Genomic DNA, 123,331 nt, shown 5'->3' on the forward strand with positions numbered 1-123,331 from the left:
GCTCTTTTTTCTTCTGCTTGCTATGAAGATTATGCATTCCGTCGAGTTCAGTGAAGCTAGACTGGTTGTAACAGAAAGAAAAATGCGTCTAGACTGGTTGAGAGTGAAATGAATAATGATCTCCAAATTCATATCTCTCACTGTCCTGAAACAATAATAGAAGTGGCAAATAAGAACATAAATTGCATAACTGAGGAAATACCAACGGGGTGTACCATATCTTTTACGCTTGCAATTCAACACTTGAGGAACTTAACATGAAATTACTATTTCCTACAGAGAAGGAAGTTAACAATGAGGCATCTCAGACTAACGGAGGGAGTAGTTACTTAGTTCCCAGTAAGATAAAACGTGATCTATATTTAATTGAGGAGATTATACATAACAAATCACGAATAGCATGTTTATACCAAATTTGCAGTTTTCCCTTAAATAGGTTGTCCGGAATGTTGTATTTTATTTTGTAGATAGTTTCAGATGTACTGCCAAGATACCTACAACTGAACAATGTTTGCAGAGTGAAACATATCTTTATCATAAAAAGCACCCATTCCATAGCATCTAAAAAGATATAAAAGAGAGTAATTCCAAAAAAACACTTAGTTACAATATCATATTAAGAAAATTATTGTAATGTCCATGCTACCTAAGGTGGTGCAGAACGTAACATCCAAAAGCTGTTGATCAGACATGGGATGTTTCCAGAAATATCCTTATAGCAGTTCCTGAGATCTTCCCATTCTGATTAGATTGGAAATATGTAGAGATAAACTTGGTTGGTATAATAAATTTGCTGAGACGACTGGGTTATGAGACAAATGAAATGTGTGAAGACATATTGTTAAGAAGAAATGGCACTTTTCTGCTAGATGGACAAATACTAACAGAATAAAAAGGTAAAGAACAGAATCAAAGTTCTATTGAAGTTCATCACCTCAAGTAATTATTTCTGGCTGTTTTTGCATTCCCAGATGCCTTGTGAACGGGATTAGACTGGACCAATCAAACAGGTAAATTCGAAAACATAAATCCGTAACAATACTATCTTTAATGAAATATGAATTTGTTGTCCTGAATAACGAAGTGCTTGGTTTGCAAATAAACCCAAACCATAGGTCTTGAGAAAAATGAAAGGAACTATCCAGGGCACGTGCCCAAGCTAGTGCTAGCGTACGGCGCATGCACAACTATCTTATTTCCACCTAATTTACTCGTTTGGAATTTCTAAAACATATTTTCTCCTAAACCGTGCATCCGATTGACGATCCGTTTTCACCTTTCGCTTAGTTGTGCCAAAATCTACAAAACTAAATCCCATGTTGATATGTTTTGACAACTTTTTTATTTTTTGTCAAAGGTTATGAGGTTACGATCACTAGTTTATCAGATTATGACCACGTGGTTACCATGCCAAACCACCGCTTGTATTTGGCCTATGGGTCTTGCTCTTTATGTTTAAGCAATCGACCTGTAGCCTTCAAGGCATTGAGAAACAAAATACTGAACTCAACGCTACTGCGAATCCTACCTATCCCAAACCTTCTTCCTCCTCGCCTAATGAGTTCTTTGCAATTCCCTTCCCCTTTCCGATTGGATCCGTTGAGTCTCCCTCTTCGATGGTAACATATATATTCTATCTCGTAATAGAAAAAAATCATTACTCAAATTATGGAATTCGTTGGACCTTCTCATTAATCCATTCCATTTGTGTCAATTGCAGGTAGGGTATATGAGGAATTGTCACGAGGGTAGACTCCAGATCCGCAGGTAGGTTATAAGAGGGCTTACCGTCTCGCTCCTTGGGATGTGGGTGAACTGTCATCAGGCTTGACTTTGGCCAAACCCCTCCAATGATGTGTCTACTGAAAGGACGCATCGTTGGAAGGGTTTGGCCCGTGTCACGCCCGGCCACAATTTCCGCAAATCCCGAGAAGCAAAACGGCAGGCCCTATTATAACCTACCCGCACATCAGAAGTTAGGCCCCACAAGAATTCCTCATAGACCTAACTTCGATTGACATAAAAGGAAAGGATTGATGAGAAGGTCCAACCAATTCCATAATTTGAGTAATGATTCTTTCTATTACGAGATAACATGTATACGTTACCATCGAAGAGGGAGATGCAACAAATCCAATCAGAATGGGGAAGGGAAATGGGAAGAACTAAGGAGGTGAGGAGGAAAAAGGTTGGGGTAGGTAGGATTGGTCGTAACGCCGAGTTCAATCTTCTATTTATAGATGCCTAGAAGGCTAGAGATCAACTGCTTAAACATAGAAACCAAGACTCGTATGCCAAACCACCACTTGTATTTGTCCTACGGGTTTTGGTCTTTGTATTTAAGCATTTCTTAAGGTGTTCCATTTCTTTAAATGTGCACCTTGTTAAGATTCAAAGATCAAGGCCCGTTGATATTCAAATAGTTCAACACATTCTGAGCCGCCAGTTCTTTCTTTTCTGTATAACATGGTGCTCCTGAAGGAAGTCAAACCTGAGTAGCAAAACTTATTAGTGAGTAGAACCCACAAGAACTTTTCTGCATTAGCAATGCCGTAAATGCAAGAGGATCAACATAACTTTGGACTTACTTCTGAATTCTTGAAGACATCATCCAAATCATCGAAATATAGATAAAGCCCTGAGGAGAAACACACTATACAAACCACATATACAATCTTAGTCTTCTCTTTGTGCTCCCTCTCTCGGGTCTTGAGCTACTCAGAGGCAAAACAAGCAGCCCAGCAGCTAGCCGACAGCCAAAAAAAGGATTTGCCTACAGCAAAAAAAAAGGAGTTGCCTTCAGCCATTTCAGCAAACAGCCGGCGGCATGCACAAGTTAATAACAAATGAAGGTGGATCTTAATACCTGCTCGCTTATTTGATCAACACAATCGATCATGGCATTGCAATGAATGAAGCACCACCCATACTATACCTTTAGCATGTGATTAGTAGCAAACCGTAGCAGCACCACCAAGAGGTTCTCCACTGCTTCCCAGCTATGGCCTTCTCTCCTTCAGCGTGCCTCCGCTGCTTCACACCTCTTGAGGTCTGTTTGGTTGACAGGTAACCAAACCACTAGCGGATTGGGTTGATCCCCATACCTTCACCCGATCCCGAAATGGATTAATCACTTCCAGTCCTTTAATCCCTTCCACATGAGATGCCTGTCTCACCCAGGTTTTTCTCTTCTCGTAAGTTAATTCATAGTTCGTTCAGATTTTTCCTTGATGTTGCCAAGTAAAACCTACACTGAATCATTTCTATGGCATTACACAACAAATTCACCATCTAACTCTGTCACCTTAACTGCCAAACTAACTAGAGCCAGAGCTAGACAATTGGCATTTCATATAAGCCATTTCAGTTTCGGTTACTGTCAATTCTACTGTTAAGTTTTGATCTGATGTAATTACCCGAGCAATCAGGCCAACTCGAAAGTATTAGAATAATGTGGGCCAATGGACTGCAAATTGTAATCTCACACTTTGTCACAATAATATCAGTTTAACGGTACTTACTTACAACAACAGGTTCAATCAGGCAAAATCTACTGGACCTGATTCTACTATTTAAGGATTTAATGATCACAGTATTGCAGTTTGACCTAAAAATTAATTCCTCTGTCAAGCTGGGAGTACATCATGTGGCTAGGTCAATTTCACGTTGCTCAAAGCTATCAGTTCTCACTAGGTCCTTCATGCTGGTGTTAATCCATAAAAATTTCAAGATTGACCAAATCTAGTGCCTTTTTTGCCAAGAGAATAAATAACAAAATTTCACTTGCAGATCCATTTCGAGTCAGTGATGCACTAGCCAATTAATGACTGCGAATAACTTATTATTAAATTAGTCACTAGACTGCTAGAAAGAATCAACCACGCTACTCTAGAGAAGCATAGCAAAGATTTATTCACCGAGGAGCCAGATGAAGAGAAGAGGGGATGGATTCAGGTTACTTACTGGAGAGAACGAAATGGACATCGAAGGAGGAGAAGGCGTCGGCCGCGTCGCCACTCGCCAGAGGTTGTGAACTCATAGAAAGATGGTGCTGCCATTCTTTTTGCGACGCCTTTCATGGATTGGTTCCACGAGACAACGATTCAGTGCCCCGTGGGTCGACGTAGTTGGTATCAGCAATTTTTTCCATTCAAGCCTAAACCAAACACGCAAAAAGCCCACCTTCAGGATTGGTCCCTGGCCAGCTGATCAACTGTGAACGGCTCGACTTGGCTCCGCCGCTGCCGGCGTGGGGTAGGGAGGAGAGGGTGTGTCTAGGAGGGCTACCCTTTTCGATGAGGGAATGTGGTTAGAGTGGGAGTACATCTGTAGATGGCTAGCTCTGGCTCCCTCAAGCCTATGTCTGCATCATGAATATTAACAACTAGAAAAGGGGCACCCACCGTGACTACATTTTAAACAGAAACATGATTTTTACACGCCTTATATCTTAGTGCAAACATGTTTGTGAAGGTAATGAGACGGTGAATGATCAGAGGCAAGGGAAGTATAGTCTAATTCGGAAATTCAGAACCTAAATTGCTAGATACGTTGTTTGCACCACCAAAAAAGAAGGTTTAATCGACAATATTAGTCCTAAATTTGAGAAGATCATACAACGGTGTAGACCAAAACTAAGAAAGGAAATAATCAGAAACCTAAAGGCATAACATCCCCGGTCCTCGGACTTGGTAATCATTCACACCCCGCTTCAATTAAATCTGCCACCCTTCTGCACACAAAGGACGAAGATCAATAACCAAACAAAATAAAATAAACTACAGGAAAAACATATCATTATCTCATAGATTACCTCTCAAGTCATCAACGCCACGCCACAACATGCAGCTTTAAATCAAAATTGGTGTTTGTGTGGAGCTTCAATCACAATGATTTGTAACAACTTTTAGGCAACTAAATAGAGCACAAATTGATTTGATAAAGATGACGAGCTATTGGAACAAAATAAAAATAAAAAACTTTAAATTATGCATCTCATAATACAAAAAAGGTCTACACAGACATATCCAGATACGACCTTGTTTGGATATAAATAAAACACAAACATAAATATGCAAAAAGATGACAAAGTTATCTACCATAATGTAGAATGCAACCTCAATAATTCATGACATGAAACACACGAGACTGAACAAGTCACCATCTCCATGGAAGCAATCGAGGCATGCCCCCAGGTTATCCGATGCAATAGGACGGGGCAGCATGGAGGGAAAGGCCATCTTCTCACCATATTATGCCAGCAAGAAAGAGCTGAATGACCACAGGAGCTGCAGATAAAAAAGGGTCATATAGCATCATAGAAAGTTAAATGAAGAAAGCTAATTTCAGTTAGCTGCCCATTATAGGACCTATACATGTAAATGAAAATTATCAGGTAGTACAATTGCAGCTCAGACATGGTATGCAACCATTCAAATCACATATCAACATGTTGAAGAGCAGATAAAATCAGCTAGTTTTTCCCCAGCCAAAATACCAAACCATACAAAATAATCTATTGGGCCCTTTGAGAAAGAGAGCTGCATGGAGAAAAGAGTAAACACAAGCTTCATAATTTTTTCACAAAATCATGACAACAAAATCTTAGAAACTACTGCAAATGCTATGACTAAGACTGTAAAAGCTACATGTAGTGCAGCTTTATCAAGAAAAAGGGTTGTCTGTCCATATGAACATATAACTGCATAAGTGTTAAATTTGGGTGACATCGAGCTATGCCTCATTCATTTCTAGATAAATTTTTTTGGTTATGTAAACAATGGAATGGGGAACTAAAGGCAAGTCCAAGAATGATAGGGAAGTGTGCACCAGATTGGAAATGTCTAAACATGGAAGATTTAAATTTCTGGAGGACAAAAGAGAATAAGCAATTGGTACTCTACAGAATATACCTATCTAAGAATTATAATACTTCAAACATCTCTTCATATTTGGTACTTTTTGGCACACAGGCAGAACATAACTAATCTGGCATGTCGTATTGAAAATAATGAAAGATTGAAAGTTCTATAGCAATTGGTGTCTACCGTAAGTCCGTAACTGAGTCCATCAAATGGGTTACCTTCAAGAAGATAACCCTCTCATCATTCAACTCCTTCATTATGTAGGCCATCGAGCTCTTCTTTTGCTAGATAAGATCCAAGATTCATTTAAAACTTTGAATCTATGTAAAGAAAAATATGGACCCTCTGATCATCAGGTAGTAGAATCAACCATCAACAAATCGAACAGCCACAAAGTATTGGAGGGCACATTGAACGGTCAAAAGAATCGAGATAAGCTGTCCAACCCAGATTCCACCCCACTTCCCCAGATTAAGAACCAAATAAATTATCTGAACCATCTGGTCATCAGAGACCAGATTTTAAGTTGATTAAAATGGATTAGAAAACTGGATAGTGTCAATCGAGATCACCTTGAGGCATGCATCATAATGAGTTTAAGTCCTCACTACTTAGTATCATAATAAACAAAACAAAAATCCATCGCTACTCTTTAGAGGCATGATGCAGTATCTATTTCTCATTAAATTCTGAACAGGAAAAAAGTTTAACGGAGGGCAATAGTTGACCAAACAGGGGCTTAAAGTATCAATTTAGCCAAACTCCCTAAATGAATTTAGCATATTATAGCACCTGTGCATGAATAGAGAAATAAAAAGTACCCTCTCACTCCTTGCAAAAAAAAGTACCCTCTCACAGAGACAGAAAAAAGAATCCAAAACGCGCACCGACAACACATAGCAATGAGGCCCCTAAGAACTGGAAATAGTACTTCAGAAGGAAAATGAAATGGAAATACTATGGTTCTCTTCAGGACCAGCAGCATACAGGAGAAGGCAACCCAAAGACAGAGCGACCAAGGCACACGCAGCCGAAACACTAGAGTTCGGACTTTGGACAAAAACTATGAAAAATGCACAGCTGGATAAAAAAGAGACGGGAGAGCATTGTATTCTAGAAACAAATTTTACATACAGAAACATGTCTTGGCTATGGAATACATTTTCTTCAGAAGAAAAAAGTACACAAAACACACACACTGGTCAGCTAAGATATTCCTTATATGCAAAGAGAGAGCAAATGATCTATGCCTGCATTTTCTCATTATGAACATTTCAGTCAAGATGAGCAAAAATGATCTGCATTATGAATAATAGATTAGCACTGGCTATACTCTATTTTCGAATTATGTCCGCTCAAATCGACATAAATATCACTAAAAGAACACCATGTCTATAATGATACAATGACATCACATGATGCATTTTCTTTAAGCACCAAACCACACAAATAATTGTCAAATGCTCTTGAAATCTTTTCTTTGCCTTGGGTTCCTAAAGAAAGGAATCATGTTATTGGTGTCTTGAAATCTAGCTAATGTTGACCACCACAGCAATCATATACAAAAATTCCTATTACTTTTTATGTCCTCGAAGCTAAATGAACCACATTGCGCTATCAAAATCCCCACAATCAGCAAAATAATACCAAAATAATACCACATCTTCGCCGCCTCTATAAACATGCCATGTAGCACCGATACAAGGATACGGACACGGGGACTGGATATGCCATTTTCCAAAAAGCAGACACAGGGATACCGCCAGTATATAAAAATAATTTTAAAAACGCCATGTAATAAAGACCAAAACGATAATTTTAAGATGTGAGAACGGAGGAGAGATATAAACTAGTGGAAATGCCCGTGCGCTGCCACGGCCCAAACACAAGATGGTCGTCACTTGTATACACTATCTAAGGATTCTAATCTTCCCGGCCCAAAACATATAAATCTAACACACTAAAAATCTGAAGGATGTGAGTACATGTATATAAATACACAAGGTGTGGCCTCATACAACAGATGCAAAAGATACTTATTGATTGGGAAATCGAATCAGGTTGGGTTGACTCAGATTGGCCAAATCTCTTCCTGCTATTCCTCCTCTTATGGTTTTATTATATTCTAACTGTAATCTCCCTTTCCTCTTTGTCTTCCCTGACCATGAACTAATTGCAAGAACTAAATGAAACAAGATCAGAAACATGAACATTTGGAAGAAAGATCTAAACCATGAACGGAAAGTAACAAGATCTGTCATAGAAAAATGCAAGAACAAATATCTGGAAAGAACAAACAACCAAAACAGAATCTCAAAAAAAAGGAAAAAAAAATCTCTCCATCGCCCTATGTCCTAATAGAGGCTGAGTTCATTGATTTGTTGAATCAAGGAATGAATCTGAATGAGGAGCTCACGAGAGGTGAAGCACAAGGCAGTGGATCGTTCTGTTCTCACTGACCCCACGTCTCCTTGTCTCTGCCTAGATCTCGCCGGACTGCGCCTCGTTAGATGCGGTGCTTCGCCTCTAGAGACAGGGCAACCGGGGCACGCCGTGGTCGGGGAAGAGGGAATGGGGCATGGTCATGGAAGAGGGGCAACGCTCCGATTCTGCCGATCTCGCCACGGTGCACGCAGCCAACGCAAAGAAGGCCAAGGCCATGTGTGGCTGCAGCGAGCTCGCGAGGGCCGCCGCGGCTTCATGCAGCGCCTCTTCTGTTGTTGCTGCCTCTGCGGCCATGGTTGACTTTCGCGTGCCTGAGCGACTTCAGAGACACGTCACCTCGTCGCCTCTCTCTGGTCTCCACGGCTCGTCCACCTCATCTTCCCCGATGGACTGACCCATCGACTCTCTCAGACCGTTTATTATCCATGGCGGCAGCGGCGGCGGATCCAGTCTCCATGACGATGTGCGCAGGGGAGGAGCCCGGCGGCGACGGGCCGTCCATAGATCTTTGCCGGCGGAGACGGCGCTCGCAGAGGAGGAGGGCGGCTGCGGCGTGCAGAACGAGACGCGAGGCTTGCGACGGAGGGAGGAGAAGCAGCGGTCGGAGGAGGCGGCGAGGCAATCACCGCCAAATATAGTAATAGATACTGCCCCATTTGTTGCATGATTGCCTCCATGTCTCCTAGTTGCTGGCCATGCCATGCTTCTGTAGCTAGCAACGGCAACAGCAGCCAACAGAACTCTGGCGCAGCTGCAGACTAGCAACGTAAGTCAAGAACAACGGTAGAGGAGGGATGGCTCGAGGGGAGAGCTGAGGGCAAGGTAACTTGGTCGAGGTTGCTTGCCGCCGGCAGGAGCGCTGGGGGATGGGGATTCGGCGGCTTCGAGCTGGCGAGTCCAGGCGGCGTCGGAGACCGACGATTTCAGCGGCGGTGGCGGGGCCGCGGATAGCGGAGAACGCGGTGACAACCGGTGAGTCCAGGCGGCGGCGGCAGCCGGTGGCGGCTCGGTCGCTCGAGCTCAGCCAGCATGCGATTCTGTCCGGTGCTTTGCTGCGTAGAATTAGGGTTGCAATTCCGCCAGAAAAAGAAGGGTTGCAATTGGGCCTAATGGGCCGCTCAAGTATAAGTGGATTGTTTTTTTTTATCACAATCAGCTCGAACTTTTTGGTAACTTTGGTTCATGGTATCAAGAGGTCTCTCCTCTCGCTCTAAAAAAAAAGAGGTCTCTCCTCTCGGCATGTGAGAGCCACACGTGACGCGGTGACAGAAAGCGATCAAGTATAAGTGAATTTTCCATCTGGGCAAAAATTCATGGGCCACACGTTTTTCCATCAGTTTAGCTTTTGGGTGAACTGATTTGGTGCATGAAAATTCATGGGCTATCATATCCATGTCTTATTTCCTTACCCGGTTATTATTTACCTTTATTTTATTCAAAATTACATCTCGGCAACACTGTTGACTCAACCGTATCTGTGCTCACCTAGCTCCAGCCGTATGATGATTCGAGGGATCAAATTTTTCTGAAAATAACTTTCAAGAACAAAGAAAATGTTGCCGCATGGTGGCTTTGAGAGGGAGAGAGGGGGGGAGTCATAACTGATCATGTTCCTCTGGGATGTTGCATTAAATAAGGATGCTTAAATCATGATCACCTGATATGACCAAACATACCAAGCACATGCCAGTTTACTTAGTCCTTCCCGAGATTAAGAAGTTTCGACAAAATAATGCTACGACATGAAAATAGAGTAAAAACAGGAAACATGGCATTTCTTTGCCAGGATTCATGGATTTCATTTGCCTAAAAAAAGAAAAACTGACAAATGCATTACAGTGGGGATCGAAAGATTATGGTTGAATCATTGTTGTTTTATTGGAAGTAATATACCTTTTCATTCATTAGCTATAATAGTTACATTCTTAAAAAAAAAGGTACAATACTTTCAGGGGATTTTTCACCCAAACAAGAGGAGTGAGTATCCAGCTAACTGAGCTAATTCATGAGCAACCATATTCGCTTCACGAGGACACTGAACGAAGAAATTTTAGTTCACTCGGAAGCAAGATAAAAGCAGTCATCAAACACAACATCACTGAGTCCCGTCGATCTACCACCTTAATTCACAACATCAATCACCTCCATACCATCAGAGTCGATAGGGAGACGATTGCACCCTGACGTGAAGCCATCTCCAAACCAAGACGAACTGGCATGGCCTCGACGACGGCAACAAGTGATCTTTTGATTCGCCGCAACAACAAATTCCCCTGTATAATCCCGAAGGATCGGCTCCAATTGCACCATCTAGAGTTTCTTGACGAAAGGACGCATCAACATAGATCGAGTAAAGTTTTCTGCGACGTCACCGGCCGCGCTGGAATTTGGACATGCTCTCCACGGACTCCCTATCGGCGCTCCCACCATAGATACCAGGATGTCGTATCAATAGTTTCTGTCATACTCGAAGATGCATGTTCCTCCAACAGGAATTAAGAGCAACACGACCAAAACGATCAATGATCGAATCGTTGTTGAGGGCGACCGAGAGAAATAAGTGACTGAGGATTAGAAAGATCCTATAGAACTTTAAAGAAAAAAAAGGACCAGATTTTTCTATAGAAACTAAGGCTCCGTTTAGCATTGCGCTGAATTATCGTAATCTCGTTTTTTCAACCGCTTTTCACTATTTTCGTGTTTGGCTAACCAATTTTTTTCCTATTTTTATGTGTATTTTTTCACAGTATATTATAAATTAAGTTCAGCGCAGCACAGTTCAGCAATGTCAAACTGAGCCTAAGAGCAACTCTAGCAGATACCGAAAAGGGGCTGAACCGGAAAATAACCGCCAGTTATCGGTTTTGTGGGCAAAAAACGTCCAGAGTAGATACCGAATAGCTGTGTAAACCGAAAAGAAAAGTTCGGATTTGCCGAATAGGAGCCCTTGAATCTGGATATGCTCGGTCCTGTCTCCCTCCCCCCCCCCCCCCCCCGTCTTGGTACCTAAGTGGACTCGGAAAACGGTTGGCGCAGGGATATTTCAGCCCGCGGTGCCACGATTCTGTCTCCCCCCTGTCCTTCTCTGAGACGCCATTCTTGCGATTTTGCGCCGCCGGTCGCTGTTCCGCTTATCTCCGCCGCTGCCCATGCATCTACGTTGTCCGCCCGCTGCCCTGTGAACTCCCGCCGCTTGTTCCCCCGAGCTAGAGGCACCAAAACCGCCGCCGTCTGCCCGCTGTCCAGGAGCTTCGGAAGGATCCAAATCTGATGCTGTCTAGCGAGACAAGGCAAAGTTCGTCAGATCTACAAGGAAATCCTTCAACCCCCGCCGAAAAAGGTAAATTTCTCATCGAACTCGTGCCTTTCGATTTGGGGATCTCGTGAATTTTAGGGCTTTGTTGAATTTGTGAATTGCCGAATTCAAATGCAGTCATCAATGTTGTCCTTTACCACACTGCTATTTTTGTCCAACGACTCCTCCGACGAAGAAGTGAGCTATGGTGATCTCGAGAAAATTTTGATGATTCTCGCGATGAAAGAGGTGGAAGACAAGGGGCAGCGTAAGAAGAGGCGAGGATCAAATCTTGGTCGTTACTGCATCTCCTGCAATCGCGTGCTCGGCCATTCCATGTTGATGCAGGATTACTTCGCCGAGGCATGCACCTTCCCCGCACACCTATTCCGTAGGCGCTTCCGCATGCATAGGCCTCTTTCATGAGAATTGTGGAGGCATGCGAAGCAAACTGCCGCTACTTCACCTGCCGAAGAAACGCGGCCTGGCTTCTTGGGTTCAATGCTTATCAGAAGATTTCCGCAGCCATGCATGTCATTTCTTATGGCGTCTCGGCGAATTACACCAATGAGTATCTTCGCATCGCTTAAATCTGTCCGCATCTTTGCGAAGCTATTGATCCGGATGTTCGGCAAGGAATACCTCCGAGCACCAAATGAGGAGGACACAAAGCAGCTGCTGGCGATGAATGAAGCAAGGGGATGGCCAGGGAATGCTTGGAAGCATATATTGCATGCACTGGACGTGGAAGAACTGCTCGACGGCTTGGCACGGGCAGTACACATGCCATCACCACGAGCCAACAATTGTGCTCGAGACAGTTGCTTCGCAGGACTTGTGGATTTGGCATTGCTTGTTTGGATTGCCGGGATCCGATCCCTAAATGACATCAACATGCTGCAAAGATCTAATCTCTTTGCAAGGCTTACAAAAGGAGAAGCTCTGGCCTGCAATTATACCGTTAATGGCCATGAATATAACATGGGATACTAACTAGCTGACAGTATATATCCGAATTGGGCTACATTTGTCAAAACAATCCAGAACCCTGTCAGCAAGAAGCAAACTGTTTTTGCGAAAGCACAAGAAGCACCCGGAAGGACATCGAAAGAGCTTTCGTTGTTTTGCAAGCACGATTCACAATAGTGCGAGGTCCTGCTCGTTTTTGGGATAAGAAGTCCCTCTCAAACATTATGACTGCTTGTGTGATTCTGCACATCATCGAGGATGAGAGGGTGATGAATTTAGAGCTTTTCTTTGACAATGTTGGCAAAATGGTGAAACCTCAAAGGAACACGGACAGGATCCAAGCATTTCTTCACACCTACCGGGACATCGAGAATAGGGAGACGCACACGCAACTTCAACATGATCTCATCGAGCATCAGTGGCAATTGTATGGGAGATAGGTTGCCAAATTTCTCATGTTTTATTTGTTTGATCGTCACATTTGAACATTGTATTTGTATGCCGGACCACTCTTTATTTGTTTGATCGTTGCATTTGAACAATTACATGTAATTTGGATTATTGTTTTATTCTGTGATGTTTGCACATTCATATTTGATTCAATTTGCTTTTATATTGTCTGAAATGTAGGATCCACTATCGATTTTTAACTGTTGGACTGTCGATTTCTATTTGCAGTACCACTTTGCGCAATCGGCAGAACAAAATCCAAAAACTGAACCGAACAGGCTTTTCGGGTCAGTTATGCACAGGTTCTTTTCGATCCGAAAAACACTGATTCGGTTCACCTAATTCACGTTTTTTCGGTACGCTTTATTCAGTAACCCCTAGAGTTACTCAAGTGCTTTATTCGGTAACCGTTAGGGTTGTTCAAGTGCATTGTGCTGGGTTTTTTAGAAACTAGACTAGTAAAAGTGTAAAACTGACTAGGTCCGGCTTGAAATTGGCCATGTCTGACATGCCTAGTCTGTATCGCTCTTTCTTCCACTGACAGCATTCCTGGTCTTCCCATCCTCTGCCAGGTTGCGAAGGCCAGTGTCTCCGCCGCAGGCAAAACTCGTCACGCGAACAAGCCGAGAAGAATCGCGGGCCAAGAGGAGGCGGAGAAGAGCGTGGTCTCCGCCGCAGGCCGCAGCCATGTCGGTCCAGGAGTACCTAGAGAAGCACCTACTCCCGCGCAAGATCGAGGAGGCCGTTAACGCGGCGGTTCGCGCCAAGGCCGACGACCCGGTGCTCTTCATCTCCACCCACATGCGGCGGGCAGCGCCGACCGTGATCACGCGGGTGTGCGCGAGGCAGATCCTGGACAGCCGCGGCGCCCCTGCGGTCGAGGTCGACCTGCACACCAACAAGGCCGTACACCGCGCCTCCGCAGCTGGGCCGGGCGCTCCCGAGGGCGGGGCGGTCGATGCCGTCAGGGACGCCGAGAAGCGGAGGCTCCTAGCCAGGGCGGTCGCCGACGCGGTTCTGCTGATCAACGGCAAGGTGTCGGAGGCGCTCGTGGGGATGGATCCGCAGCAGCAGGCCCAGATCGACCAGGCCATCATGGACCTGGACAAGGCACACCACAAGGTACATCGCGCAAACCCCGATCCATACCTCCTGTCATTCTCTGTTGTGAATCCGCTCCGATATTGCCAAGCTCTGTACGAGGAGTATGGGGGCATATTGTGCCAAGGTGATTTCCTCTTAGCATAAACAATTGGTGGCTACGTATACTCTGCTAGACTGCCACACAGTGGTAGTATTTGACACCGGCTTGTTTCATGTTAGGCCTACCTTCTGGCAATAATAATTTGTTACTTTTGGATGTCCTTAACGAATACTCCCTCCGTCCCATGTTAAGTGACGAAATATTACATGTATTTAGACGTTTTTTGGGTATAGATACGTCCATATTTGGACAAATCTGAGTCACTTAATATGAGACGGAGGGAGTAGTAGTTTGCAAGTGTCTCAATTTAGTACTAAGTTGGCAAAAGTTTCTGTTCGTGCAAATTGTCCCCTTCGGTTACTGGGGGTGACACCATATAATGCCTCCTGCTTACACAGTAACTCTGATAACTATATTATGCAGACTGAGATTGGAGCGAACGCTATGCTGGCCGTATCAATTGCAGCTTGTAAAGCTGGCTCTGCTGAAAAAGAGGTCGATTGTCTGCTTAATCAAAAGGATTTCAGATAAAAAGTGATTAACTCACGATAACAAAAATTCTCATAGTTGCTTGTCTATTTCTGTGCAGGTTCCATTGTACAAGCATATAGCAGATCTTGTTGGTAAAAGTGCTACAACGCTACCTGTCCCTGCAATCACAGTCATTAATGGTGGAACGCATGCTGGAAATAGTCTTCCCATTCAAGTATTGTCCATTAACACTTGCGATTATCTTTTGTAGCAAACCTTGAACTGCTGGAACAAGTCTGTTAGGCTTCTTATACAAACCTATTCTCTTGTTTCTTCCTATCGGTTCATTTTTAGTGAGAACATATTAAGCTGGTCCCTGTAGACCAATATCTCAGTGTATTGTAATTCTTTTGGTAGTAGCTTGAAGTAAAGTCTGGTTATCTGTAGGAAATCATGATCCTTCCTGTTGGTGCAAAAAACTTTGAGGAAGCAATGCAGATGGGTTCAGAGACCTACAATCATCTGAAGGTACCCTTATTTCTAACAAACTGCTTCACATATATATTTAGATAACAATAATACCTTATGCGCTGTCTTGAAAGCCTCTATTCATATGGAAACTTAACATCTTATGCTAGCTTCTAATGCCTTTTCCGTCTTGGCACTAATTTATCTGGGTAGGTTGCTCCTAAGACAAATAACTGAAATTCTTAAAAACATGGGTTGTTGTTTCCAATGTTTTGTTTTTTATCCTGCAGTACTGTATTTTCATAAACAGTTTCTTACCAATGATTTGGTAGGATATTATATGGGAGAAGTATGGTTCAGACAGTTGCAACATTGGAGATGATGGTGGATTTGCTCCAAATATTTCCAGGCAAGTAAGGAATTGATCTTAAATTTGTCCTGACGTGCTTTATTTTTTATGTCGCCTTTTATGGATTCCAACATACCATATCTATGTCGGGTCAATTTTCAGTATAACTGAAGGCCTGGATCTTGTGATTGCGGCAATAGATAGAGCTGGCTTTAATGGAAGGATCAAATTAGCAATTGATGTTGCTGCTACAGATTTTTGTGTAGGTAAGTATAAAAAAACTAGCAATTTTAGCATTATCACAATGGTTTGTATGCTACTGAGAATAACATTTTGCACATCTATGTAGCTATACCCAATAGAAATGTAAGCAATACCGTTGCACACATAGATCCATGTTTGTCGTTACTCTATTAGAATGAACTCATGTCTCTCTCTCTCTCATCATCACCACCTTATTTTGACCAGCATTGCCAGTCAGGAAGCAATTGACCAATCTCTCTCTTGCAATCAGTGGCGGTGCCAGACCTACAACCCTTGATGCCATTCCTTTCAAAGTCTTCATGGTCATATGATTTGTTTTATAAATAACTAAAAAGTTAAGGGAGTTTTTGGAAAGCTGTGATGTTAATTGACATCACAGCTTACACATGGCGCCGCCACTGCTTGCAATGATATTGCTACTTGATGTACTTGCATCTAGGACTGCACAATCTTGAAACATAGAAACAGTGGATCTTTTTTCTTTCAAGGTAGAAGCAGTGAGCTTGAATAAAAGAGATGTATATTGTATGCAATGGTAAAATTAGTTATACTGGTTTAGTGAGTTAAGTTTCCTGCTTGCTCACGCATCTCTTTGCAGGAAAGAAATATGATCTTGAGTTCAAGTCTGCAAAGAAATCGGGGCAGAATTTCAAAACTGCAGACGATATGATTGAAATGTATAGTCATCTCTGTTCAGGTATCACTTGCTTGTGGATTGACATCTTTTGGGAAAGCCTTTTGATTCCACGACCCTCATATCACCTTTTCTTTTTGCTACATTAGAGTACCCACTTGTCTCCATTGAACAGCCCTTTGACAAAGATGACTGGGAGCACTCAAAAAAATTTACCACTCTAGAGCTATGTCAGGTGCATGGTCTTCTTCGGTGCTTTTATGTTCAATCTTTGTCAGGAACTCATGCCATAACACATGTGCAGGTTGTAGGAGATGATTTATTGATGTCAGATCCCGAGCGCATTAAGCGAGCAGTAAATGAGTATACTTGTGATGCTCTTGCTCTCAAGGTAAATTGGTAACCGTTTATTTGTTCATTGATCTTTGTAAACTGATTAGTTGTTCCTTTGTGCAAGTTATTGGAACAGTCAAGACTAATACCACATAGAAAAGGATCTGGAATTAGGCACTTTTTGAAGCTGGAACAAGGCATGCTTAATTTTGAATAGTTACAGTCATCTTTGTGCCTGAATACTGTGTAGTTTTTATTTGAGCGCCACTCGTTTTTCCAATTCTTATTATTTTGTATTACATGAGTTGACATGTAAGAGCATTTGCAAACAATACCATGATCAGTCTGTGATATTCCTATGAATAGTTCCATTTAGTACTTGAATTCACTGGAGGTCAGCGATTTTCTAATTAGACTAATTGTAGACCCGCAAGCTTGAAAGAGCCACTTGCTTGAACATGTTTTACCTTCATTCTTCCTGCTACTCCCTCCGATCCTAAATTGTTGTCGAAATATTACATGTATCTAGACACTTTTTAACTGTTTTAAGAATAGATACATCCATATTTGGGCAAATTTGAGTCGAGAATTTAGGATCAGAGGGAGTATATAAATTCCTTCCATTTCCTAGGGGTCCCTCTTTTTTTTGTATACCTGATTTGATTTTTTTTTATATGCAGGCAAATCAAGTGGGCACTGTCACTGAGGCCATAGAGGTTGTGAAACAGGCAAAGGATGCTCACTGGGGTGTGGTAGTGTCTTATAGATCTGGGGACACCGAAGATTCTTTCATCTCTGACCTGGCTGTTGGTGCTGCGGCTGGACAGATCAAAGCAGGTGCCCCCTGCCGTGGAGAGTGCATCACTAAGTACAATCAGGTTTTTGTTGAATCCTGTATGCATTATATGTGAATACAATACATGCACCGCAGCACCGGTCTAAAGTCACCATTCTAAGTACTCCCTCCGTCCCATATTAAGTGACTTTCTATTACATGTATCTAGACGCTTTTTAGACATAGATACATCCATATTTGGGCAAATTTCAGTCATTCAATATGGGACGGAGGGAGTAGCTTCTTGATTTGTTGTGAATGGTCTCTGACATCTGTGCACGTCCTCTTTACAGCTGCTTAGAATAGAGGAAGAACTTGGAAGTGAAGGTGTTTATGCAGGGGAAAACTGGAGAACTACTACTGCGAGCTGACGTGCGGCTTACCTGGAGTTCATGTGGTGCCGGGTGTGTTTGTTCTGTGTTGGCAAAGGCACGGAAACAGGTTAGCTTAGCAAACCGTGGAGACACCGTCATGTATCTTTCAGGGCCACATTGGTGTCTTAGATGTAGTTGTTGAACGCCTGGGGCCTTACTTGTGATGTTCAACTTGGTTTTTCCTTTTCCATATGGTACGGAAGGATCGTGGTGAACTTGAGGAAGTGTTTAAAGCAATAGAGTTTTTCGTTTCTACTGTACGATACACCTAAGATCATTGTCTTCCAATCTTGCGTTTCGAATTCTTCAAATCTAGTCATTCCCTATGCGTGTATTACTTCCTCCGATTCCCTATGTGTGTACTTCCTCCGATCCATATACATGTAATATTTCAACAATTAATTAGGATCGATCGGAGGGAGTATTTCTTTGGTTTAGAGGTTCGCATGACCTATCCACCTAGGCTGTTTACTTGAAATCATCTTTTCAACGTGGAAGAAACTGGAACGGTAGAGCACATATAAAACCAGACAGCAAAATGTTGTACAAGTCAACTTGAACAATTGAGCTACACAAGGAACTCATAAGTGCAAATTAGCAACCAACAAAGCAAACCCAATACTTGATGCACAACAATTTCTTTCGAAATAACTGGATTCCATGGTTCAGCAATGTGAACGAGCCAGCACATAAGGGGATACGAAATAGATAGGTCCTGGTATCCCCAGAGCTAGAACATAGCACACAGTACCCCCAGAGCTAGGACATAGCACACAGCGGGTACAAGTGAAAGGGCAGGGTTTCCAGACTTTCGCCCTCAAAACCCACTCTGGAGACACGGCACAATCAGGAGGAATCGGTAGCCGGCTGTGCTTTTGTTTGTGCCTCTGCGCGCTTGACCGAAGCGCACTTGATTAGATGGTTGTAGCTGCCCTTCTCCTTGAAAAGCTGGGAGAAATGGTGCTTGCAGTAGAGGATGCCTTCCAACGCTGCGTAATTGGACGGCGAAAGGGCGCAGCCTCCGTGAGAGCATTTGAAGCAGGACTTGTGGTAAGACTTCTCTTCAACGGTTACCTGCAAGATTTATTTTAACAGCTACGCATTAGTCATAATAACCACTGCTTCTCTTTTGGCTTTAGGTGTACTAGCCCAATACGCTTGCATTGCTGCCGACTAAAAAGAATGTTTAAAGATAATGACATACTCCCTCCGTTTCATAAAGATTGGCACGAATTTGAACTAGAGCTAATTCAAATCCGTGCCAATCTTTATGGAACAGAGGGAGTACTTCTTAGATCATTTAATCATTATTTGTTCTCATTTCTTTAATTCATGCCAAAAATAACAAGTGATGAAAAAAAAGGTGACGTGGTCCAAAGGTGACGGACTGCCGCCACTAATCGAGTCTTTTATAGGAGCAGATAATTGAAAAGGAAATTGATGATTTGAGACAATTATGGTACTCCCTCTGATCCATATCAGTTGTCGCTGATTTAGTACGAAGTTGTACTCCCTCCGTCCCGAATTAACTGACATGAAGTTGTATATATTCTTATACAAATCCATGTCAGTTATTTTGGGACGGAGGGAGTATACAATCAGCGACAATTAAGATGGATTGGAGGGAGTAGAAAGTTTGATGCCTAAATAGTACAAGCCATTATACCAAGTAAAGTTAAGGTTGACAACACAACTATGTCCAGAGGTACAAATAACAGAATCCCTCTTTCGTAAAATGACATAATGACTAGACTATATACATCGGCTAGATGCGCTTAAGTTCTAAAAAAAATCAAGTAACAATAAATATTTACCTTCTCAAGAGGGTATGCTGTTTTACCACAAGTGGCACACTTATCCTGTGTTCCTGAAAACATGCCCGCGGCTTTACTTGGAGATCTAGTCTGAAATAGCACATTTAACATAAGATTAGCTGAATAGCACGCATCACTGCATATTTTGGTAGGCATATAGAGCAACACAAAATGCAGTTAGCCTATGGTATAAACAGACCAGCTCAGGAGTCAACTTCTCCAATGCACTTTTCGCGGCTGAAAGAAACAAAACAAAGAAAGAGCAGAAGACCACATCAGGACACATTTGATCAAGAAAAGTACAAAAAAAATTTGTCTCCGTTGAAACAGCTTGGAATTGAACAGAATCAAGGCCTACGTGATTGGAAGCTCTTGTTGTAGCTCCCGGTCTCCTTGAAGAGCTGCGCGAAATGGGGCTTGCAGTATGGCACTCCTTCAAACGAGGAGTAGCTGCTAAACTGTCCAATCCCAAAACAAGATAACCATTTAAGAGTGTTAGAACCGATGCACAACTTTCATATAGCTATCAGAATTCGTAAGTTCTCCTAGCTAGAACATCGAGAGGTAATTTTTCCACCAGTTCTCTCTTCGTCGAAATGGACAAAACCATGATTTCTCCTAAAGGCATGATTCCAATTGAAAAAATTCAAGTACCAGATCCACCCAGCACGGCAATTCGCAGATCTACTACATGACACCCAACACATTATTCTACAGATCCGTCCACCGTTAACATGGATCCTTCTCTCCTCTTGAACGGTGGTAATACAACACAAGGAACACACCGATGGACGGAAAAAGATAAAAGAGAAACATGCGCGAGGGGGCATACCGAGAGGGTGGACTTGCAGTGGTGGCACTTGAAGCAGGCGCGGTGGAAGACGGCGCCGTCGGTGGAGAGCTGGTCCATGGGGTACACCGTCTTGGTGCACACCTTGCACTTCTGCTGCGTGCCGCTAAACATCGCCGTCGTCGCGTCCTCCTACCCCTCGCTCTCTCCCTGATCTGATCTTGTGGCCTGCGTCTGCGTGTCCCGAGAGAGAGCAACACCTCCACGAGCGCCCCACTGGCCGTGCTTATAAACGCGCAGGTGCGGGGAGGCAGCAATGGATCGGTGGAATTATTATGGCTTCTATCTAGGAAAGGGGGGCGGCAGCTCGATCCCGGCTCAATGTTGCCGCGGCGGAAAGAAAAAGGAAACCGTGGGAGGAGAAAGAGGGGGCGGGGCCGTGCGTTGCAGTGCTCATTAACAAATTCCCATTTATTACAGCCATCTATGAGTGCATCGGCCACCAGGCTGCGGGGCTAGATGGCCGCCCGTGTCACTGTAAGTGGGCCCACCAGGATCGGGGCCACACATCAGTGGTGGGGCGCACGAGACGAGACCGCAGCTCTGTGGCTCGGTCTGACTGGCACAAAGAAGTGCAGCAGAAGCAACGGAGACGACTGCTGGTATTCGCATCGATGGGTGGGGCCCCCTGGTCAGGCTCTGTGACCACCATATCTTAGACGATTTATCATTTATTATTTATTAATAATATTATAAGGGAGGAATATATAGAGAGATATTATTGCGTGCGAGGTGCGGCCCACGTAGGCCAGCTCTATTCCTGCTGCCCCGTCGGACTTATCTGCTTTGTTTCGTCGTCCATTTGTTGGTTGGACGAGCATATTTGCAACGCAAAGCATGTCATGCAATACTGGCGCACTATGTCTCGCATTAATTCTTTCCGTAAACTTTTTTCTCCATTTCCATTGCAAATTTGAAGAGCGAGAGGACAAAGCCGCGTGTTATTTTTCCCTTGCGCGCGCGTACCACCTACCGGCTCGCCTCCTCCGGCCAAGACCCAAGAGGCGAAAAGCTGAGGTGTGGGGCCCGATCGTTGGGCCGGCCGGCCGCGGTAGCACGGCAGTGACCAGCTCTATAGCTTAGCGAACGGGTTAGTGACAGTACTACAGCATTTACTCATAATCCGATCTCCGTGTTTATGCTGGCAGGCTGCACTCTGCAGCTCATTTTCGTAACGCCACCCCGAAGCATGGTTAGGCCAGGAACGTACAGATTGTCCGTAAACATCACCGTATTTTTTTTTCTTTGTTTGAATGATCGCCCAATTTTCAACACGTACGTCCATGCTTCTTTAGCAACTCTTTCCTGTCGACATTTACAAAAACATGAGCAACTGGCATCTGAAACCTTGGATGTTATTTTCCAGGGGCCTAGAAATACAGCCGATCCTCGCAAAAAAAAGAAGAAATACAGCCGATAGATGTGGCGTAGTGTACAGCTCATTAAAAATATCATTCCTATCAACCGGGCTTGCAAGATGACGTTTATAATTGGGTTTGAACCATGTCCCATCGCCTTCTCCTTTCAACCACCAAGTCCGACGAACACACCATTATCATGCCCGGCACCAACCGGAAATGTGGTCAACAACTTGACGGCACGACGCCAACCAAATCACATTGGCATTGGCAAAAAGCTTTGGCCTCACTATGCTAGAACTCATCATGCAACAGATAGTTAGGTCATGTGACACTATCAGGTTAGTGTTCATTTTGGCTCAAAAGCTGCAAATGCACTCGGCGAAATACTCATGACTATGACTTTAATCAGATGGATATAACGTCGGTTATAGCATACAACTGTGTGGCAAAAAGACAAGCATCAACTTGGTCAGAGAATAGAACCATGGCAAGGGGATCAGTTATGTGCCACGGATGGGTAGTGAGTACTGATATTCTGATACTTGAGCAGTTGAGCCAGGTACATGTTATTAACCATTTTATATCAGCAAATCATAATGGTTCCTCCCACTGTATAATAGTCTTACTGGCACCCTTTTCTTTCTCTCCTTTGAGTTTTTGGTGAACTCCAATCCGTATTCAGCTATAGGAATAAAACCATTACCCCGTCCACGGTACTGTTGCAAAAGAGAAGGACATATTTCAGTCAACGTGAAATGGGAAAGTGGTGAGAAGTACCTACTGTAGCATAACATGTGAGGCTATGAGAGTGGCTTACTCAAATACTGGTACGAGTAACATAATTACTTCAACAAATCAACACAGCAGTTCCAAATTAGGAGGCAAAATTGGACTTAAAGCATCAAAAACAGCAAAGAGAAAAGTTTCCACCAACCTTCAACAGTTCCATAATTTGCACTCTATGTGCTTCCATTTTCTATATTCAAGTACTTTTTCTTCCACAACTTCAACAATACCCAGATTCTAGTATACTAGGCATTCAGAGCATTTGATCAAAGAAACAGAAATGATTTTATAGTTCGAACATCATTATGGAGGAAAACTCAATTCATCTGGTTCCGAGCTGACTTTCATCTGCTGTTATATTGAAGGAGTAAGCAAACTTGACAAATATTGCCAATTCTTGTCGTGCCTTCTCATTTCATCATGCACAGTGCAAGTCCCATATTGATGATGGGTCCCAAAATTCAGTATTGATCCAAATAAGTTGTTTATTTATTCTTTCAAACAATAAACAAGCAAATGATAACAACTTTTGTTTATTAGGAAAATCCACTTTTGTTATGTCAGAAGAACCATATGCAGTATGCACATATATAGGTTTATAATAGCCTGGTGAAGTAGAATTTACCTCATGCTCCGGAATGTAAATAATGATTGGTTGCCGACACAGTCTAGACAAAACCTGAAAAGAGGACACGCACATGCCAGATGAAAATCATATGTGAATGAATCATGTACCGAGAAAACAATTTAAGCAACAAAGAAAAAACCAAATCAACACCAATGAAAAAGGTAGCCTACTTTAGTTAGAGCATCCAGAAGTTCAACAAAAGCAGTATATCTTTTGACTTTTGTTACACTTCGAAAGATGAATGATGCACATGTTAGAGAAAAAACTGTATTAATGTAGGACTCTACTTTGTATTCCCTTTGTATTAGGATTCCTACCTTATCTACTTTCATACTATATGGCCTAGAGCCCATGGAATCGATCAAGTTGCTATTCCTAACATGACTGAGAGCCCATGGAACAGATCAAGTTGCTATTCCTCTAACATGGCCAAGAGCCCATGGAACAGAACAAGGTGCTATTCCTCTAACATGGTATCAAGAGCAGATTCTAACAGCATGAACTGCACTACTCAACACATAACATGATTGATATGTGTTGAATTGAATGCTCCATATCTAATTTGATGCATGCAAGTATCAGTCATGCATGTTAACTTTTAGAACCATGAAATCCATACCAAGAGTTCTGACTCTCCACCCCAGAAATCAGGCCGCCTTATCCTTTGGCAGTAGCTACAAGACCAGGTATAGCCATTAGCATCCCAAAGTTCACGACATCAAAGAAAATCAGAAGGAATAGGAACCTACCGTTTCAATGATTCATCTACTGTAATGGCTATAATAGCTTCTTCATACTTTTGACGTTCGGTTTGGTTGTCACATAAAACTTCTTTCACAGCCAGCCGTAAATCGTCTAGGAAATTGAAGGTGAATCATCATTAAAATGTATGCAAACAATATGTTATCTTTCAATGGGGACCTGGTGATTTTCAGTGCAATAACTATGCTACTCCCTCCGTCCAACAAAGGATGTCTCAACTTTGACTAAATTTGAATGCATCTATACACTAAATCACATCCAGATACATCCAAATTTTGACAAACTTGAGACATCTTTTGTTGGACGGAGGGAGTATATGATCACCTCTCATAGTGAGAGATGAGTGGGTCACAGATTTATTGGGATCGTAAAGTTACTAACAATACGCAAAGTTATTACGTGGCAAATGGCTAAAGGGATTAGAGCATGTACAATGCAAGATGCCTAGGTGGGTGCTTAGAAAAATTAACCGGTTTTTGTTAAGCATTGATGCTTATTTAGACTAAGCAGATGGCTAACTTGGCACCTCCTCTATACAAATAAGCACTGGTGCTTAAAAAAGTGCTTGGTTTATTTTCGTAAGCACCTGTCTAAGCACCTTGCATTGTACATGCTCTTATAGAGCTAAACTTCCTAAAAAACAGTTTTACTAGGAAGCAGTTGTAGATCTGTACTATAGAAATTGCACCTAAAATTGACCGAAAAATGTCCAGGTTTATCATGCATCCATGCTAGCTGGAATTTAGAAGGCCTGAAATAGTGCATGGTTTCATGAAGTGTTTTTCGCTGAGGCTGATGTGGTTATCTTCATGATGTACAATTAGGTTCTGTACCAGGAGATTCTGCTTCGGACAAAGGAGAGCAAGCTGGAGACAAGCTCAGGAATCATACTATGCCGGAAATGCGCATTTGAAGCTCTTACCAACTACCGGCAGCATGGATGCTCCCAATTGTCATAATTTTTCTATTTGTGATAAGTGATATGGTTGTTAAACAGGGAGCTAGTTTCCAAGCACTGAAACATCTAGTAAAGAACAAGATTCCCCCCAAAGTAAGAGATGTTATTATAATGTACCAAAATGTAAATCAAAGCCTTATAGGACCTACACATAGCACAAACCATGTCCATGCCGACCTTATAAAGTTTGATACGGCAGAAAATAAAGTGCAACTGTATAATGGGAATTTTATGCATGAACTAGGCTAATTTCAGACTACCTGCATCTTGTACCTCCTCCATTGCGCTCAATGGAATTCCCCTACTCTTTGCCATTCCTTTAGCCTACAGGCAAACACACCCGGATGGAAATAGAAGCTCATAGGAGACGATATTCTAAACCGCATATTCACAATCCATCTGTTTCCAACGTGCAGGTTGTCGATGCACACTGCAGCAGCAAGAGATTATCCCGCGACTTACCAACGCTCGAAACATGCACCGGCCGTCGCCCGTGACCCTCTGGACCCCGTAATGCTCCACCTTGTTCAGCGCCGCCGACCAACCGCCCCTCCTGCACCGCGAACCAGTTATTGTATTAACTTGACTCCTCTCGCCACTTCAACCGAGTCAGATAAGCAGAAATAGACGGAGACGGGGAAGGAAGGAGCACACGTACAACGAGGAGCCAATCCTGGCGAAGCAGTGGAGGCGGGGCCAAACCGGCGGCGCGGGATCAGGGGCGGCGCCGTCGACGAGCTCGAACCTGGCCGCGCCCTCCCCGAGCCGCGCCAGAAGTGTGGCTGTGAGACAACAGCCACAACGAATCAGGGACACGCGTGGGGATTGAAATGGGGAACGCATGCGAGCAGGCGGAGGAGGCCTGCCAGACAGCAAGGCGGCGAGTAGAATATGCAGACCCTACCATTGGATGGCCGCGCGGCTGGCTCCATTGGCTGCAATCCGGAAGCGGCAGCGGAGGAGAGGGTGTGGAACGGACCACGGAGGAGAGAGGCGTCGCGGAGGTGAGGAGAAAACTGGATGACGGCCGGCCCAGCGTCTAACAGGCCTTTTGGGCTTCTCGTTTCGGTGTTTTCTCCGGCTTTATCGCAATTTTCAGCTCAATTTTGAAATGTCTCCTTCTGGAAGCAAACCCGCAGACCGACGCCGGCTGCGGATAAACCACGGGCGGGCTACAGGTTACTTGCTTGGCCCCCCCGGTCTCATCTCCTCAGACGGCGACGGCTGATCGGCTGCGGCATTCCTGGCCTCTCGCACGTCGTCCCCTCTCCACATCCAACCGAGATATTTTTCTCCTCACAAATATCTCTCTGGCCCCAGCGCCGGTGCACGCCACCGTCGCCATAATAGCACGGCTGCACGGCGCTTTCATCCTCCACCACTGCACGTGCTCAAATAATACCAGGGACAACGAGCTAGCGCGGCTCAAACAATCCGTACCGGTGAAGCAGCAGCGTCGGTGAGCTGGGCTGTGCCTGCAGCCTGCGCGCGGTACGCGGGGAGAGCGATCGAGATGTCGAGGCCGAGCAGGAGCGACGCGCACCTGTCCCCCGTGGACGAGGCGACGAGGGTGGCCGAGGTGCGGGAGTACTACGACGACGCGGCGCCCAAGCGCCACACCAAACCTTCCCGCAGCGAGCACTCCGCCGTCTACGCCGACGCGCTCGCCGACGACTCCCACCCGGAGCTCGACAAGCTCCAGCAGCTCGAAGCCCACACCGGGGTACAGGCTACGGTGCCCCCTCTTCATTTCAATTCTGGCCTGGTTCACCAAAAACTTCTACTCCGTATAATGAGATTGTGAATTCGTGATCGATGCGCGTGGCTCGTTGTTGCAGAAATTGGTTTGCGAGGGCGGCAAGGCGGGAGAGGAGTTCGTGGAGACGGAGTACTACAGGGATCTCGGCTGCGTCGGCAAGCAGCACCACACGGTCACTGCCTTTTCTCTGCTGGCCTGGCTGTTCAATTGTTGCTGAATTTTTCCTCCGCTGCTAAATTAACTTCTGGCATTTATCCGTGCCGATCGATGTCCTGCAGACTGGGACTGGTTTCATCAAGATGGACAAGCCTACTGGCGCCTCGTTTGAGCTCTCCGACGACCCGGATGCAACCGAGCGCCACGCCTCTTGCAAAGGAAATCCTGCCACAAACGAGTGGATCCCTTCAGCTGACACGGTAGGAGACAGGAACTGCTTGTGTGCTCTTTTTTTAACTCCTCCTTACGTTAGATGGCAGCATTTGTGCGATTTGTCATCAACGAGTGATAGGATTACATTGAAGAATGCATATGTAGAAGTAATTAATCAAGCAATGTTTTGTTTTGTTTCAGGTGTATCTGGCGTCAGACAAGCCCAGCAGAAGCGACAGCTGAGAACTGATCTGAAACATCCGATGTGTATGACTATGCTTTCTACCAGCAAAGATGAAACCACTATGGTTAAATTGGGTATTCACAAATTAAGGACGCATATGTGTGTCTTTGCAATTCGATTATTCGTTATTGAGATTCTTGTGAGGTTTGTATTTCTAAGACTTGTGCATCGCTTTGGAAGCCTGTGTTCTACAAATGAGTACTGGAAATAAAGCAGAGAAGCTGCCTTTACATTATCTAAATTGAAAGGAAATGAAACAGAAATTGTTGCTTCATTGTCGAATCCTCTTAACCAAACAGAAGAGGAACAGTAAGACCTTGATTGGCACTCTCTGTGCGTAGAGATACGCAGCAAGCTAAATCGCGCAAACTTATTCAAGTTACCACGAAACGCAGGGACGGATCAGTCAGATCGATCAGTCAGTCCTGGCGCTGGGAGGGCGGGTGGATGCGGAGTCGGGCGAGCTCGGCGTCGATGCGGCCGGTGAGGATGAGCGCGAACATGCGGTAGTCGCAGAGGAAGGACCAGACGGGGTGGCCGAACGTGGCCGGCCGGTTGCCCTCGACGAAGAAGTGGCTGTACCACGCCATGCCGTACCCGAGCACGGGGGCCGCCAGGAGGGGCGCGCCGCGGCCGGTGGCGGCCGCGAGCACCGCGCAGCCGAGGGAGGCGAGCGTGCCGGCGAAGTGCCACCGCCGCGTGGCCGGCTTCGAGTGCTGGCCCAGGTAGAAGCCCCAGAACTCCTCCATGCTCCCGAACTCCCTAGCCCCCGCGACCGCGGGCGCGGCCTCCTCCTTCGCGCCGGCGCCGCTCGTCTTTCCCATCGCCTTTGCTGTTGTTTGCTTTCTCCCCGGTGTTTCTTGTTTGTCTGTGCCGGCTCGTGGATTGTGTTGCGTTGGTCAGACGTGGACGTATATCCACTTTTTTCAATTCAAAATAAATAGGCTGGTTGGCTGGCGACCGACTTCCTTCGAAGAAGTCATCATGCTCCGGTAAACCTGAAGCAAGTCTCCATCTGATATTCTGATGCAGTATATATGGTTGAACAACACAATTTAGGCGGCGTGAAAGCGACCCCAATTAGAGACCATTTTTCTCCCGTGAATAACAAGGAGAGACATGGATGAGCCAAACCTTCGGGAATCACCCCACCTATCTACACCCACCGTGTTGTCTACACACGTGTCCACTTTTACTTTTTAATCTCTCTGCACTTTTGGCTAATCCCTAACACCCACGTTCTTCCTCTCCCGTTTCTCTCTCGTCTCTCTCTGTTCTTTATTCTCTTTCCTCCCCTTCTTCTTTCTTCGTCTAGCAAGAGCCCAGGCAGGGGAGACCGACTCCGTTGCTGCGGCGCTCGGGGCCCCTCCTCCTCCTCCATCCCGTCCCCGTCCGGCACGAGACGGGCTCCCGCCGAGTTGCTGCTCCGCGTAATGCTGCTCTATGTGTCGCGAGGTGCTGGTCCGCGAGCTTCTGCTCCCCATACTACGAGCTGCTGCTTCGCGTGCCAGGACGCCGCGGCCGCTACTACTCTCGGTGCTCGGCCACCACTTCGTGCTCTCCCTCGCCAGGCCCCGCGTCCTCCTCGTCCCTTTTGGATTTTCTGTTGTGAATTTGATGTATGTACTACTATTTGGGATGAGTACATGGGATGAGTACATGATGTAACTAGCTGGTACTTGCATTTTTCTTGTTAACGTCTATTTGGTATTTTGTACTTGCTTTGCCTGCTAGCTAGTTGAAACTTATAAGTTTGTAGTTTGCTGTGTATTTTTTTTCCTATGTATTTCTGTTGTGGATCGATGTACTCGCATCACAAATTGATAAGGTATTTATCATATTTATGATGTAATTTTTGAGTACCATCATGTACCATGGATACATGACGAGGTACTAATTTTTTATGAATGTTTGAGCTGTGATATTTTTTTGGTCCATGATGTACAATTATGAGTTAATGTACACACTATTTACACATGAGGTACTAAACTTTGATGAATGGTACATGACGAGATACTATGATTTGATGAATGTTTGTGTTTTTATTTCCCGGTACATGACGTACAATTATGAGTTGATGTACTTTGATTTGAGTACCATCACGTACAACTAAGTATTGAAGAGTACTCGTTTTCTTTTGGTAGATGTTCATTATGTGATTTGAGTACCGTCATGTACTCTCGTTAGTACCAATAGGTACATTAAGAAACGATCAATGTACCTTCATTTGTTGTACATCTACCGTGACTCACTAAAATATGTAGCGATGAGTAAATTCTTTCGACTTTCAAAATTTGAGACAAAAGAAGAGAGGAGAAAGAGAAGCAAAGAAAATACAAAAAGTTGGTAGCGGTCAAGTCTAAAAGGGAAAGAAAGTCTGACACAAAAGTATTAATAAGCCTGCCACAAATATTACATTTTTGTTAATCATCTTTCTCTAATACTCCCTCTCTCCGAAATGTGTCGTTCCTACGGTGGGGCTAGATGCCGTGGGTGGCACAGCCACGGCTTTGCATGGATGATTGGATTAAACATGTCTTTCTTGCGCATAAACATACATTGCCACACATGTATGGATAGCACGTAACCTGTGTCACGCATGTCAGCAAGATGTCTTATTTCAGCACTGCTACAGACGTCTGCATGAATGTAGCAGCAAAACTATGCCAACGATTGATGGTCAGAGCACAAAGAATGCAAAATGTAGAACTGCAGGTGCCTGTGGTTTGACTATGGGACTGGTAATATTCTCATGTATCCATGAGACCATGATCCACCAGAAAACAAAATTTTACAGAAACCAATACAACACTTCTAAATCACACGGCTTCACAGTATACACCAGACCAAAAGAATCGTGAGGGGGGGAGTTCACAACTACTAGTTCTACAATTACAATAGGATATATTGCACAACCCATGGAAAACTGGAGAAGGGAGTAACGGAGCCCCCAAGCATAACCATGGAGCAGATCGGCGCCAAGGAAAGGCAAACCCGTGATCTCAAATGCCTATCCACACATACACAATGAATTGAATGACCCAGCGCTATGTAAAGCAAACAAACTTAGCCGCCTGCGACACGAACAGCAACAACAATGCTGATTGGGTATATCCTTCCACAAAGTTGTATGCCTGAAAAATGTTAGCAGCTCAAAAGCGCAAGTGCAAAGACAGCATAGAAACTTCTCCGCGTGCCATTCTTAGGTCCCTTTACTAGTTTTACTCCAACCAGCTCTTGAAGTAAGTATGCCACAATGCTCATAGCTATCATGAGCTCACATACAGAACAGGGACCAGACCTGCTATCTTCCCATCCCTTCCAGGTCTCTTTTTCTTCACCTGAGAAAAAAAAAAACCAACAGTTACCCATTTGAAATGTTATGATGAGCCCGGGAAGGAGCAAAATCAAATGGTGAGGTCATGATAGCTTACATAGTACCAACCATCAACCTCGTACTCAATCTCCACATCTTCTCCTGAGTTTAAACTCAGCTGCAAACAGTTGCATGAACCGTGTTATTTTGTTTGCATCCCAAGAAAAGAAAGAAGAGACAGCTTGATTATTTTGACAGCGGTTTGAACCAAACAGAATATAGAATAACAGTATCAAATTGAAGACACCAACTGATTTTGCTTTAGGAAATAAATATATCCCTCTAAAAAAGAAAACGTGCTATTGAATAACCAATACCCCATCAAACTTTCAACAAGGAAGCATTAGACTTCAGAAAGTTAGGATATAGCTATGAACTGCAGCCTTTGTACCTCATCATCGCCACCTGCTGTGAAGTCATACAATGCTTTCCCAGAATGTGGATTCCCAGAACTCTTCTCAGAATCCTCATGGGATCCAGAACTTCGACCACCAGAACTTCGACCCCCACGCCCTGCGAGGGGGTTATCAAACGACTCACGCTTCTGTAGGACAGATGTTGTATACGACGGTGGTTCTTCACGTATCTGAAACAAAATGTAAGTGAATATCAGATACATTGTTCTTTAAACAAATTAAGGACAAAAAGCAGAACCAACTCCGAGCTCTCTCACACGCTCAGCCCTCCCAGCTGTCCGATCGCGTGTTATGGGTTTTTGTGCCCATCAGATCTTCCTCTACTTCCAACCTGGACTGTCGTCGTTCTGGGCAGCTACTACCCAATAATTTTTTTTTGTTCCCCAGTCGATTGGGCCGGTTTCGCAGATCATGCATCCGTCACAGTGTATCTCTCTAAAAGTAGACCACCTGAGTGTCGGCCTAACTCTTCTCCACCCAGGGCACTGCTAGTTCTGCTTACAATTGGCAGACCAGACGTCCGCTGAATCACCCGCGACAGTTTCGACCCAAGCCCACCATGAGGTCATCTTCAACCTCCGACCACACAGGTTAGCGTGAGGGTGCCGTGGAGGAGGGGATAGGGGAATAGATGGATGGTAGGGGGATGGGGTTAGGGAAAGGCGAGGCTGCCAGACAACCGGTTGGGACAGTGTTGGAAGGTAGCGCAGGGTAGAACCAGCAAACACCAACAAAGCTTATCTATTTGAGTACATGTTTTCCTTGCAGAAACGGGAAAACTATAACTTATATTATTTCAAGTTCGATTATAATTAAAGAAAATGGTCATCTACTCCTGAATACCCACGCCTCTTGTACCACTTATACACATGTGTTATACTTCATCATTTTGAATATACTCCATTATTAGATCACTAGATACTTCAAACTGACTCGCTTGATAATTTTCATCTCAGTCTATATATTAGCATAGTTTGTGCAGATACTGCTTTTATGTAAGTAAAAAGGGTATATTGCAAAAACCAATGACCCGGTGAAATTTTTTCACACGACTTGCATTGAGGTGTCTTAGAATAACTAAGTATATTGAAAAAGATAAAGAGGTATATAGGTTCGTTGAATTGGCATATGAATGGTGGGAATACATGCTCTTAGGAGTAAATATGAAGTGTTTCTCTTGTAACTCATCTGGTCCAGTATTAGTTAAAATTGGCCATATAATCATGCTATTCTATTACAAGAACCCAGGAGTTTGTATCTTCTAACAGTAATTGGCCCAGAGCATCCCAATAGTTGGGATGGAATGAGAAGATGACTATACACGATGAAGGGAACACATGAGATTTAGGGGAGGGGAAACCATTAAATAGTCGAGACACTGGGTGGTTTCCTGTATTCCCCTGGTGCCTGTGTTTTCAGCATATACATTTGTATTGCAGGATTTTAGAAAATAATTTCCCACAATTAAGCGCATAGTGCTCATTTCTTACTAATAACATTCTAACATTACAAATATGTCATCCAATCCAATGACAGAAGTTCTGGAAAAAATTATAGCAATGATAAGATAGATGAAGCACAATACCGTTTGCTGTGAAGCGCCGTAACTTGGTGGTTTTGAACTAAACAGGGACGGATAGTTCATGCCACCAAAATGGGAAGATATGGATGTCTCCACAGAACCAGTTGACTCAGGAGAGGACCCACCAGAGGACCTCCCATCATCTTCCTGCAAATATAAAAAATGGATAATTGATCTATGAAATTAAAAATTAGTATCTGAAGTCAAGTAGTTTAAGAAAATATCATAGCACTTACATCTGCCTCATATGTTTCAAGAATTGTCTTGGCCCACATATCATCATAACCAGCTGATGGCCTAGAATTCATGTATTCCTCATCATCCACATCAGGAGCATCAGTTCCAGCACCAGCTAGGAAGTCCTTTACCTATAATAGGATCACAGAAGGAAGCCAATATGTATAAAGTGACATTCTTAAATTCAGCACAGGCAATGAGGGAAAGGGAACTGGTGCTGACAAGATTGAGCCACTAAGCTATCAACCACAGTCCACAGATAACAGCAGAGGCAGCTTTCTTAGTTGAACTGATAGGTAGCAGGAAATTTTTGAAGTCAACAACAAACAACCACAAAAATTCTTACTTTGTCCACAGCTGGTGCATTGTTTTCCCAAACATCATCTTCCAAACCAGCTGCCCAGGCCATAGCTAGATCAGGGTCAATTCCAGACTGCATAGTAGGGGTCTCTTTATGTGCATCTTTGGACTCATACATGAGGTCCGATATTCCAGTAGCAACAGCAGGGTCACTTAGACCGACAGATGCGCTGATGTTATGTCGATTACGGTAGATCTCAATGAGCTTCGCACTGTACATAAGATTCAACATTACATTAAGTCGAGGGATAGGACAATTATACAATACTGCATCCTGGCCAAAAAAAAAGAAAACACCCAAGCTATTGACACTCAACTTTTTCACTTTGTAGAGAAACAGCTACAGGTGTTAACTTATGGGATGCTACAACATTTCTCTTCCTTGTGATACAAATACGATATCAGATTTAATGAACTGTATTAAGCCAGCAATAAGTTGAAAGCCTTCAATAAATAACACTCAACCTACAACCATACGCAGCTCCAGTGAATAATTACATCTTATTCAACAGGTATTCAGAATATAATTCTAATTATTCTTCCATCGCGAAAGACATTTGACAATAAATAGGCATTAGCATACACGCATAAGATTGCAAGCTAGTTAGTAGATATAGAAAATTACATGGATCAGAAAGCTTTAGTTGAAATCTGATGGCTAACCAATATCAAACATTTTCATTATAGGGCTATGATCACTACAGAAACATCATTACATCTACATGTGAGACCTCTAAGTATATCCCATGGTTTTCAGGAATCTCAAGTTGGTTTAAGCATGATGATACAAACAAAGGAGAATTGCTAAACTGTCACTTCGCGGTAAGAAAAAAAGTATGTTCTGTATGGTACGGCAGTGGAACCCATATACAGTATGAATCATAACCTGCAGGTGGTGGTCCAGCACCTCACTTCACTGAATCATATGGTGCAAATGATCCAGACCCCACAACATAATACACCACGGTCTATTATATGGCTCATGGCTCCAGACAACACTAAAGAAGTTATTGGTGGTGAATTTTACAGTTCTAACTTCATAGACAATTTCCGTAATGAATCTTTCAAGTCAGGAGCAACTTGACTGCACTAGGAGATTATGCAATACAACTGGGTGTAGTTACACCCACGTCTTATGTACTACCATGTGACAGTACACATACTACTTTATCACTTTGAGTGTACTCATATAATCCCTCCGTCCGGTATTAAGTGTCGTAACTTTGTCTAGATACGCATGTACCTACAAACTAAAAACGCGTTTAGATACATGCGTACCTAGATAAAGTTGCGACACTTAATACCGGACGGAGGGAGTACTATACTCCAAAGCGAACTACATACCCTACTACCTAAAATGTACTCCCTCCCATCAATAATAAGTGTTGCTGATTTAGTACAAAGTTGTACTACAAAGTTGTACTAAATCAGCGACATTTATTATGGATCGGAGGGAGTAGCATATATAATCCATCCTACATACTCCCGATTATGCTACATACTCTCTAAATTAATGAAATGGACGTGGGTGTAACTACACCCAGTAGTACTAAAATACATACCTGGTAGGACCTAAAGGCAAGTATTTAATCCTTGGAACGAAACAGAATAAAGAAACGAAATCAAGAAGCCTCTCATGGGTTTCGTAAAGTTTCTTGAGTTCATCATCACTCCATTCTTGTTTGCTATTATCATGCTGACGGGTGTCCCTGCAAAAATCCATCCAAAGCAGTCATGTCAAGAACTATTCTAGAGCAGGGAAGAGAATTTTGTGAACAACATACCTAGCAAGCTCGTCTTGAGCTCTATACATTTCATCCAAGACCTTGAGCATTGGGCTTATCAAAGATCCAAGACCAGTACCACTAGCACCTTGGTTTTCCCCATTACTTAGCTGCAATTCCGAAAAGTTTGACTGCACACCCCCCAGACTCAAAGCATGAAGAAACTCATATATCTGCAGTCTATAAGGTTCACCAGACCTTATTGCAATTGTGGTTAGGGCCTGGACAGCAGCAATGCGGATCTACAAAAGTAGACAATAAGGTAAGCAAGAAAAACAAAAAGCCATGTATAAGGTTAAAAGAAAGCGAAGTGTCATTTTTGTAGGCACATACCTCCCAGCTGCCACTAAATGCACATCTTTGGAGCCGTGTCAAGGCGCTAGCAAGTGTAGGATTACGGGAGCTAGCTGCAGCAACCATTTTATCAGCATCAAGCATCATTAGAGCCGTACCTGGCGGCGTTGCAGATTCCCATGCATACTCAGATGCAGCATAGTTTGCATTTTCTCCCAGAAACCAAACCTGTTGATCAAATTGAAGGGACAAACATCAGCATATTCTGATTCCATGCTCAACGAACAAATTAACCAAGTCGAAGTTTTGTTCTTACAGCAGCTTGAACTAATCTTTGCAGTGCCATTGCAGATTTTGGATCAGAGGCAGAGACCATATCAACAGACGTGAGTACAGACATTGAACCAGGCTGAGGTGGGGGCAGATCAAGGACTATTGTGACAGCTTCCAAGGCTGTATGTTTCCCATCTGGTCCTGCTCCTACAAGGCATGTCTGGAAAGACAACAATTGTTATTTTTCATTAAAGTTCCTAGTGTCATTGTACAAAGAAATCCATGCAAATCATGGCATAACACCAACATGCAAAAAAGGCAAGAGTTATATGATAAAATTAGTTGCAGCTTTTTCTATGACTACAAACCATTGGGGTCCCTTTGTCAAGTAAACCTTGGTGGTTCAGAAGACCTTCGTAAAATACTTTATGTCAAAATGTCTACCTTCCATAACAGTTGTAGCACATCAGCATCAATCTTTCCAGGAACTTTAGTGGCAAAAATCCTAGCAATCTCAAGCAGAGTCACAGCCATATCAGGGGTCGCCTATCATGTAAGAACAAACCAGAATAATGCGATCACTCGTTAAATCCAATAAATGGGGAATATATTACTATACTAATCAAAATAATAGATGCATACAGTACAACCACAAAAAAATAAACAAGGGGGCAAAACAAAGATATTAGATAATTTGAACAATATATTTAACATCAACAATAAAATCTCGTATTAAAAATGCAAACAAAAGCACAAGATAAAAAGGTGTTCAAATTTCCTATTTATAAAGCAATGTCATTTCAAAATAATTGAAACCTCAGAAACTCAAGTAATTACATAATAGCTCAATGTTTCTTACAGATTCAGACTGATTTCAGGCACACAGCTGATAATAAGCCATAAAAATGGGCCAAAAGAACAACTAAATAAAAAATAAAAAGCAACATGTATAATTAACAGTGAAGGGATACAATACCTTGAACCTAGCATGTAGGGTTAGCAGGACATCATTCAGGAGAGAAGAAGGCCAGGCTGGGTCAGACAGCTCACATGCAATGATAGATTTTAGTTCATCAAGAGACTCGTGTGGATTTTGCATCCATATCAAAGCTTTGATGACCATTGCTCGAACATAGACACACTCGCATGCTACAGTTGTCCTCACTACTTCCATTAGTGATGCTAACAACCCTGCTACTGTGTCCAGTCCACCATGTCCATTCGATGGTGGTTTAGCTTTCCGGGTAGCTACAACATGCACATGAGAGTTACGTGATTTTAATACAAAGTGACATTAACATAAAACAAGAGATGTAGCTTGATCCCAAACTAAAGAAGGGAGGGGCTATGGCAACTCACTATTGAATATTTATAAGGAAGCCTGAATACATTTAGGTTCATGCTTACATAAGAGTTATTGCCATGCCTAATTCTAAAGGAGATGCATATATATTTGACAACTTCCTTTTTTTTTTGACAGCATATATTTGACGACTTCCTAGTTGTCTAGTAAACTCAACCGAGAATGAATGGACAGAAACAAAACAATATGCATGATTTTAATCAAAGTGCATATGACTTTCAATTAGTTAACATAATTGAATTACTCGAATCTATCATAACGACATAGTACCTTCAGGTTGTGAATTCTCATTAAGATCAGAATCAAGGGACTCAACATTATCTGAATAAGCTTGAAGGTTGGCTCCCTCATCATAAGCACCCAAAGCGTAAGCAGCTGCTCTACTTTTACCCATTTCCTGGACTACTCTTGCAGCAGCATGAAGAACAGGGCGAGAGAAGCTTCGGAAAGAGCTCTCCAATCTGACCAGAATAAAAAACAAACAGTAAGCATCCATGAACCAAAGTCAGCATAGAGGAAAATGGGGAGATCAACCACTTAAGCATTCATAAAAAGATATGACAAACCTTCTCATTACAAGTTTGATGAGGGGCTGAGGACGCCTCGCTTTAGAAGATTTTTCGCTAGCTTTTGACAGAACACCCTTTGATGCTACAGAAGGGGCCTCAGGCAATTTGAGAATTTCTCTAGTTAACCGAATCCATCCACCAGCTCTGTCCTCCGTGCTGCAAGACATTATAGTTGACATTTAACAAAACAACACACAGCTCCAACTGAGGTAGATGCACAATACATAAAAAAGATAACTTGGTGAAACATAGCTACCTTTCTGTATTGTCAACTTTTCCCAGAACACAGAGTATAGCCTCAAAACAGACCCTGTCACTTGGATCCAAAAGAAGTTGATAAAGGAGAGAACTGTACTGTGACTTTATGTCAGGCCTCTCTGTGTAAATCATATTTGGTGAGAACCACAACCAATACATGCACTCTGGAGCAGAGTGGTCATCTTGATTCAGCAAAGACACAAAACAAATTGCACTTACCATCCAATACACGTGCCCTAGATATTGAGTGGCACAACTTTGCAAGGTAAACTCTTGCAAGAACATCGTGCAAATGAAGGATGTCCTGAAGAGCTCCTGTTTCAATTTGACAGATCACACAATCAAATGAGTGTCAAACTGGGAGGAGAAAAATCCCCGCATCATTGGAGTTGACAAAACAGGAAGAAATTGTTTACAGAAAAAGGCAGGTAAATGCCCTTTGGGTGGAAAAGGAGAACATCAAAGCCATTCATATGCAGTAATACCAGTGGTGAATTTGAAGCCTCCCATCATAGTCACGATAAACAATATTATTGCACATAAGGAACCCCAGGTGCTCAAATATCACTGATTTAAATATGGTACCAAAAAGTTACACCTAATATTTCAAGTTATCATTTAGTTCATGTAAGAAGTGGTTAATTACAACTGCCAAGAAGGTAACCCCTCACCCCACCCCACCCCCACCCCAAGATTACTACTTATATATCAGGTGGGTGCGCAACAAGTAAACATAACTTGATATATTTCGTCAAATTCTACTAGAATTGTGCTTGAATCATATGTCGTACACACACAAGGAAGTTATGAGGTAAGCTGAAAGTCCTACAGTATTTATCTTCAACTGATAAAAACTGAATTAAAAGAAGAAAAGGAACGAAGCATACCACCAGGTTGTGCGCTTTTGCCTGCAAAACATCAAGTCATTCATGAGAGTGAGAAACTACAGAAATAGGATCGAACCAGATGAGTCAGAATTGACTAAATGTACAAAAATTAACTGGAATTTACATGTTGACATTTCTAATATTGCTCATTTCCTAGAGCACAGAAGATCAATTTCACTATAAATCATAATGATCTATGGTTTCTACACGTAACAAGATAAAAATGGAAATTTAAAACAATTAGTAGCAATAGAAACTGACCCAGCGCCATTGCAACAGAGTATGGATCTCTAACGGCAATTTCCGAGATTATTGACAATGCATGCCTCACTGCAACTGGGTCAGAAAATTCAATCCTGCAGTTGTATCAAGCCTGATGAGAACAAAATGACAATTATGCAGCACCACGTTCCTAATTCCTACTATTGGCAAATAAACTCGTTGCGGAAGCAGACAGTTTTCACTACAGTCAGACAGCAAATTAACTGCTCATTTTGGCACATGTGTTAAAAAGATACTCCATCCAGTTCACAAAAAAATAGGAAGTTTGGACATTGACATGGTCTTCAAGATGTAACCTTGACCACTAGCTTCTACTGTAGTATGTGTATAATACCCCCAAAATATAATGTTCTGAAAATACTTTCGGTGACAAATCTATATATGTAGTTTTTGAGTCTCCAGTTTAAATAATTAAAATGATATTCGCAGTCAAAGTTTTAAAGTTTGACTGAAGGTATCTCCAAAACATTCCTTCTTTGTAAACTGGAGGGAGTAATACACAAAATACAGAAAATACGGAAGAAATTAATAAAAAAATAGTAACCACATGAGTCATGCATTATTCTCTGTTTCTCACAAAGCTACTATTGCAACCAACAAAAATAACCATAAACAAGGCTCCGAATCACCATATCTATGTGTTTCCATGTGAAGCAACAACATCAAGGGAATTGGTAAAATAAACATAGGTAAAAAAAAGTAACATACAAGATGGAATATAAGCCTAATTCAGCTTTCTAGAGACAATAAGGATATACTCACCCTTGGACAGCTCGGTGCAGAAATGCTGGATTACCAAGATCAAGTGGAAGTCTTCTCAGGGCACTTAGAGAAGCATATTGCAAGTTACTCCGTAAAATGGACTGTGAAATTAATACAAAATAGAAAGAAAAAAAGTAAGGATAGCTCAAAACAAACGAAGTCCTTCCACCATCTTCGTTGTTATATATTTGTACAAGGTAGAAAAGCAGCCAAATGAGGTATTATCTAGCAATAAGTGTACTTTTAAAGTTTTAATCGCCATTATTAGCAAGGTATATGCAATGGAACACATACACTTTCAGGAGACCGATTGAGCATATATACAAATAAATTAAAGACATGCTCTTGGATCTATCGTACCTCCTTATCGCCACCTTGCTTGGTAAATATTCCTTTCTTCCGTTTCTGTTTACTATCTGCCACCTGAAAGCACCCAAAATATATCATGAACAGAACACTGTAAACTTTCTGGCAAGAAACCAGACACACTGAAAAGTAGCTCAAAGAAGTAAAACTGCGAGGGTTCAAAGACTGTATAACAAACCTTTTCCAATATGCCAAACACAATCTCATTGAGCTTTTCCAACATCTCAGAACTGCTTGTGGAAGACGAGGTTAGGGCCTTCAGAGCCGCAAGTCTCCGCGCATGAACTTCAAATACCAGCATAAATAATTATTAATTAAGCACAATGAATAATCATGCAACACAACTAGAAACGAGAAGGCAAAAGATTGAAGACATTTGGTTGACATAGAAGATAGAACTTTCTTGTTTTCTGCGAACCCTGACATGAAGATATTTAAGATGCCCCTTTGCTCACAGAGAAGATGGTCAGCTGTAAGCATGCCTAGTTTCAACTTTCAACTAAGACATTTCATAAACTTGCTTGCTCTTACGGTGCCATTTTTTATACAGAGCAAGATGAATGCCAAGAATATAAATCCTCACTATGTGTCCTGAGCTAGGTTCTGACATGGGGGCTAATGGCTCTAGGGCCTGTACGGGGTGACCCTGAACCCAAGAGGCGCGGCAGTGCCATGAAGGCAACCGCACCTCAAGATACTAATGGGATGTCATCCCTTATTGAGCAGCTCGTCCTCGAGCTGCGGTGGTGGCCACGGCTGAAGTCCGAGGAGGCCCTAGGATGATGGCTGGCTATGGCTGTTATGGTTGTGCAACCCCTCTAACTTTGGAGGAGGACACACCCATGCCCCTGCTGCTTTCGGAAGAAGTGGCCTCTACCTTGTGCCTGGGGGCAGGAACCTCCATGTTGTTGCAGTACGTCTCACCATGTTTGCCTGCACTGAGAGATCGCCTCCCTGGCGCCCCCTTGAGAGACCCTTCTTCCCTACTGTTGGGCAGCCGAGGAACTTGTTGCTGCTCCTTGCAAGCTTGAAGACGTGCATAGCAACAACCACCTCCCGTAGTTGACCTCGCACACCTGCCGACAAGCTGCTAGTTAGCGAAGGCATTCTGCAAGGCCAACAAGCTGCTACCGCAAGAGACAGCGAGACCAGCGGCGCTGCAGGCCTGCAGCTGTTGGGGACATGGTTGTTGGCGTGGCTGCTTTTCGTTGCTCGATCCCAATGAGGACGTTGGTACAGATTGCTTGCAACCTGTCAGAGCGTAGCTTCAATCATTGTGGTTTGCTTGTAATTTGTCCAAGACAGCTTGAATCCTGTCGTATGTAGCTTCAATCTTGGCGATAGGAGAGAACTCCGTGGCATAAGGCGCGGTGGAAATTGACTGCTCTGACACCAAATAGTCAATGAGCTAGGTTCATGACATGGGGATAATGGCTCTAGGGACTGTACGGGGTGACCCTGAACCCAAGAGGCACGGCAGCTCCATGAAGGTAGCCGCACCTCAAGGGCAGAGAGGAAGTGGACAGGATAATTAGATTGATTTACCCTTGATTGCCTCATAACGATTAATGGGGGCCCTTTTATAGGGAAGACTCAACTTGACGTCCAAGAAACTAATCTCTACTTTCCTAATAAACCATATATTAATATTCCTATCTAATCTCTTGCCAAACTAATTTAGAAGATACTAATGGGATATCGACCCTTTTTCGATAGCTAGGGCTGCGCCCCCTATAGGGATGTGCACCCATGCCACTATGCTTCTGCAAAGAAATACCTCCAAGAGGAGATCAATTTCCAAAATGGTGAGGTCATAGTTTCAGGATTTGAGACAAATATGCATGACTGATTTTACTGCAAACGGGAAACAGCACCAATGAAATATTTAGGTTTTCCAATCAGTGGCGAATGGGTGTATTAGAACATAGATTTTGCATAATACAGATTTGATGTACACTGAGATCACAGGATAGAAGCTTACACTCAACATCATCGCTGGTGGATTCTGCAGAAAGCTGATCAACTATTCTGGGCACAACATCTGCTCGGGTCACTCCTCCAACAGTATCAATGTCAGCAAGAGCATCCCAATTTGGGGTTGGTATCCCACCAGCAGCACTTAAACCCTGGGAGTCATTATCTGCCAAAATTCGGGCCAGATAATAGTATACGTAGCGCAGAACATTTCTGTCCTCACATTGCTGATGGAGCTGTAAATACAAAATTAAACTTGGTGTAAGAGAAAAGGTAGCTGAAGTAAGCAAGAACATTAGGCTAACATTAACATAGACTATGTGCAATTCCATATACAACTTACAACACATATTTAAGTAGCATAACATAATTTTCTGGGAGCGGTCTCATTTCCATTTGTTTGCACAAATTAAAAGGGGTGTAGAAGAGGAGAGAAGTAGAATCGTACTTACCATGAGAAGAGATGGAGCCACCGAAGGATCCACAGAATTGTATACCGCGAGCTTGGGGAACACACTGTTCACGAGTTGCCTCTGGGAACTTTTCTGTAAAAGGTAGAGCACGAGAGAGCAGCTGAAGCCAACAGATCTAAGCTCACGTCACGCAATTCGATCCAACCGAAGTAGCACAACGAACCTGGTCGCAAGTCGCGGCAAGCTCGTGGATGCTCCGCGCCAGCTGCGAGTACGATACTGGCTGCACGACAAACAGAGCATAGAGCGTGAGACTGGAATCAGAGCACACAAAGGATAGAAATGAGGGATGCGACGGTGAAGGAGACGAGCCTTCTTCTTCCTATTGCGCTGGGGTAGGGCCTTGACGGGGTTAAACGCCTTGGCTGCTGAGATGGTGTCGCTCTGGATCTGCATCAGGGTCGCCCTCTTGGACTTTCGATCCGCCGCCGCCGGCGCGGGCCTCCCCAGCGAGCCGCCGCCGCCGCTCGAGGACGGCTGCTGCGATGACGCCCCGGGGGCCGAGGCGGCCGACGGATCCGAAGTGATGAGATCCATCAGCGTCGTGCCGGACGAGTCCTGCCCGGAAGCCATGGCCGCGGGCGTGGTTAGCGCGCGGCCGTGCTAGTGAGATCTCCGGCGAGAGGGAGCAATTGGAGCGGTGAAGTGCTGCCGCGAGCTGGGGTGATGGCTGGATCGCTGGATCCAACCGCCAATTTGGATTTGGTGGTGTGCTGTGCTGGTGTATCTGGCTGGGCCGGTCCGACCGGGCCGGAGTTGCGAAACACCGACGAACCTAGAGTTCGCACCGGGTTTTTCTTCCCTGGAGTTCGCATCTGACGACGCAATGAAGTCTGAAAATTTTGTTGTGGTTAGATAAGTCTGAAAATCTTGTAAGAACAAAACGCAATAAGACGGGAATCAGAAGACGTGGCTGGGATTTGTATATACACTAGTTGAAATGACTGTGCGTTGCAACGGAACAACAAGATAAAATATACACCCGATTGTCATCTGGTCAATGAAACATTAGACCGAGTATGCCAATTCGAAGCCGTGATATAAAATGGCCATGAAGTAAAGATGCTATTCTGGTTTGATAAAAACATGGTTATTTTGGTTTTCAAAAGGTTTGAGATGTATTATATCTAGGTTATGGACCATCTGATAGTTGACATGCCAGAAATAAAACGATAGAAAATAGTCTTGAAATAAATAAGGTATTATTAAACAAACAAGCTGGTTATTTTGGTTTTCTGATGGCAGATATAGCATCCCATGCGAGAAATCTGAGGTGACCAAAATCCCCTTATGATGCTGCCAATATTCAATTGAAAGAGATACTTCACGGCCACAAGTGAACTACATGCTAACTTAGCGAGAAGCCCAATCAAGTTCTGCAATGAGAACAAACAACAATTAACTCCATCAATAAAAAAAAGAGAGGCATACAACCCATGCACTGCAAGTTGATGGCCTAAGGGAAGAGAGCCCGTTGGTGTTGATCAAAGGAAGAAGGGGAAATTGGCCAGGGGACACCGATATTTCGTCGTCTTTGCCCAAACACACCGTCCAATCATGGATTTGTTGGGTACCATTACAATTCTCTGGCCATTTGTTGAAACACGTCGCCGATCCAAAAACGAAAAGGGGATTACCCGTCAGCCAAATTTGAGTCCCATTGTCACCAAATTCAGCATACGCACACACCCAAACAACAATTCTAGTAGTTGAACTATTGTCCATCCTATGAAAGTTAGTAGTGACATGAATTAGAGAGTCTACTATTACTAATTGAGAACTGAACTAGGGGATAAAGGAGAAAGGGGATTACCCGTCAGGCACCCAGGAAAGAGCAGCGTCCATGGCTCCCGCCGTCGAGCTCGAGGGTGCTGGTGAAGGACCCGGAATCCTCATGGGGCAGAGCACCTTGCCACGCAGGTCTCCATTGGGGCAGGCCGCGACAGGAAGGGCAGGGGCAGGCGACGACGGGAGGGCCAGCAGGGGCAGCAGGGGCAGGCCCCGACGGAAAGTGCAGGGGCCAGTGACGGCGAGAGGGCCAGCAGGGCAGGTGACCGCGGGATGGAGGGCGGGCAGGGGCCAGTGACGGCGGGAGGGCGAGCAGCGGAGGGGCGACAACAGGCGCTGCGCCCGAGCTAGGGATTTGGTCGGGCTGAATCTTGGAGAACTCACAGCGCTAGGGAGAAAAAACACGAGAGAGGTAATTAGAGAACAGGGGCAAGACAGTAATTTCACCGGGCTTTCCCTTTTTGGACCGGCAGTGTGTTTCAGCAAATGGCCAGAGAATTGTAATGGTACCCAGCAAATCCACGATCGGACGGTGTGCTTGGGCAAAGACCACGAAATAACGGTGTTCCCTGGCCAATTTCCCCAAGGAAGAACCTTCTCTACCACACCCTGGTGGCAGAGGTGGTCAATAAGCTCTACTGAACTCGGTCTACGATGCTTATCAAGCAAGTTGTGCGTGCAATGTTATATCAGCTGAAACATTAGCAGAGCACTACATACATGCTAGATAAGCTCAGTTAAATTGCTGACCAACAATACTATCTTGTCCTCAGACTGCAGTAGATTACACAACATTGGTACTGAATCCATAACATGCAATAGATGAGACCGCAAGCTTCTGAATAATCCCATGTAATTTGCAAATGTAGTTAAGTCTTAGCAAAAGGATGAAAATGCTGCAATTCTAATTTGAATATTTGCAAAGAAGAAGTCAATGCATGTCAGCACGGCAGTAATCATGCCTGCCTGCAAGCACGGCGTCGGCTGCCTCCGCAATATCTTCTCAAACGCGTGCAAACACTGCTCATCCACGAGCATGATCACATAACACGCTTCAACTTAATGTGGTTGTCTGATTAGCGTTCGTCAGATTTGTCAGCTTACTTGCTCAGCCACGTCAAGATACTCAATCGCGAGGAGCCGGGAGCAGAGTACGGGGAGCAAGCCATGGTGGACAACGGCGTCAGCTGTGCGTGGCGTGGCATCGCAGAGATGCGTGATGGCGCGAAGGGAGAGCAGCATCTCGTTGGGGCTAGCCACCCTGCTATCTCCTCCGCAGGCCAGTCGCACCACCACCTCCGTCTAGAAGTAGCTCCCGGCGTCCTTTGTGCAGAATGAAAGCGCCCATCAACACCGGCGTCCGCCGCGGGGAAGAGCAACGGCGGTGGCATGGAGAGCGAGTGAGGCTGGCGATGAAGGGAGTTCGGGAAGGATGGATCGATCGGCCGAGACAGGGGCGGCTTGGGGTCGGGCCGCGTGCGAGAGGGTCGGGCCAAGTTTTTTCTCCGTGCGGGAGCAAGAGATCGCGCAAAAAGGATAAGGACGTATGGCGACGGCGTTACCATCGCCACCAACTCCAATTTAATATATTGGTATAGATAATACAAATTCAAATCACTTATTTCCAGACGGAATGAGTATGAAACATAATGTTGATGCGGCCTTTGATCAAGACTCGTTGGATGATGCGATTGGGACCGTTCGTGATCATAGTGGTCATTCTATGGCGACAAAAGAAAATAATTGGAAGGCTATCCCAATGTTTTGGTAGCTCAGGATATGGCTTTCACACTTGGACTCGAGCTTGCACAAATTGTTGTTGCAACTGCCCCATGGACAATTTGGATAGTATGGAAGCTATGGAAGTAATGAAAGGCGGGTGGTCTGTTGAGCTTGGAGCAGCGATATTCGATGATTGTTTCTTCATCTCTAATAATTGCATGAAAATTCTTGTGTTCGTTGTCTTCTGGAAGCTGATTGTGTAGCTCATGAGGTAACTAGGTTCACTGAATTTTCTCCTCGACAGTGTGGCTCTAAGATCCACCCATTGATATTTTACCTCTTTTTTATGACCAATGAATAAAGGGGTGCTTCGACTAATTTGTTTAACTCTCTCAATCAATGAAACGAGGAAAATCTTTTCCTCAGCGGTAGAAAATTAATCATTTTGAAAGTTTTAATTTTATTTCAGACCTTACTTATTTACTAATTTAATTGAAACTCGGCCATTTTCATCTCTGACGATATTTTCAACTAACAGTTCCTTTTTGGGTCCAACGAAAAAAGTGCATTGTGACACATTCAGAAAGGGGTTTTTTATGGTAGGGACATGCAAATTTGAGCCATTAGTACAATTGATCTAAAGGTCCTGGTTCATCAATACCAGGAGGCAAAAGCACTAGTATTTTTCGTTAAAAGGGCAAAATATGAGGTCACCGTAGAGCTGCAAAATTTGACCTTTAGGGTACCTTGTGACCCTCTTTAGTTCAACCAAATAAACTAAAATTTTAAAATAACACAACGTTTTAAAAAACTAGTTCATTTGTTTGAACTAAGGAGAGTTAAAAGGTACCCTGAGGGTCACCATGTTGCACCTCTACATATCAGGAATGTACATAATATGAAAGAAAAAAAACAAATAATGCCCAGATATTCTGCTAAGGATATATCTGGACGAAATTGAGTTCATGCTACGTCACTACTTAGTGGATTCGTTACCCATGAACGGAGGATTGTGTTACAGTTCTTGTTCTGATTCTGATTAACGAGTATTGTATTACAGTTCTTGTTCTGATTCTTCGAGTATTGAGTTTTTGAGGGATCGATTTAGCGTTGGACAGGAAACAAATAGGGATGTCACTCATGTCCTGGAGCTATCAATCGATGACGTGCCGGAGACGGCCGGCGGTGGCACCGGAGCACGAACACGCCGCAACCAGCCAGGCAAACAATTGCTTTTTTTCACGTGAGGATGAGGAGGCGCTCAGGACGTTCATTGCCATCACTCATCAGGACAAAATTACTCGAGAGCTGTTATACGTACGATCAATTTTTTACGATTCTCGTATGACGCTGCATAGCAGCCTTTGATGGAGCAGCATAGAGCAAGGAAGTCCACTGGATTCACGTCGTACGAGAATCGTATCAGCAAAGTGTCGTACGTGTAGTAATTTCGAAATTACTCCTGTAAGTTTGTTAAAAAAAATTTAAACCCAATAAAAATTACTAAAATACCCTCTCTCTAAGCCGTTAATTTAGTTCAATACTACCTCCTTCTAGTACTAGTAAATTGTACTCTGTACCGTAAAAAAGCTCTTCAGAAAAGGATGATAATAAAACTTAACAAAATTGATCCCCGATATATAAAAATTACTCTTTCAGTGCTCCATTTTTCTGGAAATAAAACTCAGTATAACGTGGGAAGCGGGGAAAAAGAGGAAACCGATGGAGAGAAAGGCGCCAGGTGTCGAAGTGGAAAGCGCGGTGCGGTGCGGTGCGGTGCCGTGCGTTCGGACGTCTGCTCAGCCGATTCAACCAGATTTGAGAGAGTTTCGCGTCCGCCTCCCTCCGGAACCTTCCAGAAGCCCCCCTCTACTTATTCATACGCACACGGGGCCATACGAGGAAACGGAGACAGTGCCGCAAGTCCTAACCGACCCAGCAGACAGATTCGAGAGGCTTCGAACGGCAGGGTTGCAGCGACGAGCCGGCAACGAGAGGTATGTCCTCGAATCGCTCTCATGTTTTGTTGCTGTAGTATGATGCTGTGACGCTATGGCGTTGCGAGTTCATTGTTCCTGTTCAGTTTTATTATCATAGTTTTGCAACATATAGCTTGTAATCTGCAGAAGTGCAGATCCTCAGAGGCTCAGGGAGCCATGAGCCGCATACATGCCCTTAGAAAAACGGGGGCAAGGTTTAGAGGTCGATTAATCCCAATTTCTACTGTATTCTAGTATCAGTTGCTGTATGAGCCTCTGAGGATCTGCCCTTAGAAAAACGGGGGCAGGGTTTAGAGGTCGGTTTTTATAAAAGGAAAAAAAATCCATTGTTGCTGTATCAGTTTCTCACCCATTACTTGTGGTTTCATTTGGACAACGATTCTTTTTTAAAAGGGAGTTGTGTATTAAACCGAAACATTGTTTTGATTACAATCATGGAGGATCAGCCTCGAGGCACAACCCAGAGCCGCACGCACAAACACAACTCACTACGACTTAATTGCGCATGATCCACCCCGTTGCTTTTCCTATTGATCTGGTGATTGTGTCCCCTGATGCTTGCGCACAAGGATATGCTGCACTTCTTTGATCAGGCCGCCTATATCTGGGATTTGTGGTAGCTATCGTCATTGAGGTAGTGCTTAAGGTTTGGACAACGATTATCGTGATAAGTTGAGAACAGAGTTATTTTCCCCACATATCTTATACTCCCTCCATTCCACAATACAATGTGTATAGATTTGTGCACTTGGACCAAGGTAGCTCTCGTTTCTGGTGCCTGACCACTCATATTGGGTTAATAATAAATGGATGCGAGTAGTTATTGGCCGGGTGCGGGTACTGAGAGAAAAATGAGGTGTATTGTGAAACAAATAAGAAAAATTTATACACGTTGTATTGTGGAATGGAGGGAGTACTGGACAGGCTACCTTGTTATGCTTTAAACTCCTTAGGATAGCTCTGTTTTTTTTCTTCCAGACTTGCGCTGTTTGTTCAGTTCTAATGGAATCCGGCCGTGTTATGGCGTTTCAAAATTTCTTAGGAACTTCTTTTTTTTTTTGGAACTCTGTATTGTGAATTGTTGCACACATGGAATCGAACTATTGCACTGACAAAAACTTGTATGGTCAGATAAGACATCTGTATCTCGGAAAAAAAAATAGTTATCTCATGACTTATCGGCAACGCGGTGTAGTATATTATGCAGCTCCAGCTTACTTAAAAAATTATTACTTTATATCCTACATAGCATTCTCGCTAACATCATCTTATTTGATTGTTTTGCAAATCTTGCAGATGTCTCACTCAAGAGGATCGAGGTAGGCATTAATATTTTTCATGTTTCCTTCTTCTAAAGTTCATATATGATGCTATGATTATTGGTTGTTTTGTAATACGAGCCCTGCTCATATTCCCTACCGCTATGCAGGCAAAGCAGCTATTCAAGGTACAGGAGTCGTTCCAGGTATGGCCTTTATACTCCAACTCATTAATATGTTTGGCCCTCGCTCTATGTTTTGGAGTCAACACGTTTCTGTCTCTTATTTTAGGTGTATTTGTTGTATATCTTATATGTTAGGAGCCTGGATTCAAGTGATGTTGACAACCCTGGGAATAACCTTTTTGTTACTGGTTTGTCGTCTCGTTTAACGGATAGAGATCTGGAGAAGCACTTCTCTACTGAGGGAGAGGTAAACTTTTTGTAGAAATCTATCTGCAAAGGGAAACAGTGTACACATGAAAAAATTGGTAGCAATTCCATAACTTAATGGATCACTAAATTAACCTTGCTGACTGCACCACAGGTGATTGATGCAAGCATAGTACTTGATCCATGGACAAGGGAATCCCGAGGGTTCGGGTTTGTTACCATGGCCACTCTTAAGGAGGCAGATCGCTGCATTAAATATCTGGACCGTTCAGTGTTGGAAGGTCGTGTCATTACTGTTGAGAAGGTATTGTCGCTCGATAGTTATTCTGTGATCTTTGACCATTTTCCTTCTACATGGAGTGCAATTTGTATGTAAATTTAGGCTGCTAAACTGAACCTTTGGGTGCTCTTCTCTTTTGAGATTTTGTTGACAGCAGCAGGTAGATGCCCGCAGCTGTTCTGCATGAAAAGACATACAACCTAACACCGAAACCATGCTACCTCAACCAAAGGGTTGTACACCCCACGTTATATATTTTCTGTATTAATTGTGTTACTCAGATTCGCAGTAATTTATTCAATCTTGCTTATGATGCAAGAAACAACAACTTATTTTGTCTCCTTCCCACAGGCCAAGAGAAGACGAGGTCGAAACCCAACACCTGGAAGGTATCTTGGCACCAAGTCATCACGTGGTCAGTTTCTGTGACATGATTTAGCTTTGACACCTTAGCAGCATTTATTTCCTTGAAAGTGAAGATAGTTAATCCTCCTATATCATCTATTGCTGACCATTGATAATTATATGGTTGTACCAGGACGAAGGTATTCCCTAAGCAGGTCCCCTGTTAGGAGAGACCGTTACAGGTCACGCTACTCTCCGGAGCGAGAACGTTCGTTTTCTCCTTACAGCAGAGGGCGGTCATACTCCCGACGTGACAGGCGAAGATCATACTCCTCCTATGAAAGGAGGGTATCCTACTCTCCCTATGGCAGGAGGAGATCGTACTCTCCCTCTGACAGGTCTGTCTCCCCATATGACAGGCGCAGGTCCTACTCTCCGTACTATAGGCGCAGGTCATACTCTCCCTATGACAAGCATCGGAACTCACCTCGCCATGGCCATAGCCGCCGTTCAAGATCCCCACGGTGTTACAGAGGGTATAGGTCGCCTTCCTATGACTACCACCGTTCTGTTTCAGCATACCACAGCGGGCGCTATTCTCGGAGGGACAGAAGACACAGCTATTCTCCCAGTGTATCGCCGGGCAGGAGTTACTCCCGCAGCTGTTCTCTGGTGTCTGAAGAATCAGCGAGTTGTTCTCTGATCCCATTTGCGGAAAGCAATTCGTCATGCTGCAGGTCATCTGGCAAGAGGCGTTCCAGAGAAAGCTATGCTCACAGCCGCAGTTCGTACTCGAGGTCCGTCTCCAGGGAGCGCTCAGCCTGAGCTAGCGATTGATGTTTGAAGGCAGTACTGATGAAGCCACCGTGTTTCAGTTGTTCTGGACTTATGTATTGACGATTTGCTATGTCCATGTTGTACCTGATACTGCTATGTTGTTAGTTAATTTCGTATCGATGTTGTATTACTGGTTCAGTCTAGAATCTGTATGATTGTTAGCTGTTGGCAGTGTAGTTCACCGGATATGTTAAATTAGTGGTCATATATGCATTTCCTATGTGGCTATGTGCTCCAGAATGCATCGTACCTGGCTGGATGCAGGTTGTTTGGTTAACTGGCACTAAGACGAGTAAAATGTGGTCATACATGCTAATAAAAACTGTTTACATCCGACCTGCATGCTGTACTCTGGTAAAGCCATACTACAGATGGTGTTGATTTTCGGAGAATACGGAGGCTAGACGTTCCTAAATGGAGTATGATCTAATGAAACTAATTTAGAGTAGGATTTTTCCATAAACTTGGCCGAGTTAGGACAAAATTAGAACTTCTTGCATTAGAAACACAGGCTGTAGATATCAACTATCATAACAACAGAGGCTGTAGCTATCAACTATCATAAAAACGAACCGCTTATCAAAACCTGATGATCTAATAAAACTTCAAACTAATTTACAGTCGTCTCAGTACAAAATTAGGACGTTTTGCATTAGAAAAACATATGCATAGCTATCAACTATCATAAGAACGAACCACTTATATATCAAAACCTGATGCTAATTTCTGAGAGTAAATCTCACATAATCACGTTTTTCTGGATAAGTGAGATCTCACAAAGCAACATTTTTTGTTAATTTGCTCGGAAAACCACACGTTTTAAGTATGACTGTCTCAAGTGGCCCAAAACAGAAGGTTAACCTGTTTTGAAGGTTTGCTTACATGTGGGCCCCACATGTCAGGTGTCACGTCGGTCAAAACCCCACCCGACACGTCAACTCGTCATGACTTGTGTGGCATATCCTAGCGACAGTGTATCTGATAGTAGTATTTTGAGCCACTTGGCTAAAAGGGTAAAAATGGTTCTTCAACTTCATGTCATTTTACTTGATGCAATATTCTTTTTTTTTGGTACTTTATTTCCGGGTTTGTTGTGGAGAGTATTAGTCTGCACGCTCGTGGATTTGGTGGATTTATGGACGTGATGCATATATAGATGGTTGTTCCATATATGTATCAACCATGATTATTTATGCAGGATATAGTTAGCAAATATGTTATCCTTCAACGCAATTTTGAAATAACATAGTAATATGAGCTCAACTCTTGGTCGTGTTTTATGAGGCAAGGTAATCTATAGTCCACTAATGAAAAGTTTAGGAGTATGATTTATATGTTTCAATCCGTGGGGTAGCATATGACAACCTAGTACTAGCCAAACATTTGGTGGAACTCTGACATGCAAAACTGACAATTCAAGACATAGTTGATTATCCAGTTGTGGATGTGTGTAGTTTCTGGTTCTAAGTGGATGTATAACCTTAACTGATTTTTATCAAAAAATTGGTATTCAAACAGTACAATAGAAATAAGGATATCTAATGAGCTTCTGTGATCTAGTTGGGAATTGTTGAAACATATGAGTCAAACACATATAGTGAATCATAAAAAAAAAGACAAAGGATCCTTAGGTGGAGTAGGCAGAGTGTAAAGATTAGTCTCACCTTTCCAATAAAGAAAGAGTTGCAGCACCTTACAATAGTTTGTACCCTTAACATCCTTAACTAATGCACGAGAGAACAGACAAACACATGCGATTACTCGACTCACCTCGCCATGCCATACATGTGAGTCGTGGAGCGAGCCGAACTCATCTCATTACATGTTTGAGATTTTTCATTGTAAAAGTAGAATCTTTAATAGTAGATGTGTTAATAATCCGATTATGGAGTCGATTTTCGATTACCCCACGACCTGACAGAGTGACTATGATTTGGTGAGCCATCAACCCAAGACCGCAATCTCTAACTCTTGTCTCCTTTGTCTAGCTGGCGCCGTTCCAATGTGCGGCACGATGCTTATGCTTCTCTATCCTACGACCGCGTGCACAGTTGTTCAGAGAAAAAGATTAGAGAAACACATCACTTGAGATCCAACACCAAAAGAAAAGGCACATATGGTTTTCAAGAAGAATCCTTAGGCACCTCCTTGCTTCCGACCTCACATAGAAACCAAAGGAAGAGAATGACCGCTGGGGAAAGCAATAGGCTTCCTGGAAAATAAAAAGAAGGGGAAAAAAGCGATTCATTCCTGCCTTCCCTTCGCCAAGCAGGCAAGCAAACGGAAGCAGACACCCGCAAACCACCCAGGAATTACTACCCGGGAGTCAAGCAACCAAGAATCTGTGCTCCATCCATGGCAGATCAGGACGCCGCCGAGATGGGCCCGCCGGCGTGGCCCCCTTGGACCTCCCTCCTGCTCCGGGCCATGAGCAAGCGTCGGACCTGGGTCGCCCTCTTCCTCGCCGTCTACGCCGCGCTGCTCTGCTCGTCGTGGAGCCTCCTCGGGTCCGTGCGCGCCTGGTACTACGCCGCGGTGGGCGGGGCGCACCCTGCGGCGGCGGTGGCGTGGCCCGCGGCGCTATACGCGTCGGTGATGTACGGCGCGGTGTTCGGGCTGCTGTCCATGGGGGCCGCGCTGGCCGTCGCGGCGCCCGCCATGCTGGTGACCTGGATCACGGTGCTCGTGCTGCTGGCGTTCGCGGGGAAGCCCAGGAGGTCGCTGGTCGCCGAGGGGCGGCGCGCCACGGCCGACATCGCGCGGCTCGCGCTCCGCGTGCTGCTGCGCGAGGGCAACGCCGTCGCCGCGCTCTGCGCCGCCGCCAGCTTCACCGCCCTGCTCCTCGGCCGCCGCGACGACGGCGAGGCGGCGGCGGCCGGCAGCTGAATTGGTGCTTCTTTTTAGAGAAAAGCTGATCTGATGCTTTCCATTATTTACACTTGTCTTGTAGTAGTAGTGTTTTTCTTTTATCTGCAGTTAATTTTTCAACGTAATCCCTGTCCGAATGCAGCCGTTTGTATACCATGATTTTGGGGGTTTCATTTTTGCCATTTCTCCTCCTTTTTATATGGTGTTACTACTCCACTTACTAGAGGTTAATTGTCGAGCATACATAACTACGGAGTACATTATTCAATCAACCGATTAGCTGCGCAGGGGCGAGGCGATGCCCTCTTTGATTTGGCTTTGCCGTGTGAGTGAAGATGGCATCGTTTCGACAGCTAGAAAGCAGAGCGTGGCTTGAGCAGAAGCTACTGGGCGTGGGAGGACAGTTTTTTTTCTTTTTACGAGCGATGCGTGGGAGGACAGTTGGCGACTTGCGAGTACTCTCCGGTCTTCTATTTTGTGGGGCTCCGGTCAAGCAGGATCACGTTGTGGCGGGCCGCAAATTGGCTAGACGGCAGGCCAAAACGAACCCCGCGCTCGGAGCCAGCGGTGCATCAAGCCCTTCATCTACTATTGGGCCTGTTGGGCTCGATATCAGTTTTGATATGGGACGGAAAGAGTACGTGATAAAATCACAAAAATTTGAACAAACAAAGCCAAAATTCTACCAGAGTAGCGAACCGAGCGTAGTTTATATGGTCTGACTCTTGTGGTGGAACCAGGCCACTCTCTTTCAAGTCTTAGATTTAACATATATGTTCACATTTACCTGGATTTGTTTCAAGGTCTGCTCCTGAACTTCTGAGAAGCTCAATTCTAGTCCTCCCATCAGTGTGAAAGAAATCAAGCTACTGGTTCAGTGGTTCTGTTGTGGCTAAGAGCCTAAGATTGAAGCAGAACTTTCTGACGGCTCAAAAAGTGATTACAATCAACACCGACTTCTCTTGATCTGTTCAGCTCTATTCAAAACGTGCAAGCCTGCAGTAGAGTTACCACTCCTATTGCACGTCGTTCAGCCGTCGTTTGCTGTTACGGCTTTCTTACTTTCATCAGCTCTCCCTCCCAACCAAACACAGACAGACGTACACCTACTGGTTCTGCTAGGCGATGCCGGAATCAACCGCGGGAAACTCCCCGTGGTTGCCTGCGAACCAGGCACACCGCACACCCAATCTTTAATCCTGGGAAGCTTCCCTGGTCCTGATATAAAACAATCTCATAGATTATCAAGCGGTTCTTCTCCCTGTCGGCAAAGCCGGAGGAGAAGCAGGAACATTGGCACGATGTCATCTGTATGCTTGTTCCCCATCCAGATACAAATTACTCCAACAAGTCCAAAAATCGTAGCAAATATCAGAAGTCCAAACATCGTAACTGGTAAAGCAGTGGCAAGTCGAAGCAAAATTCCAGGACATCGTGTGGCTGGTACAAAACGTAACAAGTCTGAATGGTACAACAACTAATCCAACACGGTAGTTCATAGAGCAACAACAATACAATGGGGGCAAAGCTAAACAGGAAAAATGCCAAGAAACATTGGAACTGGGTACATTATTACAAAAATGTGTGTCCAAGCCCAGTCAAAATGGTATAGTACACATATCCATGCTGGCCAGTTGGGCTAAGCTTACGCTGAAATGTTGTTCCTCAGATATGAAGACAGTTGAGAGCGGGTCGCTTTTCCTCAAGCTTTCAGTTCTGTAATTGGTCCCGTGCAGTGGAATCTGCACTGAAAGCATAATAGGAACGCCAGGTCTGCAGATATTTTGAACAATATAGAATCTGCACTGTACCGTGGGTTTCACAGTCTGGCATCAAACATGTATGTACACTCAAACTGGTGGACGTTTTAGATTCAAACTGATGGATAGAGGGGAATTACGGACTGAGGGCAATCTGTCCTCGCCCCGGCCAGAGAGTAGTATGCCAGAATCTGTGCCTGGCCCTCTGGGCAAGGCTCATCTTGTTTAGGTGCAATAAATTCGATGTTCCAAAAGGGTCGTACCATCGCCATGAGATCAGTGCCAGTCGAAGATGCCTTGTATCCCTGCACCCATAGATATCTGAGTGACTTGAGCTGTAACGCAGCAACGGCCAATGCACGTTCACTAAAACAGCAACTTCTTAGCTCCAATTTCTGCAAGCTTGGGCATCCTCTTGAGAATGCTAGCAGTCCATCATCAGATTCCCCAACATTCCCAAGCAACATGTAGCGGACGGTCTTACTAAATTCACCAACATAGGAAAGACCAACATCTGATAAAGCTCCAGGTCTCACATAGAATGCAAACCTCCGGAGTTTGGTGCAGCCTCTCAGCAAAGCACGAACACCGATGTCAAGGGGCAATTCAGTTATATGCAGTTCTCTATCAAGCAGGACAAGTCGGAAATCGTTAAGGTTTTTGCTGAACGAACCAATGGCCTCAAGACCAGCATTTGTAATGTCAGACACATGAACCGCCCAGTACTCCAAATCAGGGCAGCCTTCAGCTACAGCCCTCAATCCCACCTGTGTGACCCTACCATGTTCGTCCTCAAGACCTCCTTGGTCATCATCCCCCCTCTCTACTCTGAGTCTCTGCAATTTCTTGCAGGTCCGTGCAACAACTTCTAATCCTCGATCTCCTATCACATCTCTCACCTGTTCATACACACAAGGAAAAACAAATCATCAACACATCATGTTTCAAATATCATATTTACTATCCAAACTCGAAACAGTAGACATAGCAAAAACACATGTAAATGATATGCCAAAAAATACCTCCAAAACTTCTAGATTAGGGCAGCGCTGAACTATTTGGCAGTGATCCTCTGTGGTAAGGAATGTGAACTGAAGGTCTAACTTCTTGATTGCAGCACCATATGGAAATAGTATCTGCATCTCATTTGTTCCCATGTAGAGCAAACTCAAGCGGTGTAGCGAAGGAGGGAAATAGTAGTTTCCGTAATTTCTACTCTCCCCACCTTGATCCTGATCCTCAAAGGAACCACCGGCGAAGTCTTGTAGTGTTTGTGCTGTACGGAACAAATCGACCAGGTCAGACATGAAGCAGTCGCTGATCTTCAGAGTTTTCAGCCTTCGGCAATTGCGCACAAGGAGGACAAGATATGCTGGTGACACTCTGAGATCCGTCAAAAAGAAATTCAGTGTCTCAAGGACAGTATTGCTGGTAGCAAGCTCGTGAAGCCATTCATCATTTTCTTTCTCAGCAATCGAGCTTTCTTCAAGGAACAATGTTTCCAGTTTTCTGCACATGACAAGAAACATGTCTAGTTAAAAACTAGTAGCCTATGAAGGTATGCTCCTACTAAAAATCTACAGACTATTCTGATTGTATGTTTTGGTCAAAACTATCTGAACCAAGTATCAGATCTGTATATTTTCTTTGTCTTCATCTTTTCTCTTATAAAGATCTTTTTCTCTTATAAAGATCTGAGATGGTGACAGCGCCTAGTTCCCCTCTTGAGCTCCAGGAAATTATCACAACGATCATCCATTCAATGTGTGTATGCATATGTATCACGATATTTTGAACAGTTGATTCAATAGGTGCATTTCTTGACATTTTTTACATTTTGCCCAAAGTTGGGTGCTGATGGTTAAACAACTCATGCGATACAAATAAAACTTCCGTAGCAGCCTAGTATTTAGCTAGTGAACCAAACAAGTTATGCAAAGTCCTCGTCCGCTATAAAAACTAGAATTAAGGCAGTTAAACTCTACATTTCCTTATTCATATTCCAAAGCAAGAACTCTCCCCAAATTCCAAATAGTACCAAGATGGTTTACATCATGTACGTTGCATGCCCTTACCTTCATTTACTCAGGGAAATAAAATCCCACTTATCTATTTACCCTTCAAAAACATCTCATCAACAGAAAAACACCATTTCCAAAATGAAAAAAAAACATGAAATAGCAAGCTGAAACTGGGATGGACCAAAACAAGGCGAAAAACTAAGTAGTAACAAGCGACAAGTAAAATCAACAAATTAAAACGGGAGAGGATAAATTACTTGCAGCAACGGGCGAGGAGAGCAAGGGAGGGCGTGGAGAAGCCGGAGCATCGGTCGAGCTTGAGCGACACAAGCATGTGCGCCTTGGCGCGGACGAGAACGTCGAGGTCGTCGTCGGACACAATCATCCGGCGGAGGTGGAGCACCTTGAGGAAATGGAAGGAGGCCGATAGCTGCCGGATCCAGGGCGAGGCGGAGCCGCCCCAGTCCTCGGGGATGAGGTTGAACATGGAGGCCCGGGGCTTGGCCTTAAGCTTGAGGGACTCGAGGCATGGGAAGCGACCGAAGAGGCGGTCGGGCGTGGTGGAGTAGGCCATGGCCACCGTGACGTGCTTCCGGCTGAGCGCGTCGACCCGGTTCCAGTGGCGACACACGAGCGAGATGGCGTCGCGGTCCCAGGGGTCCTCCACGCACCCCATCACCAGCCCTAGCGCCACGTCCGGGATCCCGAAGCTCATCGTCCTCCCCAGCTGCCGCTGGTCGCCGCCCATAACAGGGGAGCCCGCCGGCGCCGCCTCCCGATCTGCCTCGTCTCGGTCTGCTCCGCCGCGGATTTCAACGGATTGGGGTTGGGCGCGGTGGTGGGGCGGGCGGGGTGTGGAGTAGAAGCGGATGGGGAATTTGGAATGGGGAAATTTTAGGGGTTCCGGTCGTCCGGACGACGCGAACAGGCCTTTTTCTTCGGGTGTTGTGCGGCTACGCGATGGGGGCGGAGCTGGGCCTGGCCGTCACTGTGCTGCGGCTCCGCCAATAGGGGTGGCCGACGCCCGAATCGTGCTGACACCTGGGGCCGCGGACGCAGATATTTTTCCGCCTATCTTATCTCCGTACGCCTCGGCCTTGCCTTCCTCCATCAGCTGGTCGGTTTTTGCCCGATCTAGGGCTTTTACGATTACCTCTGTCTGCGCATCACAGGAGATGGCCAAGGCGACGCCAGAAATAGAAATCTTCAAGACGGCAAATATCTATGGCATGCAACACTTGTACTGTTCTGTTATGATCCGTATCATGGTGCGAGCGAGGTGGAGATATGTACTCCATCTTTAGTCCATCTTTAGTCCATCTTTAATAATATCTTTTGCGTGGACTTTTGCTTACACATTTATAATCTCTGTGAAGGATAAGCAAAGTCTCATGGAAATAAAAGACAAACAATAAATTTAACAAACATGAGATAAGTATCCGCTTACAATTTTTTATGCCATGTTTAATTGAGATTGATTAGGGTGGCAATGCATAGTCTCTTAGATGTTGTCTTTCCACACAACAAATACACATACCAGCTCCCAATGCATCGTCCATTAGTATTGTATCTAAATTCTAAAATACTCCCTCTGTTCCTAAATACTTGTCGTGGTTTCAGTGCAAATTAGTATTTGTTATTAATAGCTTTGCGAGAGAGATTTTAATGTATTTGTGTTGGTTCTGTGAAGATACAATATCTTATAAGAGACTGTTTTCTCGTTAATTATGTGTCATGTAGACATATTGCTGACGTGGATGCTTAATATACATTCGGTGAGGTCTAAATCCGGTTGAACCCAACCCGTGGAAACTGGCCATTATCCACCTAGTTCATTTGCCTTCAATAACCGGAACTTATTGACAATGCTAGTACAAATTAATGAACATGCGGTTTAGACAGTTTTTATATCAACACCCCTCTATGTAGCGGTTCTAGGGCATGTTAAGAGTGTGTACCTTCGGAGTACTCATGCTAGGGCTAACATTTTGGTTACTACCCTGATACTAGGACCTAGAAAATCTAGACGCCTTAGGTCCAAGAAACCCATTTTCTTTGTGAAACAAAAGCTGATGTTGGTTGGCTTGGATCCCCAAACTACAGTTATTGGTTGTGCGGGTGTTTGCTAGCACCCGCGCGCTAGAAACGTGGGAACTAGCAGGATAATGGAATTGATGGGCTCAACAAGATGGGAGAAGTAGCAGGATAATGGAATTGATGGGCTAAACAAGTCAGCTGGGTATAGATTTGTTAGGACTTAGGATGTCAACTTAAACCACAAAGGTGGACCCCTCTAGGAACTCCAAACCAAGCTTGAAATAACCAGGACCATACAAGCCATATGTCTTGGAGCTTAAAACCTGCAGAAGTCAAAACAAAGACAAGATGCGGGCATGCATTGAGGAATCGTAAAACAAAAAATATCTATTTTAGGCACTTGCACCCTTAAAATGTCTTCCGCGGTAGAGGGAAATATTTTTGTTAAACGATGAGCATGGTTGCTAAAAGTGGGGTTGACTAAGCACGACGGAACACAACGACCACCAAACCTAGGCTCCTAAAAGAGAGAAGAAATGGATAATTGATATTCCAAAAGTTTGACCAAAACTAAGTCCAAAACATGTGTTTTGACTTTTGATGCACCAAAACGATATTGTGTTAAGAGAACAATATCCGTGGGAGGTGGAACCGTGGGGGCAGAACTTCACCCATTGGACTCCAAATCTTGGTGCTCAGCTTAAAATGTACTCCCTTAATCCAGGTTTACAAAACCATTTCTCAAAAATTTAAAATTCAAGATCATAAGGCTTCTCTCACATGTCTCCCTCAATGGTGTGACATGAATTCCGTGTTTACACTTCAACATTAACTCCCTCATACTAGCGTAAAAATGACTAAACGAAGGGAGTTAATGTTGACGGAAACAGGTGAGAGAACGGAGACATGTGAGAGAAGCCTTATGATATCAGAGTAAAACACTAGTGTAATTCTGTTTATACTATTGTTTTACTCTGATACCAATGTTTCATCTTGATATTATTGGTGTTTTAACATTAAATCAACATTTTCGTTGATTATAAGAATTATAAGTCAGCCATTATTTTTTCGTTGATACTAATATTATTCTGGAAAATGGTTTTAAAATCTGAGTCTGGCTGACATGACACAAGCAAGATGGTGGCCTGTTACTTGATTAACCGGTGGCAGTATTGCATGGATTGCAAGTTTAGCATGTGCATCAATTCCCTGTTGCTCCTTTCCTTGAACAAAAAATGTCGTGAAGATTTGGATGTATTTAAACATGACTTTGTGTGTGTGTGTATATATATATAGATGTTCCACACAGCATGGGAGCAAACTGTGCAGGTGAGCGACCAATTGTTGACGATCAGCAAACTGAACGGAACCTCACGTAACTCTTGTGCACGAAGTAAGTAAGGAAGGCGCACAAGTTGCGTGCACCCGTGCTGTGCAGGTGCAGTGGACAAGTTGCGGCATGTGAGGTAGTCATCGAACAGTGATCTGTTAGCGATAAAGATGTCAGGGGGTGGCCCGTGGCCGAGTGGGTGCGTACGTAGCGCTGGAATCTGGATAGGTTAAGCCTACCTCAGGGAATCCATCCTTGGCATGGGCTGGATCCGTCCATAGATTTGATGTGATGTGTACAAAAGAGGACTTGGATCGGAAACAATTGCCCTTGCTTAACTGTCGATCCTCCACCTTTTCTCTTAAATATGAGGTAACCAATGGGCGACGCTTTCTGGACCATCACGTTAATTAACCGGAACGCAACGGAACCTTCTCGACTCACACAACCAACGACGGTGGCAGAGCCATCGTCTCAATTTTAACTACGGGTTTACTGTACTAGCATAGTCTGAACGAGACAGTCGCCCGCGCTCTGTTAAGAGATCAGATCGCTAATAATGGAGTTTAGGGGCAGCAAAGGCCTGCGCGCGGCGAGCGAGAGAGAGCAAGCAAGCAGCAAGCGCAAGCGTTGTTGGCACACGCCGCACGGCACGGCAGAGGGAGGAGGAGGAGAGCGTGCTTTTCGACCGTTGGCCATGGAAAGCGGCTGCAGCCGTCAAGTTCGTTGGGATGGCGGATGCTTTCGGCGAAAGCGCAGTGCCGAAGCCCCCCACATGGGGGCGAGGCGAGCGGCGCGGGTGCTTTCTCCGTGTCCGCTCGGGTACGGGCTCCGAAAGGTCGCGCGTCCACGACCAGAAACGGGAAGTTTTGCGGAAAAGAGAGACTAGGCAGAACCGGAAGCTCGCGGCCATGCACGGTCACGCTCGCACGGCAAGCTCAGCGGAAGGACACTTGTGCGACGTACGTAGGGGGGAGAGAATAAAAGTGGGCACTAGAAGACATGGAGCAGTGCACATGCCGCTGCCGGTTGGAAAGTTGCTAGATCGATCGGTCATGTAAATGTCATCTATATGCTGCGGGAATGTGTTGGGTGCGTGTTTAAGGCTTTAGAGCCATTTTAAATTGGTGAAATGCTACGGAATTTTTCTATAGCGAAAGTGAGTACGAGAATCGTATGCGAGCAGAGAATCATGATGGAGTTAGCTTTAGCGCTGTCAGCTAAAAAAAAATCTAGTGCAAAGGCAGATCTGATGCATTCGACAAGAAAGCAAATACTTGACCTAGCTTAGCTCCGAAAACACATAAAGATCGAGCTCAAACTTTGGCCTCCAAGCAACTCTGTAGCATATTTTGGCCACAAAAACTGTAGATGGGGCAGAGGATAGCGACATGTCAAACTTTTAACGACACACGGGAGGTAGCGTAACTGCAGCTCGCCAGTCCAAGAGGAAAATCAAGCCAACTTGCCGGAAAGAGAGGATGGTCACCTCAAATTTCTATAGAAAATTAGTACTACTCCACTAATCACCAGTGGACCAACTCGGAGCCAATCAATTGCATAAACTTTCTGCACGACTAGTGTTCCACAAGAATGGATAAAAATACTGTGCTCAGGTCCCACGCCCATAATTGCTTGCTTTTCATCCATAGTGGACTAATATAGTACACTAATAAGGATGCTTTTATCCAGCAAAACCATAAAAATCATTGCAACTGATGTTGGCTCAACCTAAATATAAGTTTCTTACTCTTTTCCGCCCATGACCATAGTGGATCATTGTGTCAGTCATAATCTTACAGATAATTTGTTAGTATTGTCGCAAGCAGGGTAAATAGGGTAAGTAGGTCCCCCAAAATGCATTGTAAAACGTCAGACTTAACACCTTTTTAAGGAAATGCCCAACTTTGGCCATAACACTTATGTGAGATTAGGAAATGACAGCTTAACAATTTAACAGAAGACCAAAGTTTAGCATAAGTGTGCATATTCTTTATTAGAGGTGCACTAGGATGCTTATGTGGATCTGCAAGTAGATCTGATCAAAATGATCTGTTGTTTATGGCTGGTCCGGGGATTTCTAGATCATAGTTAACTCAATATATGATTTTCATACTCCATGGCCAAGTTGAGCTAGGCCCAGCCCGTCATGCTATTGGCCAAGGTTTTGTTCGAACAATAAGATGCAGCCAGTCAGGCTTGTAGAATCAGGCCCAAGCAGCCATGCACACTCAACAGAAGATTGGTCATAACATTGCATATCTAGCAAATTTCAGGAATAAGAAATATGAAATCCTGTCAATCATCAGCATGTTTGAAAAAAAGGGGTAACCAGCTGGTTAACATCAATTCTTGTAAACAGGTAGAATTGCAAATAAACATGCAGTGATTATAACTTGACCATGTATCAGAAAATATATGTGAAGTTTGAGAATCTAATATATTCCATCAGTGAGAAACATACATAATCAACTTACAACAAAACAAAAACAAAAAGGCTTCTTCAGTGGAAGAGGCAATTCCCAAACCAACAAACTAAAAACAACATTGTAATTACCTAGGAATTGCTGTCTGTCTCCGCTTCTTCAGTTTCATCTGGAAAAATTACGCAAAAAAGGTCCTGAGAAATTTTTAGATAATAGAAAGCTATAGCATAGCAGCAACTACAGAGTAAAAAACTTGTAGAAACATTGTACTCCCCCGTCCCAAAATAAGTGACGTGGATTTGTATAAAGAGTCTATACAAATCCACGTCACTTATTTTGGGACGGAGGGAGTACTAAAGATAAATAATTACTTATGTACTACTACAGCTTGGCTTTTTTATGCGAAGGGAAGGGCTTGACAGAAGACGCTTAGCTCTTATTTTACTGCACCCAGCATACTCACTACTAGCCGCCTCCTCAAAGTGATTCACTACTATCTGCCTCATCATTTAGAAGAGATAGAAGATACAATCTTTTTTGCAGGCAACCACTTGCAGGACAAAATGGTGCTTGGTAATCATAACCGTGCTATTGTGCGGGAAGACCAAAAGTCTAATTGATGCCGCCTGCTGGCCTACTCTTATCACCTCAAGCAAGGGTTTTTTCAACTCAGACATCCACCAGTTGGAAAGTTGGTGGTTCCGAGTTCTGACAAAGTATATTTGAAGTGAATAATAAGAGCACCTATAGCTAACGAAGTTTCAGGTGAACAGGTGTTAAGTGGTAGGCAGGTGGCGCACCAGATTGTGCTACTAGCCTACTGCACGGAATGCATCAGGATTCTTTGTGTTCCACTTCTATGGAATTCATATATACATGTGTCTTAATTCATTTTTATTTCTCGGTTTAATCATAACTTTGGCTTAAAAGATTAAATTCCACCATGTGAGCTCGTTTTGTATTAATATTATTGAGCTGCTCCCTAGTGTTGGAAAAGGAAGAAATGACGCCCCAAGGATGCAGACAGGATTAAGAGGGTACACACTAACACAGACAACGAAAGTGCAGAATTTGCATATTGTCATACAAAATACATGCCATGATGCCAGGCCTAGAAAGAGCTAGCAGCGGCGTAGAAGGATCTCGAAGCATGGTTCAAAAATAAATCCTTGATTATATCCTTCTTCAAAAATAAACAGAACCTCACTGTACACTTGTCGTAGTGCAGATTAAGAAGAGATCCAAGCATATTAGACATTTAGACCTCCTTAAAATGGAAGAACAAATTTTATAACCGTCCACAACATAATAGGCACCAAGCCTTTGTGCACCTTAAGAAATAAAATAATGTTAATATTTCTGTCTTGCAGCCATGATATTTCCATACTTATGCCATGACCTTTAAAATCAAAGGTGCATGGACTGGGAACATATAGAACTTTATTTTATATTATTAGTAAGTCTAGCTGCAAGCTGAGGGGGCAATGTGAATGGATAACGCATAATCTGACATTTCAGTGTACAATTATACTCCCTCCGTCCAACAAAAGATGTCTCAAGTTTGTTAAAATTTGGATTTATCTAGACATGACTTAGTGTATAGATGCATTCAAATTTAGTGAAAGTTGAGACATCTTTTGTTGGACGGAGGGAGTATATACTTTCAAATTCCATTCGCCTGTTCGGCCATAACCATTCGCAATATACTGCACTAACTGTTTATAGTAGAAGAGGCAATTCAATTCACCTCACTAGATAATGTCAAGAGTCAAGACCTTAACCATGGTAATCTAGAGTATCATTAGAACTAACAACCTATTTATCCCTGCTTGTTGTTCGCCTCACTGCCTGTTTAAATATGTACTTGTAAGTGCAACTAAAGGATTTCAGTTTCAGCATAGAAACTACTAGCTTAGTCAGGAACCCATCACAGTAATAACCAAACATCACGTTGCAATCATAACTGCAAAATGTTCGTGCATAGCTATATGTACCTTGGGCAGCCTCCTCTTGCTCCTCCGCCACTTCCTCTTCACCATCATCCTCAGCATCAGTGTCGTCTTCGTATTCATCAAAAACGGTGGTACCGTACCTGGTGTTGAGGTAGTCGATGGCGGCCGGGGTGAAGAAGTGCTTGCGGGCGTCGAGGATGTCATATAGGTTGAGCGTCCTGGGGGTTAGCATCTTGAGGGTGCCGATGTTCCTGCCGCTAAGCCGCACATTATCATCAAGCTCCGTGGAGAAGAACATGGCCTTCTCCTTGGGGTCCAGCCCCCACCGCTGCAGCGCGGCCACGAAGTCCCTGGTCCTGGGTCCCGTGGCAAACTCCTCGTCAAACTCCTGGACGACAAAGGAGTCGTTGGCCACGGCGGCGCTGGCCAGCGCGGTGGAGATGGCGAGGCGCTTCTCCTTGCGGTTGATCTTGATGGACCAGTCCCGGGGCTTGGGGCCGAAGATGACCCCACCGCCGGGGCGGAGCGGTGTGCGCGTGGACCCGCGCCGCGCCTTTCCGGTCTTCTTCTGGCCGTAGGGCTTCCTCCCACCACCTCTGACCTCTCCGCGGGTGAGGGTGGAGGCCGTGCCCCGTCGCGCGTTCTGGCGGTCGGTGATGAGGGCGCGGTGCACGACGGCGCGCGCGGTGGAGGGCGGTGCGGACTTAAGGTCCAGGGCGACCTCCCCGACCTTCTCCCCGGTGAAGGAGATGACTGGGAGGGTGGTGGCCTCAGCGCGCAGCGCGCGGAGGATGGACGCGGCCGGCTTCCCCCTGCCGGTGGCGATGGAGGCGTGTGGGGAGGAGGAAGAGGAGGGGAGGAAGGAGACCGAGGAAGAGGAGAGGAAGGAGGAAGAAGAGGCGGAGAGTGAGAGGAGGAGTGGCGAGGCCACGGAGGAGACCGGCATTGTGGCGGCGCTACGGCGCTCGGTGCGCTGCGCTGGAGACGGACGGGGGAGGAGGAGACGGGCTGCCGCTGCAGCTGCCGGTTCTATCTCTTTATCCACACCCGTTCGGCCACACGGACGACGGCACAAGAGCGCAAACAGTATGCGTCGGGCAACTGTTTCGTCTACTTGGTGTCTTGGTCGCGCCATACACTTTGGTAATTCCTGCCGCGATGACATTTTTCTCCTTTACACACGTAGGCTTCGATCTTTTTTCGTCAAAAAAAGTTACACAGCTCCCATGGTTCATACATAGTGGTTAGACAGGTTCCAAGAGCAGGTCGAGGTAAAATCGAACCCGACATAAGTTCTCATTTCCCCTCTAGATTTCAACATTCGTAACGTAGTAGTACCTCCGTTCCTAAATACTTGTCATGTTTTAGTGCAAATTTGTCACGATCATGGATTAACCCTATACCATTTGGTATTTTGACAAAGTTGTGGTGTGGATAGGCCAAGGCAAATAAGTCAAAATCCCTGTTATTTTCAGATATATACGAAATACCCTTTCATAAACAAACCCAAGAAAACCGAGTAGATACATACGAAACTCCCTCTCATTACCAACTTATTTTCCGACTTTTCAACATCTGGGAATATGTTTTACACGAGTGACTTAAACATCCTATTCAATATATGTAATTGACTATATAATCTTCCGGTTTCCGACAAGAACAATAGTGGTCACCGTAAACCTAGAGTTCAAACCTCCCCCTTCTTTTTTGAGGACCTACATTTTGATAACGTCTCTCCTAACAAATGGCTCTATTTGCTGACTCTGTTCGTGATTTATGATACAATCAGTCAGTAACACTTGCAAAGACCTAGATCATCTTTACTGCTTTGAAGGCAACTTTTTAACCAGACTGGTGTTACCGGTTACCAATAAGCGAGCACCCTTCACCAGCTCCTCCTTAATCATAAAAAGCAAAGCAGAAGCAAAAACACTTTGCACAATTTTTGTGCCCATTCCTTTGTAAAGCCCTGATAGACCCTCATAATGCATCATTTTTGTGAGTGCATCAAATGTGCCTGAAAGCAAGACAAGGTGCAATGAAATATTTGATAGCAAAGTCAATACTCGCATAGTAACCAGGGAAATAAATACTTGTTAGCAGAAACAGGACCTGAAGTGACAGTACTAATTCAAAATTAAAGCATGAATGACGCCCAACAATGTACCTTTGTAGCGATGCCTCTTATCATCGGTAATCATTTGCTTTGCCTGAAGTCTTGCCTGCAGCATAAGCATGGCTTAATTTGATATACGTGCACAAATATGCAGCAGAGCAGCTACAAGTATATCTGGTGCACCGAATAATCACCTTCACAACTAGAAGAGGATATGTAACAAGAGTTGCGCCCAGTTTTGCAACAGCTCCAAGAAGAAAAATCTGAGGATGTATTTTACAAAGGCGGTTAGGGGCTAGGAATTCCATAACATAATTACTGAACAAAGAGATACTAGTATTAGAGGGGCACATCATAATGCCCAAGTGCTTTCAACAAATCACGTATTTGGAGTAGTAATTTTCTAGACAGAATATGTGACGTAGATGAACAAGTTCTAAAGTAACCATTAGTGATATGCTCAGGGCATTCAGGCCCCAGCACAGGAAACTTGGCACCTCATGATGCATTAAACCTCCTAAAAAATTAGTAGAGATAATTCACCAGAAAAGCTAAAGCTTACTTCAATAGCAGTCAGTCCATCAGCCCCCTTCAAATTAGAGGCACGTCTCTTCTTCAGCTTCTTCAAAAGAGACTCGTACAACATGAACTGGATTGCGGGATTGCTGACCTAGTAACAAGTGAAACGTGGAACGACCCTTGTAAGACCATTAGAAAAAGAAAATGTGAAATCAGAGACTTACCATAATAAGAGCTGGAACAACCCCTTTCCAGAAGCCCAACACTCCAGCTTCTTTGTAAAGATCCTGAATCTGCAGCTAGGCCAAGTCAATCAACCATACCCCAAACTAATTCAGAATTTAGAAGTTCAGAGTGGCTTTGTATTTAAGATCAAGTGTGCTAGCTAGCAAACAAATAAAACAAAATTACTATTTCCCGTCATAAAGAAACATATTCATCTCATTCCACTAGTACATTATTTATCTTGGTCCTCTCATGTTGACCACAAGATGACTCTCCATGTCCTTCCACTCTGTTGAATGAAAATTCAGACCTTTGCTCAAAGTTATTGTTTTATTGGTTGTCATGTTTACTGTCTGATGTCAGCCTATATTATGCTGCGGCCAATATTTTAAATTAAAAAGAAAGGAAAAACATACATAGAACAATCCAGGTCAGCAAGGTATGCATTTGACTAGCTTGACAAAGAGGCAGTGTAGAATGAAAAATAGGTAGATTTTTGCCCTAACTTCTTTACATTTACATATACAATTATAAAGATTCGACTTGGTGGTTGTCTGTTCACCTTACCGAGACTATCCCTAGCTTGTTAGACAATCACTTGATTGACACCCTTTCAATGTGGTACTTATATGTATCAGCGACACTTATCATGGATCGGAGGGAGTAAATGTTTTCTCAATTAAATATTATATTTTGAGAGAATTCTTATTTAGTATAAAATTGGAAAATATGAGCACATAAATATTTAAAACAACCCATATATGTAATATATATCTTTCATTTTGTAGCAACGCATGTGCATTTAGCTTTAGTTAAAATAGGTAGATGTTTGCCCTAACTTTAGTTAAAACATAAGTTGTGTTAGTTACATTTCAATCATTTTTCGGCATTTACAAGATGAAAGAGTCAGCTCAGAGCATGTGTTTTTCCAGGATACAAACCATCTGCATTTCTGTTGTATGATATACTTGCAGGAAGTACAGCATCAAAACAGTGTTGTGTGAAGAATATATCATTTATCATTTTAGTGCTTAGTAATATTGAGCTAGTGAATCGTGACAACCCTTGGAACCAAGAACCTGATACTTAACTAAACTTAAAGCAATGCTGATTCTAAGCAACTAGGTGCCTTCAAATAAAGGCAAAAAACAAGGGAGGATTTTATCAGACTTTTAAATATCAGTTATTATCACGATATATGTGTTCCATTCCTAGATGGTAACCTTATAGGCTTCTAGCTGATGCTGAAGGTTGTAGCTTAGATAGAAACGACAAATGCATAGTGATGAATTCCAACAAAAGTAACATTGCTGTACATGAAGTATCTTTTGCAAACTAAAACATGCATATCCATGTAAAACCTCAGATAGATATTCAAGATGCAAAATAATTACGAAGCTTCTATTGAATCTATCTAAATATGAGCCAGTCGCCCTTACAATCCCACAAACTACTAAACAGAACGCAGCATTCGGCAAAATGTAATCACACGAATAGTATATGTTATCCCTACAGGGAGAATGATCTGAGATACATACAATGTTGATAGTTTTATGAGGGATGTTTTCAACTGGGGCAGTTTGTATGGCCTTGTCAAGAGCAGGGCTTTGCTGTTTGTTAGTCTTTCTGTGAGTCTGCAGACAAGAAATAGATTAGGCTTCACGATGTTTTACCAAATGATTTCCCTAACAGCAGTTGATTGGAAAACACTGCCCCTCAAGAAACTTGCATTTGCTTACTTGCATTCGTGTAACAACAACCCAAATTGGGTTTGTGAGAAGTACATTAACGCATCTGCAAAAGGCCAAGGTGCAAACTGGATATCAGCAGCTCAAAATTCTCGTGATCATAAGCAGTAACCATTTAGGACGCAGATGGGCTTGCAGCAATTATGTCCAGGAAAAGACAATGGAATGCAAGAGGTCGACAATAGATGCACAAGCAATTCGGAATTACCCAGAAAGTGCAGCGACAGTGAGCGATTGAAGCATCCCGACGGATCCATCTCCAAACCCTCCAATTGATCGCCGAAGGGCCGCGGCCTCCGCCCTGCTCCGGAATATTTGGTAGAAGTAGTAGTAGACACCCTAATAGCACAAACAATTCAATCCAGAAACGTGTAAAGCATCTCAAAACGAAGTCAGGAAGTCAGCGAATCGACCAACCAGAGAACCAACCTGGGAGGCCGCGGTGCCGACGAGCGAGGGCGGCAGGCCGCTGTACAGGCGCTCCCACCCCTCGTTCCTCACGACCTACTACAGCAGAATCGGGGATCACGGTAGCATTAGACTCGTATCAGGGCGAGATTACTCGTCAGTTGGGATGAAATAGGAGAAGGGGTTTGGGGGGAGGACCAGGCACATCTGGCGGACGGCGCCGTCCTTGAACGCCGGCTTGGAGGGGTCGCGCTCCGTCTGCTGCCGCGCGTTCACCTGCCGCAGAGACCCTCCGCTCAGGAACCAGAAGCAGGCAGCAAAGCAAGCAAGCAATCGAAGCACGGGGAGGCGGGACGTACGGTCTGGAGGGGGTAGGTGAGGAGCTGGGCGACGATCCCGCCGCCGGCGCCGGCGAGGCCGTTGATCAGCGCGTCCGACATCTCTGCGCCTGCTTCCCTTCGCTCCGCTTCGCCAGCCCGTGAATCGCCGCGGCTGTACGTTAGGTTACCCGAAAATTTTGGACTCCGGCGGCCTTCGCTGGCCTCCTTGGATCGTAGTGGGAGGGAGACGGGGGAGGCGTGGTCTCCTTCGGTCCCGTGCTCTTCTCTGTTTCCCCCACCTTGAAGTACTCTTCAGACTTCTTCCTACCGTAGCACTAGTACTGCTGCCGCTCGTGGCTCTCGTCAACCTTTTTATTAACGCGGTTCGTAAAATACTCCGTGTTAGGACAAGTTTAAACGAAGTTATACTCAACTTTCTAAACAAGTCAAATCGAATTGATTAGTGAGATTCCCCAACCACTATGAGATCACCCACCCGTCTTCAGCTGTGAAAACTTTTGGGGAATTGCTAGGTTTCGTTTCTGTTTTTTCTTATCCAGGTATTTTTTCTGTTTCACTTTTCCTTTCAAATTTAGGTTTCGTTCCAGTTGAGTTGATGGAGAGCGGCGAGAGGAGTTTGTACTCCCCAGCTTGCCGGATATCTCACACCTTGGCTTCTTGTGAGAAAGCGCAGACAGTATATTCCTCAGGAGAAGACCATACAGCGATGTTTTAGTTGTTTATCACCGGAAGTCCAGAACGGCCCAACGCATCCTCGGATGCTTCATCGTGCAGAAGTTCAGGTCTGGATGCCGCCATGCCTGAATATGCATACTCCTTTGACTTTTTGCTGTAGTCATCCTGGATCTATATCCTCCCTCTCTTCTATCCTCCCTCTCTTCTTGCTTGGCTGATGTATTCAACACTTGAGACTTCACAAATGGTAAATATACCATGTTACTGTTACAAAATTAATGATAAGATGTTTATCGATGCACTAATGTGCCAACAAACAATCAGTCATTACATCTACCGGTGATTTTAACAAGTTTTTTTTTGCGGGTAGGTGATTTTAACAAGTTACCTGACGGCATTTCGAACGCGTGAAATCTTGCGGAGGGTTGTCAATGACCTTTCCGATGTAAGTAAGTGATTTTTACACTAATTGTATAATCTGGGGCAAGAGATTTGACCTCCTGATTTATTAGTTTTTTGGATATGTCTTTGTTCTTCTTAGCTTCCTGTGAAATTGTACTCCTGCATAGAGTTTTATGGTTTTCTAGGAATTTTAGAAAGTCGTGAAATCTTTACATGATGATATGTTTCTTCTATTCTTAGGTTTGGAAATCCTGAGCTGCAAAGAAGTCCCTGGATTTCTCGTATGCTTTGTTTTCTGAAAGAAAGGAAAAAAAGGTAAATAAACAGATGGGACGGTGACGCCGTATAGCTAGCCGGCTTTTCCCGTCTCCTTCGCTCCTCGCAAACTTCTGTACTCTTCTGTTTTTGTAGGGGACGGTGTGCCGGCGTCACGATCTGGCGAAACCCCTGCCTTTTCTGTTTTGTACCTAGTGTTGCGTCGACGAGGTTCCTACTCGGCTCCCATCGAGGCGGCGGCGGTACAAATTCCGTGTTAGTTTGGCGCGGCGGAGAGGACGGGGAACGAATCCGCTGCGGCCCTGCCGCTCCCTTCTCTAATCTGCGGCTAAAAAAAAACCAACCCCGCCTGCCACTTCAATCGCAGCGGCATGGAGCCGGGAGCCAAATCAGAAGCAAACCAAAACGAGGAAGGATCAGGTGCGGTGGGAAGCAGCGGCGGCAGCAGCAAGGTTTACCACGAGAGGCAAAGGATGCAGTTCTGCCTCCTCCACGCCCTCAACAACCTTATGCAGGTGACCCTCCGGCCTCCCGTTACTGCCATCTTCTCGTGCTCTTGCCTATCAGGCCTGCTTGCCTATTCATGATTAGAGTAGCTTCGCTTGAGAACTTTGCGCGGTCTTAAGATTTCCAGTAGAGCACGTAAATTAAGTTCCGATTGTCCACCTAATTATTCACATTGGCACCCGACTTCACTCTTCCAAACAGCCCCGAGCAGTCGAATTATTCGGCAGGAATTGTTATAGTAGTTGAGCGTTGTGTTCTAGCTGTCCTCCCTTCGTACTGTCGATGACTCGATGGTGGACATGTTTTTCATACAAAATTGATTCCACCTTCCTATCACTGCTTGTGTTGTGGTGAAAAATCAGGGCATACTGAACAGACAGAAAATATGCTCCTTGTCATCTGAAAGCGCCAGCGACCTAATTATCGGTCCATTCAGTGAGCACTGTTCGCAATTGTTTTGACACTTCAATGTGTAGCTCTCATCCGCTTCTGTTCCACCAAATGTATTGAAGGCTAGCTAGGTGCGCACATGAATCATGAATTCCTAGCTGATAACCAATAGACAAATCTTTCGGTCTTGTTCGTTTACTTAGATGCTGTTTTAAGTTGCCTCTGAGGTGAATTTGGGAATTCCTAGCTGATAACCAATAGACAAACTTTCGGTCTTGTTCGTTTACTTAGATGCTGTTTTAAATTGCCTCTGAGGTGAATTTGGAACAAATAGTAGTTGCAACATGCAAGAGCACAGGCAGATAACAAATACTCCCTCCGTTCCATAATTCTTGTCGTGGTCAAATTTGAACTAAAACCACAACAAGAATTATGGAACGGAGGGAGTATTATCCATTCCTTTGCTCCCACACCACCTGGTTTTATCTGGACTCACCATGCTTTAACTGTATAAATTGTGTTCTGTGTGGTTCAGGAAAAGGAATCTTTCACCCGAGCTGAGTTGGATGGTATTTCTGAAAATCTTGTTCTTACTGATCCGAACAAGGACAAATGGACTCCTCTATCATTGATTTTTAAGCCACACCACAATGCATTAACTGGGAACTACGACGTAAATGTACTTATCACAGCGTTAGAAACTAGAAAGACAAATGTAGTCTGGCATGATCGTCGAAAGGGGGCATCTTCAATAGATTTGGATGCAGGAGCACTGGTTGGTCTGATGATCAATGTGCCTGTCAAGAGGTTGAGGGGGCTCTGGACCGGCAGGCATTGGGTGGCAATTCGGAGCATTGATGGTATCTGGTTTAACTTGGACAGTGATTTTTCTTCACCCAAGCAGTTTCAGGGCAAAGAACAACTAATTGAGTTTCTGGACAGCATTCTCAGTCAAGGTGGAGAACTCATGATCGTGCTGCGAGACGAATAATTGTACTGCTTCAACAGTGAAAGCACCTCCTCCGCGATTTGTTGTCTTGTGTTCCCCATACTTCTGAATTGGCAATCATGATGGGATCACATGCATCTGCAACAGCAACTTCTCCGAAGACTTGCAACCTTATTGGTAAGAATCACGGGCAGGGCCTATAGGGGTGAAGATACATGGAATGTTCAATTTGCCAAACTATACATCAGTGTCCTTCTGCTGTTGGCACAGTGCATCGCACTCCTGTTTGATTGATTGTTGTTGCGTATATCAAATGTTGGACAGTTATCTGCAGATATAGCGCATGCTTGGCAATGGGCTTGTAAGCTTTGCGGTGAGCAACTGAGCATACGTGAAACTGTTTTCTCTGTGCTGGGAGAATTGTTATCCTGTACGCAGAATTTCCTGTTTGTTATCCTGTACGCAGAGATTTTTTTTTCTTTCGAACCGGAGTCATTAATTAAGCAGAAGAGAGGGCCCAGTTAATTCTCAGAAAACCGGGCAAAAACCTTTGTGTGTTGTTTTTTTTAGGCGTTGGTGTGATGTGTTGGGGCTTCTGTTGTGGTGCGATTTTGCATATGCTGATATCCATGTATGCTTATCTTGCCGCGTGCTGAGTGCTGTTGAAACCTGGAGTATCAACTAAGGACTCGGTCTACTTATCTCACCTTGCTTGTTGGAAGCAAAGCGCTGTATACATCCACCCGAGCGATGAAATGCATTTCGGCTGTATCTGAGTCTAGTGCCCTTGGTTAGCAGTCACAATACGATGGAATGGCTAAATTTCAAAGAGCTTTGTAATGTACAAGAATTGAATACAAGCGGTTGGTCAGTCATCCATAAGTCTGCAGATATGAAGGCAGCTACCCACACAAATTCACAGGCTGCTGAGTACAATGTACAAACTCTGAAGTTATACTGTATAACAGTAACCAGGAGGGCAGAGCGGAAACAGGGTCTAGGTGAGCAATCACAGCCTACCCAGTTTTGCCCGTCTTCTTCCGCCAGTACGTCGTCGCAGTGCTGTAGTGCTCATTGCGTATTGTCTTCGAGGCTGCTCTCCAGTCGCAATTCTCCATCTCTTCCCTGGCAGCCCTTCCTATGGATTCTCTGAGGTCCTTGGAGAAGAGGAGCTGTTCAATCTTCCTTACACACTCGTCGAGATCACCAGGTGTGAACAGGAAGCTGGTCTTACCCTCCTTGTCCTTGGGTATTATATCAGGAATTCCTCCAGCACGAGCAGCGACAACTGGGACTCCAGAAGCCATGGACTCCAGCACTACTTGCCCAAGGGTCTCGGACTCGGAAGGCATTGCAAATACGTCCCCACTGGCGTACGCTTGTGAGAGTTCCTCGCCCTGGAGCATTCCGGTGAAAACTGCAGGCATGCCTGTGAACATTTTTTCTAGCTCAGCCCTGCCAAGATGAAACAACCCACATAAACATCTCCAGATTTCAACGTCGAACACTGCAATGGTTCAAAACAGTTGGCCGGAAACATAAAGTCGGTTCTTAGTCAGACATTGCAAACAAAGCAACTCAAGTTCTTATTTAATATTTGTGTATTGTTACTGGGTGCATTACCTTGCTTGGTCCAGATCTGTCTTGTGTGGAGAAATAATGAAATAAACCCTCAGGTCGAACCATGTATATAATTAACTCAAAGAAACAGAGAAAGGAATACTAAGCCACAAGTTGTGAGTAGGTTTTTCTCACAATTCAGTCAGCAATAACATATAGCATCAGGCATGTGCAAAAGATAAGAATGAAGTGCTCCAAATTTGGCATTTCAATATCGTAAACTGCTGATAAACATATGTACTGTTTCATCAGGTTTGTCAGCAAACAGTTTACAGTTGAAGAATGACCCACCTGTATGGTCCATCTCCAACAAAAGCAATTCTTGCTGCAGGGAGCCTTTCCATAACCCTGAATTGTTAGTGAAGTAAGTAAGGGAAATGGCAAATGGCACTCGTGTAGCAAACACTTAATCGGGAGATGAGTGGATGCATGAAAGGTTCAAGTAGGGGTGCTCAAAAACGGGTTGGGGAAAAACCATCCAACCTGGCAGCTTGCAACGCTAGTGGACTCTAGTGTATTGACTGATTTGACTTGTTGGCTAGTTCAGAAATTGAATAGGAAAAAGGTTTTGCACGGTTTGGAGAAACCGATTTTGAACACCCGTAGGTTCAAGTACACCCAACTTGAAACGATTCATTGGTTAAAGTGCTAATAAGATCACAGAAGTTATGGTACAAGCACACCTAAAGCTAAAATTCAAAGACGTACTAACATAGGGACAGGCAGACAGCTGACAAATTTGACTGTATAAAATGAAAATTAGGCAGTCTAGCCGTTTTAACAGCAATAAGCAGCACAAAATAGTTACTATATGACTATACCTAAATACCATGGATGTAAAATATATCACATGGATTCCACGAATAGCACATTGTGCTGGAATACATCGAAGAAGTGTCCCTTATCTCCATTTTTTCCATTCAGTTTCAAATGTTTCTAGTTCTAGTCTAGTACATATTGACAAGTCATGATATAGTTTGTATAACGGAAAAGCTAACCTCTTCAGAAAATCCAAATTCTTTTCGCGCCCAAAACGGCCCACATGTACTATCAATGGTTTTTCTGGTTCACCGCCACTAAGAGAGAGGAAAAAAGATCTGTTAGCCTATGTAAAGTTTTTTTTCCCACTCTTTCTGACTGAAACTCTAAGCAATATACCTCAACTTGATACGCATTTCATGCCTCTGAAATTTAGGATGGAAGCTTTCAGAATCAACACCCTTGTTCCAAAGGCGTATTCTGTTTGCTGAAGAGGCAAGGGGGTTTATAGTTAGGACTCACAACGCGGCGAAATATATAAATACAGATGTATTGTAACTGCTTGACCTGATACTACGTTAGCAGTTTCAAAATCCTCGGCAATAGCTACTGAAGGAACTAGAGTAAGATCTGCAGACCTGTGGAGGCATCCTTTAAACCAAAATGAGAGTGTTAGGCTGTTAGCACAAACTAAGTGATAAAGATCATCTTTATTTTTTCTCAGTTCCTTACTTTTGTTGAGAACAAAATGGAAGTGATAACAGTGGGCTTACTTATGAGACTCCAAGTGGGCCCAAGTAACCAATTTAAATTGTATCCTGGTAAGTACCTGAAAGTCATAACAAAAAATTAACTCGATAATGTAAACCTATTAACAACCCTGGCCCAACTGACACCAAGTAGAATTTGTGATAGGAAAAATTACTTAGTACACTGGTAGGAACAACTAAATGGATGAAAATATAACTGGTGCAACTTAAATGAAGCCTACTGAACAAATGAAAGCATATCCATTAGTGGCAGAGGGCAAAATTAAGTTGGGTTTCTTGCACATGCATATATCTGGAGGGGCGTCATCCTTCATATTACAAAAGAGATGTCCATGATTTATAGTCAAATATACCATATCGAACGACTTTGCAGCATCTAACTGAGGTTGCATGAACACACATACTGTGCGGCTGTGTGCAGAAAAAGATTCATACTGTCGTGTCACCACATGCCCACATGCTTGGTTGCGAACCCACCTCTATGTCCAAGTAAATTACATCACACAATGTGCTGCATCGCTTTATGGAATATTTTCAAGAGCAGGCATAACAATTAAAGGAAGTTTGTCTCTTTGGAATTAAATTTGCACGCGATTTCCCTCAAAAAAAAATTGCACGCAGTGCATTCCCCTGGTAATGTGTGTGTTTATCATGATCTATTGTTAGCAAATTCACTGGACAATGACAATCTTATTGTACAAAACTACACGGAAAAAGTATGGCCCTACAATCCAGAGCTGATCTCTGCTCGAGGGTTGAAAAATATGCACTGACAAAATCATACATGCAGGAGAACCAAGCTCAGCTTGGGTGGTCAGCCCAGCGAGGTATGCTGGCTGCACACCAGGGTTTGACCCCCGAAGGTCACATTTTGGTGCATCACCTTTGCGAAAATTAATATATGTATCTATATACTGTAAGAATGCAATCGCGTATCTCTTACAGTTTAAATTCAAAAAACAAATCATACATGCAGCGCTATGCAGCTAATATGGTTCGTAGTTTCAAGAAGAGAAACTCACGCTGGAAGATGTGTGTGATAAGACATCACCATTGGAACCGAAATCATCTTCGCGATAGCAAGAGCCCCAAAAACCTGAAATCACAATGGGTGGTAATGAGAAACCACTGGGCAAAGACAATTAATGTCTAAGAGTTTTTTATGGTTACCATAATTCCAGGTGAAGTAGCATGGATTATATCTGGTTTGAACTTTGTCACCGCAGAAAATATTCTGGGGCTCAACGCCAACGAGAGTGGAACATTTTGGTACAGTGGACATGGGAAGCTGAAAAACAGGAGTTTAGGCAATCTGAATGCATGCAAAATGAAGTTCCCCAGAGATTGAATTTTGACGACATTCCAAAATTATAAACTTGACTGAGAAAAACATTCAAGGAAAATATGGCACCATCAATTTCACGATACAACTAGCAAATGTTCCAAATTAGCATGGCAGGTGACTACAGGACACTTGCATTTTGCTCTCTTTTTTTCTACGCGAGCAAAGGCTTATTTTGCACTGGGGGTATGTTTCTGTGCTTTCAGCAGAGTAGTTATTCTTTTTTTTTTGCGGGGAAGCAGAGTAGTTCTTCGACTTGTCACCACGCTAAAATGGAACGTGAAGATAGTTCGTGTTGGATTACCTCCACGAGCCAATGACCTTCGCTCCATGGAACTCTTCGGGGGCTCCTTTGTGTGTGGTGACGACCAAAACCTGAACCGAATAAGCAGGCGTTGATTCCGAGGTACAAGAACGATCTTGAAAAAAAGGGGGATACATGCGCTGCACTACAAGCAGCCAGAAGGAGTCGTAACAAGGATTAGTTACCTCGTCGCCCATCTCTCGTAGATGCTTGATGAAATTCTGGAACCGGTTCTTGTACCCAGAGATGTAACTGCGATCACACAGGAACAAGGAAAAGCCATTGACTCAGAATTCTCGATAGATCAATACGCAGCAGGTTTCACAAATCATGCGTCCAGCAACCCGGTTACAGGCACGCGCCGGCAGAACATCTCGATCTGGTCTGATCTAGTACAATCCGGCCAGCGACTTGAGTGCTCAATACTTGGGAGAGGAGGAGGAGGAGAGAGGAGACTGACGCGAAAGGCGAAGGCTCGACGAAGAGAGCAATGCGATGTGGCCTGGAGCTCCACTCGGCGTCCGCCTCCTCCACCTGCAGAAGCAGCGGCGCCGTCGTATCTGCAGCTGCCTCCCCCATCCTACTACTCATATGCTGGCTGTCACCACCACCACCACCGATCCCCCAACTCAGCACGCCCCCACCGCGCGAATTATACACCGCCGGCTCCCCTCGTCCTTGGCGTCTACTACTCCCACCCGTGCCGTGCCCCCTATCCTTCCTCCAAACCCGGCCTCCCGCCTCGCCTTCGAGTCCACGCAGCGAGGAGAAGGAGGAGGAGGCGGCGGCGCGTGGAAGCACGGGGACGGGACGCGTAGCCCCCGCGCGAGCACCACCGAGGCGCGACGCCGAAGCAACGACGGGGAGCGCCACTGGGAGAGGACGACGGCGACGTGATGGACTGGGCAGTGGCCGCGGAAGAAGAAGAAAAAAAAAATCGAGAGAGGGCGTCTAGTGGGCGAAATACAGCAGACGGGCGGAGACGGGGGAATCGAATCGGTTCTCTTCTCCCTTCTCTGCGCCGAGGCGTGCTGCAGCCTGCAGGACTGGACTTCGCTTGCGGGTCGACGAGGGGAAGAGGAGAAGAGAATAATTGACGAGGCGGGCCGTGGCATATGCCTTTTTCCCCTGCCGCGGACCACCGCCCCGCCCGGATCGCTTGCTGCCGTTACGATGGTTGAGTCGGGAATTTCGTGCCAAGTCTATAGGGAACAGATTCTAAAATCCTTTTATTCCTTTTGCGTGTTTTCAGCTCGGCATAGCATATCCTTCCTCCTGTGGGCGAAGGCCGGCCGGGCGTCGAATCTTTTCTTTCCTGGCAGCACCGGAACGCGAATGGGGGAATGATTGGCGTTTCACACCTGCTGACACGCCCAGTTGCTGCCAGGGTTGCCCATGCCAGGTACGAGTAGGATTGTCCCTTGTTCAGTCCAGCCTAGCTCTGTCCCCCGCTACTGACCAACGGCCTTTTGCTTGCTGCCCCTGGCCCTGATGCCCACGCCCACACATGCGTCGAGCACGCATGTTTTGTCTTGTTTTTTCTATTTCTAGTCTTTGTCGCGTCGCATGTACTGCTAGTAGCAGTGCAGAAACTTGCAAAGGTGCAGGTCACTAGTTTCTTCATTTGGTGGAGAGAGCTACAAATCGTGCAATCCTTGATCGATTGGATGTGTCGAGCGAGAGCGACATTTTTTCTATACGGACTGGATGTATCATGTATTGCTCATCCTATCGAGCATCTCGAGCCGAGCCTTTTGATGGTATCTGATGCCTTCCATCCAGCTACCCGGCACCGGAAGGTTTAACAAATAACAGGTGCGTGGTGCATGAAGTGGGCGTTAAATGTAGAAACCATGCGCCACGGCACAAGCCGTACACTTTTGTTTACGACGAGCGTGCAGGTGTCTATTTGTTTGGGGCGCACCGAAAACACGTATTGAGGTTATCGCTTTTTTTTTATCTTGCTTCTCACCTTCTAACGTTCTACTGCGTGTTCTTAGATCTATCTACTGCCACGTTGGTCTGGTTACTACTCGACCGCCAGTCGCTCGCTAGAGGCCTCAGTCTCGTCATTAAAGAGACAAAAGAAATATCCGAAGCAATCGATCTCATCTGGATCACCGGCGGCCGTACGTCCCCGTCCTGCATTTGGCAGATCATTATTCTTGGGGCGTGACCGGGCGAGAGCGACTCGATCGGCTGCTTCAGATTTCACAACTTGTGACTGAAAAAAAAAATCCCGATGCGATGGGAACGAGATTATTGTGTCGAAACTATACAAAGAAGGAAAAATGGAGAGGGTACGATTGATCCTCATGCCATGCGCACGACCCATCACGTGCCAACTGTTCGCGGAAACACGTGAAGATAGTGTCTGGTGGCCAACAAATTGGGTCCAGCCACGAAAACATGTCCTGTTAATCTCCTCATGACTCTTTCTATATCTAACCCAACAGGCAATAGCAGATGCAGATCGCGTGATACCGTGATACTATCGCCCTTGCCCCTGTCCTATTTGTCCTGTCATCATCAGGACATTATGTATTCACAGACTAACCGGGAATTGTGATGTATCGGAGTTGGAAGCGTGCCAAGTTACGCCAGAAGATGTTGTTACGGCAGAGCGAGGGCTTGTAATAACCGTGCAAGACTTCCAAAGGGTGATGTTATAGCGTAGCGTGCAACTGATATTTTCTGATTACTTAGCCGCGTTTTGCATTAGAGTATGGTGGTTCTATTTTAATTCCGTTGGGTGGAAGCAATCCTTGGTTTCATGATGCATGAGAGCATTTCGTGACCGAAAGCTCTTTGGCCCCTTTTATCACTCGTACAAAACAGGTTATATGCAATCCCTACCAGTGGCGGGTCTCTAAAACACGCCACTGATGACCATCCATCAGTGACGGACAGAAAAAAGCCCGACGTTGATGGCTCACATGTGAACTCTAAAAAAACCAAAAAACCACCCATCAGTGGCGGGTTTTAGCACCCTATTAGTGGCCATGCTATCAGTGGCGGGTTTTACTCCAAACCCGCCACTGATAGGGAGGTCATCAGTGGCGGTTTTTAGATAGAACCCACCATTGATGGCCCCCCAAAGACAACTGAAATTTGAAAAATTCATAAAAAGTCAAAAAAATATGATTCTTTTTGTAAAGTTGTATCTTGCCATGCCAAACAGTATTGCCAAAGATGCTTGCAATTTTTTGTTTTAAAAATGGTTTCTATTTTTTAAATAAAAAAGGAGTATTTTGTGAAGCAATATGGCTCAAAAGTACACCTATCTGATTTTTACACGCTAGAAAAATGAAAAAACACGGATCCGTGTACTCACTCATGATTGGCCGAGGAGAACCCATCTGGATCGATGACCTGGCCCTTTGGCCCGTCTAGATCAATCCCCACCTCCCTCCTTTGTCTCCCGAACAGATCCCCTCCTCTCTCCCTCGTCTCTCCCCATCCCCATCCCCTCCCCTCCCTATACCGTACCGAGGCAGCCCCATGGAGGCTCACCCATCTCCTTCAGCCCTTCTCACACGGCCGCCCCCCACCTGCTCTCTCCCTAATCCCTATCTCACACCCGAAGCCTCTCCTCCTCTCTAACCCTCCTCGCCTTCCTCCGTCCTTCCATGGCGTCCGCCGGCTCGACCTCGGCGTCCCACTTCGCAGGCTCGAGCCCACCCCGACGGATCCGCCACTAGCGAGGCCTCGCGCAGCTGGCCTCGACCCCACCACACCAGATCCGCCGCCGCCCTCCATCCGCCGGATCCACTGCGCCTGAGCCCACGCGTCGCCGGATCCGCAGCGCCCTAGCTTGCGTGCTTTCGGATCCACCTCCTCCCAACCATGGCGCCACCGGAAACGCCGCCCCCTAGCCCACCCGACACGGGCTCCGGTGCCGTCGGCCTCTTCTCCGGCCGGATCTGGCCTCCCCTCTCAGGTATGTACTCATTCCCTCTCTCTACTCTCTCTCTATCTCTATGTGTGTGTGTTTCTCACGGTCTCTCTCTCGCTCCTGCAGAGCCGGCGACGAGCAGCTCCGTCGGCGGCACCGCCGCACCGGCGTCCTCCGACGTGCGTTTGGGGCGGGTCTGCGAGTGGCCCATATTATTTTTTATTTTTGCTGAAATTCTATTAGTGTCGGATCTGTATGTGCCCGCCACTGGTGGGTGCCCCCGTCGGTGTCGGTTCGAGCACATGCCACTGATCCTTTTTTTTCCGCCAGAGATGGCCCTTTTTGTAGTAGTGTATCATTTTACTACTATCTCATATGAAAATCAGAATTAATTGACGAAGTAGACAACTTAGAAGAATCCCATGCTTTTAACGTCAAATAAAAGAAAGAAAGATTCTCATGTGTACCGGCTCGTACCAGGCATCCCTGCTGCATATAGCTTATAGCATAAGTTACAACATCTTCCACTTTGGATTACCAAGATTCTCAGAGGGGAACACAATCGAACAGGTTCGGCGACGCATGAAGCTCGCATGAAGAAGAAAAGAATAAAGCTATGACGTATGAGACAGGAGGCGAATTTTCTGCCGCTCGATCCCCACGTGCAGCAATGCATGCTTTACTTTCTCACTTCTCATGTACCAAGGGGATGTTTTAAAAATGCTTTAGGGCGAAGGGTGGTCAATTCCGACCGGATAAAACGCGACCGTTGAGAAAGAGGGGAGAGAGCTGCGCTATCCGCTCGTCACATTGACCCAACCGGCGGTCTCCCGCCGTCATGCTGTCTCGCCACTCCGTCCAGCCCTAGCCGCCGTCGCTCCCTACTTAAGTTTGGGTGCCAAATCTTAACTCAACTCCACCATCACGTCCTCACCTCTGTCGTCATCGTCATGGCTAGGCGCCGCGGTTCAATCTCTGCCGCACCCTTGTTGATTGCCAACTCCGACTCGCTTGCCCGTGCCGTCTCGCCGGTCAGGAGAAAAATAAGATGCGGAGGGCGGAAGAGAGGTATCGGGAGAGAGATGTAGAAAGTGCTAAAGAGATAAGGAGAGAAGTATGTTACGTGCGGGATTTTTATGCATGTGGGATACACTGCGTCGGCCGTTAGGCATTAGAGAGGGATTGCAAATGCTTTTATTTGAATCGATGGGAGTAAGTTTAAGAATGCATAGGCTTGCTTAGAGCATCTCCATTCGTCCCACCTATATTTCATCCGGCGCATGGCCATATGAGGAGGCGCCGGTGCAATAATTTGTTTGGGGTGGAACCGGCACCCAGCCGCACCCCCAAACATCGCTCGCCCAAATTTAGTTTGTCTCACTAAATTTAGTTTGTCTCACTAAATTTAGTTCATCCGGCGCATGGCCATATGTGGTGGCCCGCGCTGCTTTTCAGCTTCAGGCGGCGCCCCCACTAGCCCCCCTGTGAGTAGGGAGTGGATTGGGGGCGCCGGCTAAATTCTTGTGTCACGCCGGCTACTTTTTGGATTTAGGGGAGTGGACTGGGTGGGTTTTTCAGCGCCAGCGCTCCCATTTAGCGTTTGGGGGGCATTTGGGAGGGGAGGGGGGGGCGCTGGAGATGCTGTTAGGTAGTCTTGCATTTGCTCCCCATGCGCCAAATCTACATACCTCCAAACATACAAAAAAGCACGGATGTTTGTAGAGGGGCTTTAAAGTTTCTATCATATACCATCTAATCTTAAATAAATGAATGAGATGGAAGATCACTTAAATATATATTTTTTATGAAATGCCCTAGACCATCAATTGTAGGTTTTCTTCATAGAAGTGTTTGAGTGATTAGAGTTTTCTTCATAGAAGTAATGATTAGAATTGAAAGTTTTCAAATTTTCGGTGGCAATGTACTGAGCTGGATTGGGCTGGGCTGAAAGAGCAAGTCGGGCCGAATGACCCGTTCCGTTAGTTGTCAGTGCCATCGCACAAAACAATCCCCTAAGAAAAAATTCACTCAATCAGCATTCAGCAGGAGCCAGGAACCCGCAAGGCGGCAACACCCTAGTTCACCCTCATTTTCCCCTTTACTTCCCGCCATCGAAGCCGTTCACTTTTCGCCGCCGCTTGGGGCTCCCGCTGCGTGCTGCGCCGGCGATGGAGATGGAGGACATGGAGATGCCAGATCCGGAGGAGCTCGAGTGGATGGAGAGCCACGGCCTTCTCCCGGAAGAAGAGGAGGACACCTACTTCGACGACCCCGACGAGGGCTTCCTCCCGGCCGCTGACGACGCGAGCAAACCTCGCGACCCCCCGCAGGAGGCCGCCGTATCCCCTGCAAAGCCAGCAGGTAAGTACCACTCCATCTCGATAGATCACAACCCACAATTCTAGGCCTCCATTGTTTGGACTGCCGTGCTGATACAATCGACCAAATTTGTACGAAGAGGAAGTGTCGGAGCCCAATCTGAAGCGGCCTTCCCCTCCGCCTCCAGTGGAGCAGGAGGAGGAGAGGAGAAAGCGGAGGAATGTAGATCGGGAGGATTCGGTGGACGAAGACTGGCTGCGGTACTCGCCCCCTACCGCCGTTGAAATCGTCGCCGAGAAGATAGTTTCGCGTTTCGCGTCGGAGATCCAGGGTGACTGTATGCCCGTCACAGCGCCCAACGGAGAGAGGGTTTATGCTAAGCTTGTGACGGAGAAATTGGTTAGCGAAGTAATCGAGGGGTCTAGGCGAAGGACTCCAATTTCCAATCCCAACCACAAGGGTTAGTTACTAATAAGTAGTGCACTTCGCTTTTGCTCCCTTAATCATTCATTTTAAGTTAATTTTGACTTACTTTGTTAATACACCCCTGTGCTACTTTCTTCTGCAGGGCTTCTCTCAGAATCCTTTCATTCACTAACTATGCGAGCAGAGCAAGAGGCTCTAGCCAAGGTACATATGTGAGATCAATAGATAATAGTAATGCAACTGGATTGTTTTACTACATCACCATTCTGACCAAGTAGGCATCATTTACGAGAAACAAACAGTGATTTAAATGGTTATTTGGGTAACACTACTTTTATGTCTGGGCATCACTATGTTACTCAACTTGATGGTTTCTCTTCTTAGGGATAAACTTCCATGGACTAACCCCAAAATAGAGAATTTGTAGTTTTTTTAATTGTGGACTTCCCAACCAGAAATACCATGTGTGATCCCAGATACCATAATTGTACTATTTTTTGGAGCACTGGAGTCAAAAACAAAATCGTCATCCTTAAGTATTGGGAATATGACAGGTCTACTTTCTTTTCCTAAGCAAGTTCACTATGAATTCTGACTACTATCCCTGAGTTGGTTGCTGACTAAGCATCACTAGTGCCATGTTAATTGCTGCTCTCTGGGCAACAAGTTGAAAATATCTTACTAATCCATGTTTGTAATGCCTATGAAGGCCTTGCTGGAAAGCACAGAGAAACAGGATATTGGAGATGTCGAGGGTTGTCCAGTGACTCCAGTAGTTACAGAACAACTTTGGGTGGAGAAATACGCACCACACTCTTTCACTGAGCTTTTAAGTGACGAGCACACAAACAGGGAGGTAAATAATCATCCCATTTTGTTAAGAAATGTGTTTATAAGTGCAGATCTTTGCTGCATGGACTTCTAGTTGAATTTTTTTACTTGACATTCCTTGTCCAGGTTCTTCTATGGCTAAAACAATGGGACTCCTGTGTGTTTGGGTCCCATATTCGGGCTACAAGTGATGATACTTTATCCGCCTTACGTCGGCATTCTTGTGCCATTCAAAAGAATTCAAGTAACAGAAGTTTCTTGTCCAAGAGCAGGGCAGGCTATGCCATGGGTCAAGATAGTATGCCCCAAAATGCACCTGGTAGCAACTCAGAAAATCCGAGAAGTACCTTTAACAAAAGGTCCTCTGTTGATAATGCACCAGAACAGAAGGTGGGTTAGTACTAGTGTAGTGTGACTTGCATACATGACTGTAAGCTGTACCTGTAGTAAGGAGCTGCTGGTTTGTTACTGCATTTGAATAACTTCCTGATGTTGCAGGTGTTGCTACTATGTGGTCCAGCTGGCCTCGGAAAGACGACGCTTGCTCATGTGGCGGCCAAACATTGTGGTTACCATGTTGTTGAGGTCTGAATATACGATCAACAGTATTTGTTGTTTATTGTGTGGTAGCTTCTATGGTATTCATTGTGATGCTCCATGATTGCAATGTCTAATCACTCCCAATAAGAGCGTACACATTTTCTGCTACATGATTAGCGTATCAGATATATCTGTTGCCGTCCTTCTGAATTGCCTTCAATTTTGTTACGCATCTAGTCACAACTAGATATCATTGCATGTTATTTTGATATTTTATACACTGTAAAACTAGATATTGTTGGATATGATTTTGATATTTTATCAGTCTTGCATTTGTTTAAAACCTATGGTGACATGTTCTTTAGCAACATTTCCCCCACTATCCAGTTTAATATTGTCTCTTGTTGGTTATGGTTGAGTGTCTAGTTTGCCTATTGGTCTATGGGCCAGCCCTCGTCTGCTTATTGCTACCTGAATACAAATTCGGTACATTGCTTATTTTAAATACTACATACATGCAGATAAATGCCAGTGATGATCGTTCTGCTTCATCCATTGAACCAAAAATTCTTGATGTAGTTCAGATGAACTCTATCATGTCAGATTCCAAACCTAAGTGTCTGGTGAGTTAAGTTATGCTACCAGATAAGCTACGAAGAACAAGTTATGCGACCAATTTCTTGAATCACTTCCCCCGTACTTTGTTAAGTTCTACTGGCATGTGTAGGTAATTGATGAAATTGATGGAGCGCTTGGTGATGGAAAAGGCGCCGTGGAGGTTATTTTGAAGATGGTAAGTTGGCTGTATCCTAGTCCTAATATCATGATCTTTCAACACTGTCATTATTATGCTCCCTTTTCATCATTAATTTCCACCTTTCCTTTTTTCTGTTTATCAAACAGTATTCTGCATTGTTGTTCAGTTGAGAACTGAGGAAGGCTATTCTCCTCAGCATAATGCATATGAATACATTTCTATGATTCATGAATGATTGGCTCTTTCTGGTACAGATCAATGCTGAAAAGAACAATAATTCTGACAGAAGCACTGGTGGCGAAGAAACTCAAGTCCAAAAATCTTCCTCAAGGAAAGGTCATAGAATAGCAAAACTATTGAGGCCTGTAAGCAATGATGTCGTGCTGTCACTTGCCATCATTTTAATGCATTCACAGTTTATTAAACCATACGATATCATTTACAGGTAATTTGTATATGCAATGATCTTTATGCTCCAGCCTTGAGAAAACTACGCCAAGTAGCCAAGTAATATTTTCTTCTTGTTTTTTTTTAGTTTTGTACGGTCCTAAAATCATTTAAACTTTTCTTATAAGGATTGGTTTAAGTTTACAGGGTTCATATTTTCGTGCAGCCAACAATTAGTCGTGTGGTGAACAGGTGATGTAAATGCACTTACCTAACAACATCGAACAGTCTATTGTATATTCAAATGATACATTTTGTTCATGAATAATTTTTGCGTATTTAGGCTCAAGTACATATGCAAGAAGGAAGGATTCAAGACAAGTTCAATTGCCCTTTCTGCATTAGCAGATTATACTGGTACATTTTCTTTTGCTCCATTCAAGCCATAAATATACTTAATATTGGTGTATAATGCAATACGTATTTTTTCTATAACAATAGCAAAACTGAGATCAGCTATTCTAATCGATTAATGGACATGCGATATCTCCTTTTTGAGTGGCAATACTTGTATTTCTAGGCTTCTAGCTGTCTTCCTATGTTTGGGCGACCCAATAGTTCTTTACTCCTACAAATGTGTATTTAGCTAATTATTCAGGTTCATGACCAACCAAGCTCATACAGGCTACAGTGTATGTTTAATATATATTTTTGAACGGGAAAGAGCTTCATTACTTCATCACCCCTACCCAGTTAGACAACTAAGTTGAACAGCCACGTGCACACCATCAGCCTGGCTTCTACGGCTAGAACTAGCCAAGTCATGAGCCAAACTATTACAATCTCTACTCACATGGTCAACAGAATAGTCAGGGAAACTCTTTAGCAGCTCCTTCATGTCATCATACAGGCTTCCCAGCAGGAAGAGCCACATGCCATCATCTTGCAGAGCCTTCACTAGCAACAAACAGTCGGACTCCACCTCAGTTGCTTTACGGGAAAACTGTAGCGCTGAGATAATGCCTTCCTTGCAAGCAACTGCTTCTGCTTCCAAAGCGCTGTAGCAGCCCGTAATCAGGCCATTGGACAGAAGCAGATGATGGCCGTGATCGTCTGTAATAGCTGCACCCCAGTGACCACATCCAGTCAGTTCTAAGAAGCTGGCATCAATATTCAGTTTCAGCTGCTGACGTGGTCTCCTTAGTGTAGTTCAGGGGCGCACCCCCCACCCCCACCCCACCAGCTTAGTGTTTTTTATTACTAGGTACTCCCTCTGTCCATAATTCTTGTTGAAATCTTATATGTATCTAGACACTTTTTAGGAATAGATACATCCATTTTTTGACAAATTTGAGACAAGAATTATGGAACGGAGATAGTACTTATTTAGACTTATAATTCTAGAAAATAGGTAAGTTAGCCCCCACCAGCTTCTGGTCTATTTTCACCTTCCCCCACTGGGTGACGCCGGCCGCACAACTGTCTGCGCCCTCTTGTTGCAAGCAGGACATTATCCTATACTGTGGAACATATGACACAACCGTCCTAATACCTTTGCTTACTTTCAGCATTTGACTAAAAGATCTTTATATGCTGACATACTTTGGGCACCTCTTTCCATGCATCTGAGACACTTAGGATCCTGTTTGGAGCTTATTCGAATTAACCCTGTGCAGTGCTGGCGGCCAAATGCTTTCACATGCGTTATCTTAAGTTCACTTTTCAGTCTTGGACCTGGAACCTGTTCTTTTGCCATCTGTAGTGCCACTTCTTTTGCTTGTATTATGCACTTATTTATACAGAGATGGACAAAGGGAATTGCTAGTGTATGTATAGATTTCTTTTATTCATGTGATGACTGGTTAGCATCATTGAAATAAGACTAAGTGAACAAAGACTATCTGCAGAATGTGACATTCGATCATGCCTGAACACACTTCAATTTCTGAACAAGAAGAGAGAGGCACTAAACATCGTAAGCGAGCAAACTGAGATCGCCACCTGTTGGCTGATGTTATTATTTGAAGGGTATAGTGTCCATTTCTCATTGTTATGTGTTGTTGAGCAGTCAGGGTTTGAATCACAAGTCATTGGACGGAAGGACATGTCAAAAAGCATCCTTGATGTTTGGAAACAGGTCTGATGTTTGCTTGCTTCATACTTCATTTATTTTATTTTCTGTGGACTCCATCATTGGTCAAGCAACGATTGTCCCAAACTTTCAATACTGGTGCTGAAAACGAGTGCCAAGCATAACTTCATAAGGCAATGCATATCACAGATTGCTGCTATATATGTTTCATGTAAAAATAACAGTAATTTTGCTCAGTGTACCATTTATCATCTTAGCAAGTTTTCTTCACAGGTTCTTCAAAAGAAAAAACTCAAGCGGGCAGAAATGGCTGATAGTCACGTCAGCAGTGACAAGGACATTGGTTCTCTTTTCTCACTCATATCTAACCGGTAAAGTTTAGTTTAATTGTTGACTTTGCAGTTTGTTTGTACATGGACTTGGTTCACTTCCTTATTATGTCACATTGTATTTGCAGTGGTGACTATGATGTTACCATGGATGGGATTCATGAAAACTTCTTAAGACTCTCTTATCATGATCCAATGTTGCATAAGACGGTATATATTCTAGCTGACCATATATGATATTTGATTTTCTTACTTTTCAATTATCATACACCAATACTTGCACTTCAAACTAAATTAGAGGTGAGGCTAGAGCCTTACTGTGTGAACCTTGTGAGCCCACCCTTGCACCCCAGGAGAGTTCATCAGTTTCTTGCTTCGTAAATATATTTGCAAACTTACTAGCCCGAACCACCTTACAGGTGAAATGCCTTGATGTACTTGGAGTTTCTGATTCTATGATGCAGTATGTTTTTCGAACTCAGCACATGTCACTCCAAGGTAGCATCTGAATCTTTATTACCTACTTTTTGATAAATATTGGACTAACTTGAAAAGTTTATCTTCATACTTCAGTGTATCAACCTCCTATTGCCATCACTATAAGCCGTATGGTTGCTCAAGTTGAGAAGCCGAATATTGAATGGCCAAAAGCTTTGCAAAGGTAAATTTTACAAATATATACTGTTGCTGTACACTAGCAGGGTTAACATGACTTTGTTTTTAGGTGCCGAACAATGCTTTTGGAAAAGAAGGACAGTCTGAAGACCTGGCAAAACCGAATGTCGCCACTCATTTCAAGGCACCTGTCAGTGGAATCTTTTGTCAAAGACATTGCTTCCCCCTTTTTACATATTCTCTCCCCTTTGAGTTTGAGACCAGTAAGTTCTCGGTCACCTTAGTTATGTTCTTCTAATCCTCGATTGTCATACTTCAGTGTTGGCATACAGTAATTTGTTGGTCAAATTCATCTTGGTTTCTAAAATCAAGACACTAGAGCAAGGTTTTGCATGGCAATGTAATCCCGATCCTGTACACCAAAACATTCTACAATTTATGCACAAATGAAAATGGAACGAATGCTTTAACCAATCTACCTAAAACAATTTAGTAACTAAGGGAAGGGTCTGAGTTCTTGAGAGGACCATATATCAAATGAACTAAAACAACGACAACAATTTAGGATCGGAGGGAGTATATCGTATCTCCTCTTCCTATCAGATCGGTCTTTTTGGGTTAGGTGGTTGGTTGCTATATCTTAACAGATCCTACATGGCATTACAATTTCTATATTTGTTTTTGTATATTTCCATCCCTGTTAGGTTTTTAACCGTACATGATATGTTCAGGTGGCACTGAATTTGCTGTCGGAGAGGGAGAAAGATGATCTGCTGCAGCTGGTTGATACCATGGTTTCTTACTCGGTCACATACAAAAACACAAAGTTTGAACCTCAAGAAAGGACACATGGATCTATTGTGTCTGCTGATGTTCCTTTACTTTCTCTCGATCCTCCACTCAATGATATTATAAGCTTTAAGGTTCTTTTCAGTTGTTTTGTTCTTTTATTTCACATTCTGCTTTCATCTTACTATACTTGACAAAGCTTTTGATTTCAGGAGTATCAATCCGAGCACATTGGTCTCTCTTTGGCCATGAAACAGGTGTTGGTGCACGAGGTGAGTAGTAATTCCAGGTCTTTTAACTTGCATGCATGGAACCCTTTAGCCATAGCCATATCTTAGCATTGGCCACCTTTAAAATTCCTTTACTGACTAATTTAACTTATTTGATCTAAGAAACCAATTATCATTAGTTTCTGTTTCTGTGCAACACTCCATCTTACCGTTTGCTTATCATGATTTCTTGTCAAATGTAAACTGACCAATGCATATTGCATTGCTATTATTCCACTATTTGAAAAATTGATTGTACCACATGACATTGAGTTAGCATTTTATCTGCACAAAAACCTACATCCAGAACCTGATTCCAAATGTCAATTGTTTACTTTTTTTCTGCATCTAGTGGATGCAGCAGCTGTTTTTGCATGTATCTAGATTCATTACTTACTTTCCTTTTGAGAACTGAGCTTCTAGTATCTTTTATCTATTATAACTCATGTTCACTTCAACTATTACTAGCAAGAAACCCGAGTAAAAAAGTTCATACTGCAAGTTTACAGGACCATTTACTTTCAGTTGAATTGAGGTACTCTCGGTTTATCTAAAAATTCATGCTAGAATCATGGTGTTTTTGCATAACATATTGAAGTGAGTACTGAGCAATCCGAGATCTTTGTATCAACGGCCATCACCACAACTGGTTTGTTTGTAGGAGTAAACATAAACATATTTGACAGTCCTATGGAAGGGTGGGTGCTTGGGTTTATGGTTCACATATGTATGCACCTTGAAAAAAGAAACATAGATATGCATCATGCTAGGACATTAGCACCTGCGAAATATCATGTAGAAGTATGGTCAAACGTGTATTGTTAAAAAAGTAACTTGAATCTTGCCTTTTTTGTGCAGGGTGTATTTTGATTCTTTTTTTTGCATGATTTGTTTGCTGTTGTGCATGTATTTTTACATGATGCACACCTATGTTTTTTTTGTGAATTTTTAAAGATGCACAAATATCTAAATCCTAAACTCAAGCACTCATACATGCACATACAAAATCCATCCATTGTGAAAACTGCAATAACGATATAATCCCCTCTGACACACAGTCTTAGAGTTCTTCTAATGTTGCCAGGAGTTTCATGTTGGAAAATGCCATACCGGCAACAGAAAAAGCGACAGTTATTATTATTTCTAACATGGGTTTTTCTCCAGGTAGAGAAGCAGAAGATCATCAAAGATAGTGCTGGAAAATTGTTGAACCAAACTAATGGAGTTAGGAGTGAAATTCCAACAACTTCAAGCCACAAAGCAGCAGCTAGTACAAATGTTTCTGCATTGGATTCTTCCAAAACGCGCAACCTAGCTACACTTCCAATGCAATTAAACTCAGGCTCTAGTTTGAGTGTTAAAGATCCTACGCCTGCAAAGAAACACTCAAGTCGTCCAACTGATTTCTTTCATAGGTAATGTGGCAATGAGCGTTATTTTTCAGATATCATTGTGATTGCAAGGCGTTAATTATGAAGCTAACTATTTTCCTTGTCAACAACAGTTTCAGGAAAGAAAGACCGGTGGGTGCAAAGCCTCGTAATGATGCCGCGCAGCAAAGAGCAACAACACAGAGGGATTTACGTCCACTGATCTTCAAATACAACGAGGTTTGTTCATTACGTTTTCACCATGATACCATTTTTTCTTTAGTGAGCCAAACTTTAAACATCATGTTTGTGCACTGATCATTAGAAACGTGAAAACAAGGACAATCTTGCAGGATTGCAATGTCCCTTTTTCGTAAAACCGATAGTGCATTAACATAGTTGCACTGCAAGCCTGCATGGCTGATGGAACTAGGCAAAAAGCTGCATAGTAGTAACATTGTTAACTGTCATTGGCACATCCTCCTTTTCTACAGAAGTAATGCATTACTTTTTATGTTTCTAGTTGCTACATTGGATGCCCTAAGCTAGAACTGTGTTGCTTAGAGAACATTACACTAGCTCCATTACCAAATTGAGTTATGGAGCTAACTAACAAGTGTAGCTATGGTTAGTCAATCAATTGTTGGTTGAAGTGGTACTCCCTCCGTCTTATATTAAGTGACTTTCTATTACATGTATCTAGATACTTTTTAGGTATAGATAGATCCATTTTTGGACAAATTTGAGTCACTTAATATGGGACGGAGGGAATATTTAATTACCAGAGAGTTCTTGTTTAAAACTGATCCAATGTGAATTTTTCAAAGTAGCCTGGTACTTTTATGCCTTTTCCCTCTAGTTCTTTGGAGTCAAACCTGTTGGACTCTAAATGCTTCTCATATATTTTGGATTTGTTCTAACAACAATATTATCTCATGAATGTGATTCTTTACAGGGCTTCACAAATGCGGTAAAAAGACCAGTGAGAGTCCGTGACCTTCTGCTCTAGCTAGGTCCATTTGGTTTCCTGCACTTTATGTCTTGTATATTACTCCCTCCATTCCATAATATAAGTCATACTAGACCAGACTTTGATCACAAATTATTTTGTTAATATGTGGTTTATATGCCATGATATTGGTATATAACTAGTTTCTTTTTCCAAAATAAGTAGTAATACTCGTGACTTCATATCTTATGAGACATATACTAATGGAGTAATTCTTGGTCAAAGTTGTCTTAACGAAACTAGATGTCTTATGAGACATCTTATAATATGAAGCTGAGGGAGTAATTGTGTCATTATTTTCATACATTTAGCTGGATCTTGTGTATAACACAACAATTGGTATAATGGTTTGCAAACTACTTCTTCCATTTCACTATATATGTCAAGATGGCAATGGATAGTCAAAATGTGGATATCCATGAATATCCAACTCATGGATCGCGGATATGGAACGGATTTTCGATCCATGGATATTCATGAATGGATACCTGCCAACTCGTGGAGCGGGCACGGATATCACATTTGATCCATGGATATCCATGGATACCCGGTATTTATTAAAATAAATAAATTATTGACATGTGGGTCCATTAGTTAGCTAGATTGAGTCATGTAAACAGTCTCCTTCCCAATCAACCCTACCCTAACAACTTCTCTCTAAGTCCCACACTCCCACCCCACGAGCCGCCGACCTTGATCTGTCCTCGACTCCTGATTCCCCCATCGATCCCCTCTCTCTTCCTGATATGTTGTTGTTGCTCCTGTTTATGATGTATATTGCATGGATAATCAATGGATACCCGGATACCCAGTAGATATGGATGCGGATATGGTTTTGCATCCACGGATACTTTCATGGATGGATAGTTGATTTGGCGATGGATATAGATTTGATCGACCGTCCAAACCCGCCCCATTGCCATCCTGATATATATGTTCCTTGTCTTAGTAACCCTGTTTCGATATTTTTTTTTCCTTTTGTTTTCTCATCATCAAATATTTTTCACATCTTTCTCTTCTACGAAAACGCATGAACATTTTTTATATGCATGAACGTTTCATTTGAATTATGTGAATTTTCTTTAAGTCGTGTCCATCATTTTAGAAAAACATGAATTTGATAAAATATAATTCTTAAAATATTAATGAGTATCAAAAGTAATGTTCATGGGTCTAAGAGATGTATATGAATGTAAAAAAATGTTCATGACCTGTGAATAAATGTTTATATAGTTGAAAGGAAAAATTGCTATGAAAGAGAAGTCAAAAAAAGAAGGTAAATAAACAAGTAAGCTAATGCATACAATAAAGAAGGAAAAAGTGAAAAAGAAAGGAAAGCGTTATGTGTTCGAAATTTTATGACATGAATTTTCCACCATAGAAAATTAAAAGAAAGCCAAATAAAGAAAAGAAACGAAACGAAAAAAAAAGTTGAAAATGGAAAAATAAAACAAAAGTACAGATAACAACGAAAGAGAAATCAACGAAGTAGGGTGTAAACTGATTGCGATAGGATAATGCTCTTTCCATATCTTTTACCATATTATTTTGATGGATTTGAAGTGAAACGGATAATGACTGGCTGCGGATTATTTCGGATGACTGATTTGGAATGAAAATGAAGCGTACTTGGAAACAAACAAAAATATCAGATAAATATGTGAGAGAAGACACAATTTTATTTTAATCATGCAAACGACATGAACAAAACACTTATCTAAGTGCATAATAACACTTGAAGAAGGTGGATAAAGCTTGTTTCCTGTTTGCGCTGCAAAGCCTAAATTGCTGGCTGCTAATCCAGTTGATCAGCCTCATTATTCGTTATCCATTAGTTCGTTGTCCTATACATCGGCAGCATGCAATTTAATACGGAGTAAAATATATTGTGTTGCGGTTTGCAAAAAGTTTAAGAAATAGCAGCAATGATCAAGAAGGTAATCAGACATATTTGCATATCTAAGTTCTCCCCTAAAGTTGAAGTACTGTACAGATCATATCACTAATTCTTTCACCATCACCAGCGTCTTCTGTTGCTATAAAAGCCTAGGACATATTAACCATACCATAACCCTAAAATCGGACGTAAATTTGAAGCGTGATATTTTTTTAGAATCTTTGAAGCGTGATACTCCTTTTTTTCTTTTTTTTTGAGAGGAAGCGAGATACTCCTATGTACTCTTTCCATTCATTGTTTTTCTATGCAAGTTTGAACTAAAACAACGACAAAAATAATTTAGAAAGGAGGGAATACGTTTTTTTTTAGGGGTACGGAGGTAGTACGTTCTATTTACATTCCTGCCGGAGCGACACATCTTTCCCATTGGGCTGGCCTGGCCTGGCCCAGCCTCGTTTCCAGCAGTCCGAAAGTCCGGAAAAGTCATCTCCTCGTCGCCTCGTCGGACAGTGCAATTGCACGGGCGAGAGATAGTGGTGGTCTGTTGTTTCTCAGAGCTGGGAGGGTGAGACCGTGAGAGCATCTATGGAAACCAACGCCGCCGGCGCCGGCCGACGAGGGGGAGGAGGCAGGAGTGGCACAGTGAAGCAGCTGAACGTGGGCGGCAAACTCTTCTCCATGGAGGCAAGTTCCCTCTCCCTCTCCCTCTCTCTCGATCCCTCCCCAACCCCAACCTTCGTGGACCGCGACCCCGCCCTCCTGTCCGCGATCCTCTCCGCCATCCGCGCCCCATCCTCCCCGCCGGCCTTCCCAGTCCGTATCCTCCTTGACGAGGCCCTCTTCTACGGCCTCCATGCCCAGCTCCTCGCCGCGCTCTCCCCTCCGCCCCTCCTCGGCTTCTCCGCCTCCCTCTCCTCCACCCTGTCCCCCGCCTCCGAGCCTTTCCCCACCGCCCTCGCGGCGCACCACGACGGCTCCCTATGCCTCGCCCACGGCGCCGGCCAGCTCACTTACTACTCCCCTGCGCTGGACCACCTCACCACTTTCCGAACCCACCTCCACCACACCACCTCCCTCCGGCAACTGCATCCCAATCTCGCCCTTGTCGGGTCCGTCTCCTCCCCCGGACTCCATGTGTACGACTTCCTCGAAGGTAGGCGCGTCGCCTCCGTCGAATGGTCAGACCCAACCGACCTTCGCACCCTCAAAGCGAATGTCATTGCCATTGCCGCCCGTCCTCCTGCTGATGCTACTGACAGGAATTCACCGATTTTCGCTACATTCGAGTGCCCGCACCGGGAGAACTGCATCCTAGCGATTGACCCTGTAACTCTGAAGCCCATACAGGAGATTGGCCGGCAAAGTGGGACTGCGGCTAAGTCATCTTCGCCGGGTCGAGTAGCACACCTGCAGGAGCTTGGGCTGGTGTTTGTTTCATCTGTAAGCTCGGGTGCATTTGGCTACTCTGGGTACATGAGGCTGTGGGACATTCGGTCTGGGAATGTGGTGTGGGAGACAAGCGAGCCAGGGGGATCTGGAAGAAGCAACAGGTTTGGAGATCCATTCGCGGATGCAGATGTCAATGTGAAGCAGTTGATGCTTTACAAGGTGTGCTCAAAGTCAGGAGATATTGGAGTTGCAGACCTGAGATGCCTTGGTAATGACCCTTGGGTGTATATGTCATCAGGACCAAGAGGGAGTGGAGGGGGTCATGGCAGTATTCTGCATTGCTACAAGTCCCAGGTGTTTGTCAGCCGGAACGACGGATTAGAGGTTTGGTGCCGACTGAAAGAACAACGCAATGGCACATGCAACTTGGCAGATCAACAAAGAGCAAAGGAAATACTCGACAGAGAAGGAATTAATGAAAATAGTTTTAGGAGCTGCTATGTGGATACTGAAGAGGATTCTAAGCGTGGGATGATAGCTATGATGGAAGGGGGTGGAGACCGTTTGTTTGTGACCAGAGAAGAAATGTCAGTTGTGGAAGTGTGGGAAAGCTCCCGTTTAGCTGGTGCTATCACTTTGTCATAGCATTCCCCCCAGCATACAAGACTGACCACTCAGAAGGGTCTATCGAAAGAATTGAGTGTGTATTTTCTATTACAGAATCATGTTCATACTCCTCTGCTCAGTTTAGGCATAAATTCAGTTCTGGGAACATGGCTCTTCCTCTGTCATCTCACTTCCAAGATTTGTTGTGGGAACATTTCATTTCTTGCATCTACTGATACGTTCAATGCCAGCAAATGCCTTACACTTGAAGTAACCTTCTTTGGTGTAAGCATATTTTCCTGATCCTTTAAACTTAGCACTAAGAGCTTAGCTTTCTACAAGATATAATTGGATAAGTCGTTAACATCCTAAATGCAGTGCAATCTAGTTATTCACCTTCATGTGTGATTATACTGACAGAGTATCAACAATCTAAATCTGTACCAATTTTCAAGTTATCCTTGTCTTTTAAAATGAACTAAAAAGACTTAATGTTGCCAATAGCAAATGATCTCTTCACGCTTTTTTCTAGTAGAGGCTGCAGATTATGACTAATAAGTACACCGTGCATAATATAGCTCAGAAACTTGATAGCGAATTTCAAATAATACTGATTTTCTGTACAATATATGTTTTTGAAAAGTCATACTAGTATTTGTGTAGTTTTGATGATCTGTTCTGTAACATTGCCCAAGTGATTTACTCTTCCAATGTAATTAATCTGCAAACTAAGTTTGGGACACCCTGAGCCTATCTAAGGCTTATGGTGCTACATAACCGTTTTGGTCTACCATACAATGGTCAAGAGTCGCTCTACGAGTCGCGGCTAGTTTACTAGTCGCAACTTGGGTGTCGACTGGGAACTTCGACTTGACTGGTCAAACAACTCAAACAATACCCACTGCCAAGGCTGTGCGTGAGGATGTATAAAGGCTTCTCGTGAAACCCTAGCTTCTCCCCACGGATCCTCAAAGATCCAGAATGAGCCGCGCTGGCTCCTGGGTTGAACGGTTGAACCAAGCCTCGCTGGACTGCGGCTACTGCCGCCTGTGAGTAATCTTCTCTTATTCTCTCCTTCTCTTGGTCTGTTTTCCCCTCCTCTCCTTTCAATCCTCTCCTTCCAGAACCCAGATCTGTTGGCTTGATTTTGTGTTTTTCTTACTTCCATCTCAGCTAGCAGCTAGAATCATGTCGGAGCCAGAGATAGCACGATTAGTTACTGGCACTGCAACTGGAGCTGTGGTAGCTGGTGCTTGCCTACCAGTGGACTAATCGAGCAGTAGTCGTGATTAGTCTATGAGTTGTTTCCCTGGGGATCGACTCGACTCTTCAACTCTTAATCCTTGTTACCACACAGTTGAAAATTTTATACGCATGGCCTCCTGTATCTAGCTGATGAGCAACATAGGCTGTTACTTACGCAATCAAACTTGAGAACATTGGTAGCAAAAAAGAATTTCGTAGGGGTCGTTTGGATTGGGGTTATTTATTTAGGAAGATTCAGTGTTTAGTTCAAATTTGAACTAAAATGCCAAAGCCCACACAAAAATACCCCTCATTGGAACAGACTCTTAGGGAGCTCTCTTTTAATGCTTTATGTTTCCTACATTATATAGCCAGTTGTAACATCAGGGAGGTTTTCCTACACAACCAATTACAAGTTACAGATTAGGGACATTATAGATCTGCTGGCAATATAGCATTTAGGAACTGGGGATATTCTTTGGAACAAAAATAAACAACTGCTTTCAGCTGGATTGTAACTCTGGAATCTTGTCATGCTTATCTTGTAGGAGACTAGGGTAATGTCATTTCAAAGAACGTTGTCTTCTTCAGGTCTTACCCCCACTATTGTCATGAAGAGAAACATCAACTAAACATCATATAGGTGTCTTCCTCTTTAAAGCTTAAATTCAGCTTCAACCAACAAATTATCAGTCAGTACTTTTTAAGAAGAATTTAGCGATATAAAGTCCATGTCACAAAAATCACATGTTAACAAAATAATTCTTGGTCAAAGTCTTGTCTTAACTAAACCTAATACACCATTTATTGATAAAAGGAAGGAGTAGCTTATTAGTTTTTCGTTTTGACATTTTTTTAGTTCAGCATCAGCCTATGGTAACGCAGGTTATTAACTAATACTGAAGGGCCACCAGGTGATATATCCCTTCTTATCCACATAAAAAATTAGGCAATGTATGCTATGTGATCACCCTTTGACCTTTGTGCCGTACTCAGACTTGTTGCTTAAAAGCTTGACTTCTCTAACGTTCATTTGCAACTTCTAATTTATCTGTGTACCCTGTGTACATTTTACTAGCTTGAAATTCCTCTTTAGTTTTGAAGTGTGGCCATAATAGTTTACGGAGCAGAAATGCCGTGTTTTGAATAGGCTTGTGTGGTGGGTGTTGGATGTGTCAACAGTACTCCCTCCGTCCAACAAAAGATGTCTTAACTTTAACTAAATTTGAATGCATCTATACACTAAATCATGTACAAATACATCCAAATTTTGACAAACTTGAGACATCTTTTGTTGGACGGATGGAGTATCAGAAATTAACATATGGCATGCATTCATCCATTGTGGTAGGCCTTTTGATTGTGCTTCATCCGTAATGTACTTAGATCTTTATTGTGCTGGGAGTCCAAGTTGGAGCTGAATTGTTCTTCATTTAAGTTCCGGTGACTTGTAAGATCAAAACTGAAATTCTTGGTTTACCTGTTGAGTTTCTTGACGCGGTCCTGGAATCACAGTCCAGAAGTATTGCTTTGATTAAGAACTTCTCGTTTAGGAATAGAAACATTTTAATGGTACTGCTAGTACATAGTCCCACCAGGACACCGTGATGACTCCGAATCTTTAGAACTCTGGTCTGTCTGACCGTCTTTGTGGCACCAGCAGGGCAGCAGCATCATTCGTTTCTTGTGTAAGACGCAGGTTAGAGGTGTTAAGATTGCTTTCTAACTTCTAGGATTCCATACACTCAAGTACCTTTGTACCTGGAAGCGGATGATTATGCAACGGTGGACTTGTCTCTCCATCCTGTTTTGGACGTGTTCGAGGCCTCAGCAATACACAGAACGGCCATAATTATGCCCAAGGACTAGGAGCGTGGTAAGATTCACGTCGACATCTAATCTTATCTTCCCGGCTTCGGCTCTCTCAGAACACGCTTATTCTATGCCAAAATCCAGCTCAGTTCTGTCGTGCGCGCAGTTTAATTGATGATGCAGAGCGTGTGGAGCCCCGGCCGGAGGAACAAAGGGATGGATCCGCACTGCACGGTCTCAGGCTCTGCCGCTGCACGTTTCGCCCCTTTGTTCGGGAGCGAGGCAGGAACAGGGCCGTATCTTGTCGATCCCGCGCTCTGTAGCCTGTACCGTCCGTTGCCTCGTCCATTTCTTTGGGGTTTAGCTGCAAGCGCGCGGCAGTCGGCAGGGGCAGGCAGGACCGCGCGCCCGTCGCTGACGACGAAACCCGTTGGCCTTGGGCAGAGTGACCAGTTGGATTCTTTTTCTAATCCCGGCTCCTGTAGACGAGGCGCGATGGATCATGTGTAATAGAGATGGTGTGAGGCGGCACCGGGACAGGACCTATGAACAGTGATAGCTCCCTCCGAAACTACACATTACCAATCCTGCACCGACGAGCCTGATCTGTGATCGGTAGCGCGTCGATTCGGCCATTCTTGATCTGATCTGCATCTCTTCGATGTAATGACGCATGGCCCTGGCCGATGGAAAGACCCCGAGCGGCAAGCACACACTGTCCCTACCGCGTTCACCATCAACACCAGAGAGTCCAGAGGCAGTAGTAGCTTCATCACACCACTCTAGGCTTTGCACGATGCATAATTGCAGAGCTTTACGCGAGGTGCATCCGCATCCTAGGTGACTGATTCCAATCGTGTACCGGGAGAGACACCCTGTTGCTGTCTCCGGATCGCCTTTCTCCTTCCGTCCTTTTGCCAACACACACAGCCCCTATTCACGTTCCATTCTTATCTTTAAGCATCCCCACTTTTCCTCCCCTTTCCACCCCCGCCCGTCCTTGCTAAGTGCTAACCCACCGGAGTGTCACTTCCCTTCTCAAGCCCTCTCGTCTCGTCAGTTGCCTGCGCGATCATGATCTGAGTGGTAGTCGACCCAGGAGCGTGAGCTGCCGGTGATCGGGGAGAGACCGGCGATGGCGGGCGGTGGCAGCCGCAGCTCCCTGCTGCGCGGCTTCCTGTCCCTCTTCTTCGTCATGTTCCTCCACATTGGCCACGCCGCTTGCTGCTTCTCGCCTGGCTCTGCCTCGCAGCAGCACGAGGAAGACGCCGCCGATGCCGACGGGAAGGGCACCGGCGTTGGCAGTAGCAGCAGCATCATCAAGAGGAGGAAGATATCGCCGCTCGCGTTCTCCCCTGCCGCGTCATCCTCTACCGTTGCCGTTGAAGAGAGGAGCAGAGCCAGGCGCAGCCGCCGGCACGTGTCGTCTCTCGCCAGCAACCTCCGCTGCTACCTCCACCGCATCTTCTCCTCCGGACCCAACAATAACGCTGGTCAGCCGGCGGGTGAGGAAGAAGATGCGGCCACGCTCACGACCACCATGTCATCGCCGCTCCCTCAGCCGTCGTCCATGACCATGACGCCGCAGCGCCACCAAGCGGCAACGTCGTCGGTAGTGTTGTCCATGCCGTCGTCGCCGTGTGGGCCGTCATCGCCGTTCCTGTACTCCCAGTCCCCGATGTCGCCGCGGTCCCTGAGCGTGACCCCTCCCGTGCCGTGCTCCCCGGCGAGGCGGCTGTCAAGATCGTTCGCGGCCCGCGGCGACCTTTTCCCCTGCAAGTCGTGCGGCGAGGTGCTGAGCAAGCCGCAGCAGCTGGAGCTCCACCGGGCGACGAAGCACGGATCCCTGTCGGAGCTCTCCAGCCTCGACTCCAGCACCAACATCATCCGCATGATCTTCCTCGCCGGCTGGAAGCAGAGCCCGCCGTCGCCCCCCGCCGTCGCCGTCCGGCGCGTCCTCAGGATCCACCACAACCCGCGCGCGCTCGCCCGCTTCGAGGAGTACCGCGACCTCGTCCGCGCCCGCGCCGCCCGACGACGCTCCTCCGCAGTGCTAGGGGCGGAGGAGGAGGAGCGGTGTATCGCGGACGGCAACGAGAGGCTGCGGTTCCACTGCGCCACGGCGCTCTGCTCGCAGCTGGGGTCCGGCGGCGGGGGCGGGGGCGTGTGCGGGAGCCCCTACTGCTGCGCGTGCACCATCCTCCGGCACGGGTTCGGCGGGAAGCAGGCCGACGTGGACGGCATCGCGACGTATTCCTCCGGGTGGGCCGCGCACGCGTCGCTGCCGGACGAAGTGGAGCGCGAGTTCGCCTTCCTGCAGGTGCGCCGCGCCATGCTCGTGTGCCGCGTCGTGGCCGGGCGTGTCGTCCGCGGTGCCGCCGCGGGCGATGACGACAAGGTGGCCTACGACTCCATGGTGCCGGTGGCGGCCGATGGCGGGGGAAGACGGGGAGAGGGCGACGCGGATCAGCTGCTGGTGTTCAACCCGCGGGCCGTGCTCCCGTGCTTCGTCATCATGTACAGCAGCTAGCCGTGCCCGTACGTACGTGGCGCCCGCATGGCACATGCATGGTCTACTCTTGCTCTGCTACTGCTAGTGTATAGCCGTTTCTCCCTTTTGGTTGCATCTTGGCTCTTCGTTAGGTACACAGGTTGCTATGGCCATTCTCAGTCGGAGTCATCTTCACCGGCCAGTCAGTCGGTTACTCGATCACCGTGGCTACCGTGATCCGTTGGGAGGGGCGGCGATCGACCTCAGCTTTTTGGCCGGACTCGGCAGTGGCACCGCGCGTTGTGGTAGGTGCCTCAAATCCTCAATCGAGCACTTGTTGTTGGTGTGGTGATCGATGTTGCCACGATGTCAAGTCGATCGAGCCGCATTATACTACTACCATGTATACGCCGCGCCATGGTGACAAAGTTTATGTCGTGTGGTTACCGCTTTTGTGGCTGTTATCGTTGTCGTTGGTCATGTCTCATGTCTCAACTGTCACTGAACTGAATGGCGCATGCATGTTCTTCTTTGTCGTCTCTTCTCGTTAAATAATTCTTTGCTCATCGCATGGCTCCTCCCGCTACTATACTCCGAGTGTTAAACCCTCACCGCTGAAGGGTGAGGGACTTTTTTTGTGTGTGGAGAAACTGACGCATGGGTCAGTGGTGACACACTGGTGTAGGTATCTCCACCGACAGGTCTTACCGTGAGATCTATCAGTGATGACCGCCTGACCGGTTAAGGCCTCGTTTGGCAGCTCTGTATTTTCTCAGTTTTTTTGTGAAACTACAGTTTTCAAAATTACCAGAGTTTGAATTACCTGTAACCTGTTTGGTTATCTTTAAAAACTCCAGTATTAATGTCATAGTATCCTTAAAACTGCAGTATTATTTCTGTATAAAATAAAGACCCTCCGACCTCTTTATTTTTTCCGGAAAAGCCGTCCCTCACCTCCTCCACTCCCACGTCGATCGCAAGTCATGCAACGACTCTGCTCTTCCTCGAGGCGCCGCCACCGCCTGCTATCGCCTCCCTCGGTCGAGATGGAGAAAGAGAAACAGGCGCAAGGAGATAAAAAGGGTTAGCACAATTCCTTTCGACCTTTCTCTCTGTATATCTCTCACCATTGGAGGCGGGCTGCTGGGTTTGGAGGCGGAGGGAGGCGACGCGCGGGCTGGGGGCACCGGGCGGGAGGCGGCGCGCGGCTAGGGTCGGCGGGTTGGATGCGGCGCGCGCTGGGGTTGACGGGCTGGAGGCGGCGCGCGGGCTGGGGGCGGCGGGCGCTGGGGTCGACGGGTTGGACCGGCGGCGTGCGGGCTGGGGGCGGCTGGCTGGAGCGGGCGGGCCTGCAGGCGGTGCGCGGTGGATGGGAGAGACGCCATTGATAAGAAGGTGCTGTTGTTGGTATACCATCCAAATGAGATAAAATTAGTGAAAATAAATTCATGCTATTTCCGGCAGATGTGATTCCTCTATAATGTGTGTTATGTTTTCCCTTCATAGATGATTGTTCATTGATGAGGATGTAAATCATGCCATCTTCGAAACTAGGAAGTTAAAAAGATGCTATATGCAAATTTTCTTCATGATGTTCAAATTATTGTATCATGTTCATGTGAATGCAATTTAGACTTATATTTTTTTTCCGCGATTGTAGAGAAGAAACCCAGAGCACATTGGACATGCAGTCAATTAGAATTTCTTGTTTATATGATGAAAGAGTATGCGGATACTGCTAAATATTATGGTCAGAATGGATTCACAAAAGAAGCGTGGAATCACATGTCAAGTCGCTTGAATACACAGTTCCCTAAAGCTGATTTTACCATTGTTCAAATAAAAGATAGGGAGCAACGGTTAAAGAAAGATTACAGTATTGTCAAGTCTATTTTGAACAAGAGTGGCTTCGGATGGGATCCCGTGCAAAAAGTGCCAGAATCCATTGATGAAAAATGGGATGAGTTGAGTAAAGAACAAAGGAAGTGGAGGTACAAAGCATTCCCTCACTACGATGATTTGCATGGAATTTATGACGGTACATTATTTTCATGAGTAATGAATTTATCTTATGATCTCCTTGCCTGTGATTTACAATTTATTCCTCTCTACTCAGGTAAAACAGCGGAGGGGAAGCGTTGTAAAAGGACAACTGATATGTTCGAAGAGAAGGACAGCTCGCCTGCTTTTGTACCTGAAGAAACCTGCACAGAATCAGTTCTACGGGCTGCTGGACTTAATTCACCTACTCCAACAATACCTGGTCCAGACTTGGATGGTCACCAATATGATTGGGACAGAGGCTTATATGGTGATGACGTTGAGTTTCCTTCTGCTGCTCGTTCTCAAGGTGTGGAAAATCCTAGTAGTCAGTTTGAAGCTGAATAGAACTACACAATTCCTGACCAACCACCAAAGAGGTATCAGCCTTCAAAAGGCAGTGATGAACACAGGCCTAAGAAAAGCAAGGAATCAGCGATTGATAATCTAGTGGCTTTTAGAAAGGAAGAACTCCAGACGTATGTGGATGTGAAGTCTAAACAAATTCAGAGCTACAGAGACGTCAAAATGGCACAGATGCAACAAAGTGATCCTGACAATGATCCTTATTGCATTACCAAATGCATCGCTAAAGTGAAGACTGTAGAAAAACTTTCACCACGTGATCGTCTAAAGATCATAGAGTCCTTGACAGAGCATAGAACAGACCGTAAAGTCTTCATGACAGTGGATGATGAAGTGTTTATGGAGATACTGAAGAAAGTGCTTGGTCGTGAGGAGATCTGAAACAATATTTTGATCATGTTATTTTTTGATGGATTAGAAATCTGTTTACACTCCAGCATAGTTTCTTTCTGCATGTCGGTTTTCTATCTTCATCTTAACGTTCAATATTATTATGAGTTCATATATGAACCATATATTTGAGTTAGTATTCCTGATGTTAGTATCAGAGTCTTCTTAATATTCACCTGATTTTTGCAACCACTTTGGTGTCGTCCTTGGTTAATTTTTTTTAATATCCACGCGTGCGGTTCCTCCGGCGACTGGCTCGCCGTCGTGCCTCCAACCACGTGCAGCTCCGCCTCCTCCTTCCTGCAATCCGGACGAATGGGAGTCTGCTGACTGGACAGGGGAGGTTAACAGCGTTGTGCACTTATGTTAAATGATCTCATCTGTAATTTAAAATCAAACTAACGGCTAGCTAATCCTTCCAACGGCTTGCTGCCATGCACCAACTGAACTACCTAAAACGGAGCTGCCAAACGCATTCGTTGTTTTGCCAAAACTGAGAAAAACTGGGTATCTTACAAACTACAGTATTTTGTACTCAGGGATAATACTTTGGTTTTGAAATATCACAGTTTAAAAAAAACTTTGTGTCCAAACATAGCCTAAGTCACCTCTGACTGGTTATACCTCGCGGCATGCTAGTGTGTGTGAGTGAAAAATTGTCTCCGCTGACGAGTAAGGTGGTAACTCGTCAGTGGTGACATTTACGACGGCAATATCCTCACGCGACAACGATGGACCCCCAACTCAAAGCCTAGGCAAAGACTTGACGTTGTGCTGTTAGCCAGCATCTACACCGAGACTGTAGCCATGTATGTGTACAAAAAGGAACGTCACAGATAGAGCCCGGGCAGATGACCATGCTGGCCGGGCGAAGGTCATCCCTATGCGACATTATTAGCCATGTAGGGAGTACTATGTTACTCATCTCAATTTTTCATTTTTTATCGTAAAAGCAGAACAATGTGTAAGCATTCGTATATATTTTTCAAATACCAGAACATTATTTTTTGCACTAGTGAACAAATGGTTACAAAATAATGAGCATTTTTATGGTGCATATAAACATATATGGGGTCATATGACATCATTTACAATTTTGGCACCAGTGAACGAATTATTGCGAAACGAAACGGTGGCCATTTTGTATTGATGTACAAAAACGTTTTTTCTAACCATGGAACAGGTCCAATAATTTTTTGTACTTGTAAACACAAGTTATTACGAAGTGATAGACTTCTTTTACAATGCAGAAGTTTTTTTTACTACGACAATGAATTTTATTTAGAGTGGCACCTGCGAACAAATTATGGTAACATGGTGAACAAATTATAAAGTCACCTTCGGGGGTCCTCCTCAATGGCTGCCCGGGAACCCCCTTCCGGCATAAGCGGGGGTTGCGCCAAGGAGATCCCCTCTCTCCCATGCTCTTCATTTTAGCGATTGACCCCCTCCAGATCATCCTGCGCCGAGCGGAGGAGTGTGGTGTGCTCCAACAGGTCGGGGCCCGGCCGGTGCACTGCAGGATCTCTCTGTACGCGGATGACGCCAGCATCTTCGCCAACCCTTTCAAGCAGGAGCTTGCGACCATCTTTGCGATTCTGGAGCTTTTCAATATCGCGTCCAAGAAGAACAGAACTGTTCACAAAGAGCTTCTCCATGACAACTGGATCTGTGCAACCAGTCGGCTTTCGACTGTTGCCCAGCATCAGGAGTTTGTTGACCTGGCTTCGATGCTCAGCGACATCGCTCTGGATCCTCAACGCACAGATTCCATCACTTGGAATTGGACCTCTGACGGTATCTACTCTTGTCGGTCCACTTACCTAGCCCAGTTCATCGGCTCCCACTCGAAGTTCTCTGCATCTAAGATTTGGAGTGCTCATGTTGAGCCTAAGTGTAAGATCTTCTCTTGGCTCCTTCTCCAGAACCGTATCCTCACTGCCGACAGGCTTGCTATTCGTGGATGGCCCCACGACCCGATCTGCCAGCTTTGCTTAGGGGCGTCCGAAAACTCTACCCACCTTTGCAAGGACTGCCAATTCACAAGGAGTGTTTGGCGTCTGGTGGCCGATTGGACTGGGGAGTCCGCGGCCCTGGCCAACGAGTTCGGTTCCATCGATGGTTGGTGGGAGGCCTCGCTCCAGCATGCGGGCAAGGTTCCGAGGAAAAGACGAAGCGGGCATCTCATCTACGTCTGGTGGAATGTTTGGAAGGAACAGAATCGACATATTTTCAACCATACGAGCCTTACCTACGTTGAGATCGCCCATCTCGCGGTTGAAGAGATTAACCAGCGGAACTTGGCCTTCGGTTTGCCTGCCGCTGGCTTTGCAATTGAACCGGATTAGAGTTTGTTCTTTTGGTTTGTGGGTTTGGCATGTTCCCCTTTAAAAATATTGTCCCCTTTTGATTATTCATCTCTTTTTTCTTAATGAAAAGGCAGCACCGTTCCTCAAAAATAATAATTACTAGCAGGTGTGCCCGCGCGTTGCTACGGATCAACAAAATCACAAACTATTTATTTTTAAGTGTAGGCAACTCATGGTGCCGTCGAGGTCGGCATGCGGGTGTGGTGGCGTCGGTTGTAAGACGGAGTAGGAGAAATCGTGAAAAAAACTTGAGGAAAAAAAAATAACGAGCAGTGGCATATTGGTTGTAATTTTAACTGGAAAAAAAATAACGAGCAGTGACATAGTGGTTGTAATTTTAACAAAGTTAACCTACGACGACCGTGACCGTACCATCACCACCAACTCCAATTTAATAGTAGTATTAATTAATAGATAGTAATAGATAAAGTCATGTGGACATTATTTTATTGGTCGGCCCATTAAGGGAGGGGTGCTTATGCAGGCATATCCGACACATGGGCTGGTAACACATCCCAAACCAGGACGTGGGCTCAGTGGGGGGTACATGTAACTACGGACCGTTAAACATGTTTCTTCGCTCAGTTTCGGCGTTAACGTAGCATTTCTAAGTTTTTGTTTTAGGGATCTTATCATTTCTAAAGGTAAGGCCTTTGGAACATAATTTTTCTTCCATTTCTGCCATGCCCGCACGTATTGTTTCTGGGTAGTTGCCTAGTTGGGATCGACCTTCATGTTTCGTTGCCACCCGGACCCGGCGTCTCCATCTCCTCCAGTGAGATGGGGTAACAGATGGCACACAGACGTGAACAACTGAACCACACCTCCACACGTCCACGGCAAAAGGGTAAAAATGCTGCCTGCCGCCTTGTGGAAGTGTCCTGCATGGACTGAACTTGATCAACAAGCCGCACATGATACTTTTAGCCCTGACTAGATTAAGTTTTTTTAGATGGACTAGATTTAGTGTTAGTTTATTGAAGGTGATCAGGTGCTGATTAATTATATTGCTCATTAGCTGAGACCGGTAGGTAGTTCAGTTCAGACTTCAGAGATCATCCGGGTGGCTTTGCGTGGACGAGTCGGTACCGTTCTCAGACCGTTGTTGCCCGGCTGCGTTGACGGGCTCTGCCACTTTAGGATCCAAACAGATCCTGCATATTCGTTTTTAAGCTAATATTTAAATCGTCATTATTAAATACTCCGTTTTTTTAGATGATCGACGGAGGGAGTATTAAACTACTAATAAGGTTTTTAATAACCTAGTAGTGAAACGTAAGCTGGATCCTGATTGCATTGCTAGCTGCCTGTGACCCCGACCGGTCAAACAAGAGCACACCTTGGCAAAGTACAGATGCTTGTATGTAACCGTACGTACAGGTGCAAGAAAGATTTATCACACTTTGTCTAGCTATGAGTATGGATCACACATGCATGGCATCATGGGGGTGTTGGTTTTGTCCACTAAATCACAGCAACACGACTCGGACATTTGAACCTATGTTAACAGGAAAAAACTGCACCTTCTTACCAAAACTTTGGTGCTCGATTCTTCCGTCCCCAAAGTTGGAAATACGGGGGACGCCAAACATCTGGGGGGATCCCGAACCCAACTCTTCGTCGCCTTCCAACTCAGCTCCGTTCCCAAAGTGCGTTCCAATCAATCGCATGACAATAGATAGAGGCAATTAATTAACTAGTACTCGTAGTAGTAACAGTTTTACCCTGCTGCCGTCAAAGAAAAAGAAAACAAACGAACAGGTTCAGCAGCACGTTCCTCGTCGCTGCTCCCGGCCTGCTCCGCTCGTGCAATTCCTTTCCTCGTCGACCGCCTTCATGTTTACCTCGTGGCAAAAACAGAAACAGAAGCAGAGACAGCGACGCCGGTTTCTGCAAAAATGCGACTCACCCACCGCGCTCGCTCGTGCCGTGAAGCCACGAGCACCGCAGCGCTCCGCTCGTGTCCATCCACGCAGCTTCCTCCGTCCGGCCACGCGAAAACAAAAGAAAAGCAAACGACCCCGTGCACCTTGAAACGTTGCGCACGAAACCCCAAGTCTTGTCGACAAGATTCCGACGTGGCCACTCGGGTCCACGGGGCTGCTCGCCTGCTCCCCTTGCATGTGCCCCGTCGTCGCCGTGCGCGCTCCGGCGGCCCCGGCGCTGCTCGGGCGCTTGACGTTTGAATAGACTTGGTTGATCCGGAATTGGTTGGTGAGGCAACGCATCGCCAACAAGGGGAACGAGTCCATTTGTCCTTTTTATTTCCCCCTCTTTTTTGTATCGAGAGGAGAGGCTCCATGCTTCGGCTGGTTTATGGTGCGCAACTGCGCATATCGGCAATTCGGCATATGATCCTGTCGCACCGATCACATGAATTCCACGCGTCGGGAAATAGAGGGAATGATTAATACTACGAGTAATAAATAAAAACTCGTACCGTAATTGTTGAAGAATGAAACGTGCAAAGAGTGTCTAAATTATTTGATCTGAGCCTCTGAAGCACCGTGCAAACAGAGCCTCCGCACACTGGTCCAGGGTGCATCAGTTGTCTACGAAAAACATGAAATGTCAATAATTTGGATTTTACTCAACTATCCGGGTTCGAAAATTAAAGATCTTTGAAAAAAGTGCAAGTTTTGTGACATTTTAGTCCAAAATAATGATAGGTACGTGAATCGGTTATTTTAATGACAACAGTGATACGAGTAATTTTGTGATGTAATCCATCTGATACTAAATTTTTAATTCAAATTTGTTCAAATAATAAATTTTTAATTCAAATTTATTCAAATATGAATATACCTATCCTTAAAAAACGTTTAAATACATGTAATATTTCGACAACAATTGGATGAAAAGTATATCTGCAATTCTCGTAGCTGGTGTTCGTCGGATTTGGAAAGCATTTATTACCTTCCCGTAGTTGTCGATAAGTACCAAAGTAATAGTTTCCCGATCTAAGTGACCAATATTTTGACATATCCGGTGGCTTGGTGGGGTTATTTTAGCACCAGTAAATAGATCCTGTCGTCGTCGTCCTCTCCCCGCATCGCGAAGAGCCGAAGAGTCAAAACCCAGCTCGCGAGCCGCCGGCCGGAGCTGCCAAATTGCTGCCTCTTATATATACTCCACCTCCCAATCTCTTCCTCCTAGCCCGAGAGCAGAGATATTGCACTATCGACAGGGGATTGGAAGGCTGCCTGCCGTCGCAACCGCAATGGAATCCCTAGCCGCCACCGCGTTCTCGCCCTCGCGCCTCGCCGCCCACCCCGCCCCGGCGGCGGCGCCGGCGCCGGTCCCGTTCAGAGCAAGAGCTGGAGGGAGGAGGAGGAGCAGGAGAGGGAGCAGCGGCGTTAGGTGCTGCGCTGCGAGCGCGAGCGTGAGCCCGTTGATTAATGGGAGCGCCGCGGCGAAGGCGGAGGAGGAGGACAGGAGGCGGTTCTTCGAGTCGGCGGCGCGGGGGAGCGGGCAGGGCAACCTTGTTCCCATGTGGGAGTGCATCGTGTCGGACCACCTCACCCCCGTCCTCGCCTACCGCTGCCTCGTCCCCGAGGACGACATGGACGCCCCCAGCTTCCTCTTCGAGTCTGTCGAGCAGGGGCTCGAAGGCACCACCAACGTCGTACGTCCCCCCTCTCTCCCGTTCTCTCTCTCGCTCCATTTTCTACTCTTATCCTTCAATAACTTTGTTGAACCGGAATGGATTGAAGGGTCGTTACAGCATCCTGGGAGCCCACCCGGCGTTGGAGATCGTAGCCAAGGAGAACAAGGTCACCATCATGGACCACGAGAAGGGCGTGGTGACGGAGCAGGTCGTGGACGATCCTATGCAGGTCCCCAGGAGCATAATGGAGGGATGGCACCCGCAGCAGATCGACCAGCTCCCTGAGGCCTTCAGTGGTGAGCGCCCAAAATCAACATGGAAAGAACATAGGAGAAAATACGGTGTGGCTGATAGTAAAATGAGCATTTTGTTCTCTCGTTTGTGACAGGTGGATGGGTTGGATTCTTTTCCTATGATACAGTCCGCTATGTCGAAAAGAAAAAGATACCCTTCTCTGGTGCCCCCGAGGATGACAGGAACCTTCCGGATGTTCACTTGGGGCTTTACGATGATGTTCTCGTATTTGACCATGTCGAGAAGGTGCTTAATTTTTCAATATCCATTTTCTGCTTGTCATGCTGAAAGAAGTTCTTATATTGCTGTTGTCAAGGAGGGATACTATTCTACAACCAAACTTCTTTCATATTATTTGGCATTTCGTTCATCATTATCAGTGTATGCAATTATTCATCTTCTTTCAAGGAACAAAATAGATCGTAGTGCATAGTACTCCATTGATCATACTAAAGCTGAACTAAATCGCCAAAACCTGCCATCTGTCATTGGTACATTGCTGCATCAAGATTACATTGATCAAACTCAAACCTGCCGTTCCATGTTCAGTATGTTGCAACTTATGAGTCAAAATAGCATGTACTTGTTGTTCCTCATTTTAACTAGTCGAGATTTTTTGTTTTCTTTTTTACTGTTGGTTCTTTTGGCCGTAAGAACCGCACCATCTTGGTGCTTTCTTCTAATGCAAAATGACACACATTTAGGTGCGCGTCCGAGAAAAAAAACAGTGAAAAATTTTGTATTCATTTTAAATTCTGTGGCTCTGGTTGTTGCAGAAAGTATATGTGATCCATTGGGTTAGTCTGGACCGGCATGCATCCACCGAGGACGCATACCAAGATGGCAAGTCCCGGCTGAAGCAGTTGCTTTCTAAAGTTCACAATGCAAATGTGTAAGATATGCTGTGCCATGTCCTTAGATCTACTGTTTGCTAAATTTTGTTTGGTGCTCACAACCTCTAGATCACTTTTATTTCCACTCCACTACTCCAGCCCCAAACTCTCTCCAGGATTTGTGAAGCTACATACTCGGCAGTTTGGTACACCCCTGAACAAATCGACCATGACGAGTGATGAGTACAAGAATGCTGTTATCCAGGCCAAGGAGCATATTCTGGCCGGCAATATTTTCCAGATTGTTTTAAGCCAGCGTTTTGAGAGGCGGACATATGCCACACCATTTGAGGTTTATCGAGCTTTACGAATTGTGAACCCAAGCCCATACATGGCGTATGTACAGGTACAGTTACATGGTCTTTCGGGCATCTTTTTTAAATGTGATTACAAAATAACATTGTGCACTAGTGATGGGTATTGTGCACTGATTTGTTTTTATAAAAATTCTAAGCAATGTCTTGTCATCTTTAGGCAAGAGGCTGTATCCTGGTAGCATCCAGTCCTGAAATTCTTACAAAAGTCCAGAAGGTATGTGAACCCATTTATTTCTATTAATCAGAGTGCCTCATTGTCCTTTCACTAATTATTACACCTTGAAAAACATAGGGAAAGGTTATTAACCGACCACTTGCTGGGACTACCCGAAGGGGCAAGACAGAGAGCGAAGATAAATTGCAAGAGGAACAGCTATTAAGTGATCAGAAACAATGTGCTGAACACATTATGCTTGTAGACTTGGGAAGGAATGATGTTGGCAAGGTCCGTATTCCTTTTTGCTTAATCTGCATTCTTTTTACCGAGTCATGACAGAATAAATTTGACAGCTTTGTTTGGCTGCAATTACAGCCATCAACTTAGAAAAGTTCATGTGTTAGCCCTGCTGCAGTGTTGCAAATTATCTTATTACTACATGTACATGACAGGTCTCCAAATCTGGATCTGTGAAGGTGGAGAAGTTGATGAACATTGAGCGGTACTCCCATGTTATGCACATCAGCTCTACGGTCCGTCTCTTCTCATGTTGTGTGAACTATGGTTCTTATGGCACATCAATTTTGCCAGTTTGTAGTTAGTCCCTCTAGCTATTCTTGGTGATCACATTCTATGAACTTACATTGGGGATGTTTGTTGTGTTTCTGTTCTTTCCTTCAGTATGAGAGTTAAGTTGTTAGTTCAGACTATCAGCTTATTTTGCCATGGAACAATCGTGTTTAGTTGAAACCTATTACAGTAATCTAGAAAATTTACTTGTTTCTTGCTGTGGAATGCTTTTGACGTAAATGTGCATGGTGAGAGATTATAGCTCTCTGCAGTCATGTTGAACGCCAATTTAATTGCTCCTTGAATGCTTCGCAGGTTAGTGGACAGTTAGATGATCAACTCCAAAGCTGGGATGCACTGCGAGCAGCATTGCCTGTTGGAACAGTCAGTGGAGCACCAAAGGTTAAATCTTGCTTGCAATCTCCTTATCTTGATCTACTGTCCATCCAATTTGGTTGACAATTTTATGACCCCTTTGAGGTCTGAAGATTTTTGTAGTTGATCTAAATGTAGATCATTTTACCTCTTGCCAGCAAATATTGCTACTCCCTCTGATCCATATTAATTGTCGAAATATTACATGTATCTAGATGTTTTTTAGGCATAGATACATCCATATTTGGGCAAATTTGAGACAATTAATATGGATCGGAGGGAGTAGTTTGTATCTTTATATATTAGCCAACATGGCCGTTCTGGACTCCCGACACACACTTTAATTCCATATATTTATGTTGATTATATCTTTGTTTTTGGCTCTCTTCTGTAAACTCCTATTAAATTGTTTAGATCCTTTCCACATACCATAGTCAGCTTTAGCTACTGAGCTCTCTACTGTAAACTCCTATTAAATTGCTTAGTTCCTTTCCACATACCATAGTCAGCTTTTGCTACTGAGCTCTTTTTAGCTATTATTGGTTTATCCCATCTTCACTGTTTTTATTCGGCTTAATGATTAATCTTATACCAACATGCCCCTTCATCTTCTGAAATAAACCGCTTCTTACTGAAATTTTGTTTGACATAACCAGGTGAAAGCCATGGAGCTGATCGATCAGTTGGAAGTCACAAGGCGAGGACCATACAGTGGTGGCTTAGGAGGGATATCATTTGATGGCGACATGCAAATCGCTCTTGCTCTCCGCACCATTGTATTCTCAACAGCTCCAAGCCACAACACTATGTTCTCATACAAAAATTCAGATAGGCGCCGAGAGTGGGTCGCCCACCTTCAGGCTGGTGCCGGCATTGTTGCTGATAGTATCCCAGATGATGAGCAAAAAGAATGCGAGAATAAGGCGGCTGCTCTAGCTCGGGCTATTGATCTTGCTGAGTCAGCTTTTGTAGACAAAGAATAGAGTGTCAATGAAGCTATTTTGGTTAGTTATTGTTCATGGTTCTTCACCCTGTTCCTGTTGGGAAGAAAGATGTCATCAGTTGGTGTAGAAAAGCAATAAGCTTTTGTTGTCCAGTGAATTGAATAAATCTGGAACTGTAATAAGATGTTTTTTGCTTATGAGAAATGTAGATGTTTTTTGTACGGGATTTTTTACATTCATCATTAGTCTCGGAGCTAATTCAGCTTCTACCATTACTTTTTGGCCAATTATAAGAATGGCATTGTTCCTTTAGTTTACTTTACACATTTCATGCACCATTACTGCTTTGATCAGTGACTGTTGAGTGACTGAGGTCACATGAAATTATTAAAAGAAGGAAGTTAATGTGGAATATGAAATCACTAGTTTAACAAATTCTGTAAGGATAGCACAGCTTGCAAGGTGAAAGCCTGAGCTCCAAAACACATTTCAGATTATAAACTTTCCTTTTTGCGGGAAAAGATTTAGAGCATTTGATGGTTTGAAAAAATGTTTATAGCATTTGATGGTTCGAAAAAAGATTTGTATGGCATTTGATGGTTTGGAAAAAACTTTATGGCATTTTTCTCTCTAGGATTTGCAGCATGCAGTCGCCCAGTTAGCTCTGTTTGGAACGCGATAGTTTTTTCCTGAACCGTGGAGCTGGTGTTAAATCCTGTGAAAGTCTTTGGTTTCAAGTGAGGCTCTCAAGGTTACGTTCAGTAGCTTGTCAAAAAAAGGCTGCGTTCAGTAGATATTCTGGGGAATAATCTATAGCTCTGTAATTGAAAATTTCAGACACAAGCTTTACAGAGTTCCACATTACAAGTCCGGACAGTTGTTTATGATAAACATGGCAGTATCCCACTATGAAAAAGAATTCCAGCGTCCTAGTATCCCTCTGTGAGAAAAAATAAAATAAAATGCAGCTTATAACCTATTGCCGGAAACCAACTATTCATGTCCCAACCATAATTTCTACACCGTATGTTCAGTCATCATGAATTTCACCACATCCTCCTTGTACTGTGAAGTTCCGAGGATACTGTTCTTGCAGTGCATCCCAAAACCAGGCATTAAAGAATAACATGTGGTAACCTTTGACAAAATTGAACTACACATTCTGCACAACAGCAATTTACAGCTACTCTCCTCACATCCTGTGAAATTCCTGAATCAGGATAAATATGGGTCAGGGCTTGAAGTATATTATGTTCAATTTTCATTTCAAGCAAAACCGTATCAGCACTCGGCACAGCAAAACCTCGTGGCAGTGTGTGCGTCTTCTGAAGGTGGTAAACAAGCTTGTAAGCTCGTCCACCTTATCATCTAGGCAACACCTCGGTCGTGCTAAACTGACAGCTGTTCATGTCTCCGGTCTGTGTAGTGCAGGATCCAGCCGGGTTGCCTCTGGTGCTTTGACTTGAGGACGTGTCCTGTGTCAAACCCCCCAAACTACCCATTTGACGACGGGGTTCTTTCAGCACACCCGGTGGGACTGCATTTTGCAGATCGATTTCTGTTTGGTTAGATAGCATGTGCACCACCTGCTTCATGGATGGCCTCTGCTGCGCTGTTGCTTGGGTACATAGGAGTGCCACCTTGATGAAACGAAGCACTTGCTCCTCTGGGTATTCTTCCAGGTCTGGATCAACAATCTCCAAAAGCCTTTCTCCTTCTCGCAGCTTCCACGTCTGCAGTTCAGTACATGTTAAATATGCAAAAATAATGTAGACAGACAACAATTTCTCCATTTAGGAACTAAAAAATTGATGTCAATCAGTCAATAGGCAAAAGAAAGGGGAAATGAGTTACCCATTCCACAAGTACATGCATATCAGGCCCCCAATTCGATTTACTGCTGCTTTGACCACTTATCACTTCAAGAACAAGCACCCCAAAACTATATATATCTGCTTTCTTGGTCAACTGTCCCAACAAGGCATACTCTGGTGCTAAGTAACCCCTGGAGGAGAAATCATATTTCGAAAGGTCAAAACAAGTTTGTTGTTAAAGACAAAGCAGACTACAATCATGGTCTCGAAAGTGAGACAATAATCTCCTAATCGATTACTTGGCTTAGCTGGTGGAAAAAGTAATGAAGGCAACTGACCAAAACATGTTTGCTTTCATCGCAAAATAGTTAGTAAAGTGCAAGTGTGCAATTATTTTTTTCTGAATAAAATCTATACAAATACACATGACTCCATTGTAAAAGTAAGTAAATACAGAAACAGATTTAGAGAGGTACTCACATTGTTCCTGCAACACGTGTGCTAATGTGAGTGATTGCATCAGGGAAAAGCTTTGCCAGTCCAAAATCTCCAATTTTAGGGAGTAGTTTCTTATCAAGTAAAATGTTGCTAGCCTTGATATCACGGTGGACAATGCGTGGTTGTGCTTCCTCGTGAAGGAATGCAAGACCAGAAGCAGTTCCAATACAGATCGCAGCTCTTTTTTGCCAGTTCAATGGGATACATCTATTCTTTGGTCCTGATCACAAGTTAATACACACAGGTTTATGATAGTAAATACACTGGTCAGAATTCATGCAGGTAAATCCAGTACTGAACCTACCAAGCAAAGCATTTGACAAACTGTTGTTCTCCGCATATTCATACACCAATAATCTGTTATTCCCTTCGACACAGCAACCAATCAGCTTTACAAGGTTGGGGTGCCTGACATTTGATATGACATCGATTTCTGTCAAGAATTCGCTAGTTCCTTGCTTTGATTCAGCTGATAGCATTTTAATTGCAACTTGACTGCCGTCTTTGAGGTTTCCCTAAGTGAAGGAGAACAATTGTCACTCATTCCACATTTGCGGTTTGGTCAACCATAATTCTTTCAAAAGAAAAGCTATGCAGTAAAAGCAACAAGCACAGCAGACACAAAGCAAGAAGGGAACAATATGATGCATGAAACAAATCCAATGCCTCACCTTATAAACTGGTCCGAAACCCCCACGGCCAATGCAGTTCATCATGTTAAAATTCCGTGTGGCAGACTTCAAGTCTTTTAGGGAAAATACTTGTACATTTCTTCCGGATCTTGATAATAAACGGCCTGGACTTTTTTTAGAGAGATCATCATTGGTAGTTAACAAGAATAAGTATGAATACAAATGCACTGAAATATGATAGTACACATCAGGGTTGACGATTTGAGGGCACCATGATTATGACAAAGATCCCAGCTACATGATTCAACATAACAAGCCCCTCTGTATATTAATTGAAGAAATAGACAGAAAAAGAATTATTTGCTATAACATGATATTGCCAATGCTTTGGTCATGGTTTAGTTTCGGACTGGATCGCACGATCCTAATCTAGGAAGTGGTTCAGTCAAACCTGAGTTGCAGATAACACAGCTAACAAGAAAGAAATGCAAACAACCACAAAGAGGTGGTTTTGTCCGGTGTATTATTTTAGGTGAATTTACAAAGTTATGATTATACCTATAAAGCATATACTGTGCTGCCAATAACACTATTATACGTATAAAAAAGCCAACATATCTAGATGTTTTACCTATTACAAAAAGATAAAAGGTTCACCAGTTTGCTGTTGGAACTCCTAGTGTTTTGTAGTTTCTATTAATGAAAGTCCCGGTGCTTCAGCCTCCTTGTTTAAAAAATGTTGCCAGAATCAATTTTATGAACACATACTGAGAACCGAATGATGCTCAATAGGCTAGCAGTGAGCGACTGAGCGTCCGCATGCTCGCCCTCCCGCGTTAGAGACCCAGCCAACGCAGGGTTTTGCTTCTTCTTATACAAAAATGCCCTGGGTGCTAGTGCCCATAGGTAGAGTTCAAACTTTATGAAGGCACTAGGAAAGGCACCCTAAATTTCTAATCATTGAATCCCTCTGGAGCACTTGGATAATTGACAAATCTCGTAAGGAGACTCCAAAGAATGGTTCGGAACAACATGCCTAAACAGGGCAGCCTGCCAGCAGGAGCAACAATTGATCATTAGCACACGAATGGAACCAAATGAAACGTACCAGAACGAGGAGACGCCGCGGCGGCTTGACCAGTTTGATCTCTCCCCGACTTGGAGCCGCCCCATATGCAGCTGACGGAGCCCCCCATGCGCCAAATCCCGCGGCCCCCGTGACGGTGAAACCTTTACGCCAAGCCAGTTCCAACCTGCGCCCAGAACTGTCGAGGACACGAAATTAACCATCTCACCAACCAACCACACAAATTTACTCCAATCGCAACAGTCTACGAAGGGGAACAAACAGGGGAGCTAGAGAAACCTAGAACCTCGAGAACATATGGTGATTACATAGCTTAGAAATTTCAACGGCGATACAAATCAGTAATCACCAGCCGGATCAGCGACCCATGGACGAGGAGCAATAACGGCAGGAGAGGAGAGCTCAAAGGGGTAGTAGAACTCACCAACCGAATAGCTCAAAGGGATAGCTGATGATGGGATGGTAGCTGCAGCGGAAGGAAGCTCCCCCGAGGGCGAGCCGAATGCTTCGTGCTGGTGCTGGCGCCGTCGCCGCACCGACGCCGTGTGGACGAGCCGAGGAGGGAGGAAGAGGAGGAGGAAGGGAACGGGGGCAGTTTTACCCGGTCAATTTCTCGACTTCTCGTGCCTCGCGTTTGTTCTGTTCTGGGGCAAACGCCGAGAGCGGTCAGGTCACCCGCCCCCCAGCGAGTCCACGTTTCTGGTCTTCCCCTCCTCTGCCTCTCTGCCCCAACCCAAACCAACCCCAGAACTAGAAGCGGGCGGCGGCATAGGTGAATTTGCTAATTCCGAAGCGGGGGCGGCGGGGCTGCGTTTGCAGTCCGATACACGGTGTGGGTGACGCTGACCGTTGGGGATGAAGAACCAAGACATAGGTCGGGTTTCGTCCGACGTCGGCCTAAAAAAAAACGGAGTCCGATGTCTTCCGTCCTCCGTGCAAAACAGATCGGTCAGAATCACGGTGTTCACGGATGTTTTCTTTGCTTCACCGTAGTCAAAACCATGAGGTGCAACACCGTTCAACGAGTCGTACAAAGGTATATATTCTCCACCTCTCGCCATCCATGTCGCATTCGTTGGTTGACGTCAAACTTTTTATATTTGCAGCCTTGCTTTTAACGAAATCAGCACATGTTATATTGTTTCTAAAATATTTGTAGTTTAATGAAATCAGCACATGTTATATTGTTTCTGAAATATTTGTAGAACCTGGAAGTATTAAATAAACTGGATTTGGACTGAATGTCAGTCAAGTTCCAAAAATATTTCGGTCAGGTTTTAAGAATGTTTTAGGTACGTTTGCATTCCTGTCCCACCTAATCTACCTAGGCTAGATTTGTCCATCATATGTGCTATAGCTGGAGTATATGACATGTCTTTCTTTTCTTTCAGCTAACCATGTGTTCACAAAATTAAACAATTAAGTGCCACGAGAGAAGAAGCGTCGATTGAAGTATCCACATTTATCGCTGAGCTCAAGTGGTAGCTTTAGTCGCAAGCATGAACCTTTGTTATTTGGTTCTTTAAGAGCTTGTAGGCCCCTAGCAATTGAAGCCCAACATAAGACAAAACTTGTGTAGTTTTGTTAGACCAACCCATTTTTCTTCTTGGTGGGTAAAAAGTTGGCCCATACCCTCAAATTTGGTCGTTGTTTTACAAAAAAAAAATCCTCATACCCTTGCACACACTTGTTCCTTCCCCTTTTAGGAGCGTGGTGCCTCCCCACAACGCACTGGCGAGGGTTCACTCTATCGCCACGATTAAAACTACATTGGGGAGTTATTGGTGTTTTTGTTCCATGGATCATAAGCTCTAGATCCAATAGGTTATCATCGCTGCTTCATCCTGTCATAACAGTAATATAATGGTGGCAAGTGTGATGACAAGTTTAATTTGGTCTGGGTTCTCCCTTGTCAATATTTTGTGCTCCTAATCTTCTTCTTTCCTACAACATGGCAATGAAGCGGCGGTTCGATAGCCTATTTTGAAGGATGGGGTGTCCCTAAGCATACCGTGTTCAACAATCTTAACTTTTTACTCACTGGGGTCATCAATGTGGCTTTTCAAAACATATGATATTAGTACAACTTGTATAGGTTTGGTCTTTTATGTTTCTTGACCAAAGGCCTCAAGAAAAATTGAGATGCAAAAGATGACAATAGAGACTAAGATTTCGAAAGAACTTTGATAGAACTTTTTTTTTGTATCCGAGATCTTTGTTGTTCATGTATGTTTTGGTCTACATTATTACTCGAAAACGAGGGGAGGCACCCAGTAGTACAAATTAGTGGCAAAGGGAGAGGAAATAGGTGTGCAGACCCAACATGCTAGGTCCGTCGCTCATAGCGCAGCGGTTACACCAAATAGCAAGATTCTCAGCACTACGACGAACGATATCTTCGACACAGCAGAGGCGATTGTTGAAGACGCAGTCATTTCGCGCCTTCACAAGCTCCAAGAGTAACGACACCATCTTGCCAAGTAAGAGCATTCATAGGGAGGGGGGGGGGGGATGAGCCCCACAAGGACCCAACAGAGTCATCATGAGGGACACCAAGGAGCCACCGGAGGTCGGAGGAGAAGTCACAGTCCGCGAAGAGGTGGTCACTGGTTTCACGCAGGGCGCAACGTTCGCAAAGCTCAGAGGGGCAGCAGATCTTGTACAAGAGGTTGGCACGGGTGTTTAGACTGTTGGAGCAGACAAGGAGCACAAAGATCTTGAGCTTGGTGGGCAGTCTCGAATTCCAGATAGCGAACGGCATGAGCGTCCACGCAGCCATCAGGAGCAACCATACGGTAGG

The 123,331-nt window shown here is 44.4% G+C and overlaps 19 protein-coding genes and 1 long non-coding RNA gene across 21 annotated transcripts; 11 read left to right on the top strand and 9 right to left on the bottom strand.

The window, feature by feature from the left end:
- Positions 1-13,533: 13,533 nt before the first annotated feature.
- On the top strand, positions 13,534-18,227 carry LOC100844007 (cytosolic enolase 3). 2 transcript variants are annotated; one of them, XM_024456639.1, is made up of 11 exons: positions 13,534-14,145; positions 14,651-14,722; positions 14,817-14,933; positions 15,146-15,226; positions 15,499-15,575; positions 15,678-15,781; positions 16,378-16,476; positions 16,563-16,648; positions 16,718-16,804; positions 16,883-16,943; positions 17,427-17,589. In XM_024456639.1, exons 1-11 carry the CDS (start codon positions 13,711-13,713, stop codon positions 17,450-17,452), a joined length of 1,245 nt encoding a protein of 414 aa, XP_024312407.1. In that variant the 5' UTR covers positions 13,534-13,710; the 3' UTR covers positions 17,453-17,589. The 2 variants fall into 2 exon arrangements, with proteins under 2 accessions (XP_024312407.1, XP_010228827.1); XM_010230525.3 differs by lacking the exon at positions 16,883-16,943 and adding an exon at positions 17,875-18,227 and having other exon boundaries at positions 13,537-14,145; positions 17,427-17,624.
- A 256-nt stretch (positions 18,228-18,483) lies between these two features.
- On the bottom strand, positions 18,484-21,013 carry LOC100844609 (LIM domain-containing protein WLIM2a). Its single transcript, XM_003558232.4, has 5 exons — positions 20,602-21,013; positions 20,128-20,227; positions 19,969-20,006; positions 19,770-19,859; positions 18,484-19,029 (listed from the first exon to the last, which is right to left on the bottom strand). The coding sequence occupies exons 1-5, from the start codon at positions 20,731-20,733 to the stop codon at positions 18,802-18,804; spliced, it is 588 nt and encodes a 195-aa protein (XP_003558280.1). The 5' UTR covers positions 20,734-21,013; the 3' UTR covers positions 18,484-18,801.
- Positions 21,014-22,350: 1,337 nt separating this feature from the next.
- LOC100844305 (OTU domain-containing protein At3g57810) lies at positions 22,351-26,206 on the bottom strand. Its single transcript, XM_003558231.4, has 8 exons — positions 26,019-26,206; positions 25,773-25,896; positions 25,577-25,667; positions 25,375-25,438; positions 24,144-24,249; positions 24,014-24,068; positions 23,392-23,445; positions 22,351-22,696 (listed from the first exon to the last, which is right to left on the bottom strand). Exons 1-8 carry the CDS (start codon positions 26,044-26,046, stop codon positions 22,559-22,561), a joined length of 660 nt encoding a protein of 219 aa, XP_003558279.1. The 5' UTR covers positions 26,047-26,206; the 3' UTR covers positions 22,351-22,558.
- Positions 26,207-26,439: 233 nt separating this feature from the next.
- LOC100844918 lies at positions 26,440-27,721 on the top strand. The gene is made up of 4 exons (XM_003558233.4): positions 26,440-26,837; positions 26,953-27,045; positions 27,152-27,289; positions 27,444-27,721. The coding sequence occupies exons 1-4, from the start codon at positions 26,628-26,630 to the stop codon at positions 27,483-27,485; spliced, it is 483 nt and encodes a 160-aa protein (XP_003558281.1). The 5' UTR covers positions 26,440-26,627; the 3' UTR covers positions 27,486-27,721.
- Positions 27,673-28,484, bottom strand: LOC104581813. The gene has a single exon (XM_010230526.3). It carries the CDS (start codon positions 28,308-28,310, stop codon positions 27,906-27,908), a length of 405 nt encoding a protein of 134 aa, XP_010228828.1. The 5' UTR covers positions 28,311-28,484; the 3' UTR covers positions 27,673-27,905.
- Positions 28,485-30,183: 1,699 nt separating this feature from the next.
- LOC100843701 lies at positions 30,184-43,500 on the bottom strand. Its single transcript, XM_003558229.4, has 25 exons — positions 43,055-43,500; positions 42,906-42,965; positions 42,722-42,814; positions 42,277-42,505; positions 40,474-40,580; positions 40,290-40,352; positions 39,930-40,030; positions 39,147-39,241; positions 38,886-38,906; positions 38,218-38,313; positions 37,997-38,117; positions 37,738-37,896; positions 37,442-37,632; positions 36,785-37,056; positions 36,253-36,354; positions 35,852-36,028; positions 35,575-35,763; positions 35,242-35,483; positions 35,020-35,166; positions 33,444-33,669; positions 33,097-33,228; positions 32,864-33,007; positions 31,254-31,448; positions 30,921-30,980; positions 30,184-30,827 (listed from the first exon to the last, which is right to left on the bottom strand). The coding sequence occupies exons 1-25, from the start codon at positions 43,313-43,315 to the stop codon at positions 30,756-30,758; spliced, it is 3,555 nt and encodes a 1,184-aa protein (XP_003558277.1). The 5' UTR covers positions 43,316-43,500; the 3' UTR covers positions 30,184-30,755.
- Positions 43,501-48,175: 4,675 nt separating this feature from the next.
- Positions 48,176-51,642, top strand: LOC100835076 (serine/arginine-rich splicing factor SR45a). Its single transcript, XM_010230528.3, has 7 exons — positions 48,176-48,249; positions 49,549-49,571; positions 49,682-49,717; positions 49,832-49,943; positions 50,058-50,207; positions 50,535-50,598; positions 50,722-51,642. Exons 2-7 carry the CDS (start codon positions 49,549-49,551, stop codon positions 51,351-51,353), a joined length of 1,017 nt encoding a protein of 338 aa, XP_010228830.1. The 5' UTR covers positions 48,176-48,249; the 3' UTR covers positions 51,354-51,642.
- A 1,831-nt stretch (positions 51,643-53,473) lies between these two features.
- On the top strand, positions 53,474-54,431 carry LOC100835381. The gene has a single exon (XM_003561742.4). The coding sequence runs from the start codon at positions 53,721-53,723 to the stop codon at positions 54,249-54,251; it is 531 nt and encodes a 176-aa protein (XP_003561790.1). The 5' UTR covers positions 53,474-53,720; the 3' UTR covers positions 54,252-54,431.
- Positions 54,432-55,619: 1,188 nt separating this feature from the next.
- LOC100845226 (coronatine-insensitive protein homolog 2) lies at positions 55,620-58,962 on the bottom strand. Its single transcript, XM_003558234.4, has 3 exons — positions 58,272-58,962; positions 57,016-57,502; positions 55,620-56,892 (listed from the first exon to the last, which is right to left on the bottom strand). Exons 1-3 carry the CDS (start codon positions 58,760-58,762, stop codon positions 56,107-56,109), a joined length of 1,764 nt encoding a protein of 587 aa, XP_003558282.1. The 5' UTR covers positions 58,763-58,962; the 3' UTR covers positions 55,620-56,106.
- Positions 58,963-63,749: 4,787 nt separating this feature from the next.
- On the bottom strand, positions 63,750-66,838 carry LOC100845528 (50S ribosomal protein L4, chloroplastic). The gene is made up of 2 exons (XM_003558235.4): positions 65,802-66,838; positions 63,750-63,976 (listed from the first exon to the last, which is right to left on the bottom strand). The coding sequence occupies exons 1-2, from the start codon at positions 66,703-66,705 to the stop codon at positions 63,939-63,941; spliced, it is 942 nt and encodes a 313-aa protein (XP_003558283.1). The 5' UTR covers positions 66,706-66,838; the 3' UTR covers positions 63,750-63,938.
- A 441-nt stretch (positions 66,839-67,279) lies between these two features.
- LOC100845836 (peroxisomal nicotinamide adenine dinucleotide carrier) lies at positions 67,280-71,454 on the bottom strand. The gene is made up of 11 exons (XM_003558236.4): positions 71,135-71,454; positions 70,974-71,051; positions 70,797-70,871; positions 70,576-70,706; positions 70,359-70,413; positions 70,158-70,253; positions 68,619-68,687; positions 68,438-68,545; positions 68,070-68,138; positions 67,927-67,981; positions 67,280-67,776 (listed from the first exon to the last, which is right to left on the bottom strand). Exons 1-11 carry the CDS (start codon positions 71,213-71,215, stop codon positions 67,580-67,582), a joined length of 1,014 nt encoding a protein of 337 aa, XP_003558284.1. The 5' UTR covers positions 71,216-71,454; the 3' UTR covers positions 67,280-67,579.
- A 1,136-nt stretch (positions 71,455-72,590) lies between these two features.
- Positions 72,591-74,911, top strand: LOC100846139 (josephin-like protein). Its single transcript, XM_003558237.4, has 2 exons — positions 72,591-72,984; positions 73,902-74,911. Exons 1-2 carry the CDS (start codon positions 72,841-72,843, stop codon positions 74,355-74,357), a joined length of 600 nt encoding a protein of 199 aa, XP_003558285.1. The 5' UTR covers positions 72,591-72,840; the 3' UTR covers positions 74,358-74,911.
- A 208-nt stretch (positions 74,912-75,119) lies between these two features.
- On the bottom strand, positions 75,120-80,302 carry LOC100846446 (sulfoquinovosyl transferase SQD2). Its single transcript, XM_003558238.4, has 11 exons — positions 79,571-80,302; positions 79,296-79,362; positions 79,111-79,181; positions 78,635-78,752; positions 78,487-78,560; positions 77,468-77,523; positions 77,262-77,345; positions 77,094-77,181; positions 76,934-77,011; positions 76,227-76,283; positions 75,120-75,770 (listed from the first exon to the last, which is right to left on the bottom strand). The coding sequence occupies exons 1-11, from the start codon at positions 79,699-79,701 to the stop codon at positions 75,332-75,334; spliced, it is 1,263 nt and encodes a 420-aa protein (XP_003558286.1). The 5' UTR covers positions 79,702-80,302; the 3' UTR covers positions 75,120-75,331.
- Positions 80,303-82,521: 2,219 nt separating this feature from the next.
- LOC104581814 lies at positions 82,522-83,471 on the top strand. Its single transcript, XR_730000.3, has 2 exons — positions 82,522-83,050; positions 83,132-83,471. It is a non-coding gene; the product is annotated as an uncharacterized LOC104581814 (long non-coding RNA).
- Positions 83,472-85,036: 1,565 nt separating this feature from the next.
- On the top strand, positions 85,037-95,031 carry LOC100835692 (chromosome transmission fidelity protein 18 homolog). Its single transcript, XM_003561743.4, has 24 exons — positions 85,037-85,366; positions 85,464-85,784; positions 85,893-85,954; positions 86,460-86,606; positions 86,708-86,971; positions 87,080-87,166; positions 87,643-87,744; positions 87,849-87,914; positions 88,133-88,243; positions 88,324-88,385; positions 88,473-88,517; positions 88,609-88,682; positions 90,173-90,240; positions 90,334-90,402; positions 90,631-90,728; positions 90,815-90,896; positions 91,106-91,184; positions 91,260-91,347; positions 91,411-91,564; positions 92,033-92,224; positions 92,303-92,362; positions 93,524-93,774; positions 93,864-93,969; positions 94,685-95,031. Exons 1-24 carry the CDS (start codon positions 85,174-85,176, stop codon positions 94,736-94,738), a joined length of 2,835 nt encoding a protein of 944 aa, XP_003561791.1. The 5' UTR covers positions 85,037-85,173; the 3' UTR covers positions 94,739-95,031.
- Positions 95,032-97,124: 2,093 nt separating this feature from the next.
- On the top strand, positions 97,125-98,922 carry LOC100846751 (BTB/POZ domain-containing protein At3g09030). The gene has a single exon (XM_003558239.4). The coding sequence runs from the start codon at positions 97,221-97,223 to the stop codon at positions 98,667-98,669; it is 1,449 nt and encodes a 482-aa protein (XP_003558287.1). The 5' UTR covers positions 97,125-97,220; the 3' UTR covers positions 98,670-98,922.
- Positions 98,923-102,291: 3,369 nt separating this feature from the next.
- On the top strand, positions 102,292-104,713 carry LOC100821543. Its single transcript, XM_003558242.4, has one exon. The coding sequence runs from the start codon at positions 102,823-102,825 to the stop codon at positions 104,215-104,217; it is 1,395 nt and encodes a 464-aa protein (XP_003558290.1). The 5' UTR covers positions 102,292-102,822; the 3' UTR covers positions 104,218-104,713.
- A 170-nt stretch (positions 104,714-104,883) lies between these two features.
- LOC112269740 lies at positions 104,884-107,163 on the top strand. Its single transcript, XM_024456760.1, has 3 exons — positions 104,884-105,261; positions 105,839-106,216; positions 106,295-107,163. Exons 1-3 carry the CDS (start codon positions 105,162-105,164, stop codon positions 106,564-106,566), a joined length of 750 nt encoding a protein of 249 aa, XP_024312528.1. The 5' UTR covers positions 104,884-105,161; the 3' UTR covers positions 106,567-107,163.
- A 5,254-nt stretch (positions 107,164-112,417) lies between these two features.
- LOC100821241 (anthranilate synthase alpha subunit 2, chloroplastic) lies at positions 112,418-116,772 on the top strand. The gene is made up of 10 exons (XM_003558241.4): positions 112,418-112,968; positions 113,057-113,246; positions 113,339-113,490; positions 114,021-114,136; positions 114,237-114,483; positions 114,612-114,668; positions 114,747-114,899; positions 115,064-115,144; positions 115,497-115,583; positions 116,213-116,772. Exons 1-10 carry the CDS (start codon positions 112,564-112,566, stop codon positions 116,537-116,539), a joined length of 1,815 nt encoding a protein of 604 aa, XP_003558289.2. The 5' UTR covers positions 112,418-112,563; the 3' UTR covers positions 116,540-116,772.
- Positions 116,773-117,296: 524 nt separating this feature from the next.
- Positions 117,297-121,252, bottom strand: LOC100821854 (putative serine/threonine-protein kinase). The gene is made up of 7 exons (XM_003558243.4): positions 120,956-121,252; positions 120,553-120,709; positions 119,484-119,608; positions 119,117-119,327; positions 118,795-119,032; positions 118,355-118,505; positions 117,297-118,233 (listed from the first exon to the last, which is right to left on the bottom strand). Exons 2-7 carry the CDS (start codon positions 120,638-120,640, stop codon positions 117,865-117,867), a joined length of 1,182 nt encoding a protein of 393 aa, XP_003558291.1. The 5' UTR covers positions 120,641-120,709; positions 120,956-121,252; the 3' UTR covers positions 117,297-117,864.
- Positions 121,253-123,331: the final 2,079 nt, after the last annotated feature.

The sequence above is a fragment of the Brachypodium distachyon genome, chromosome 1, assembly GCF_000005505.3.
Source record: "Brachypodium distachyon strain Bd21 chromosome 1, Brachypodium_distachyon_v3.0, whole genome shotgun sequence".
NCBI lineage: Eukaryota > Viridiplantae > Streptophyta > Magnoliopsida > Poales > Poaceae > Brachypodium > Brachypodium distachyon.

Coding starts and splice junctions, on each gene's coding strand:
- LOC100844007 (XM_010230525.3), top strand. CDS start 13,711: ATGTCGGTCCAGGAGTACCTAGAGAAGCACCTACTCCCGCGCAAGATC. Junction 14,146..14,650: donor TGGACAAGGCACACCACAAG/GTACATCGCGCA, acceptor TATATTATGCAG/ACTGAGATTGGAGCGAACGC. Junction 14,723..14,816: donor CTGGCTCTGCTGAAAAAGAG/GTCGATTGTCTG, acceptor ATTTCTGTGCAG/GTTCCATTGTACAAGCATAT.
- LOC100844609 (XM_003558232.4), bottom strand. CDS start 20,733: ATGTTTAGCGGCACGCAGCAGAAGTGCAAGGTGTGCACCAAGACGGTG. Junction 19,860..19,968: donor AGAAGTTGACTCCTGAGCTG/GTCTGTTTATAC, acceptor GTGCTATTTCAG/ACTAGATCTCCAAGTAAAGC. Junction 19,030..19,769: donor CAGCATACCCTCTTGAGAAG/GTAAATATTTAT, acceptor TAAATCTTGCAG/GTAACCGTTGAAGAGAAGTC.
- LOC100844305 (XM_003558231.4), bottom strand. CDS start 26,046: ATGGAGCCAGCCGCGCGGCCATCCAATG. Junction 25,897..26,018: donor AGCCGCGCGGCCATCCAATG/GTAGGGTCTGCA, acceptor GTTGTCTCACAG/CCACACTTCTGGCGCGGCTC. Junction 23,446..24,013: donor GTGGAGAGTCAGAACTCTTG/GTATGGATTTCA, acceptor TCCTCTTTTCAG/GTTTTGTCTAGACTGTGTCG.
- LOC100844918 (XM_003558233.4), top strand. CDS start 26,628: ATGTCGAGGCCGAGCAGGAGCGACGCGCACCTGTCCCCCGTGGACGAG. Junction 26,838..26,952: donor AGCTCGAAGCCCACACCGGG/GTACAGGCTACG, acceptor TCGTTGTTGCAG/AAATTGGTTTGCGAGGGCGG. Junction 27,290..27,443: donor GGATCCCTTCAGCTGACACG/GTAGGAGACAGG, acceptor GTTTTGTTTCAG/GTGTATCTGGCGTCAGACAA.
- LOC104581813 (XM_010230526.3), bottom strand. CDS start 28,310: ATGGGAAAGACGAGCGGCGCCGGCGCGAAGGAGGAGGCCGCGCCCGCG.
- LOC100843701 (XM_003558229.4), bottom strand. CDS start 43,315: ATGGCTTCCGGGCAGGACTCGTCCGGCACGACGCTGATGGATCTCATC. Junction 37,897..37,996: donor AAAGTTGACAATACAGAAAG/GTAGCTATGTTT, acceptor AATGTCTTGCAG/CACGGAGGACAGAGCTGGTG. Junction 30,828..30,920: donor AGGTTGATGGTTGGTACTAT/GTAAGCTATCAT, acceptor TTTTTTTCTCAG/GTGAAGAAAAAGAGACCTGG.
- LOC100835076 (XM_010230528.3), top strand. CDS start 49,549: ATGTCTCACTCAAGAGGATCGAG. Junction 49,944..50,057: donor ACTTCTCTACTGAGGGAGAG/GTAAACTTTTTG, acceptor ACTGCACCACAG/GTGATTGATGCAAGCATAGT. Junction 50,599..50,721: donor TGGCACCAAGTCATCACGTG/GTCAGTTTCTGT, acceptor TGGTTGTACCAG/GACGAAGGTATTCCCTAAGC.
- LOC100835381 (XM_003561742.4), top strand. CDS start 53,721: ATGGCAGATCAGGACGCCGCCGAGATGGGCCCGCCGGCGTGGCCCCCT.
- LOC100845226 (XM_003558234.4), bottom strand. CDS start 58,762: ATGGGCGGCGACCAGCGGCAGCTGGGGAGGACGATGAGCTTCGGGATC. Junction 57,503..58,271: donor CTCCTCGCCCGTTGCTGCAA/GTAATTTATCCT, acceptor TGTCATGTGCAG/AAAACTGGAAACATTGTTCC. Junction 56,893..57,015: donor CTAATCTAGAAGTTTTGGAG/GTATTTTTTGGC, acceptor GTGTATGAACAG/GTGAGAGATGTGATAGGAGA.
- LOC100845528 (XM_003558235.4), bottom strand. CDS start 66,705: ATGCCGGTCTCCTCCGTGGCCTCGCCACTCCTCCTCTCACTCTCCGCC. Junction 63,977..65,801: donor GCAAGAGGAGGCTGCCCAAG/GTACATATAGCT, acceptor TAATTTTTCCAG/ATGAAACTGAAGAAGCGGAG.
- LOC100845836 (XM_003558236.4), bottom strand. CDS start 71,215: ATGTCGGACGCGCTGATCAACGGCCTCGCCGGCGCCGGCGGCGGGATC. Junction 70,872..70,973: donor CCGTCCGCCAGATGTGCCTG/GTCCTCCCCCCA, acceptor CTGCTGTAGTAG/GTCGTGAGGAACGAGGGGTG. Junction 67,982..68,069: donor ATCCTCTTCTAGTTGTGAAG/GTGATTATTCGG, acceptor CTTATGCTGCAG/GCAAGACTTCAGGCAAAGCA.
- LOC100846139 (XM_003558237.4), top strand. CDS start 72,841: ATGGAGCCGGGAGCCAAATCAGAAGCAAACCAAAACGAGGAAGGATCA. Junction 72,985..73,901: donor CCCTCAACAACCTTATGCAG/GTGACCCTCCGG, acceptor TGTGTGGTTCAG/GAAAAGGAATCTTTCACCCG.
- LOC100846446 (XM_003558238.4), bottom strand. CDS start 79,701: ATGAGTAGTAGGATGGGGGAGGCAGCTGCAGATACGACGGCGCCGCTG. Junction 79,182..79,295: donor TACGAGAGATGGGCGACGAG/GTAACTAATCCT, acceptor TATTCGGTTCAG/GTTTTGGTCGTCACCACACA. Junction 77,346..77,467: donor GCCCACTTGGAGTCTCATAA/GTAAGCCCACTG, acceptor TTTGGTTTAAAG/GATGCCTCCACAGGTCTGCA.
- LOC100835692 (XM_003561743.4), top strand. CDS start 85,174: ATGGAGATGGAGGACATGGAGATGCCAGATCCGGAGGAGCTCGAGTGG. Junction 85,785..85,892: donor TTCCAATCCCAACCACAAGG/GTTAGTTACTAA, acceptor TTTCTTCTGCAG/GGCTTCTCTCAGAATCCTTT. Junction 88,244..88,323: donor TAGCAAAACTATTGAGGCCT/GTAAGCAATGAT, acceptor TATCATTTACAG/GTAATTTGTATATGCAATGA.
- LOC100846751 (XM_003558239.4), top strand. CDS start 97,221: ATGGAAACCAACGCCGCCGGCGCCGGCCGACGAGGGGGAGGAGGCAGG.
- LOC100821543 (XM_003558242.4), top strand. CDS start 102,823: ATGGCGGGCGGTGGCAGCCGCAGCTCCCTGCTGCGCGGCTTCCTGTCC.
- LOC112269740 (XM_024456760.1), top strand. CDS start 105,162: ATGCAACGACTCTGCTCTTCCTCGAGGCGCCGCCACCGCCTGCTATCG. Junction 105,262..105,838: donor GGCGCAAGGAGATAAAAAGG/GTTAGCACAATT, acceptor CCGCGATTGTAG/AGAAGAAACCCAGAGCACAT. Junction 106,217..106,294: donor TTTGCATGGAATTTATGACG/GTACATTATTTT, acceptor CTCTCTACTCAG/GTAAAACAGCGGAGGGGAAG.
- LOC100821241 (XM_003558241.4), top strand. CDS start 112,564: ATGGAATCCCTAGCCGCCACCGCGTTCTCGCCCTCGCGCCTCGCCGCC. Junction 114,484..114,611: donor CATACATGGCGTATGTACAG/GTACAGTTACAT, acceptor TGTCATCTTTAG/GCAAGAGGCTGTATCCTGGT. Junction 114,900..115,063: donor GAAGGAATGATGTTGGCAAG/GTCCGTATTCCT, acceptor TGTACATGACAG/GTCTCCAAATCTGGATCTGT.
- LOC100821854 (XM_003558243.4), bottom strand. CDS start 120,640: ATGGGGGGCTCCGTCAGCTGCATATGGGGCGGCTCCAAGTCGGGGAGA. Junction 119,609..120,552: donor CGCGGCGTCTCCTCGTTCTG/GTACGTTTCATT, acceptor AAAAAAGTCCAG/GCCGTTTATTATCAAGATCC. Junction 119,033..119,116: donor TTTGTCAAATGCTTTGCTTG/GTAGGTTCAGTA, acceptor ACTTGTGATCAG/GACCAAAGAATAGATGTATC.